General features: G+C 34.0%; 16 protein-coding genes and 1 long non-coding RNA gene across 24 annotated transcripts in view; 6 read left to right on the forward strand and 11 right to left on the reverse strand.

Annotated features, from left to right (window-relative positions):
- The window catches only part of LOC140885048 (uncharacterized), a 3,024-nt gene extending 838 nt beyond the window's left edge, over positions 1–2,186 (forward strand). Inside the window, exons 3-4 of the mRNA XM_073291964.1 lie at positions 1,265–1,476; positions 1,698–2,186. Of these exons, the coding sequence (XP_073148065.1) occupies positions 1,265–1,476; positions 1,698–2,186 (701 nt within the window). The remainder of the gene's footprint in view (positions 1–1,264; positions 1,477–1,697) is intronic.
- A 5,027-nt stretch (positions 2,187–7,213) lies between these two features.
- LOC140881928 (protein PLASTID MOVEMENT IMPAIRED 2) lies at positions 7,214–9,720 on the forward strand. Its single transcript, XM_073287608.1, has 2 exons — positions 7,214–7,632; positions 7,765–9,720. Exons 1-2 carry the CDS (start codon positions 7,510–7,512, stop codon positions 9,607–9,609), a joined length of 1,968 nt encoding a protein of 655 aa, XP_073143709.1. The 5' UTR covers positions 7,214–7,509; the 3' UTR covers positions 9,610–9,720.
- Positions 9,721–9,930: 210 nt separating this feature from the next.
- LOC140881929 (protein PAL OF QUIRKY) lies at positions 9,931–12,019 on the reverse strand. Its single transcript, XM_073287609.1, has 2 exons — positions 11,248–12,019; positions 9,931–11,059 (listed from the first exon to the last, which is right to left on the reverse strand). The coding sequence occupies exons 1-2, from the start codon at positions 11,949–11,951 to the stop codon at positions 10,246–10,248; spliced, it is 1,518 nt and encodes a 505-aa protein (XP_073143710.1). The 5' UTR covers positions 11,952–12,019; the 3' UTR covers positions 9,931–10,245.
- Positions 12,020–33,387: 21,368 nt separating this feature from the next.
- On the reverse strand, positions 33,388–37,384 carry LOC140882024 (protein DETOXIFICATION 14-like). Its single transcript, XM_073287746.1, has 8 exons — positions 37,049–37,384; positions 35,378–35,922; positions 35,205–35,291; positions 35,047–35,103; positions 34,690–34,928; positions 34,408–34,613; positions 34,245–34,316; positions 33,388–33,574 (listed from the first exon to the last, which is right to left on the reverse strand). The coding sequence occupies exons 1-7, from the start codon at positions 37,289–37,291 to the stop codon at positions 34,257–34,259; spliced, it is 1,437 nt and encodes a 478-aa protein (XP_073143847.1). The 5' UTR covers positions 37,292–37,384; the 3' UTR covers positions 33,388–33,574; positions 34,245–34,256.
- Positions 37,385–39,835: 2,451 nt separating this feature from the next.
- On the reverse strand, positions 39,836–43,447 carry LOC140884341 (histone chaperone ASF1B-like). Its single transcript, XM_073291073.1, has 3 exons — positions 43,124–43,447; positions 40,431–40,546; positions 39,836–40,343 (listed from the first exon to the last, which is right to left on the reverse strand). The coding sequence occupies exons 1-3, from the start codon at positions 43,230–43,232 to the stop codon at positions 39,978–39,980; spliced, it is 591 nt and encodes a 196-aa protein (XP_073147174.1). The 5' UTR covers positions 43,233–43,447; the 3' UTR covers positions 39,836–39,977.
- A 455-nt stretch (positions 43,448–43,902) lies between these two features.
- On the reverse strand, positions 43,903–46,078 carry LOC140883736 (F-box protein At3g07870-like). Of its 2 annotated transcripts, XM_073290318.1 has the most exons (3): positions 45,911–46,078; positions 45,500–45,624; positions 43,903–45,339 (listed from the first exon to the last, which is right to left on the reverse strand). In XM_073290318.1, the coding sequence occupies exon 3, from the start codon at positions 45,243–45,245 to the stop codon at positions 44,055–44,057; it is 1,191 nt and encodes a 396-aa protein (XP_073146419.1). In that variant the 5' UTR covers positions 45,246–45,339; positions 45,500–45,624; positions 45,911–46,078; the 3' UTR covers positions 43,903–44,054. The 2 variants fall into 2 exon arrangements, with proteins under 2 accessions (XP_073146419.1, XP_073146418.1); XM_073290317.1 differs by lacking the exon at positions 45,500–45,624 and having other exon boundaries at positions 45,904–46,078.
- A 4,675-nt stretch (positions 46,079–50,753) lies between these two features.
- Positions 50,754–51,893, forward strand: LOC140885501 (uncharacterized). The gene is made up of 3 exons (XR_012150969.1): positions 50,754–50,884; positions 51,411–51,584; positions 51,659–51,893. It is a non-coding gene; the product is annotated as an uncharacterized lncRNA (long non-coding RNA).
- Positions 51,894–66,165: 14,272 nt separating this feature from the next.
- On the reverse strand, positions 66,166–67,979 carry LOC140883426 (F-box protein At5g18160-like). 2 transcript variants are annotated; one of them, XM_073289878.1, is made up of 3 exons: positions 67,793–67,979; positions 66,910–67,594; positions 66,166–66,454 (listed from the first exon to the last, which is right to left on the reverse strand). In XM_073289878.1, the coding sequence occupies exons 2-3, from the start codon at positions 67,556–67,558 to the stop codon at positions 66,444–66,446; spliced, it is 660 nt and encodes a 219-aa protein (XP_073145979.1). In that variant the 5' UTR covers positions 67,559–67,594; positions 67,793–67,979; the 3' UTR covers positions 66,166–66,443. The 2 variants fall into 2 exon arrangements, with proteins under 2 accessions (XP_073145979.1, XP_073145978.1); XM_073289877.1 differs by having other exon boundaries at positions 66,166–67,594.
- Positions 67,980–68,888: 909 nt separating this feature from the next.
- Positions 68,889–73,324, reverse strand: LOC140885065 (uncharacterized). Its single transcript, XM_073291979.1, has 4 exons — positions 72,125–73,324; positions 70,747–71,889; positions 69,458–69,584; positions 68,889–69,380 (listed from the first exon to the last, which is right to left on the reverse strand). The coding sequence occupies exons 1-4, from the start codon at positions 72,166–72,168 to the stop codon at positions 68,889–68,891; spliced, it is 1,806 nt and encodes a 601-aa protein (XP_073148080.1). The 5' UTR covers positions 72,169–73,324.
- A 4,436-nt stretch (positions 73,325–77,760) lies between these two features.
- On the reverse strand, positions 77,761–89,349 carry LOC140879456 (DNA ligase 6). Of its 2 annotated transcripts, none has more exons than XM_073283150.1 (19): positions 87,024–89,349; positions 86,796–86,913; positions 86,559–86,640; positions 86,240–86,342; positions 86,041–86,137; positions 84,944–85,046; positions 84,431–84,544; positions 84,269–84,316; positions 83,846–83,943; positions 83,692–83,757; positions 80,725–80,884; positions 80,424–80,531; positions 79,698–79,747; positions 79,450–79,484; positions 79,309–79,370; positions 79,066–79,227; positions 78,882–78,970; positions 78,624–78,723; positions 77,761–78,273 (listed from the first exon to the last, which is right to left on the reverse strand). In XM_073283150.1, exons 1-19 carry the CDS (start codon positions 89,347–89,349, stop codon positions 77,965–77,967), a joined length of 4,230 nt encoding a protein of 1,409 aa, XP_073139251.1. In that variant the 3' UTR covers positions 77,761–77,964. The 2 variants fall into 2 exon arrangements, with proteins under 2 accessions (XP_073139251.1, XP_073139252.1); XM_073283151.1 differs by having other exon boundaries at positions 78,021–78,182.
- A 224-nt stretch (positions 89,350–89,573) lies between these two features.
- On the forward strand, positions 89,574–93,263 carry LOC140879458 (serine/threonine-protein kinase 12-like). Its single transcript, XM_073283152.1, has 11 exons — positions 89,574–89,829; positions 90,493–90,585; positions 90,844–90,924; positions 91,026–91,117; positions 91,199–91,319; positions 91,398–91,477; positions 91,558–91,620; positions 92,437–92,528; positions 92,627–92,715; positions 92,792–92,901; positions 93,048–93,263. Exons 1-11 carry the CDS (start codon positions 89,578–89,580, stop codon positions 93,163–93,165), a joined length of 1,191 nt encoding a protein of 396 aa, XP_073139253.1. The 5' UTR covers positions 89,574–89,577; the 3' UTR covers positions 93,166–93,263.
- Positions 93,264–97,910: 4,647 nt separating this feature from the next.
- On the forward strand, positions 97,911–98,438 carry LOC140885081 (uncharacterized). The gene has a single exon (XM_073292002.1). The coding sequence runs from the start codon at positions 97,911–97,913 to the stop codon at positions 98,436–98,438; it is 528 nt and encodes a 175-aa protein (XP_073148103.1).
- A 914-nt stretch (positions 98,439–99,352) lies between these two features.
- On the reverse strand, positions 99,353–102,349 carry LOC140882455 (pentatricopeptide repeat-containing protein ELI1, chloroplastic). Of its 3 annotated transcripts, XM_073288468.1 has the most exons (3): positions 102,213–102,349; positions 101,530–101,582; positions 99,353–101,464 (listed from the first exon to the last, which is right to left on the reverse strand). In XM_073288468.1, the coding sequence occupies exon 3, from the start codon at positions 101,325–101,327 to the stop codon at positions 99,453–99,455; it is 1,875 nt and encodes a 624-aa protein (XP_073144569.1). In that variant the 5' UTR covers positions 101,328–101,464; positions 101,530–101,582; positions 102,213–102,349; the 3' UTR covers positions 99,353–99,452. The 3 variants fall into 3 exon arrangements, with proteins under 3 accessions (XP_073144569.1, XP_073144570.1, XP_073144568.1); XM_073288469.1 differs by lacking the exon at positions 101,530–101,582 and having other exon boundaries at positions 99,353–101,455; XM_073288467.1 differs by lacking the exon at positions 101,530–101,582.
- Positions 102,350–104,469: 2,120 nt separating this feature from the next.
- Positions 104,470–110,883, reverse strand: LOC140882532 (uncharacterized). Its single transcript, XM_073288593.1, has 14 exons — positions 110,613–110,883; positions 110,459–110,541; positions 110,211–110,268; positions 109,568–109,627; positions 108,829–108,958; positions 107,758–107,981; positions 107,570–107,662; positions 107,400–107,471; positions 107,066–107,098; positions 106,770–106,910; positions 106,424–106,480; positions 105,581–105,676; positions 105,391–105,493; positions 104,470–104,967 (listed from the first exon to the last, which is right to left on the reverse strand). Exons 1-13 carry the CDS (start codon positions 110,706–110,708, stop codon positions 105,437–105,439), a joined length of 1,200 nt encoding a protein of 399 aa, XP_073144694.1. The 5' UTR covers positions 110,709–110,883; the 3' UTR covers positions 104,470–104,967; positions 105,391–105,436.
- A 7,672-nt stretch (positions 110,884–118,555) lies between these two features.
- LOC140885554 (uncharacterized) lies at positions 118,556–119,070 on the reverse strand. The gene has a single exon (XM_073292535.1). It carries the CDS (start codon positions 118,815–118,817, stop codon positions 118,590–118,592), a length of 228 nt encoding a protein of 75 aa, XP_073148636.1. The 5' UTR covers positions 118,818–119,070; the 3' UTR covers positions 118,556–118,589.
- A 1,063-nt stretch (positions 119,071–120,133) lies between these two features.
- On the reverse strand, positions 120,134–137,011 carry LOC140879834 (protease Do-like 7). 3 transcript variants are annotated; one of them, XM_073283754.1, is made up of 24 exons: positions 136,453–137,010; positions 136,274–136,344; positions 135,351–135,485; positions 134,902–134,960; positions 133,865–133,901; positions 132,940–133,065; positions 131,545–131,634; positions 130,031–130,096; positions 129,873–129,929; positions 129,679–129,744; positions 129,107–129,214; positions 128,528–128,608; positions 127,553–127,602; positions 127,254–127,419; positions 125,717–126,232; positions 124,607–124,789; positions 124,443–124,545; positions 123,464–123,634; positions 123,246–123,325; positions 122,930–123,157; positions 121,538–121,753; positions 121,194–121,351; positions 120,839–120,950; positions 120,134–120,593 (listed from the first exon to the last, which is right to left on the reverse strand). In XM_073283754.1, exons 1-24 carry the CDS (start codon positions 136,727–136,729, stop codon positions 120,417–120,419), a joined length of 3,333 nt encoding a protein of 1,110 aa, XP_073139855.1. In that variant the 5' UTR covers positions 136,730–137,010; the 3' UTR covers positions 120,134–120,416. The 3 variants fall into 3 exon arrangements, with proteins under 3 accessions (XP_073139855.1, XP_073139857.1, XP_073139856.1); XM_073283756.1 differs by lacking the exons at positions 134,902–134,960; positions 135,351–135,485; positions 136,274–136,344; positions 136,453–137,010 and adding an exon at positions 134,332–134,860; XM_073283755.1 differs by lacking the exons at positions 120,134–120,593; positions 120,839–120,950; positions 121,194–121,351; positions 121,538–121,753 and adding an exon at positions 121,760–121,941 and having other exon boundaries at positions 136,453–137,011.
- Positions 137,012–138,733: 1,722 nt separating this feature from the next.
- Positions 138,734–140,097, forward strand: LOC140877142 (uncharacterized). Its single transcript, XM_073280669.1, has 2 exons — positions 138,734–138,916; positions 139,003–140,097. The coding sequence occupies exons 1-2, from the start codon at positions 138,734–138,736 to the stop codon at positions 140,095–140,097; spliced, it is 1,278 nt and encodes a 425-aa protein (XP_073136770.1).
- Positions 140,098–142,916: the final 2,819 nt, after the last annotated feature.

Here is a 142,916-nt window from a genome sequence, read left to right on the forward strand (position 1 = left end):
TCTGATGAACAGAAACATAAGATAAAACATTATTTTGAATGTTACGATCCCTTACAATATTATCCACTTCTTTTCCCAAACGGTGAAAATGGATGACACCAAAACATTCCTAAATTTAAGAATGACAGTTCTGTTATGCAATCACATCATACTACAAAGAATCCAACAAATTTTTCATCGGTGGAATCTATTCTTCGCCCGGAAGACACTGGTACATTTTTTTTTTAATTTTTAGTATTTATTCTTCCATATGCTATATAATTATGTCGATGATAAAATTATGTTGTTTGATTCAAAAAAATAAATTATTATTTCCAATTTAGATGAAGATAAACTTATGAATGTGTATTGAAATTTATATAGTCCCACAATATACAATTATCTAGGTTTTTATAAGAATGTTATACTCATCATCATCATAATCATCTTGACTATATCTGAAAATTAAATTAATTCTATTAAAAACAATTGTATAAAATAATAATAATAATTATTATCAGTTTTATTATTATGATTGGCTTTGTTAACTTCTTTGGTTTATTCAATATTTACAAATTAAATTTAATTATAATTATATTTTTTTATGCAAAAATTAAATTAGGTTTAGATTTCGATCTAGATGAACTTACAAATGTATTGAAATTATATTTATTTACTATCACAATATACAATTAATAATTATTTTTAAACGCATTATTTTACTCATTTTAACATTATATATATATATATGTGTATATATATATATATGTTATAATTCTAGATTAAATTAAATTTGAAAAATTCAATATATAAGTAATAATAAGAATAATAAATTTATATTCTAGTTTTTTAAACTTATTTTGTTGATTAAATATTTTTAAAAAAATATTATTAATTATAATTCAAATTTTATGTTCTACATTTTAGTTTAAATAAAAATTAATAAACTTATGTACTTTTATACATGTTTTCTGAAAATTGTTTAAATTTGTCTTGGTTACTAAGAGGTTATTGAATATTAATGAATAAAATATTTTATGTACAATATCTTACTGTTGTTTTGTGTTATAATTTAAATGGTCAGTTTATAGATTCGATCTTGTTAATTGTACTTTCATATTTTTTTTAAAAAAATTTAAACAAATTTTTACCGTATATGCAACTGTTAGAAGATATAGCAACAAGATGGTTTCTTGTCGTGAATACTATTGTTATAAATTTCATATGAGAAATAATAGTCCATCGGTTCTTTTATACTCAGGGAGATTGTTTCAACAATATGCAGTTGACATGTACATCAATCTTGAGACGACTCGATTAGATTATTACAGAAACAATCAAGCTGAATTGAGAGCAGAGTATTATCAACGCATTGTGGATAACATCAATTGTGGACAAAATAGAAGAAGTGAAATTGGTAAAAGAATTGTACTGCCTGCTTCGTTCATTGGAGGTCCAAGAGACATGCGCATAAGATATCTAGATGCAATGGCATTGGTACGGAAGTTCGGAAACCAGATCTATTTATAACAATGACTTGTAATCCGGAGTGGAAAGAAATAAAAGATAACTTGAAAGACAATCAACGAGCTCATGATCGACCAGATTTGACATCTAGAGTTTTCAGAGCAAAAGTACAAGATCTGAAAAAAGAAATAACTCGAAAAGCAGTATTTGGAGAAGTTTGTGCTTATGTTTAAGTTGTTGAATTCCAAAAGCGCGGACTACCTCATATTCACATGTTGGTCATACTGAAGAAAGAACATAAAATAAACAACACTGATCAATTTGATGATTATGTTTCGGCTGAACTTCCCCAAAAAGAGAAAATTCCGAGGTTATTTGACCTTGTTGTGAAGCATATGATGCATGAACCATGTGGGCATTTGAATAGTAAAAACTCTTGCATGATCGCAGGACAATGCAAGAGCCATTATACACGGAAGTTTTGTGAGAGAACGGTACAAGGAGAAGATGGTTATCCTATTTATCGGAGAAGGGACGATAGTCAAACAGTGGATGTAAGAATAGCAAAGTTAAATAATCAGTGGGTTGTTCCCTACAATCCTTACCTTCTTATGAGATATGATTGTCACATAAATGTTGAAATTTGTTTCGGATTGACTGCTGTTAAATATCTGTACAAGTACATTTACAAAGGCCATGACAAAGTTGATGTGCACATTGCATCAGGAAATGAAGTTTAATTTTTCAAATTATATGAATATATATATATAACATCATCATAAACAACAAAAAATATTACCAATCTTTACACAACACAAAGAAAAAACTTTTTGTCCTACTCACACAATCATGGAGAAATCTGACATTCATCTTATCAATTCATTACAAGCAAATCAAAAGAACGTACATATTAAGGTGCTTGTTATTCGACAGGTAAATGAATACTCCACAAAGCATGGTACAAAAATCTGGAAACTAATATTCTTAGATGAAGAGGTAAGTTTTCAAGCTTAACTTTATTATAAAATAATCATTTCCAACTTACAAATTTAAAAATACTTCTTTCGTCAAACATTTTGTTCTCAATGTTTTTTTTATTAGTATTACTTTAACTACTTCCTTTGTTAATTTCTCTACATAAAAATATTATTGAGATTAATTTTGTATTAACTTAATTTACTAAATTTCCTTTTCATTTGTTCAAGGGTACAATGATTCAAGGTGTAATATTTTCAACCATTATTCAACAATTTCAAGATCAATTGAAGATCAACAAGAGCTATATTATTTGCAACCCGATTGTCCAGTCGATAGACAAAAAATTCTCCAATGTGAATGACAAAATCCAGCTTCAAATCCAAAGAACAACGACTATGCATGAGGCACAACCACAACTACAAACTTGTAGCCTAAGTTGGGACTTTAAAGAATTTTCTTATTTGAAATCAACAACAACCATTGATGATGACCACGGTAACTGATCTATCTATAATTGCTTTAAATAATTGTGCTACAAAGTGAATTTATTAAATATCATTCCCATTTTATGCAGATGTGGTTGGCATTTTGATCAAAGTTCGAGATATTTTTCGCTTTAAGAATGATGAAACTAAACATTTCGGCTACAAGAGGGAAGTAACTTTGATGAACACAATGTAAGTTTCAAACTTATAACCAACCAACTTACCAAATATTTTAAAATATTATATCTCACAAGTTAGAAACTATCACGGTCAACTTATGAGATGATCTCGCACTAAACAAAGGACAACTGTTACAAGAAAATGGAGTTACACACACAATTGTGGCCTTCTCCAACCTTAAATTGAATACATATCTAGGTAATATCTACTAAGTTTTTATGATATTGTTATGTAAAAAAATTTACAAATTGGCTCATTCTCTATATCATAATCAAGGGTCAATTCAGTTGCAATCATCATTTACGACGAAAATGGTACTAAACCCAACTTGTGCACAAAAAGAGATTATCAACTTATGGTATGTGTAAAATATTTGTTCTATTATCGTTTCAACTTTACTACCATTTATCAATATATTTCTATGTGTTATAACTTTACTACCATTTATCAATATATTTCTATATATATATAACACAGGCTACAAAATGTCATGGGGGCACAAAGTCTGAATTCATTGTGGATTGAAAAAATAATTAGAGAATGCGACGAGATCAAATTACATCAATTGTTGGATGAATGCCCTTCTTTGACACCGGTATAAAAACAATATTTATTTCCCATCATATATTTTAATAATGTATAAATATATATATGTATTTATATATATATATATATACATATTATAAATATATTTTTATAATTTATGTCCGTTCACAATAACGCATGCACATTAATGTTATTTATTTAATTATTTTCATAGGAACGATTTTACTGGTTTAAAGCATCTATATGTGAGATTGAAAATAAATCAAAGTCATGGTATGACGCGTATAACAATTGTCTCAAAGCAATCGTAAAAACAACGGATGTCGTCAACTGTATCAATTGCAAGATGCATGATGCTCAAATCATGTCAAGGTAATCATTTCCTCGGTTAGGGAATTGATGATAAATTTTTATTTAGACGTAGGTAATCTTTTTCAATTATTCAATTTATATTAAAAATTCTACTTACACTTTGATGTCAATTGAAACTCTATAGATTTCGCTTAACGATGACGGTGAAAAACGACGAAACAACGGCAAGGATTACGTTATTTGAAGACGCGGCTTCAGAGTATATAGGTTGCTCGGTGAACAAATATATTGACTTGCTCAAAAAGGTGTACATGATTGCTAATTACTATTTTTAATTTTCCATGTTTATGAATTACATGATATAAAACACATTTTTAATATATGATAATAGGTTGAAGGGGCACCAAATATCACAAGTACTCTTGACAATCCGATCAAGAAAGAACATATATTTATCTTCAAGATAGACAAAGAACTTCTTAAGAAGAAGAAGAAGTAGTCTCTCTCTTTTGTGATGGAAGCGTTCAAAAAACCATTGCAAAAAAATTATGAAGCTGAAATACCGCCACAACAAAGGACACCAAAGAGAAAGAACAAAAAAGATTCACCCAAATCTACAAGCAAGACAAAAAATGTGCAACCACCAAAAGAAGCAACAATTGAAAACATCGACATTGATGATGATGAGAAATTGTCTGCGTTTACTCAAAAAAGAAAATGTCTGATTAAACAAAGGAATGGATCGGATGTGAAAGACGTTAAAAGTGAAAAAATACATTTCTTACGTTTGTTACAATGTGATGCTCAAATAAATTTCAAGAATCTTATTACAATAAATTTCATTTTATTTCTCGTTCTAATTTATTTTAATACATATATGCCCTCACGTGCAACGCACGTGCATATTACTAGTATTAATAAATATATACAAATTTTCATCTAATTGTAAACCTCAAACAAAACGTTTAGTTAAGACTACAAATTCAATAAATATCCTTCCTCTTTCCTCGTTGTGCTGATAAAACTCTTTTAATTAAAAAAATAACAATTATCATCCGCTGTTATTTGGTCTTAAATCTATTGCTTTCATGTCTTATAACTAGATATATTAATGATCTTGAGATATTTAAAATTAAAATAGATATTAGAAACAATTTTTTTCAATGTTAAAACTCAAACTGAACACATTAAAACTTGGTGATTATTGATTGCGGTTAAAAAACAAAAGAATATTTATTTTAGACCCAAAGTTTGGATCACAAAATAATTAACTTCTAGTTTCAAATAATAACAAGAAGAAGAAGAAGTTACGGTCCAAATAAAAGCCCAAAATTAATACAAGTTTAATAAGGTAGAGGGACAAATGGGCCGTCGGCCCAACTTATCATGGCAGATAGGCCTAAGGATGCAAACGAGCCGAGCTACTCAGGAGCAGCTTGTGAGTAGCTCGGTCAAAGCTCAACTCGAGCTTGATTTGACCGAGCTCGAGCTCGAGCTCGATTTGAAGCTCGAACATACAATCGAGCTCGAGTCGAGCTTTAAATCTATGTGCTCGAGTAGCTCGCGAGCTACTCGATAAGACACACACACACACATATATATATATATATATAAAATATAATATAAATATATATATATATAATATTATATTTATAGATTTATTTGTTTATTAATAAATATAATATTATTATTTCAAAATATATATAATATTATATTTATTTATTCATATATTTTTTATTTATATATATAATTTTCGAGCTCGAGTACTCAAACTATAGTCGAGCTCGAGCTCGAGGACAAAATTTACTATTCGATCGAGCTCGAATAGTCACTCGAGCTTGGCTCGACTCGATTGCACCCCTAGATAGACTACCGCTTGAGCCATCAGTTCAAAATACTATTAAACCTGTTTGATGATCACATTTTGTTGATGTCGATAAATTATAACTCATCACACGATATTTTTGGGTTCGTTCGAGAGCTAATTATGATAATATCATCCTTGACAAAAAATATATATATATTTGCATTTTATATTTAAAATTTTAAAGATTTATGAAAGCAACAAATAAAAACATCACAAAAATGATGTATTTAAGCAGAGTGAGACAATCGACAAATAGTTCAGAAAATCCAAATTCCAAAGTCTCATTACGCGTCAGAAGTCGGAACATGAACCTTGGAGGCGTGGAAATGTGTCTAATAAAAGGGCTGAATCATATTTTTGGACAAAATAACAATAATCTCATTCATTCAAATCAGTAAGGTAGCTAGTAAATTTAATTGATTTTTCATCAAACAAGGAAAGCGATGTGGGTAAATCATTGCGAAAAAAAAAAACTATTATTGCAAATTTAAAAAATAACATGTTATAGATAAGACAAAATTGAAAGAAAACGGGTGCAATCACCGACCTCCCAGACTCCGTCCCAGATTCAAATGTCGGCAACCTCAATTGGTATTTAGAAATCGGCCACGGATGCTCCTAATTTGCAATTTGCATGTGTTCCGAGTGATTTGTTTTGCTAACGGACCATATATATCTCTACGTCACTGTCTACTCCAATAATACAAATTCATAATAATTTGGTCCCCATGTTTATTAATTTAAGGTTTTTTTTATATTACATGGTACTGCTTCTTGTATGCACATATTCGACTGAATTGGTGTAAAATCTTATATTTTTTTACATAAATAAATAAAATGTGATGCCATCAAAATCTTTTACCATCAGCATGAAAACATAGAAGCAATCAACCGATTATCGATTAAATTATTCTAAAATTGCATTTATTGGTTCTTTTATTCTTTCTTGCATGTAGAATTCAAAGAAAACATTACACACACCACATTTTAGAAGAATATGTATGAATTGGTTTATCAATCACTAACTCCAAAACATCTCTACAATGATTGATCCAAGCAACACATGACACTTGCCTATCCATCATAGGCAATTTATTAGGATCATACCTATTATCCGGTCGAGTTAGTTGTTAATGTCAGTAAAAAATTATCAGTTTTTATATCAAAAATATTGGTTATCAATGTAAATATGAACCGGGTCGACATCTCACAAATATTAATCTTTGATCCGTGAAACCATCTCACGCGAGACGGACTCTGGAGACCAAATATCGGGAGCTTGATATTTGAATTTAACAACCCAAAGAAAATGGAGTTTACCATGGAACAATCTACGGTTAATTTCCAAATAAGACGTTTAAAAAAATACGAAGCCGGGCGATAGAAAAGATGCAATAAGGGAGAGAAATGCACGTGTTGGAGTATTCTTCGGGGTCCACGAAGGAAGATTCCAATGGCTGGTGATGCAACCAATTGACAGCCAATCATCAGGTCACTACCTTTTTATCTCCTTCCAATTCACCATCGCGGTATTAAACTTGCAGACTTGGAGCAAGAAACACCGCCAATTCCTGACTGGATATTCAGGGATTCGTTCGTTCATTCGTCTTCTGCTGTGAGTTTTGGTGCGGTTCCGCAGAATTCGAGAAAAGGGTTCGTAAAGTTTCAGTCGGTGGAGCAAAGTGGTGAGGAGTTATGGATAGAGGGAAGCAGCGGGAGAGGAAGATGGGGGCGATTAGAGCAGGTACTGGTTCTTATGGAGGAAGAGGTCTAGAAGCTACTCCGGCGATGAAAAATTCCAGGGGGGATTACCCAGAGGTATTTATGTATGCATGGAAAATTTAGTTGTTTTCAAATGCGTTTCTTTGCGAAATTTTAGGGGTTTAGATTGCGGGTTCTGTTTTATGTGTGAATTCTGATGGGAAATTACGTGTGTTTTTGTGTGTGTAGAAACTTAACGCTGAAACAAGAGAACTTCACCGGGCAAGAAGGAAAAGTAGTGAATACAATCAGAGTAGAATACAAGCAGAATCAGTAATAAAAGAAGCAGAATCGGAGCTTTCTGCTGCCAAGGCGACGGTGAAAGAACTAAGTCGAAGAGTTGAGGAGTCAAATTCAAGAGCCAATGCGGAGACTGGGGAAGTGGATAAGCTAAGAATGGCCAAAAGAAGGGAAGCGGAGTGGAGCACCGGAAATTCTCAGTATGCCGATGTGATGAGTGAATTGGAGTCGATCAAACGGGAATTGAGCAAGCTTAGGCTGGATATGGCTTCCGTTTTGCAAGAAAAGAGAAGGGCCGAACAAGAAATTGACTCCTCCATGGTGAGTATGCAGCACCATTCGACCACGTTGGATACGGTTAAGATGAAGATTGAGGAAATTAATGAAGAGCATGTGCTGGTTGAGTTGGCTAGAATTGAGGCCATTAAGGAGTGTGGGGAGGTTGAAGCTCAGAGAGAAGAAAGCAGTGAAAGATTTAAGGCTGCAAAGGAGGAGATGGTGACGGAAAGGAAGAAAATGATTCAAGAAATTGAAAATGCTAAAGAACTGGAGAATAAGCTCGCTATTACAATATCAGATATCACCATGTTACAGGGTGGGCTAAATCTTGTGAAGAAAATGGAGAGGAGAGCAGAGAACATTGAAAGTAACTTTCTGGAAGAAGGTGAACAAACAGTTGATGAATCTGTGCTATTTGCCATCACAGAAGAGTTGGAGGCTACGAAGAAGGAATTGGCTTCTGTTAGAGATGATAGTTTTCAGTTTATGAGTTCCATGGATGTTGTGAGGAATGAGCTAAGGCATGTTATGGAAGAAACAGCTCGAGTAAAGAAGAGCGAGCAGAAAACAGAAATGATAATCCAGAATCTCAATTCAAAGCTTCTAAAAGCTAAAGCAAAGCTAGAAGCAACATCTGCGGCTGAAGATAAGGCGAAATCTATTGTATCGAATCTCTCGCTTACCCTTGAACAGCTTAAATCTGAATCCGAAAAGGCCAAGAAAGAACGATCCGTTATCAGCGAAGAAACAGCTATCATCAAAGCAGATGTTCAGAAAACTGAAATGGAGATAGATTTAGCAGAGGAAAGGCTACAGGCGGCCCTTCAAGATCTTAAAGCCACTAAAGCGTCAGAATCCAAGGCACTCGATGATCTAAAAGCACAGATTGAGATTACAATTCGAAATCGAGCTTCAGCCTCAAAACGAGGTTCAACCATCACAATTTCCAAATTTGAATATGAGTACCTCATAGGAAGCGCCATCGGGGCCATGGAAATTGCAGACAAGAAAGTTTCGGCAGCTCATGCTTGGATTGAAGCTCTAAAAGCAAGTGAGAAAGAAATAATGATTAAGACCGAGCTATTACGAAGGGAATCTAGGGAGCTTAAAGTAGAGGAAGAACATGAGGTTCGCAAAACAGAGCGGTCATTGAGTGCAAAGAAAGTGGTGGAGAAAGAATTGGGGAACATGAGGCAAAAGTCTGCAAAATATATGGAACCTGAAATCTCGAGGCCTGAGAATGCACTTCGAAGCAGATCGATGAACCGAAGCTTTAGAATGACACCTGCAAAAAAAGTAATGTCTCGAAGAATATCAGCAACAGCAGATCATAATGCTGCAGTATTGTCTCGAAGAATATCAGCTACAACAGATCATAATGCTGCAGTAATGTCTCGAAGAATATCAGCTACAGCAGATCATAATGCTTCTAGAGTGCCATCTTTCAGAGTAAGGAGGAGAAAACAGATTATACCAAATCTAACCAAGTTCTTTGGCGGAAAGAGTAGCATTTAAAGAAATCGTCGACCCCTCTAGATTTTAGCAATCTTTGTTGACGAGCATAAAGTGTGTTTTAAAATAGCAAGTCATACTGACTGCTAATAAGCTTTGCATATATTCAATAGATATCAGTTGCAGGTAGTTTAGCATAAAAGGGATTTTACCAGGTTGAGCCTGTTTTTAACTAGGACAAATTTCAATCAATAAAATATGTTTCTTGCTTGAGATTGGACCAATCATCTGGTATTAATGTCTGGCAGGAGTTGGCCAAACGGCTGAGATACAGAACTCGTATTCAACAAAAATTAAGGCAATAAAACATTGACTAACAAAAGTGGTTCAGTCTTTCATTGAATTCAATAATATTAATGCATTACAGAGTGCATACATATATAGTAAAGACCATGAACAGTTGACACAGGAACAAATGTAAAGGCAAACAAATGAACAAAAAAATGGTATAGAAAATATGCGAGTTGATTTATACACGTCTGAATACACGATCTTCTAGCTAGATCATACCTTCTAGTACAACATAAAGAAATGGACGCAAGCACTTCAGGAGGGTATTAACAGTTAATCAAACTCAAGCTCTTGAACTTTCCTCCTGAAATTGGCAAACCACTCAAAATTGTAAGTCTGAATTGTGTGCTATATCTGCCGGTGGACTGAGGACTCTGAAAGCAGCAGAGTTGTTCCCATTTTCAGGGTTTGGTACTGAGAGGGCAACACAGGTGCTGGAGGTTGGGTTTTGTATATTGGGTTGTATGCTATATCTTCGTCAAAATCACCACCATGCATAGAAGAAGGCACTGCAGTAGTCGGAACAGGTTCAGAAGGAATCTGAGTCTCATTAGGCACTACCACCAATTGGTCCGAACCAGAAGGTATGCTAACTAGCAGTGTATCATCAAGAACATTCTTGTAAGATTTTGTGGCCAATTCTGTAACAAGTTGAGCTCCAGAGATTTCTTTATGAGTAACAGGAGGAGCAACTGCTGCTGTCTGTGGGTGCAAAGGGGGTCGGCTGGAAGAACCGGGGGTATTAGCATCGATGAAATTACACTGCATTGATGTATGAAGATACTGAGCCGGTCTCATGGGAACTAAATATATTGGATATGGGAGATCTGTTGGACACGGGACATGCTGCTGGTGAGATGGCATCTGATATACAGGATAGTACGGCGAAATTGACGATGGATTTGTGACATACTGAGGTATGTAATGCAGGTTTCCTTGAATATATTGTGGTTCATTTTGTATCTGTTTTCCATCTGGTTGCTGTGATATCGGGTAGCCGAGTACTTTCACTGGTTTTGAAGTGGGAAGATTACATGAATGATCCAAGAAAGTACTGTCCGATTCAATAAGAAATGATGGTGCCTCTGTAGGAACTTGTACAAGTGACTCTTGAGAAAATCCAGTTTTTGATGGTGGAGCTGCACTTCCAACACTATTATCACTGCGAAAAACAAAATCACCGACTCATCCAACATCTCCTTATGATAGTCTTGGTGGTATAATAAAATAACTGAACATTATTTATATGATCGTATGAAACAAACATATGGAAAATGATACTCTATTAACTAGAACGGCATTTCAAGTCTAAGAGGCACCACAGAATAATGTAAAACAGAATTTGAATACCTTTCAATAGAAGCTGAAGATGGTACTCTGATCTTTCTCTGCAGCAGATTCGACCCATTATCCTCGCACTGAAAAATCTCAATCTGTGGTGAATTCGCAATGGAATTTGAAGAACCAGTTGACTTGAACGACAAGCTTGTTTCAAGAGCTACTGATTCAGCCCCATGCCTATCCTCGACACTGCTGCCACCACATTCCGCAGGAGTTTCAATCTCCGATCCAAGACCCATTAACAAGCCAGAATCCGCAGATTGCCCCTTGGGCAAAATTCTCGTACTCTTCAGAGCGTCGCAGAACCAAGTCTCCGATTTCGGGTCTAGGAGGGTGGAACCCAACGACTCGGGCTTTACGGGGAAGAGAAATAGCCTGATGCGGGAAGTTGGAGTAATTCTGTCGTGCTCCTCGAGCATGTTCAAGAGATCCTCGTCTGTGACGACGGAGATTAAGGAATCGAGGCCTTCGTTGGGGAGCTGGTACTTGAGATGGAAGGGGCGGTTGTTGAAGATGGCACGTGAGAGGTGTGCGGTGAAGGCGGAAAGGGAGGCGGCGGTGGTACGGCGGTCGAGTGCGACAATGCGTGTCTCGCCGCCGGCGTAGAAGAGGGCCTTGTCGTGGGGACGGGGGACTATGTAACCGCCGTGGCTGCACATCAACCGGAGTTTGAATGTGGCGGCGGCGGAGGGTGGCGGAATTTTGGGATTCATTTTGGGCTGATGGATCCGCCGCTAAGAAACACCGCTGACTTGGAGTTGGAGGAAGCAATTCTTTTAGCTGGGCGTCATGCGTGGCACCGTGAGCTTAGATATGATATTTATTATTATTAATTATTAAATAATAAAATATGTTTTATAGTTATTAATTAATCAAATATTTTTCAAATATCAAATATCTTTATATTTTTGCCAATTTAGCTATATATTAAAAGGCATAACATTGTTTGTAACCATAAAAATATGTAATTATGAAATTTTTATTCACAAATTAGATGCAAATAGTACCTAAGAATAGGTTACAAGTTCTTACAAGTTATATAATCTATAATGTTTTTTCTTAAAAAAAAATAAGTTGTTAAAATATTCGAATAAAATAAAAAAAAACAAATTTTAAATATGTTGATATATTCGATATTATAAATTATTTTAATATAATAATTACCAAAAATGACATAAAATTATAAAAATAGCACAATAGTAATGTTAACATATTATTATTAGATAATCATTATAACTATAAAATTATTTTTATTAAGATTTATTACTGTATTTATTATATAAAAATAATTTTATATTAGTTATAATTGTTATCTAATCAGTAATATGTCAAATTACTTTCGATTAATCAAATTGTATTTCTGAATTAATTCAGTTATTTCTATCCTCGTGATCGGACCAAAAGCTATGGAACTTGGGTGTGGGTCTTTGGAATGACTTTTTCTTTTTATTTATCGCGCATGACAGACTCATTACACATAGTATGTCCCCAGCCCATCAGCGTATTCTTTTGTTTTACGCCCTATAACTCTTCTTCAGCCAAGCTTGGGAAGAATAGATGAACAAATACAAGTATTAGTAGCATAACAAAAATACATGACTCGTCATTAATATGTTTGCTCGCGGCAATTGTGAACTCTCGGGAGAATCAATGACACACTGATTGATTATTTCATTTTAACCGAATTAATGCTCACATATAGTTTAATTCTATTTTTATCAGACAAAAACTAAATTTTAAAATTTGAGAGACCTGCTTTTGGTATTTAAAAAATTAAAACATGACTTAAAAATTAGTTACTCTAGGTTTATCAATCTTAATAATACAGTACTTCGTCAAGCCAAAGTGTGTTTGTTCCGGGTAGACTGATTTCCGAAAATGTGATATTGGGCTTCGAGTCAATACATTGGATGAAAGCCCGAAAAAAAGGCAAGCCTCAAACCGAGTCGTGGCATCCGACAAGGCGACCCTATCTCGTCGTATCTTTCACCATTTGTGCTCAGGGACTCTCAGCTTTATTATCGACATATGCAGCCCGAAAAACTCTCACGGGGTGCGAATGGCTTCTACATTTCCGTCACTAACACACTTATTTTTTTTTTTGCAGATAACAGCCTGGTATTCTTCCGGGCTACAGCGGCATACTGTTCTAGTTTCAAGGAATGTCTAAAAAAATATGAGCTGGCGTCAGGACAATTGATTAACTTTGAAAAGTCGGCACTGTCATTCACTCCCAATACCGAGCCTACTACGATGGAATTGATTAAAATGTCGTTGACGATACCTGTGGTACAAGGACATGAAATGTATCTAGGGTTGCCAACCTTCTCCCTTCGTAGCAAGAAATTCCAGTTTGATTATCTTGTGGAGAGAGTTTCGAGCAGGCTCCAGGGATAGGTTAGCAGATTATAGTTCGTTGGTGGGAAGGAAGTCCTAATAAAATCGATTTTACAAGCCATGCCAACCTATGCTATGTCGTGCTTCCAGATCCCTAAGGCAACCTGCACCTCTATCGAAAGAAAATGCGTTAATTTCTGGTGGGATACAGAGAACGAGAGAAAGAGGATGCACTGGACTACCTAGGACTTTCTATGTCGCCCTAAACGTAATAGTGGTATGGGGTTCAGAAAACTTGAAATATTTAACAAAGCTCTATTGGCCAAACAAGTGTGGTGCATTATTCGAAACCTAAATTCTTAGGTGGCATGGGTTTTGAAGGCTCAATACTTAGAGCATACTAATATAATGCAGGTACTAGTTGGTAGTAACCATCTTTTATCTAGAGGTCCATGTGCTGGAGTCGAGAATTGCTGGATATGGGATTGTATTAGAGAATTGGAGAAGGGAATGGTGTGAACATCATGCGGGACAAATGGATCCCATCGTTGAGACCTAATTTGCAATCCCATGGTGTCCGAGTGGAAGATGCAGCTTAGGTGAGCTCATGGATTGATAATCACTTGTGGAGTGCGCCCATTATCTCAACTGTCTGCCCGAGTTACATTGTTCCAGAGATACTTAGGTAGTGTTTGGGAGAGATTCTTAGAAGCACTTCTTAACTTTTCTGTTAACAAAAATTTAATTTTTTGTGAAAATTTGTTAACGAAAAGTTGAAAAGTGCTTCATAAAAGCTCTCCCAAACACTACCTTAATCTGTCTATTCTGCACCATGCTATGGGTAACACAAAATTCTGGAAGTTTGAAGTAAAGGAACAGTACTCGGTAAAGAGTGGATACAGAATTGGCATGGGGCTTCATAACCCGTTGGAAAATCAATTGGAGCCCACTAGTGGAGTTTTCTCTGGTCCTTGGATATCCCACCAAAGATCTGCGTCTTCTGGTGGCAATTGTTTTATAATATCATTCATACTATGATTAATCTACGAAAGCATCATGTGCCCGTCTCTGGAGGCTATCCCCTGTGTTACGCTCATGCAGATTCAACATGTCATGCGCTACTTTATTGTCCAAGGGTGAGGGCTTTCTGGAAAGAGAATGCAGCATGGAGGAGAATTAAGGGCAGTAGCATCCAGGATATTCAAGAGATATGTCTGTGGATGATGGCCCATGCAGAGAGGGTTGAAATCGAGGAATTTTTGTGTCGCGCATGGTTGGTATGGTGCGCAAGGTGCAGGACCGTTCATGATAAGGAAAATTGTGAGCTAAATAATCTAGCTCCTAATGCTTCTTCTCTCCTGGATGACTACCGGCAAGCCACAAGTGAGCTAGCTAGCTAGCTAGGCCTCGTGCCCTTGCTGGGATACCTTACCTGTGCTCGTGGCAAAGGCCGCCTGAGGGATCTATCTGACTTAATGTGGACGCCAGATTCAACGAGCAGACTAATAGATGTGGCCTTGGGTGTGTGATTCGTAATCAAGATGGCCAAGTGGTGGTGGCGTTTGGCCAATTCGTGACAAAGCCGGATTCGATAGTACTCGGGGAATTAATCGCTATAAAAGAGGGTCTTTTTGTTGCTCAGGATAAAGGATTCATGTGAAGATTCAGTTTTTTTTAGTAATATTACAAGGAGTTGAAAGGCCAACATCAATGTAGAAATTGAAAAGTCATGATCAAGGTTTGTAACAGCCCAATTCATGGCTGATAATGACATTAAAATGGGATGTAATGGCCTTAAACCATGACCATTCAGCTGATCTAAGTTTCCTATAAATACTCCCAAAGGTTGAGTGAAAAATCACAACCAAGAAACATTTCTAAGTCCATTGTACTGATTTTTTTCGTCATCCCATATGACTCCTAAATCCAATCTCCACCATTCACAATATATATTTTTATGTTATACATATTTTTTCCAAGTTTCAACCCAATCCAACGGTTATATTTACCAAAAAGGCCTTCGCAATAATAAGTGGAAGATTTTAGGCAAGAAGGTAGCGACTCCAGTTCGTCGACCAGAAATGGTATCAAATGAACTTTAAATCCGATCTCACCGTTCATAATATTTTTCACATCCTTATAAACGTTCTTACAAAATTTATGATCGATCCGACGGTTCAATATTCCAAAAATACTTATGCAAATTGACTAAATTTTGTTGCATACAAATCCGAAAATAAGGTAAGTGGGTTTTTGTTTCTTTAAGCCATATTTATTTCAATTCGATGGAAATCATTGAGTCTTGTTTCTATTGGACTCTTTTTGTTCATTTTGATTATCTAAGCATTATTCTAAGAAACCATCGAAATCTTTGTTTGGGCTTTTGAAATCACCAAGTATCCGTTCTAAGTTTTGATCGTACACTGTTTGTTTTATTTCCTTTGATTCTGTATATGTTTTGTTCCACATGAATCCTTTGTTATGCTTCATTTTGAAGTACCTTATGATTCGTTATGCATTCATTTGCTAATCCTTTGTTCAGATTCATTCTGTCCTTTTCGTTCCAATTGATACCCATGTGATATGTTCGTTTGTGATAATTCTGATTTGAATAATGGCGCATTAGAAAAAGCCTGTGAGGGAAAAGGCCCCAGAGGGAGCCTGTCCACGGAAAAAGGCCTCAGAGGGAGCCCATGCATGGGAAAAGGCACCAGAGGGAGCCCAAAACCAGTAAAAGCTCATGGTCATTATGATAAGATATGAATAAATATATGTTTTAAAAGAATGATGTTCCTGTTTTGAAAACTCGATCGTACATTCATCGTTTCATGTCCTTTGATTTCGTTTCATGTTTCGTTCTGTACGATTCCTCTGTTATGCTATGAGATCTTGAAATACATTGTTAGGATTCAAATTAAGAAATGGTAAGGAAATTCCGAAAACATGATATGATAAGACCCTGATGCGGTGGGTTATAATAACCGTTTAAGGTCTCGTACCCTTAGAGGAGTAACAATTAGGGACTGATCAGTAGCCAGGATTAACGAGATGAATAACAGTGCTATGTCTAAGTTATGCTTCAGTTATGATTTGTCTTGATGCTTTGTTTCGAATTCTGTTTGTCTCATATCTTGACTCATGTTGCGAGATGTTCTCGAACATGTCTTCTTTTGAATTCGTATCATGCATATATATATTCGATATTTGTGTGTACGATTGGCCCCCACTTGCTGAGTGTTTCCCAAAACACTCACCCCCTTACTTCCCTCCCCAGATACGGGCGAAGATCAGTTGGAAGATGATGAACAACACGCATTTTTGGGTTGGTGATCAAGTTCAAGATATAGAAATTCAATAATTTATTTCAGTTTTACTTCTTACTACGTTATTGCTTCCGCACTTGTGTTCTTCACAGTAAAAACAGTTATGGTTTATGAAATAGACTGGTTTTTGGCAAGATTTGTATTACGAGGCTTGTTGTTTCAATATTAAATTGTTAAACAACGCCGATGTCAACTACGCCCGATTCCGGGGCGTGATATTTTAGTGGTGTAAGGCCCTGAAATTAATTATTTTGGGATTAGTGGAATTTATTAATTATTAGAATTTAATTGATGGGAATTAGTTGAGCCGAGATGGAATTGATTTGATTTGGAGTTTCAGGGACCGGTTTGCAATTAAGACAGTTGACTAGTCTATGGGGTATTATTGTTATTATCTAATCTACTTCTCACCATCACTCATTTCTCCTCTCTCCTTCCCTCTCCCTCACGTACGAACCAAGAAGCCATGGCCAACGATTTTCAAGCTTTACTTTCGTTTGATTCGCCCGATCCGACCGTTAGATTTCAGATTCGAGTTGAGATTCACGATCACCGCAACGAGGGCTTCATTCTGACGTAAGTTTTGCTACGATCCACGAACTTTGAATTTTGTTGGGTTGTTAGAATTTGATAATCTTGGAGTATGTTGTTCTCGAGCTAGCATAGATCGTGTATTTGAAGTCGGTTCGGAAAAAGAACGAAGTTTGGATTTTATATGATTTTTGGAGCTTAAATTCGAAAATGGGTCTTTGGATTTTGGTTGGATTTGGTTGTTTTTGATGGATTGGAAGATGATATGAGTTGTTTAGAATTGTTTAATGATGTTGATGATTTTTGGTTTGACAGTTTATAGCCGTTATGCCGTCGAAATCGAGTTTTGGATTATCGGTTGTATTGTTTTGGTTTGAATTCCGGGTTTGTTTGAATTAGTAGATTGATATCGAATCCGTATGTTCAACATTTTCAGATTTGGGTTGAAGGTTCGGGTTTGGAACGAACTTGGGAGCTTTGAACCGATTCAAGAGTTAAAGACGGTATAGTATTGAATTTATTGAGATGGCTCGACTTGTTTTGATTCTATATTGATTGAGTTCGATTGTCTTTTTCAGATTTGAATTCCCGACGAACTTGAAAAGGTAAGAATACGACAATTGAATGAATGAGACGATTAACTCGAATTTGAATTAATTCGAGTGCTCAAAAGAAATCACATACTGCATGTTATTTGTTGGTATGAACTTGGTTGACTTATTTTAATATTGCATCGCATTCATATTGAGCCAATTACCTTGGTTTTATGGGCAAGAGAGGCCCAGAAGAATTAGACGTTCTGTGGACTATAGTTGAGTGACATTGGTTATCAGATTTTTACCAATTGTTGAGAAACACTCTCTATAGGTGCCCAGAGTCTAGAAGAGTAAAATATACACTGTCCACCTCGATCGGAAGAGTCGGTGTATTGGTGATATTTTGTCCTCGGGATCCCAATTGAGAAAAGAGAACTTTTACCTTGTGATTATCCAGACTTGATAATCCTTGTTTTAAAGATATGCATTGCACTTTATGCAATTGATTTGGGTTATTGACATGCTATTGGAATTTTTGTTTGGTTGTTTCATATATCGCGTTCGATATATTATTTGATATGCATGTTTTGTCTCTTTTACTGGGAATTATATTCTCATCGGATTATCCGGTTGTCGTTTTGTTTTTATGTGTGCTTGACGGCAGGTGGGCAGGATCGAGTCAGAAGTTGCATGCCTAGATCGAGTTGGAAGTGATAGAGTGAGGACTTGGCTTTAGAAGTCATACCTTGTATTCGAACTCCGTTGTATTCCATTTTGAGTTGTAGAACTTAGAATCGATGCTTGTTCTACATTTTTATGTATTTGAATACCTCGTTGTTGGAAAAATATTAGTTGGATCATGTTAGAGTCCTTATGGGTATGATATTACACTCTTGGAGTCATTTTTGGTGCAGAAACAGCAGGCCATGCGCGCCCGCGCAGCCCGGAAGGCGCGCCCGCGCGTCCTGCATTCTCTCGGAGGCCCGGACAGGGCGTTATGCGCGCCCGCGCATCCCCCCTATATAAAAAAAAAAACTACTTTTTGTGATGTGGTTTTGCGTCGCCGAATGTAAGGTGTGCGTCGCTAAATGTCTTATTGATTATTTTTATTTCTTTTGATTACATGATTTATTTATGTTTGAAATATTAGAATCCGGGTCCTCACAAGTGGTATCAGAGCCAGGTTCCATAATCCGGATGGAAAGAGCTTCTTGCTGAAAAAAAAAATTCAGTTGTGAAGCAGCCCTAGTTCAGATAGACCAGCTGGAAAAATAGACCAGTGGGAAGAGAAAGAATCTGATAAGACAAAATAGCTGACTAGTGGAATATATTTGTTGAGACTAATCAGATACTAGAATGAACTTCAGTTTTATCCTTGAATGTGTTATGGGAAGTGCAAATACTCAAATCAAGTTAGCTACAACCCAACATCAGTTAGCGCAAAGAACGTAAATGAAGAAGAACCAATAGAAGTAGACATGCCTAAAATGCGACAGACTAAGCTTATCACTGAAAGGATGAATTTTAATTCATAGATCTATCACACTATATCTTATGTGTTTAGCTAAGGGTAAATCAATTAAGGATGATTCTAGTTAAGAGAAACTCAGTTAAAGGAATTTAGGTTTGAACTATTGAAAAATATGGATATATTTAGAGAGGAATTCAACTATTAGTGATTCATCTAGTAGGAATTTGGTTATGTAATGCTTATAGACAAGATTAAGAAAAGTCCGGCTAAAAGAAAACATGCCGAAAAGATGGGGATTTTAGTGAACTTGATAGAACCATGTAAGATAATTACGTTATTTGGGTTCAATTAGTAGAGATATGCCAATAAGGAATTTTCTGTATGGAGATTAATTGTATCAAAATTATTTTTGGGTTTAAATAAGATCATGAGTGATCTTTGATAGACTCATAAAATTCGTGCATCATCGCATGAATTTATTCTAGACAAGTTGGTTACCCTAGACATGGACAATGTAAGGACCCGATATTATATATTAATTAATTTGTGTGTTAAAAATATGTATTTATAAATATCGGTTTATAGACGATATTAAATGAATATGTTATTTATAGAGCACACAGGAGTTGAAATAACTCGAACCGGGTCCAGTTTGAACCCCGAATGAATAAAATAAGACACACATTAAACTAATACATATCTATATATACATATATAATATATATATCATAATATCTCTCTCTCCACCGTCTCTCTCTTCCTCGTTTCTTCTGTTTCTTCTGTTTCTTTGTTTTTCAATTTCTTCATTTCTTCAATTGTCCGTATCTCCTTCGTTTTTGGCTGGATTTCAAAAGTAAATATAGTTCCGGAATCCTCGCAACGAGAGCTATCTTTCGGTACCCATATTTCATATTTTTATTGAAATTTCCGAAAACCCGTCGCACCAGCCGCCGCCATTCGCCGCCGTTCGCCGCCGCCGATCGTCGCCGGAGTTTAGGGGTAGGTGGTGGTAGTCGTTTAACCCTTTAATTCCAAGCTTTGAGGTATAATTTTGAATTTAGGGTTTCGAATTTTGGGTATTTCGATTCAATTGACATCCGATAATTGATATTTGATTTATTATTGGTTGTAGGTATTATATCGAAGTCGATTGAAGGTATTCGATATTTTTCAGAATTTATTTGGGATTTATTTCGAATTTCCAGATTTATTTATATTGGGGATTTTCGAATTTAAGTGTTGATTATTCATTAATTGAGTGTTTAGATGCTCTAGAAAATATAAATGCGAATTTTCGAAATTTGTAGGAATTTTCGGAAAATTCAGATTGTTCTACTTGGGGTATTTTGACTTTTAGAGTCGTATATTCGATATTTGGTCATTGATAGGATGTTTTAATATTAAATATGAATTTTAGGATTTATGAGCAATTTTTCTGGAATTACAGATTCTGAAAATTTGGGATTGGAATATCCGAGAAATACTTGAGATATTTCTGTGGTAATTAAGTGTCGATTGAGGTACGTATGAGCTGTTTATATTACGACACCTATAATGGCATGTAATGATATTAAGTATATTGTAATGAGTGATAATGTGTTTTATGTGCTTACGTGGATTATATGATTTACTTCACTCATTTACAAGTTTACATAGCACGTTGAGCCTTGACTCCTTTGATTGCTATTGATATTGATCTCTTGAGATGTATTGAGTCATCATGGAGCGAGTGACATTATTTTAGTGCACTCCTGAGATAGCATGAGGCACGGACAGGTAGCTCCTGTTGCCCTCCGATGCTACGTACGACACTCCTGATGACAGCATGAGGCTGGACGGGTCGCTCCTGTCACCCTCCGATGCTACGTGTATGGATTAGCAGTGATGATTCGAGGTCTGCTGCGTTCCTGGCACGGGTGGCCACTGAGTTTATTGTGATACGATTATTTGGACTCCTTTTGGTATCCCTTATTTCATTGATACCTGTCACGCATTACATTGCATTTCATTGCATTGTACTTGATTTTATTCATGTCAGTTATATTTGTCGTAATTTTTATAGTTCGTCGTACTGGGGTCCGACCCCTGTTTTCTTTTTATGCTGTGGTTGTTTGTGATTCCATAGCAGGTTATCCAGGGGGATTTGACGCATCTGGTGGAGCGTCATCTAGTGGTACCCAGTGAGGCGAGCGTGGAGTCGAGTTCCCAGATATATGTATATATATCAGTTTAGCGAGTTTTATATTTGCCGGGGTGATGCCCTGTGTATCTGTATAAATAGTTTTGGACCTTGTTTTGAATTGTTATTTGTGTGATCGAGCCTTGCCGGCTCTGCATGTGTTTAGTCCTGGCCAGTGCGGCTATAGGTTTGTTAATTGGAGTTGTGACTCTATTTTCGAATATATATTGTTGGTTGTGTTGTACAGGTTTTTGGGATGTCCTATTTACGAATAGGTCATGCCGAAATTTCTGTAGGCCCAAACGTAAATTTTTAACTCGTTTTCGCTGTTTACATTAATTAATCCTGGTTGTTTGATTATTAAATATTAAATCAGGACACGGGCCCTTTCAGACAATATGGTGCGATTATGAGGAATCATGTCAAGCATACTATCTTATAGATATCTAAGTCAAATTCTTGAAGTTGTATCACTTGTGATTAAAGGGAGCTTGAATGAATATTTGAAGTATGAAGAAAGTCCAATCCGAATAGTGGATACCAAGGACCAAGTTTTGAGATGAAGAACCATTCCGTACATAAAAATAAAATGGTTTAACCACACGGAGAGAGAGGCACTTCAGAACTTGAGGAAAATATGCGCAAGATATATCCCTTTATTTTTGAAGGGCAAGTTGACTCGAGTTTCGAGGACGAAACTCTCAATAAGGAGGGTGGGATGTGAAGATTCAGTTTTTTTTAGTAACATTATAAGGAGTTGAAAGGCCAACATCAATGTAGAAATTGAAGAGTCACGATCAAGGTTTGTAACAGCCCAATTCATGGCTGATAATGACATTAAAATGGGATGTAATGGCCTTAAACCATGACCATTCAGCTGATCTAAGTTTCCTATAAATACTCCCAAAGGTTGAGTGAAAAATCACAACCAAAAAACATTTCTAAGTCCATTGTACTGATTTTTTTCGTCACCCCATATGACTACTAAATCCAATCTCCACCGTTCAAAATATATTTTTTATGTTATACATATTTTGTCCAAGTTTCAACCCAATCCAACGGGTAAATTTATGAAAAAGGCCTTCGCAATAATAAGTGGCAAATTCTAGGCGAGAAGGGAGCGACTCCAGTTCGTCGACCAGAAATGGTATCAAATGATCTTCAAAGCCAATCTTCACCGTTCATAATCTTTTTCAATATTCCGAAATACTTATGCAAATTGACTGAATTTTGTTGCATACAAATCCGAAAATAAGATAAGTGCGTTTTTGTTTCTTTAATAAAAATATGACAATATAATAATAAATCACCTCCCTTCTTTATGAGTACTACAAGAACCTGTATAATGATGATGATAATAATAACAACAATAAGAAATTCTAATTGATGTAATTAGACGATGTTTCACCTTAATTTCGACTAAACTCACACCAATAAGATCGGTGGTATTTGTACCCCTGAGCAAGTTTCTGCAACACTTGTTTATAATTTATTCTGAAAAGATTGATAATTTAAAGATAATTTGATTGATATTATCATAATTAGATATATGTAGAAACAAACTTTTGTTGGTTTTCAAAAGTTGTAATTGGTTATAACGATACAACTCAAATATTCTAAACAATCATCTTTTCAGTAATTGCATTTCACACAACACGTCTATGAAAATCGAAACATAATTGATATTGGCTTTGATACAATTGCAACACTGAGTGTTTGTTGTTTTACTAAAAACTGTGAACGTCCTAGTAATGGTGCAATCAAATGCCATTGTTTGATCGTTCTCACAACAAAAAACAATTATTGAACCCAATAATATTAGAGCAATTTTTGTAAAAAATAATTTTTATCGTCTTATCAAAGCTATATTTATTTTCAATCATCGAATCATTTTAATTTGTTTCAGTGAAATTTTTACTAACCAATCACTTTTCTTTTTAAAATGTCTTAAATTTATATATATATATATATATATAGAAAATATGTATACACTTTTATTATGCTGCACACCTACCGTGCTCACCAGGGGCGGACCCATACTGGGTCCAAGGGGGGCACGGGCCCCCCCTCAATTTTTTTAAATAAATTTTTATTATATATATATGTATTATTTATTTAATAAAAGAAAATATAGTACATGCAATTTTAACTAATATTGGTGTTATATATTGAAAATTATAAATATTTAGGGACTTATCAAATAATTATATAATAAATTTTTACGAATTGATGATAATGTTTTAAATTTTCTGTTTGTATTTTAGTGATATAAATTATGCATTCGTGATTTTTTTATGATGAATTGCATCGTTTAACATAGTTAAATTTTTATTTTTACTTGAATTAAAATTCTATAATATCTCAATTTTTTAAATATTTTAGCTTGTATCTTTTTATTTTTAAAATTGTTAACAGAGATATGACAAAATAAACTAAATTTAATGTATAAAAATAGAGAAAACAAACTGGTCACCCAAACTACCACCCGACGGAGCAACACATGACTTCGCTATTAGTTGTGCTCCCCTAAAAAAAATTTCTGAGTCCGTCCCTAGTGCTCACTCATTGTGCACATCATGAGTTGACGTCACTCATCTATTGGACGTGCTAAATAAAATTTTATTCGTGATGTAAATGTAATTGAAATATGAATAAATTGAACTACAGAAAGATTGAGTGCGACAAATATGCACAAGTTGAATTCATAAGACCATTTGTTCGACAACAACGTTAAGTCGATCGTATGATATATAATAATAATGATAATAATAATAAATATAGTAACAAATCACTTTCCCTCCTTGTTCAAGTACTAGAAGAAAATTAAAAATAAAATCTTAATTATTATTAGATAACTTTCAATATACATTTCAGAGTAGGTCTCTTGTGAGACAGTCTCACGGATCTTTATCCGTGATACGGGTCAACAATGCTCATATTTACCATAAATAGTAATATTTTTAGCATAAAAAATAGTACTTTATCATGGATGATCTAATTAGAAGATCCGTCTCACATAATTTACCAGTAAGACCGTCTCAAAAGAGATTTTGTATAAATTTTAATTTAACTCACCAGATAAGATCGGTGGTATTTGTCGTCCTGAGCAAGTTTTCGCTGTTTCTAATTAACTTATTTTGAAAAAATAAGCAACTTTATTGGTTGTTATCTTTTATATTGAAGAATAAATAAAAAATTGCAAGTTTGATGTGTATATATCTTTTTGCTAATTTGATATTCTATACTCTCATATTTTAGTTTTTGTCTACTAATTTTATTTTTTTTGCAATTTTGATATTTTTTGACACATGCTTATGTGACGTTGAATTGACGTCGATGCAACTTTCATTTGTGAAGTTGAGAAAAATGATCAAAAAATTGAGAGATATATGATTGAAACTCAGAATGTGATGATCAGATACATTATAATCAAAACTACAAGGAAATGTAAAGATGAAAATAACAATTTGTGCCCATAGGGGTATAGGCGAGTTGGTAAAGCCTGAGGTGACGTGGAAAGAGATTTAACCTTCGCATGAGCCAATGAACCTCTGACTCATGTGGAATGGGGTATCCTTCGGGGTCAACCATTTTCACAAAATAACAATTTGTCAATTTTTTTTAAAAAAGATGGGTCAGACCTATTTGAAGATTTTCGTTATTATTATTTAATTATTATTATAATGAGATTCAGTTTCTAATCTACGATGATGGTGATGACTATGATAGCTAATGTGAAAAAACTTAAAAGTCATTAGCATCGAAATTAAGTGTTCCAAGACTTAATTGTAATAATAAACGGTTTTAAAAAATATTGTTTTTTTAGAAAATAAGAAAAAATATTGTTTAAAAAATAAATTATATTATGATAAATAGTTTTTCTTCTTTTCTAAAAAAAAATAGAATTTTTATTTTTTAAAACTGTTTATTTTTAACTTCACTTGTTGTAGAAAGCGAATTCAAATATTGGATTGAGAGACTGTTTGCTTGGAGAGACCAACATACTAAAAATACTTATTTTTTTAAAAAGTGATTTTTTTCGAAATGTGCATTTTTTATTTACAAAGTTTGTTTTAAAAAAGCAATTAAATTTTATAAGTCAGAATTCTTGGATTTTGGGCTTTTGATACTAGTTTTATTTAAAAATAAAAAATATTTTTTAACATTTATCTAAACATTAGCTTCTGTTTTTTTTTAAATAAAAAAACTTTAAAAACTAAACTTATTTAAACATTTTAAAAAAATTGTAGCATCGTATCTAAAGTCTAAACTGACTCTGAATAAATAAAGATATAAAGTTTAATCATTTGCACCGCATCATACAAACGCATATCAACATCCAATACAAGATAAAAATCTTTCACTAGATTCTATGAAATATGTAATCCGCATCAAATACTATTCAAACTAACTAAAAAATCTTGTCAAAATTTTGGTTGATCAATATTGTTCATATCTAGAAGAAGAATGCTTTAAATTTATTCTTGATTTAGATAAGACAAGATGGGATTGGGTGGGACGTGAAAACTCATGGATTTAAATTAATCCATGCCAATGAATATTTTTTTATGCAGTCCAAAAGTAAGTAAAAAATGCTATGTGTTCCCATTGGAATGGAATTTATGTCAAATAGGAAAGCTATAACTTTTTAGACCAAAATTAGCCAAAATCTAAGGCATATATGCAACCGGATAAAAGCAGAACTAATTTGAATAAGGGTAAAATCGTCAATACAGGAAGACTACGGTGCTTAAAAATTTATTTATTAGGCAAAAACTCATATGAGACGGTCTCAAGGATCATTTTCTTGAGACGGGTCTCTTATATGGGTTATCCATTAAAAAGTATTATATTTTATGTCAAAAGTATTACTTATTATTATAAATATGGATAGGATTGACCCGTCTCATTTGTGAAACCGTCTCACAAGAGTGTTACTTTATTTATTATTAAAAAATTGACATAATTAATTTAGAGCTTATTGAGCAACACTATGACCATTTAAATTTTACATTGAGGAATATTATGCTATAAAATATCACTTAAATCATTACTTTTTGGTATCGTTTGGTACATTAGTACATGTATAACTTATTCTATTCAATCTCGCGTTCTTCTCGTCATATTATTTATTCATCTATTAATTATTTATTTTACATCAAACAAATAATTAATCATTTATCTTACATCAATCAAATCATTTAATTTAAATTACTATATTATCCTTATAAATAATATTATTAATATTTTGTTTATTCTTAAAAGGACAAAATGATAATTTATTATTTTTATATAAAAATTAATCAACCAAATCAAATAAACTATAATCTATCAATCAAATCAAATACTATATTAACTATCATTTTTTATTTATTTTATATTACATTACATTGACTTTTCGAAAAATTTAGTCAGTCTTTAAATAATGCATTGGCTTGTCATTGATCTCAGAAAGTAGAGTTTATGTAATCAGCATAAACCGATGTTCAAATAATAGCACCAATATTTAAGATCAAATATTTGTATGAACGAAAGAAAAGCAACCATTAACTTTTTCATACAAATAACTTTCTTAAACATTATTAAATGTTATATATTTTCTCAGAGTACCCTAAATTATGTGTCTTGAATATATCAAAAAATATAAAAAATAATTTTTTCAATTTACCGTGAGGAATATTTTTCACTCGTTTGAACTGAATTTTTTAGTTTAGCAAAGCTGAAGTTAAATCAAATTTTTATGAACAAAATTTATTTATCTTGATCAAATTCACAATAATTACCCTAACTAGCTACCAAATTCAAATCATAAAGTTTACAAATTTAAGATATTTTAAAATCAATGGTTTCGTCGATTCAAATGCAACGCTTACTCAGATATCATATTTTTAGATACAAAAACAAAACATTAAAACATCGTTTTTGCCGATAACTTGTAGTTTATATGACATCACAGTCTCAAGTTTTGGATGAGGTTTCGAGTTCGAGACTCAACTGTAACATTATCTTTTGAAATTTAAAAAAAATCATTTATAATTAAAAAAAAAAACTTGAATTAGTAAGGTGATGGGGTAGGATTTAACATTATTCAAAAGTGGAAAAGAAGGGAGAAAATATCAAAGCTAAAACAAACTAATGTGAATGTCCCTTTTTTAGTTTTAGCAAGCTGAAGTTATAAAATCAAATTTTAATGAACAAAATTTATTTATCTTGATCAAATTCACAATAATTACCCTAACTAGCTACCGAATTCAAATCATAAAGTTTACAAATTTAAGATATTTTAAAATCAATTGTTTCGTCGATTCAAATGCAACGCTTAAGATAACACAATGAATCAATATATGCTCAGATATCATATTTTTAGATACAAAAACAAAACATTAAAACATCATTTATGCCGATAACTTGTAGTTTTTCTGACATCATAGTCTCAAATTTTGGATGAGGTTTCGAGTTTGAGACTCAACTGTAACATTATCTTTTGAAAATTTTAAAAAAAATCATTTATAATTAAAAAAACTTAAATTAGTAAGGTGATGAAGTAGGATTTAACATTATTCAAAAGTGGAAAAGAAGGGAGAAAATATCAAAGTTAAACAAACTAATGTGAATGTTCCTTTTTTAGTTTAGCAAGCTGAAGTTAAATCAAATTTTTATGAACAAAATTTATTTATCTTGATCAAATTCACAATAATTACCCTAACTAGCTACCGAATTCAAATCATAAAGTTTACAAATTTAAGATATTTTAAAATCAATGATTTTGTCGATTCAAATGCAACGCTTAAGATAACACAAGGAATTAATATATGCTCAGATATCATACTTTTAGATATAAAAACAAAACATTAAAACATCGTTTATGCCGATAACTTGTAGTTTATCTGAAATCATAGTCTCAAGTTTTAAATTAGGTTTCGAGTTCGAGACTCAATTGTAACATTATCTTTTGAAAATTAAAAAAAATCATTTATAATTAAAAAAAAACTTGAATTAGTAAGGTGATGAAGTAGGATTTAACATTATTCAAAAGTGGAAAAGAAGGGAGAAAATATCAAAGCTAAAACAAACTAATGTGCATGTCCCTTTTAGGAAAGTCTTGAGCTATCACGATTCACGACCGATCATGTGCCAAAATGTATGCTTTTTCAAAGTCTTTGCATCCGAATTTAGCTATTCCCCCACACCTTTGTGAAGTCACTACTTGCCAAGATGCTAGTTTTTTTTTTTTAAAACTCCAAGATGCTAGTTAAGATTCCCCTTGTCTAGCTACTCTATTTTATATTGTTTTATAAAACTCTATTATTTTTACTACAAATTGGATGTTCATGCATATATGCACCATGGATATTCACCGTATCAAAATTATGTATATATATGTGTATATTATAACTCTATTCTTTTTTAATTTTAATAGTAGAATAATTAATTAATGAGATCGATTTGACACATCAAATAGAGATGTTCACAACTCGAATTTTATTATCTTCAAACCACGGTCAACCAACAATTTAAATAGGTGATGACCTAAATACTTCAACGTGAGAGGAAAAAAGTTTTGTTGTTTCTCTTTATTTTTGTTTAATTGGATTTTAATGTGTAATATAGACTTTCTTTTTTGTCACACGAGCCACACACACACACAGATATATATATATATATATATATATATATATATATATATATATATTAGAGAATCAATTTTAAATAAACAATATTCGTTTGATTTATTGATTTCGAGAAAAAAACCGAAACAAAAAAATCCAAAATAAAAAAAATAAATTTTAACAAGTGTCATGAATAAAATTCAATAAACTAACTTACACGACTAAAATTATATTATATTATATTATATTATATTATATTATATATATATATATATTTATATAAATATGAAGCTTGGGGGGATGACAAGTGGAGCAGGAGGATTGAATCCCCACAAGCCCAATTGTGGTAGATGATAAGGTATATAGTGTATTTGTGATTTGGAAACTTTTTCTTCCCATGCTTCAGGACCACGCACTTCTTCTCCCTGATCTATTTTATTTTATATCTAGTAAGATGAACGAAAAAAAAAATGACAAAAGAAAAAAATTTTATAATTTTAAAGATAACCAACCTTTCCCCACTAACAATGTCATTTTAATGTCTTTCCAAAAGAAGAAAGTCGATATTATTTTGTACTTAAATTTGTGATTAGTGGGTTTATAATTTCACTCAAATATTTCAAGAATTCTCATCATAATGTACCGATCACTAGTTTAAAGTACATCTGGGTACTTGAAACTTGTCAAAATCGCATATATATCTATCTATGCATGTATCTTGTTTCCCAATCTAGACTTTTATTAACCGCAAAGAATCCAACTCTTTCTAAAATTATGAGTAAATTAAAACTTGCAGAATGATTTGAAAATAAACCCTAAAAAAGTAGCTTTTTTCCTTTAAAAAATTACATAAGAAAATTGTAGTTACTTTCATGAGCAATAGAAATGGTTTACATGTTCTTGAAATTAAACTGCATGTAATTAACACGAACGAGCTTTGTTTATGTTTGCATTGTATAGCGTGACGAAACTCATATATTTATAGCTGCAAAATATGGTAGAATCTCATTAAGAATATAAATCATTTTAAAATATTTTGAGATTTTCGCAGTTAATTTGAAGGAAAGCAAAAATTTCTCAAATTATTATTATGGAAGACACATGATGATTAAGAGTGAATTTTTATAACATAAAAAAATCAAAATAACATAGAAAACACACTCCAAATTTCATTATTAATTTTAATATAGGGAAAAGGGAGGTGCATATGTAGATAGATGCATAGATGATAAGATAAATATTAATATAAAATTACAATTATTGGGTGCTGGAATATGTGGGCTCCCCATTACGTCAATTGTGCTCAATTACTAGCTGACAGCTACACAAAGAAATTTATTCTTTCCCGCACCAACTATTAGTTTCCAAGGTTCTTATTCCCAATCCTACTGCATGGAATTTTAGAATTTTCTTGCATGCAAACACCAAATAACATTATTTTATTCATCCAAATTTTGTTAATCAGAGATGTAAACTAAGCAAGCTTAATGGATATTCTAATGCTTAAAACCCCCTTAATGCTGCTTTTATTAATTTCCAGTAATCTTGGACATTATATTATAGTAAGCATAAATGTACTTCTTGCACTATATATAGATGTGCTAAGGTTGCCTTCAAATCATACAAAACTAGCTCTCAAATCCAATCCTTTTAGTTCCCTCTTCTTCTTCTTCTTTCACAAAGAACCGTATATATGTATTTTCTTTATATGCTCGGAAAGAGGCGGTGGTACTCGTCCAGCTTGGTCGAGTCTCAAAGGGAAGAGTGTAACATTCAAACAACTTCGTATACATCTCTTACACGCACATGCATGCAGGCATGACACATGCATTTTTAAACGAGTTATTTTTACACGACGTGATTGAGTACATTACATGAGATGATAGGGTGAAGAGGAAACGGTGATGAGTTGACAGAAGATAGAGAGCACAGATGAGGAGAATACATATAGAATTGTATCTCACTCTTTGTGCTCTCTATGCTTCTGTCATCGTGCACCTTCTTTCCCTTTATCCTATTGTAATCAAGTTTTTCGTTGACTTAGAGTCACTTGAAAGATATTTATGAAAAAATGTGTTACAAATCTTGAGTTTCAAACAACATGTACACACACTGATCCATGATATATCCATCCACTACTACATTATTTTAGCCAAGTACAAAACAAGTTATAATTAGCCCCAAAATAATATGTACATGATATATTGATTTCTTGCTATATTTCAAGGGGAATATTATGGTAAGTATTTCGTGTGTGTGTGTGTGTGTGTTTGCATTTTAAGGGAGGTATAAAGTGGATTGTTGACAGAAGATAGAGAGCACAGATGATGATGAAAGTGCACCAAGTTGGCACCTCACTCCTTTGTGCTCTCTAGTCTTCTGTCATCACACTCTAAGCCCCTCTTCCTGGAGTTTCTCCGGTATCTTGTTAATGCATGGGAAAATTTATAATATATGTTGGTCATATATATTTAAGGGATATAAATAATTGCATAGATCACCCAATGAAAACATGAGATTGTTGAAAACTCCCTATGATTATTAACCCCTTGTGTTTTCAATTTTTCAGAAGTATGAGTGCTAAAAATTGAAAACACAAGGGGTTAATAATCATAGGGAGTTTTCAACAATCCCATGTTTCCATTGGGTGATCTATGGATAAGGGGTTGTGTGTTATGTGTTCAAGATAAAAAAACACAGGGAGCTAAGAGATCATTTTTTTTTCATAAAAGGTACTTTTAGCAATCTCGAGATTTCACTGGAGTAATATTTGCAATTATCCCTATATTTAACTCGTTCGATCTTTTACATTTTTAACCCTTAATTATAAAAGCTTTCAATTTGCAATTTTAGTCCAATAAATCGGTCCTTGTTTTTATTTTCACCCTTTTTCATAGAAATATTGATGTACATCGTGTCAACAAGTTCAGATGTCACGACATCATTTTCTCGCATTATCTCTGTGATGAAATTTGATTAAAAGTAGCTATAAGGACCGATATATATACTACTCCGAAAATTGCAAATCAAAAGTTTTTAAAACTAAAATAAGAAATGAATAAATTACAAGAGCAAAATTGTAATTTTTCCTGTGCTAATGCGTAGTTACAATTCTCTGCTACATTAAAGTGATCAGATAATGGAAAAGTCATATGAATGTTGGGGGCCGACCGACCACAAGCAAAAGTTGGAAGTTTTAGAATAAGCGCCTCTGTATGATAAACCTTTAAGTTTGGGCCAAATTCTAGAAATATATTTTGAGAAATTACATTTTGGTGAAATTGCATTTTTTATGGAATATTTACGATTGTATCCTCTCTATATAAAAACCATACAAATTGAGTCTTACATGTATTATGATCTGAAAAACAAATTGGAAATGTACATATGTTAATCAGTTAATGTGTACTAGTCTTGTATTTCTGATATGATATATGATGAGAAAAAAAAATGACCCTACATATATAGATATTGAAGTGCAAAAATTAATGTTGGCTTATATATATTTTCTGAATAAAAAAATTTGGTTTTTATCTACAAAAGATTACTAAATATGGATAAATCAAAATTTTAATTTTAATTTAATTTTTTTTATAATAATAAATGCACGAATTCAGTTTATATGACATATATTAAAAACGGAATAATGTGTTTTTTAGTCAAATGTCATTTTTAACAATAGATCATGTGAACATTAAAAAGAAGAGTACACATTTAAATACCAAAATTTTGCATGACCTACGGATATTACATGATTAAAATACCAAAATTTTGGCATGCGGGATAATTAATGTAGCACAATGATTGAAATAAGGCACTGCATGAATTATGCATATATGCCAAAATCTAGTAAATATAATATAAGATGTAAGCAGATTTGAGGTGAAAATGTTTAAAAAATGTGATTATAACTTTTTCTTTCCAAAATTTTCAAAACTTCGTAAAAAAAAAAAATCATTATTACTTTTTTATGTGTTTGTAAACACTAATTGAGTATCGAGGGAATCCAATCCTCCACATTCACACTCCGAAAATGGTTAATAAGACATATATATTTTACCTATTTAGTTTATTGTATATTAGACAAAATTGTCATTATAATTACTTTTCTTACATTACAAAATTTTGATTCACCTTTAAAAAAATAAATAAATAAATAAAATTTCTACGTCAACAAGTAAAACTTTAATACTCGGAAAATTTTGTCACGTTGCGACAAATTTATAAATATGATAGAAAAAACAACTGCAATAAGATACATATATATAGTAATCAACCTAGCTAGCATTTCATTTTCTTCCATTTTCAGTCATTGTCCCTTCAAATATCCTTTCTCTCGCCAATAATGCCTGCAAATAAAATTAATGTCACCATTTAAATTTCTTCAACAATTTTATAACATTTTAATTTTAATTTTAATGTTTTTTTATAATAATAAATGCACGAATTCAGTTTATATTGCATATTAAAATCGGAACAATGTGTGTTTTTAGTCAAATATATGTCATTTTTAACAATAGATGTGAAATTAAAAAGAAGATTACACATTTAAATTATACAAATCACAAACCCCAACCCCCTGCGGATATTGGCTTGCATGACCAAAATACCAAAACTTGGCAAACGGGATAATTAATGCTACACAATTATTGAAATAAATCACTTCATGCATGCGGCATGCCAAAATCTAGTAAATATAAATATATAATATAAGCTGTAAGAAAATATTTTATTTTTTTTTTTGGAATGGAAGATGTAAGCAGATTTGAGGCAGCGTGAAAATGTTTTTTGCAAAATTTTCAAAACTTTGTAAAAAAACAAAAACAAAAACTCGTTATTATTATTTTTTAAGTATTTTCAAACACTAATCGAGTACCGAGGGAGTCCAATTCTCCGCATTTACACTCCGAAAATGGTTAATAACACATATATTTTACCCATTTAGTTTATTATTAGACAAAATTTAACTAGAAACACAACTGCAATAAGATACATATATATAGTAATCAAAACTCGTACCTAGCTAGCATTTCATTTTCTTCCATCTTCAGTCATTGTCCCTTCAAATATCCTTTCTCTCGCCAATAAAGCCTGCGAATTAAATGTCCCCATTTAATTAAATTTCTTCAACAATTTTATAACATGGGATATCAGATTTGAAGAACATTGATTCAGCAGAAACCTGTCGTTTCCAGTTAGTTGAACATGTTAGAAGAGATAACAGAATGGACTGAAGTATCGACCCAACATTCAGGCCGAACCAGAGACCCTTTCCCCGCAACCGGAGAGCGAAACCAAGAACTGCTGCTGTGGGAAGTCCGGCCAGATAATATGCCCCCAGATTCACATACGCCCCAAGATGCTGCCACCCGCTTCCTCGCGCCACCCCTAGAACACGAAAAACGACGTTATATTTTAACTACTAGCTACCACTATATATATAAAGAGACCAAATGAATTTTACCCGAAAGTACTGATTGTATGCAGTCCATGAGTAACAAGAGACACACAAAAGGAGTGATTTCTCTCAGATAATCCACCACTTCCTTTTCGTTGCTGAAAGCATACCCGAAGACATGGCGGAAGCTGAGGAGAATCGTGCAAGCAACGACGGCCTCGGATAGGGAAAGAACCATTGCTGACCAGGTAGATGCTCGAGCCCTGTCCGGACATCCTGATCCCAGTTCATTCGAAACTCTTGTGCTACAAACAAGATCAAGAAACTTGTATAACAGGAGACGTGATGAAAAACGCAACAGAAGATCGATGGGGCGGAAAATGGAAATGGAATGCGATGAAAAATAGGAACTCAAGCACGGACCTTGCAGCAGCACCGATCGAATATGGAATGAAGTAATGCAAAGAAGCAACCAACAAGCTGTTTCAATGAGATCACACATGAATAATATTTCACATCAAGAACCATAAAGCCGATTTCATTCCTATCATCAGTAGATCAACACTTAAATGCAAATGTACCATATTGAAAGAACAGAAGTTTCAAGCTGAGGATTAGGAAGAAGCCCGGAGAGCAACACGACTATCTCGAAAGACCACCACTCAAGGCTGCAACAAACTCAAGAATCAGCTAAGAAAACCGGAGTTCCGGACTCATGAAGAACTGATGGACAAGTACTGAGAAACCAATATACCAGACCATGACAGCAGACGGCACCGCGAAGCAGAAAAACTCCCTCATACTCGGTAAAACATCCCCTGACCGAGCAGCACGCGTTCTCTCGCAGGTTGATGAGTATCTTACATATAAAACAAGCAAAGCCACGTTAAGCCAATACGACAAACCGATAGCCAACGCTGCTCCAGCAATGCCTAAGTTGGCCTTGAACACTAAAACCCAACAAACCGGTACGTGGAAAAACAGGGCTGCGACCGAGCTTAAAACCATTGGGAGGATTAAGCTCTGAGTCTGCAAGTACCGAATAAGGGACTGAAGAATCGCGTAAGGAAACAACGTCGGAATCAGCCAAACCGCGTATCTGCCAGCTTCGACGGAGATTGAAGGATCTTGTCCCATAAATATTAGCAATTTGTCCATGAAAATCCATAAAATGGAAATTGGTATACATATGATAAGAAGAGATATGATTGCAGCATAAGTATAGGTTCCAAGCTTTTGGTATTGCTCTGCTCCAAAAGCTTGGCCACACAAAGTCTCCAATGCACTAGCCATCCCAAACTGTTTGAATGGAAGTTCAAGATTTCAAACAATCAATCATTTTGTACCTTGAAACAATCATGTTATATAGTAAAGAAATTTATTCTGATCTATGAAAAAATAGGGTAATATTACATCTACACTAGGGTTATACGTTGGGTTACACATATTAGAAAGGTTATCAGAACCCAAAGTACAGTTACTTCTAAAACTAATTTCATACACCAAAGGTGTATTTAAATAATTAGAAAAAAAAAAAATCAAGTTAGGCCCACTATATCAATCGATATATATTTTAATTTTATTGTTATTATTAAATCTGTATCATTATTATCTTATTTGTAAAAATTAATTTATTACACCACGTGCTACATGTGCTTTGTTCACTAATTTTATGTTAAGCTTTATTTATTTATTTATTTTAAAGAAGCTGTTAAGCTTTATTAAGCACTTAAGACCCCAGATCATTCGAGTCATGTTCTATTGTTTTAAAATTTGTCGTTTTTTGGTGAAAAGCTTAAAGAATATAGTGCATTTAATCAAAACTTTAAGGGCGTGCACTTATATTTATTATTTAAGTTTTTCCCCAAAAACGACAATTTTAGAACTCTTAAACAAAACTTAGTTTTCTTCAAAAAAAAAAAAAAAAAACAAAACTTAGTCTCTATATGTAAGGTAAGTTTTTGAATAGAAAAATTAGCAAAATTGCTGTGTAAATGGTTCTTTCTAGAGATATATAATTCTCTAAAATGCTGATATGAAATTGTATAAGTAAACATCTCCAAAGTCCTAGAGTTAGGCACCATCTCGAAAAAAGAACTAAATTAAAATCTAAGTAAATAAATCAAGAAACTAGACGACTCAAAATTTTAACAATTCAAGTGACCGAAATTAATTTTTGCTTATTCTTCCTTTTGATGATTATACATTTACATTTACTAGTTTTTCTAATAATTTTAGTCAGTGATTGTAACTTCAGAAAAAAAATACAAAAATTCATAATCACTCGTTTTTTGAGACGACGTGGACGAAGCAATTCCTAATGCGAACTTTCAAGTATTCAATGCAATATTGGAGCTAAGAAAATGTATGGAGATTAGCGGAGATGCAATAATTAATGGAACAAGAAAGAGAGCAGTTTAATTACAAGAAGGCTGAGGCCGGAGACGTTGGTAAAAGATGTGGCGACGGCGGCGCCGGAGAGAGGCAGCTCGCCGAGATGGCCCACCATCATCATCGACGCAACTCGCGAGAGGTGCTGCGACACCGTCACAACCACCATTGGCGCCGCTATGTAGCCCACCTTCTTTGTCTCTTCCGCGAATAGTTCCCACTTGGATTTCTGAACCACCACGCCGCCGTTTTGCAGCAGCGGCGACGCTTCCTCCATTGCAGGCGGTGCCGATAAGCTTTGATATATATATTAGATAGAGAAATTAATGAAGAAGGGTGGGCCGGGAACGTGGAGATGGACTTTATTTTGCAGCAGGCAATACAGACGAAGTCATCTGGTAAAGTATATACTATAATTTTTCATATATTAAGATATAAAAATAATATATTTAATTATTTATATTGAAGTTTTTTTTTATATATTCATTTTTAAAAAAACTAAATATATAATTTTTTTTAAAAAATAAAAAATAAAAAAGCGTGTGGGTGCTATAAAATAGGGATAATTCTGCTACACGAGGCCGAGGACAATACGCTATGGTACAATATATGTTCTTACATATGGGGTAAAATAATCTTCTTTGGAGAGTTAGTGGCGATAAGGGAAGGATTATATACTGTGCAGGAACGAGGAGTGGAGAATGGAGATACAACAAATCTCAATTGACTCCCTGCCAAGCAGTCGTCAAATCAGCGGAGGATTTCAGTTATTGTGGTGCAATTGCCTTGGAGATTCGGCTATTTCTTGATAGTCATCCTAATATTATTTTTAGGCATGTTAGTAGATCAGTTAATACGATTGCACATGAACTTGCTTGTTTTGCTTTTTATTCTCACTTCCCTTTTGTTTGGGATCATGAGATTTTACCGGTTTGGTTGGTAAATCTTGTATTGATTGATGTTCGCTCATAATAAAATACGAGTTTTACTGTAAAAATAAAATAATCTTCTTTGGTTTATATGTATAAAATAATAATAATCTTCTTATTGAACCTCACAAATTAGGACACCTACTATTAAAAAATAGCACTTGTATGTATGTTGTTTTAGAAAAGGGTTTCCCCTTAAAATGGAAATACTATTACTAGTGATATAATTATATTAATTTTTATATTAAAAATAATGAATATTATTTTAATAATAATAGCCATTAGATATTAACTAATTTATATATCATGAAACTCATTTGAGACAGTTTTACCGGTCAATTTATAAGATGAATTTCTTATTTGATCTGATCCATTAAAAATATTAAATTTTTGTGCTAAAAAATTATTTTTTATTGCAATATGGGTCGAGTCGACCCGTCTCACGAATATAAATCTGTGGGAGCGTCTTAACGAGACATAGAATATATATATATATATATATATATGTTGTATGAGAGTATGTCTTTGATATTATAAAATCAATGAGGACCGTTTGATCTTTAAAAAAAATACAAATAAGATCTTTAAAAAAAAATCTTATATAAGCCGTTTTAGCTGTCTTTTAAAAAAAATATCAAATAAAATTACAAAATTTTAAGTTCTAAAACAACTTATAAATTGATCCAAACACCCATTAAATCCTCTTATTTTATTCCCAAAATATCTGGCCCTACCCGACATAAAAATAATAATAAATAATAGTAAAAAAACATGTCCAATAATTTTAGAGATATTTTGAGAACAATATCTAACCCTTCTTACTTAGATCTGTTCATAAATATCAAACCAAACATAACAAATTTTACAACTGTAAACAAGACATTCTTATCTATTATTTTTTTTATCATTCATTTACTAATAATTCAATAATCTCATAACGTGACCTAACTATATTATTAAGTCGAAATAACCTATAAAACTATTTTGATGTCACGATAAATTATCTTAAATTTCTCGTTATAACCCCTCACTCCCCACATCTCACTAGTCACTTCGCAGAAAGCTAACTTCTGATTTATAGTTTGGGGCGGCCTTGCCCAAGACAAGCACCCCCTGTCGGGTGGGGGCCGTGGGACACCAATTAACTTTTAAATTTTTATTATTATAATTACTATAAAGGAAAGAGTTTTGTATCAAAGATTATTTGAGAAAATTAATGATTTGTTATTTGTTAATCTTGAATCAGATCTTAAAAAAAAGATGATGTGCTGATATTGATGTTTATGATATGTTTTTAGAATTACAGATGTCCAAGATATATTACCTTTAAAAGCATATGACAATTTGGATGATCATTAAAATTTTAAAATTTGCATTGAAAATAGATGTTTTTTTCTATAGTCATGGTTGTTGATCAAATTTTATTGGTTATTCACGTAACCGTAGCATCAGTTGTAAATGAGCTTTTCCAAGTAAAGATTATCGAAATCTTATTTCATTAACCATGCACGTTCAAGAAAAAATGAATGATTTGACGATCATGTGCATTTAAAAAGACATTGAATATGAGAAACAATCTAATAATGTCATTAGATACGTGTAATGAATGATAATACTACTATTGTCCCACTAACAAACTAAATTATCATTTTTATGATTTAAAAAAATAGTAATGGTTAGAATGACCCTCATTTGTAGGACAATGAGAGTCGATCGATACCCGTGACCCGGTGGCCGTGGGTATATCATCACACCGTCTTTTAAGAATGATTAGAAAGCCCATCGTTTTAAAATTTTCAAATATTTTTTTAAAAATCACATCCCTAGCACTAGAAAGTCATAAAACTAGGCGGCCACTCATAAGTCATAAAGAAGAATATACAACAAAAAATCAAGATTATATAGCAGGCGTTGTTTCATTAAAGATCCTAGGTTCACACATGAAAGAAACTAGTTCACAATGTACAAAACTAATAATATGTCAGCTCCGCACACAACAAATATAGGAGCACAAACTGCAGATGAATAATTTCCTTACGCATCAGGTACTTGCTCTTCTGCGACATGATCAGGTGAAGGAGGCTTCCGTTCTTCAAATTCACTTGCTTCAGCAGCAGTAGAATCAGGCGCAGGAGCTTGCTCTCCAGTTTCACCGTTTTCAGGGTGAAAATTTATGGGAAATTTGGTAACTCTAGGTTTGTCAGTGAGTATATTTCTTTGGACTCTGTCGATCATGATTTTTTGGGGAGGCTCTTCTCGCAGCTGCTCATCATCATAATCGTTATTGACGTAATAGCCCACCCGAACAAATTCTTGACCCATATAAGAACAGGTCAAGAGAAGCACTGTCACGCCTATTATGTCTTCTTCACGGATCTTGGAAGGGTCTGGGGGATCTGCCTGGTATAGGAAAAAGAGCAAGATCCCGGTGAGCTACAACATAGTAGAGGATGTTTGAAATTATTGTTAGATAGTCCTTGGTTTTACCTGCAAAACAAAACGATAGTTTCCTACATTGACTGGGCCGACAAGAACACTCTCTAAAAGTTGGTCATAAGTTTCATCCTCAGCAGATCCGACATAAATGAGTTTCCATTCCAAATCTGTTGGATATTTTGATTATTAGGATCGTACTGTAGAACCATGACTGTAGCTATATTTATGCGAATTGAAGAGAAAAAAAGAATCTTATATGGATAAATAAAACAAAATCAGAAAGGCAATGATGAAGTTGTTATTTTACTATGCATGTACCTCAATTCTTGTGAGTGATCCTGATCATGAAAAAACATTTGGCACTAATGATTGCCACATGAATTAAAAACACTTAAACCATCAAAGTTGTCATGGGCTAGTATTTAGTTCTTCAATCTAGAGGAATGTTCTGCTATGCTTTAGCCTTAATGAAACTAATCTAATCAGTTCATTTCAAGATGTTTGAACAAATATAACAGGTTGTAACACAACAATTACAATACACCAAGACCTCAAAGCCCATCCATAGATACATATCAATCAAAAATTCAACGCCTATCTTGAAACAAAGGAGAACAGAGAAGGGGCACCCTTGTAACTTTGGGCAACCCTTCTTTTTATGATTTGGGTAATTAATCACAACTGCAATGCCATCTCCTAAATTTTAGCCTTATATGGTTAACCAACAAACCACACGTTAGATTGTGGAAAAGGATTCATTGTCATGAAAGTTAATTAAGTCTCCACGAGCAACTATTATTATTATTATTATTATTATTATCATCCAGGAAAAGTAAAAGTAGATTATTTTCATCTCCAATATAGTCCTGAAAAAATGAAACACGATTCCCTATACTAATAATCGAACACAAGAAAAGGAACACAAGGCAATGGAAAAGGTAATTAAATTTAATGAAGTGAATTTCCCACCACCAATAGACTATGAAAACGCATTGAGAAAGAAACGTGATGAGATCTTTCCATGTTCAACACATGATCTGCATATTAATTCCAAAATCCCTGTCAAATGTTCAGATTTCTGTGCCCTGATTTTTCTTCATCAATCTACATGTTTATCACAATTTAGTCAGAAACTAGACTGCTATAGATACCACCACAACTTCAGATAATGTGGGCATGCATGCAAGTTTCGACTGCACAACCAGAATCAAACCGCAGCCGACAATAATGTCCACTCACATAGTTCGCGAATGGGACAAGCAGCTCAATATTACCACCAATTTGGGCACACGTGTCATTCACGTACGACATGGGGGAGTGCCCAACAGTAATATAAATTTAAAGTCGTTCACAAGCCGCCAACAGCAGCAGTTATGACCCAATTTTCTAATCATAACTCATAAATATTAACAGGACAGGTTTGAGCCACATAGGTCCCACACCCTAGACATGAATTTAAATAGTGGTGATTCCGCAACATAAAAAAAAAGGAAGCTCGCCAATTTTGTTTACTTCAGTAAGTAATAAGATTAGCAAAATAATATTTAAGTTCGACTGCCTAGCGTAAAACAAGAACCAAATTCTCTTAGGTTGCGCTTGGATTAATGTCCCATTCACATCCTAAGAGAGATGCCATGCACACACCATGATTGTGTGTTCATGTGTAGTACATAGCTTGCGAGTGGCAGAAGCAGCTCAATATTAGTATTAATATCAATTTGGACATACGTGTCGTGTCATTCACGTGCTACATGGGAGCATGGGCTGCAGCAAATAGAAAATTACAGTCGTTTACAAGCCGCCAATTACAGCAGTTATGACCCAATTTTCTTATCATAACTTATAATTATTAACTGGATAGGTGTGAGTCACATGGGACCACACCCTAGACATAAATTTAAACATATCATGTAATTCCACAACATAAAAAACTACGAAGTTCGCCATCCTGTTTACTTACATCAGTGACAAGACTAGCAAAGTGATATTTAAGTTCGATTGCCTAGCATAAAGCAAGAATCAAATTCTCTTACTCTATCCAAGATTTATCACGGATAGTTATCACTTTTCAGTTTCACAAAACTCGCTTTCGTGCCTAAAGTCCAAGTGCACAAGAATAGTGCAGTTCGTACTGCTGGAATCTATTTGCAATTCATTCATTTCCCAAGGTGTAAAAGGCAGCAATCTCAATTTTGTACCCTTCAAATAAATTGATATCACCACAAAACAGTTTCCATCGTAAGGTGGTGAGCTAGTATTCCATCAGCAGGACCAACTCATGCTGGAAGAGAAATATCACTGCCCCAAGGATCAAATCCAACATCAGTCCGCCCTTTCTTACACTCAATGTGAACCATTGTGTCTACAAGCCAAAATTCAAGCACGATAGACCTCTAACTAAATTCATCACCTCACAACCGTGATTTGATTTTTAAAATTTATTAGGAGCATATGGTTTAAACAAACCCTAGAACACAATATTTACCAGCGCAAACCCTCATAATGCAATTGCTTTGAGAATTATAAACAGGTTTACACCATTTTCAGTTACATTCATAATTACGAGAAGAAAGGTAATTCATTTCTAATCCAAAAGCTCCAGAAACAACCAATGCAATGAAACCCAATACCAAAATATCAAACTAAACCCTAAATACTAACAAAACAAAACAAAATTACGGGCAAATCATCAGGCCGCCGAGGCAACAAGAAACGCGAGGAAGAGTTAATCGTGGTATTATTACCGTCTTTGAGAGCCGTGACACATTCGTAGGAGATCTCGAAGCTGAAGGGGGTCAAAAACGACGCCGGATTGTCCAGCACCGCCACGTTCGTGATGTTCACCGCACTCATTGTACCAAAACTGGAGATTCCACGCTAGTCATAACGGCTCGAGCAGCTCAAATACGAATTTGACGGAACCGCAGGGAACGAAAACTTCATGGAAGAGGAGATGGCGAGATGTGAGACGAGCAAGAACACCGAAAATTCGAAGTGTAGAAAGGTTCGAAGGAGAAGAACCGTACGGTATTTTAGGAAATAGCACCGAAGGGAAAAATGCTCAGACAGTTTGCTTTTCTTTTCTTTGGGGTATTTCGTTGCGTTTTAGGTTGGTTTTATATTGGTTACCGGCGAAGGATGAGTAGACCGGGTGTAGCCGGTAACAGATATTGGCGGGAGTTTCTTGTGTTCGGGCTTGCTTTCATTTTAATAATTGGGCTTATTGATGAATGCGTCTATTGGGGCCAAGCCCGTATAGTTCATTCAAAATCGAGTTGATGTTTGTAAATATTTCATTACATTCAATATACACATACAAAGAAAATATATGTCTTGGTTTTGAGCATACTCACTTATTTTTCTGGTTTATGTTTAGCTGACTAGATTGGGTGAACAAAACTAGTCAAATTTATCTCAACTTAACCGAGATGCTGACAATTTTTTATCTTGAAAAACACAAGGAAACAACCAACCATGTGAAGTTTTATGGAAAAGTGATTTAACACATTCAATAATACCAGAACAAATATCTCATTCATTTCATATAGCTAAGGTTAGCGACGATGAAAATTTGCAGAAACTTCTCAAAATTCATATGTAATGGATCAGGCAACATCACACTTGTACTATATAGTGCCGGAAGCACTTGACAGTTGACATGAAATCATGTGCTCGCTAGAACGATGTTACATTTTCAGCATCCAGACTCTTGAGTGACAGAAAGCTCGAGTTGTGAGTTATGGCCTCGATACAACCATTCTGGTCCTGAATAACCACTTCAAGTTTGTGACAAGTTTTGGTCTTGCTGCTGAAATAGAACAGGGAGTTGATGTTCCGGTTAAGCAAGATGTCACCGTCTTTAAAAACTTTCATGGCGTAAACTGAATCACAATATAGACCAGCAAAGCCTAGCGCTTCCTCGATGACAAATTGTTTAGTCCAAGATTTCCCCACCCCATATTCCTTCATCACCCATATAACAATGATATCTGCATCTTGCGAGCTACTGTCGACAAAACATAAGCAATCATCCAAAATTCCCAAGGTTCCAAGAGCCGGTGAATCTAGGGACGGCGGAGGTGGAGGAAAGGGCTTAAAAGACTCAGCTTCAAGATCGAAACAGTAAATTGACGAATTGGTGGAGTAGAGAAAATCTTGTAAAAACCCATGAAGATTTCCATTGAGGAACAAGCTGAAGGAAATGCTTGAATAACCAACTGGCGCGTCTGGAATTTTTCTCCATGACCTTGTTCCCACGGTGTGTACCAAACACTCGTACTTTTTAAAGCTCGAGCATGGCCCTTCCTCGAAATCGTATGAATGCCTACGAACATTCCTAAGCACCTTGTATTGGCCACTAGTCATGCTTACCCCAAATCCATACTCACCAATGCTGGGATATTCGACAATCTCATCAATCCAGGGAAGAGCAATATACTCACGGGTGATCGGATTACATATATATAGAGCATCATACAATTTGCTTCTATAGTCCTGCAGGCAAAGCAAACCATTAACTGAACCCCAAATCCATGAACTGGCATCTGAGACGCAACCAGACAGATTGGGGTCAAATTTCAATACTGGATTGTAGTGAAGATTGTGGTGTTCAAGCTCAAATGCATCTTCAAATTCAAATATTTGGCTTAAATTTCCGCTCGCGCCAGATTGATTGATAAGTAGACCAGGGGTTGATAAAGAAAGGTGGGATGTGGCAAACTCAGGAGTTGAGAGTAGGTCGAGTAATTGCTTGCAAGCACATTTGCAGCTTATGATGGCTCGTATGGAAAGTCTTGAGAGAATATTGATAATGATCTCTGATGGTAGATTAATCAAGAATGGCCTTCCAGCCATTCTTGGATTCATTTTCCAGCTAATACTTGTATATCTATCAATAGGAATGACATTGGGGTTCTTCCATCGATTCTTTTAGCTTGTTTAAGGCCACGCAGTACGCCTCCTGCAATTAAGATTCGTTAAAAAGTTCCCTCGAGAGTCGATATTTATATATAGAGAATGATTTACATAATATACTAACAGTATAGGCTTAAAATTAAATAACTAAAATATATATTCATAGAAACCATGAAAAAATTGGTACATTGTGTTCTTGATTTTACCATAAACTGGTCGAACTCCGACTGAAGAGAAATTTCAAGCTGTTTTTTTTATGGGATATTATTGGATCAGTAACATGGTGAATGCCATCCTAGTTGCAACAATGGTGCAGCACATATAAGTCTTCCTGATAAAAACATATTGATCGCAAAGCAACCAAGAAAATCAACCAAAACCTTCAAGAAATCCATCGTGATTGCATCCTAAGGGATCACAAATCAACATAAACAAAAACGAAGAAGGCCCTTTTTCATTTTTCGCCGGCATTTTTTTCTTTCTTTCTTCTTTTTTTTTTAGAGGGGAGGGGATGGAAGGGGTTAAGAATCATACATAGTGAATTAACATTCAAAAGCATAAATAATTATAGGAGGTAGGCTACCACCATTTCCGACCCATAGATACTTACAATTTACAAATGGATGCTGGACGATTCTGATATCTGACGATGGTCGAATATCAGAACGCCGCGAGGAAGACGGCGGTTGTGGTGGTGAGTTTGAAGCGAAATGGCGGACGGGTGTTGACGGCGGCGGCCACTCTGGTGTCGATAATTGCTGCGGAAACCTAGTCCATACTTGAAGTTGATGCGAGTAATTGCACACTTTTAATCTTTATATGATTTTGATATAGATCATGAGATAGAAAATTATATTTTTTATCTTGTATTTTGTTTAATTTTTTTATTTTTGGTCTTATGAACAGTAAATTTAATTTTTTAATCGTGTAAATTGTATATTTTTTTGTCATGTTTATAGTTTTGTTAAAAGTAAATTCACATTGTAATCATGTAATTTATATTCTTTTTTATTTTTAGTCATGTTAAATATGAATTTACACTTTTAGTTATTTAACTTACACGTTTTTCACTTTTGGTTTTATCAATGATACATTTGTAATTTTAGTCTTATAATTAAATTCTTTTTTTATTTTTAGTCGTATTAATGATGAATTTACATTTTTTTAATTCTATAAATTGCATGATTTTTTTCATTTTTTTTACCCATGTCTGTCGTATTTTCTACCAAGTGATAATATAAAAAAATAACGACACGCAAGTTGTCTTCCAAAATTCTATGTCGTTTGATTTTGGGTAATTTCTTTCGGTTAGGTTTTAGATATATATAATCCGATATTTAAACTGTTTTTCTTCGATTCTGTTTTGTTTTCTATAAAAAGAGTTTTGTTATTTCAATTTTCTTTATTCGGTCTCGATAGTTATTTAACTAGTAATGAAAATATTTTTAAAATATAACATATTATAATTTACATAATTTTTTAGTAACATTTTTAAAATCTAAATGAATTAAATAACTTCGATGTTAATATCCGTTGGAGGTGGAGGCAGCCTACCTCCTGGTAATTGCATTGCAAAACAAATTTTTTTTGATTGGAAAATATCAGAATTTAATTGAATGTTTTTATATATACAAAATATCAAATATATCAAGTAAATTTATATCTTATTTTTTAAAATGACATTAATTTTGTGATTTTTTGGGTTCTTTTATTTACGAAAATCTCACTTACCTATAAAATTGATATGTTTGTTGCGTTTTAGTGACTGTTTATATATGAAAACACTATATTATTATTGACAACTAAATCCAATATAAAATGGAAAAAAAAACAATCAACCTTCGGATTGGTTCAACGCTAGGGTAAAACTTTATGGGAGAGAGTTCCATAACTCCATTGACAACTAGATAGAAGGGAGAATGCCATGATAAAAGAGTTCTTTACGAACATACTAGAAGACATAGTTGATTAGATCCATAGTCTGCAAAATATCTTCGATTAAAAAAAGAATGAGATAAAAAAGGGAGTGAAATGATGATGATTGGGCACTCTCTTGGATCTCATGGTTTGACCCTTTCACCTGGCACGAGACATCGTACACAACACAGAAGAACATAAGATTTGTGAATAAATTTATTACGTAAATTTTACTTTTAACTTACTATGATATATGTTGTTATTTTTTTGTTCGATCACAAACAGTCAAACCAGCTACCAAAAGATAGAAAGTAAATCTGTTTCTATGATGATATGATGATTAAGCAAGGATGGAAAGCCCTTTCTTTGCTTTTCTGATCTCATTGCGGAAGTACCGCGTCAAGATAGGCACCTCATCTATACAATAACGATTTCGCTCTTCCATACAAATTCGTGAACGGTCAATCTACGCCATGGGAGTTTCATTGCTGAATGACTTGTCTGCAACCAACTCTTTCCTCTATGGGTAGGCCCAACCACCACACTACACTCTTAGGATAGTTAATGTTGAGCTTTATGCCTTGATTTGCATAGCCTGTAGTAAGGGTCATTCAGCCCCGTATTTCTAGTGGATGGATTTTCATAGACTTGGATCCGGTTATATCCACGGTTTTATGATATGGAAGACACCTTCTGATGCGACGGCCCAGATGCTACATACCATGACTCCTTTGACTGAGCAGTTTTTGGATAGGTTTTCAGCACCCCATATTTGCCTTTATATTTGCATTCATAGCACTTGTATATTCATGCTTTCGTACAGAGCTTTAGTGCTCACGCCCATAGTTTATTGTTTTGGACACCCCATTCAACGAGACAGTTGCAGGTTACCAGTGTTCGGGGTTCAGTGGATAGCTAGCAACCGGGAGTTGGGAACTCAGTAGGTGCCAGTAATGGTTAGGTTTAACCCTTTAAGTTTTGAATATTCAATTGGGTTGTATAATTGGATTTATTTAACCGTCTGTATTCTGCCGGTCCAGTATTTATTTAAGTTTTCCACAGTTTATCTCTGATTATGTTAATTGCATGTTTAATCAAGCCTTTATCTTTGATGTAGTAGTGGATCTGGGTTAAGACCACTACATTTTATTCATTTTTAGTCATGCTAACACTAAATTTGCATTTTTATTACTGCAACTTGCACTTTTTTTTAATTTTGTTTACACTGAATTTCCAGTTTTAATCTTGTAACTTACTTTTTTTTTTCATTTTAGTCATGTTAACATTGAAATTGTATTTTTAGTCATGTAACTTACTTAATTTTTTAAAAAAAATTTAGTCATATTAAAGGTGAATTTTCACTTTAAGACATGTAATCTGTAATTTTTTGTTTTTCATCAGTAGTTTCTGCCGAAAATTGCTATGTGACATAGATGAATGATATCAGTGCTTAAACTTTGGTTAAAAGAAGAAAGACCATATATCCAAATCAAAAAACAAATTATTAAACTGAAAATCGAATTTTTTAGTTCAAATATAAATTAAATTTTAAAATCAAGAATTATATGGTTCGATTTCGGATTATATATGTCAAAATTGAACCGAAAAAAAATTTCATTATATTAATAGTTTTATATATGTTTTTATTTATATTATGTATTTTATAAGATGAAATTAAAAATATTTTAAATAATATTTAGTTGATTATTTTTTACTTAGAGTGTGTTTTGCTAAACTTATTAAAAGCAAAATATAAATTCATAGAGCTTAAAATCTATTTTAGGAGCTTATAAGTTGTCAGGTCTTATTTTAAAAATAAGAATTAAAGTGTTTGGATAAATTTATTTTAAACAACTGAAAGATGTTGATTTGTTTGATATTATTATAAGATCTTTTTATTGTTAAAATTATCAAAAATGATATCATACTATAATTATAATGTAAATAGTTAAATATATATATATATATATATATATATATATATATATATATATATATATAGTTTTAGAATTTTATCATAAAATAAAAATAAACTATTTTAAATTATAATTTAAAAAAAATTGATAAATTATAGAAAATGATGTGTAGGGGCATGATGGGTATTTAATAAAAAATATAAAAAGATAACACGAAAAAGTAAAATACTAAAAAAAGATATTTTCTAAAAAATTAGAGGTGATTTTACTTTTTTAAAAACAACTTATAAGGTATCGAACAATTTATTTTAACAACATTTAAGTTGTTTGAATTTTTTTTAACAAACAACTTTGAAGAGCTTATAAGCTTCAAGACACCTTATAAGATGTTATGTAGAGCTTATAATATAAGTTGTTTTGGAGTTTATAATCTCAACCAAACACCCTCTTAATTCATTTAGGTTTTAAAATTTTTACTAAAAAATTATGTAATCATAATATATTATATTTTAACATATTTTTTTATTAATAGTTAAATAACTATCAAAACCGAATAAAGAAAATTGAATTAACCAAACTCTTTTGATAGAAAACAGAATTGAAGAAAAACTGTCTGGATACTAGATTATATATATATAAAACCTAAAATCGAAATAAATTACCCAAAATATAATCAAAGCGGTCAATGAACACCGCTAGTGGATGAAGACATTGACATAGACTTTTGGAACAAAACTTGAATACGTCGTTATTTTTTTTTATAATATCATTTACAAGAAAATATGATGGACTTTGTTAAAAAATGATTAAAAAATGATAAAATCATGCAACTTATAAAAACTAAAATGTAAATTCATCGTTAATATGAACAATTTTTTTATTTTTTTTGTAATTTATGAGACTAAAAATACAAATGTATAGTTAACCGGGCCAAAGGTCAAAAGACATGCAAGTTAAAGTACAAATTCATCTTTAACATATTAAAGTGAAAAAAATGCAAGTTACATGATTAAAAACGTGAATTTAATATTACCAGATGGAATAAACTTGAATAAAAAATTTAAATTACATGATTAAAAATATAAATTTAGTGTTGACAAAAAACCAAAAATATAAAGATACGAATAATTTTGCACGAGAAATCTAATTCATAAATAGAGTCGTCAATTTGGGTTAGTCTCGTTGAGTTGGATCGCCCCACCACACAATTTAAGTGGGTTGAGTTAAAATTTTTTCAACCCAACTAAAGGTGAGCATAGGTGGGCCAAAAGAATTATTATTTTATTTTTATTTTTATTGTGATATATGAATTTTTTAATGAAAATTGTAAATTTTTTTGTATTAATTATTTTATATAAAATTTACAAATATGAAATCAATAATTAAAATATTTATTAATATGTTTATATTAATTTTTATTTATTTATGAAATTTATAATTAATTATAATAATTTTTATTTATTTTTATTTATAGTAAGCCAACCTAACCGCAACCCACCTTGAATTGGGTTGGATTTAGAATTTTCAACCTCGATCAGCCAAAAAATAGGTTTTTGGTGGGCCGATCCGCGGGCTATAGGTTGACCATGTGACAGCTCTATTCATAAAAAAAATTAAAAGTGTGCAAAAAAAGTATAGACTAGGTTCTCGCCGCCCCCGCCGCCTTCAACACCCGTCCGCCATTGCGCTTCAAACTCACCACTACAACCGCCGTCTTCCGTCTTCCTCGACCATCGTCAGAATATCAGATTCGCCTTTGTAAGTATCTATGTGTCGGAAATAGGGGTAGCCTACCTCCTATAATTATTTATGCTTTTGAATGTTAATAATTCACTATGTATGATTTTTAACCCCTTTTCCATCCCCTCCCCTCTGAAAAAAGAAAAAAGAAAAAGGGCCTTCTTGGTTTTTGTTTCTTTTGATTTGTGTTCCCTTAGAATGCAATATTCAAGATGGTTCGAAGGTTTTTGTTGATTTTCTTGGTTGTTTTGCGATCACTCTGTTTTTATCAGTAAGAATTATATGTGCTGGCACCATTGTTGCAACTAGGATGCCATTCACCATGTTACTGATCCAATTATATCCTATATAAAAAAAAAAACAACTTTGCATGAAATTTCTCTCCAGTCGGAGTTCGACCAGTTTATGACAAAATCAAGGACACAATGTAACAATTTTTCATGGTTTCTATGAATGCATATGTTAGTTATTTAAATTTAAGCATATACTGTTAGTATATTATATATAAATCTCGAGGGAAGTTTGTATTGAATCTTGATTGCAGGAGGCGTACTAACTGCATGGCCTTAAACATTCTAATTAAAGAATCGATGGAAGAAGCCCAACATGTGATGCCTATTGATCCAAGAATGGGTGGAAAGCCATTAATATTGTTTAATCTACCATCAGAGGTCATTATCAATATTCTCTCAAGACTTCCCGTACGAGCCATCGTAAGGTGCATATGTGTTTGCAAGAAATTACTCGACCTACTCTCAACTCCTGAATTTGCCTCATCCCATATTTCTGTAGCACTTGCGATGCTCCTACACGGTTGTTACAAGCGTGCGTATTCATCCAAAAAAGAAAATCCCAAGAAGGCGGTCGGTGAATTTTGTCTATGAGTATCCTAACTCTTCCATCGAAGTTGGTAACTGTTTGCACCGTCAACAATAGAGTCTGAAGCTACGTGGTTAATCATCTCGTGACGTTGGATTGCTTTCTAAATCCCACTTTTGATTGATTGCTCTTATAAAATAAAAACTACTTCATTAAATTTTCAAATAAAGTATTAACTCAAATCTTAAAAACATTATGTGGTTTTTTAATAACCGTCGAAAACTTTGGCTATTTCAAAAACCCTAGCAAAACTTTTGCGACGGTTTAAAATAAACCATCGCACCAACTGAATATCTTTGAAAAAACGTGCTCTGATTTATAATTTAAATTATAATTAAATTTTTTGATATTCATTTATTATTATTATTATCAATTATATATTGAATAATAAATAATGCTAATAATTAAGAAAATTACAATTTCATAACAAATTATTAAATTAATAGTACAAACAATTATCTACGGTTCGATACAGTAATCTACGGTCTAAAAGGGCTTGTATCTTGTCGTCGTCGTTCTGAAGCTCTCACAAACTTCAAGGCATCTACAGAAAACAAAGTTAGCAAACAGCTTAGAAATTTCTTCATCTCCAAAGGTGTTTTAGAGATCTCTTAATTCCTATGCTCAAGTTCTCTCTTCTCAAATCTCTGCGATGTGCGTTCGGCTCTCTCTCTATTCTTCACCAACTCTTCTGCTTTATTTTAGCGTACAAAGCCTATCACTTATCACCTTGATCTTGTTTCCTTTTAAATTCGAGAAGATCTGTGCAAAGATAAAGAAACATAATATTAAATCAAGAGATAGATAAACAAGATATTATATCTCCAATTTTAGTTCAAAAACTGATCAAAGAACAATATCTCAACTCATTATTTTTCAATATGTACATAAAGATCTTATCACTAGTTCAAGAAAAACAAAACTCTTTAATAAAAATTTGGAAAAACTGCAATTTTGGTCATGTATCTTTGTTATTTTGCGATTTTGGTCATTTATGTTTTCATATTTCAATTTTAGTCATGCATGTTTTGACAATTTCGGTCTTTTTTCTTCGAAAATGCTGATGTGACACTGTACATGTCAGCTCCACATCAGCACTGCATTGGTGCCACATCATCGCCACATCGGAAAAATGACTAAAATTGCCAAAAAAATAAAGATACCGGACTAAAACTGAAATCCGAAAATGTAGAGGACCGAAATCGCAAAGTGACAAACATACAGAACCAAAAAAACAATTTTTCCTAAGAATTTTTCAAAACAAGGAAAGATTTTAAGGAATAATTAATTTCTTTAAATATATATTATATTCATATATAAAAGGTGTTAATAGAATGAAAAAAAATCATTATAAATGAAATTATGTCAAAACATAATCCTTAAGAAATCTACAAACAATGAAACCAAAACAAAAACAGAAAATAGATGTTTGATAAAAAAATTATTTTTCACTAAAAATATTAAAGGATAATATATGTTTAATCTATTCTACCCGTAAAAGTAAATGAAAAGATGAAGTTTATTATTTGTGTATTTTTTTAATTTTGTTATTAGTGTATTGTATAATTAAATTTCATGAACAATTGATTAAAAAATGAGTACCAAAAATAAAGAAACGATGAGAATTTATCATTTAAAAAACATCAAGAAGTTAAATCATTATGTATTTATGCAAATGCCTTCACAATTGAATGGATAGGGATCTACATGCTTAAAATATATATGAGAGAGACTGAGATGCTCAAACTCATTACAGAGGGATATATTAGCTCATCATAAATTTTACAATGATATTTGACACAATTTCCTCAAAAAATCAGGTAATTAATTAATAAGGGGTGGGATAGGGATAGGATAGGCAATCATCCCGTAATCCTCCTACCTCATCCTCATCTTGATAAGAATTGAGAACCATATTTTCATCTCATCCTGTGCTCGATAAAATTGAGACTCGAATATTCGAGATCTTGTCGGACGGAAAAGAGGATGCCCCGAAATCTATATATATACACAGAGACTCTCCAAACACATATTGAATCACACTCAAAAAGTTTTTATTAGGATTCCATATATCAATTTATTTTTTTGCGATAAACATCTAAAAATCGAATGATCTTAAAATTTGGTTTATGTTAGGTTAAACTCTACCTCAGAAACACAAAAATAGTTATCAATATGTATAAATTTTCTATTATTTAGTCCATTTAAATCATATTAAATTTCATTTGTTCAACAATAAAATACACATAAGTAACTTTTAAACAAAAAAACATTAATTCTGAATTAAATCAATTAATACATAACATAAATAATTATATAAATATACGTTTTTTTTCCCCAAAATATAAGTATACGTTTTTTTTGACAGAATAAATATACGTTTTCACTTGCATTGAATGGTGAAATGCAAAAATAATAAAATAGAGGCAATTAATTAATGTACTAACGTTCATTTTTTAATGGAAAAATTTGTGGTACTGATCTTCATGTAGTTGTTTGATTTGTTTTGGTGAATATATCATTTGAAAACAAACGTATTGAGGGAATGTTTTGGAGAATTTTTATTTATTTAAAATGATTTTTGTAGAGACTATTTTGAAGTTTGTGAGAAGTTAAAGTGGAGAGTGTTAGAAAATAAAAGTTGAAAGTTAATACAATTTAAAGTTTAGTGTTTAGAGAATAATTGCTTCAAGCATAATTTTTTAATTAAATGACAAATATACCCTTATTTAATTTTTTAAAATTACACCATAAAAAATATGTTTATGTATTATTATCACATAATTACAAAAAACGTTTATTGTATAACATGAATAAAAAAGTATATAATATTAATAAAATAAAATATAAAATTTGATAAAATTTGAATAAATATACAAGATATGTAAAAAAAATTATGAAAATGAAATATATTTTTTTAAAAAAATAAATGCTAGTTATAACAATGTAAAATTAAAAATATATATATTATTTTTAAAAAATAAAAGCATACACAATATGATAAGTTTATTAAGAGTAATGTCAATTTGTAATTTTATCCTTTGAACAAAAAACAGAAGGAAAAAAAAAATAAAATTTTTGTTTCTTACTTTTGAGTAAAAATTGAATAAGTTAAAGGAGAATCTAACATTCACCAAATATTCAAAAACATTTTCATGCAATATAAGCTAAGAAGCTTTTTGTTAAAACTCTAAGTCTTTAACAAGTTAAATGTTCATCGAAAATCTCATAAAAAAAATACACCGAGATTTTTTTTCATGATATAACATGGAATCACTGATCAGTGTATGTAGGTGCTCTACTACTGCTCTTTTTTTTTTAAAATAAAAATAAAAAATTAGAGACAACTTTAGATATAAAACAAAACATAATAATTCAATAAAATCAAATATTAACTTTAAAAATTTTCTAACCTCATCCATATTTCACATAAAAATGCTAACATATATATATATATATATACAATTTTGATATCCTGTCCACTCACCGTGCCCATCTAATGTGTCCACTATAAGATAACACTCAACTATTGGATGTGATGAATTGTGTGTCCAATAGTTGAGTGCCACCTCATGGTGGGCACATTATGTGGGCACGGTGGGTGGGCAGGATAGCAAAACTCTATATATATATTCAAATTTAATTTTGTACATGAATTACATGCTAGTGTACATGAAGTAAGTAAATGCACACTGATATTTTAATTAATTATTCTGAAACGCATTTTTAAAAAGAATAATAACTCTGAAAAGATGTAAAATTTAAAATTGGCATTGTCAATAATTTTTCATTAAATTTCACCAAACTTTATTGTTTCATTATACTTTATTTTTTATCTTAAAAAAAATTCTTATTTTTCCTTTCCCTGTTTATTTATTTTTTCAAATTTTTTTTGCTATTTTAAAATATTTTTATTTTATTATTTTAATAGTTTTACAATTGGATTTTTTCTCCTATTTTAAATAATTTATCCAAACTGCTGTAATCAAAATCAACTATTCAAGATAGCTAAAAAAAGGAAGTAATGGAAATTAATTTTGTATCAATTTTTTTTTATATTATTGATTTATTTCAATTGAATTCGGAATTTCTTTTGAAATTTAAGTTTCGATTTTTCAAAAAAAAATTTTGCTAAGCATTTTCCCTTTAAATAGGGCTAAAATGTGAAATATATATCCCCCAATAAAAAAAACATTATTATTTTTTATATTTTCAGATTTTGTTATCTTACCAATAACAACACTTTACACTCACAATTCACGGGTTTTTTTTTATTTCTAATGTAAATTAAAAAATAAATTTCAAAAATACCGTAAAATTAAAAAAATTTCACAAATATCGTAAAACGCCAAGTCTGACAGCGGACACTCACTTACACGTAGCAGAGTCCGCTAAAATTTGGAGCGGATGCTGCGTCGTGGCGTGGGTCAGTGCCACGCCAGCAGCATCCGCTCCATTATTATTTCTGGTGCCCCACCCACCTCTATTAAATTTTCAGAAACAATTTCGTTCCTCCATTATTATCTTTACGGCATTTCTTCTTCCTCTTCTCAATTTTAGTTTCTTTGACAGTAGATTTCTCCGTCATCGTTCGTCCGATTGCAAATCCGATAGTAGTTTTGGAATCCTTGCAACGAGAGTTTTTTTTTACACCAATTTTTCAAGTTTTCTTCGCCATCTCGGAAACATCATCCGATCAATCGTGTTTTTTTTCACCGTTGTTCATCGTCGTCGATCGTTGTTCAAGCTAGGAATAAAATATTTAGGTTGGTTGGAGCTCTATTTCAAAATTTGAAGGTAAATTCGAGATTAGGGTTTTGAAATTTGGGTGTTTTGGTTTAATTGAGTTACTATAATTGAATATGTTTAATTGTTGTTTGTAGGTACTTAAAAAAAAAGCCATTTAAAGGTATGGATTATTTTTCAGAATTTTTTTAAGCATTATTTTGAATTTTAAGTTTATTTTAATAATATGTTTTAGTATATATTTCAAACTTCTTCTTTTTTATAATTAAATATATTATATTAATATAATAAAAATTAAATGTATTAATAATAAAGAATAGTTAAGCTCCCTACCTCCAAGACTGGAATCAGGAAGAGTGGGTGAACATTTGTAGTTGTTGGTGGATGTTATTATAACTAAAATTAAATTAATAATATTTCAAATAATTATTTTAAATTTTATTGATAATATTTATTTATTTACTCAAATTCGTAATGCATAATTAAATTATTTATTACTTATTTTGTTATTATTTGTTCAAATTTATATATTTTATTATATTGTTATAATTATCTATTGTAACGATAAAAAAATATCTATGATAATATTTATTATGTTTATAAGTGTGTAAATATAATAATATTATTTTAAAATCATTATACTTACATAAAGATATAGATTTTAAACCAAAATATTAAAATATCTAATCAAATTTTAAAATTTGAAATATCTAATCAAATATCATATTTTGAACCAAAATTATAATATATATACCATTAATGAATTTTTTTTATACAAATATATGTAAATATAACTAAAATTAAATTAATAATATTTCAAATAATTATTTTAAATTTTATTGATAATATTTATTTATTTAATTATTCAAATTTGTAATTAATTTACACTAATTACACCTAAATTACCTCCTAATTACCCTACCCTATTCACGTCCAAACCCTTCCCATCCGCCTCTACCCCCTTCCACCTTCATTTTCACGTTTCCACCAGCAGCATAAATCTTATAATATATATAAATATAGAATTATATATATATATATATATATATATATATATATATATATTAAAAGACTAAAATATATATATATATATAAACTTTATTATTGTTATTGTTATTATATTAGATATATATGCATATATATTACCTTATTATTGATATACTATATAAATATAGAATATATATTATTAGATTGAAATATATATATATATATATATATATATATATATATATTTTATTGTTATCGTTATTTATATTAAATATGTGCATATATAGACATATGTGTTTATTGGTTTGCATTATATAATTGTTAGTATATTTGTCAGGATGACAACAAATCGAGGGCCAATAAATTTCAGTGTGCTATATTTACAAGCAACACATATGTCTTCAGAAGTTTCCACAAAAACAATTGATGACATAGTTCGAGTCAAACGATCCGATGATTTGATTTGGCAGTTATTTAATGATCATGGTCTGCACAGTCGTGTGATTGCATATTTAAATAACATTGGATTTTATGGTGTTTTGCTGTGTGGATCTAGGCAATATGATAATCATTTAATTACTGCTTTGGTTGAACGATGGCGACGTGAAACACATACCTTTCATTTTAGATGTGGTGAAACAACCATCACTTTACAGTATATTTCCATTATTTGGGGTCTGCCTATTGATGGTGAACTTGTAATTGGTATAAATGTTTCACACAAAGTTGAAGAGTGGCAGCATATATGTTTGAATTTATTGGGATTTACGCCACTGACGTCGCATTTCAAAGGTGGTCACTTATCGATGACCACTTTATATGAGCATTGCATATCTGCACATATCGATGATAATAGTCCAGAAATAGATGTCGTAAAATATACCCGTTGTGTAGCATTAATGATTATTGGAAGAATCATGGTTCCAGATTATCAAGGAGGATCTGTTAGATTGATTTTTTTGCAACTACTTCGGGATATTGAACACATCAGATCTTATAGTTGGGGAAGTGCAGTTCTGGCATTTCTATATCGTGAGTTATGCAATGCAACACGGATAGGAAAAACTATATCCTACAGGTATAAATTTTTAAGTTCATCTAATATTATATTATAATAATTTTTAATTTAATTTATTACTGATGGCAGATATGGGCATGGAGCAGGATTACATTTGTTAATCCTGATATGAATGGATTATCTCTGACTGTGCGTCAAAATGAATTCGAAAAAAATATTCCATATGCTCCTTATGGTGCACGGTAATATTTGAAAAATATTAGCATTGTATAAATTACAAATTCATTTTGTAATAATTTTAATAATATTTTTTTATGTAGGTGGTCAAATGTGTTTAGTTACACTCATTCACCAACGCACGCTGTTAGAATTATAATAGATTGCTTCGATTGTATGACTAATGTCAAGGTGTGTTATTGGATTATTGAAACTTTATAATAATTATATTAATTTATATTTATTAATTAAAATTGATTTTATTATTATTATGCAGTTTAACTGGATAGTTTACATGCCAAGATGAATTTTCCATGAAAGAATATTTCATTGATAATTTGATAGTAAAAGTAGCTGGATCAATCCTCAATATTTGATGCACAACTTCAACCAACTCGGACAAAGTAATGGAACGTAGAACTCGCATCGGTCTAGTATAAGGAATACTATACACAATCGATCCACTATCCACAATAATATGACCACCAAAATATAAAAATATATCAATGTTTTCTGACATGATTTTTTTAAATGAAAATGAAAAACAGATAAAAGAAACGAGAAAATTTTAAAGAGATTGATATTTTTATGAGTGATATCCTTAACATTTGTGAACATATATATAGTAATTAATACGCGTAGAATTAATTGTTTACGCGTTAAATTAATTATTTACGCGTTAGATGATATATTTAATTGTTTACGCGTTAAATTATTTTATTTTACACGCAAATACTACGCAAATGCTATGCGTCAACACGTTTTCTTTAATCATTTTAAGTGTTAAATATTTTAAAATAATTTTAAATTTGGCAGCATCCGCGCCCCGTGGAGGAGTACGTTTGGCAGCGTACTCCGCCACGGGGCGCGGACGCTGCCTAATGGGTAGCGTTCGCGCCTCGTGGCAGAGGACGATTCCTACGTGTACACAATCGTCCGCTGTCAGATTTGAAGTTTTACGGTATTTGTGAAATTTTTTTGATTTTACGGTATTTTTGAATTTTTTTTTTTTTTTTTTTTTTACATTAAAAATAAAAAAAACCCCACAATTCATATGTCATACTTCAAGTATATATCACATAGCTTATATATATATCACAATGTCATAAAGTACATCACGTGAACTGATGTGATTAAGCTATTAATATTTTGGAAAATAAATGGGTTATATGTTGAATTTGATATCACAAAATTATTCTATGTATTTTATTTGAAAAAACTCTTTCAAAAATACCATATTCAAATAATTTTGTAATTTCAAACCCAAATTGTAACCTTGATGGTATATGTAGGCTGTAGCACAACTCTAATATTTTTAAAAGTTTATTTATTTCCTTCACCATTTTCGTTTCTTAAATTGATCATAACTCCTCCATCGGTGGTTAGATTTCGAAAATAATCGTAGATTCGAAAAGACCACGACGTAAGATTTTTTGTGATATCTATTTTCCTAATTTTTAGCTCGTTCCGTCGAACCTACTTTCCCCAGCCGTTGTCGTTCACCGCCCTTACCGTTGCCGACCGCCGCCCAGAGTAGAAGGAAGGTGGTTTTGGTTGTTCGGGGTTTTATTTCAAAGCTTTGAGGTATAAAGTCGATACTAGGGTTTCGAAGTTGGGGATTTTGGCTCTTTTGAATTTTTATAATTGATATATGTTAAATTTTTTGTTGTAAGTACAATATTTGAGCCGATTTGAGGTATTGGTTATTTTTTTGAAAATTATTTAAACATTAATTCGAAATTTCAGATTTATTAAATTGATAATTTTCGAACTTCTGGGTATATGTTTGTGTATATGTATGTACACGGCGTATGTGTTGAATATATATATTTTTGAAATTTTTTTTAAAAAAAAACCGTTGTAAATTATAAATCCGGTTAAGTTCCGAAAATGTGTAAGTTGCGACGGTTAATGTCGAATTTTTTTTTATTTTTATTTTTTTTCTTTCAAATGGCTCGCAATTCATGTCATAAGATAATGTATGAGCGTCACACTTTTATTACATTGTAACTAAAAGTACATCACGTGAACTCGAGGTGTGAGGTATGACTTCGGTCCAGCTATTTGGACCAGACTAACAAAATCAAGCTGGTTTTGATTACTAGTTTTCGTCTCGTGATTATAATTAAGCAAGATGTAGCCGTCTTTAAATGCTTTGATTTGAAAATTAGAATCTAAATTTCTAGTAGATATATTTGAAATATTAATTTACTCAAAATCGATGTCGGATGAATGCAAAATTAATTATTTAATATTGATATAAGACTAAATTAATAATGTAGAAAGCAAATAGGAGTTGTCCCATGTAGAAAGATTAGGTAGTGTTTGAGAACTTCTATAAAATACTTTTCAGTTTTTTTAACAAAATTTTGAAACAAAATTTTGGAAATTATGAAAATTTTGTTTAGCAAACTTGAGAAGTTTTTCCTATAAATTGTCCAAAATACTACCTTAGTATTTATATTCCTACATATAAACTATTGTGTATGCTAGTTGATTAATTAAATTCAAGTAAACCAAGTCAAGTCAACAGTAACGTGATATAGTCAGCGTACACATGTCATTGATCGGATAATGTGGCGGTCGAGTATGCAACACTAGGATGCGACATGGCAGTGGTTCATGGTCATTAGATCGAACGGACAAGATGAAGGGTTCTGATGGTTCGGCAGTTAGATGAGATCCGGTCTGTTGGATGACTAGATCGATGTATATCAAGAAAGTTGAATCTGAGCCATTTGATTAAGTGATTGTAATATGATGCATCCAGGGTTTCATCCAAATGGTGTGATCAATCCAAAAAGGTACGATTTGAATCTTCTATTCGAAATAGACGCGTGAGATCTAATCTGATCAAGAAATATGATCTAATAGTTGTGACACACCAAAAGGGACGTGATCTACACCATTAGATTAAGATATGATAGATTGATTATATGTAATATGAAGCCGAAAACACAACAAATCGCGGAAAGACCTCTCCAACCTTTGGACATCTATAAATAGACTCCAAATCATAATGAAAAAGGTTAGACATTTTGAAACCATAAAATAATTTCATTTTGTCCACGACATATTTCTATATACATTTGTTCAGCATTTTCAGAAAAGTTCGAAAAGCGGCTTAAAGTTCGTCGGAATTATAATTTGGAGTTCAATTACAAAACGAAATATGTTGTATCTTGGAAAATGATTGTCATATTTCATAAGTATCGTGTGAGGAAAAAATTCATCTTAAAGAGATAAAATCTACTTTAACATCGACTGTAGATGATGATGTTTTAAGTTTATTCTGTAAAATTGCAAAGATCATTATATGGGTTGAAGCAATCAGGCCGAATGTGGTATAATCGGCTAAGTGATCACTTGATGAAAAAGGGATATGTAAATGATCCAATATGCCCTTGTGTTTTCATCAAGAAAACAACATCCGGATATGTAATTATTGCTGTATATGTTGATGATTTAAACATCATTGGAACGAATAAAGAAATTCAAGAAGTTATGATGTACTTGAAGAAATAATTCGAAATGAAGGATCTTGGAAAAACCAAGTATTGTCTGGGTTAGCAAATCGAACAAAAAGAATGTGGAATTTTTGTTCACCAGGCAAATTATACAGAAAAGATCCTTAAACGTTTTAATATGGATAAATCAAATCCATTAAGTACTCCAATGGTCGTAAGATCATTAAACATAGAAAAGGATCCATTCCGTCCATGTGGAGATGATGAAGTTATTCTTGGTCCAGAAGTACCATATCTAAGTGCCATTGGTGCCCTTATGTATCTTGCAAATTGCACTAGACCTGATATATCTTTTTCTGTAAATTTATTGGCAAGATTCAGTTTATATCCAACAAAGAGGCACTGGAACGGAATTAAACATATATTTCGTTATCTACGAGGAACAACAGATTTGGGACTTTTGTACTCAAAAGACACCAATCAAAGTATCATTGGTTATGCTGATGCTGGATATTTATCTGATCCACATAAGGCACGTTCTCAAACCGGATATGTATTTACTCGTGGAGGCACCGCAATTTCTTGGCGTTCACAGAAACAAACACTCGTAACAACTTCATCAAATCACGCTGAGATTATTGCGCTACATGAAGCAAGCCGTGAATGTGTTTGGCTAAAATCAATGACACAACATATCCAAACTTCTTGTGGATTATCAGTAGACAAGAAGCCTGTGACGTTGTATGAAGACAATGCTGCATGTATTGCTCAAATGAAAGAAGGATACATCAAAAGTGACAGAACAAAACATATACCCCCAAAGTTCTTTGCCTACACTCAAGAGCTTGAGAAGAATAAAGATATTGATATCTGTTATATTCAATCAAGTGAGAACTCATCAGATCTCTTCACAAAGGCACTTCCCACGACGATATTCAGAAAACATATATACAACATTGGGATGCGCAATCTGCGGAATATGTGAAGAATCACTCATATTAACATGAGGGGGAGTTTACGTGGCTGCACTCTTTTTCCCTTACTATGGTTTTTATCCCACTGGGTTTTTCCTAGTAAGGTTTTTAACGAAGCAGTATAAAACACGTAATGAATACAGTCATCATATCACGGTCATCATCACAAGGGGGAGTGTTGAAAAATATATTATTATTATGTTGAATATTGAATATTGAATGTTGAATATTGAGTTGTAAAATGTGGAAAATTAGTGTGTGATGATGTAGATGATGATGTTTTAATTTTTGGACTAATCTCAAATGTGGATCTATAAATAGGTCTTCATTTGTGATGAAAAATACAATTGAAGTTGAGAGAAAAATATTATAAAGTGTAGAGTTTGATATATTTTGAGTTTTGGAAAATTTACTTTTTACCGTAAATTTTTACTTTTTCACAACAGGTATTAATTTTTCCCCCTTTTTTTGATTGTTATTTATTTAGGAAATTTTATATTTGTAAAATTGATGTACATTGATTGTCATTTGGTGAATATTTATTTATGTATGAAATCGTCATTTTTAAAATAGTTCTCTATCTTCTATTCCTATATAAGACTTTTGTAATTAAAAAAAATATTTTACCATATTTTTGTTTTTGTTACCAAAAAAATTGATTGTACAAGCCAGCATGCAACCAAGTACCAGTTATAATTATATTTATGAATTAGAAATTATCACACTGGGCTTATGATATATTGCAATGCGAGTTCCAATACAATATTATACAATAGTCTCAAATACAAATTAAAAAGAATATTTCAAAAAATATAAAGAATAATAAGTTCATTGTGAAATGGACTCACGAATATATCGAATTTATCCGACTCATATATACAATGAAAATTAAGAAAAAATTGATTTTTAGCTTGTGGTGTTACATGCAGAAATAAATATTTGAACTTCAACACCTTACACCCTACATGCAGGGCGGATCTACAATATGACCCGACAGGGACGGAACTATATGGGGGGTTAGGCTGGGCTTCAGCCCAGTCTAGCCCAGCCCATATAGTTAGTGTATATATATATATATATATATATATATATATATTTATTGAGTTAATTATATATATTAATTATTATTTGCAATTGATTGGATTTTTTAATTTATTGATATATATGAGTTTTATTTAAGTTATTTAGGCTTCTATATTTTGTGTTTATATAGACCATTTCATGGAACATTCAATATATTAAACATTATGCTATTGAGTACAAAATAACATCATAAATTCAAAGTAAATCTATAATTATGTACATTATCACATTTAAAAAATTATAATTTATAAAATATAAAACAATTATTCAATTTATTTTAAAGAGAAATTTTTTTGATTCATTAACCCATCAAATTTTCAAATTTTTTTATAAAATATAATTTAATTATTGAAATACATTCACTGTTGAATATAGAAAATATTTATAAGGATATTGATATATTAAAATTTTGTGTCATTACTAGCATGATTGATATTCAATTTTTTTTAAAATCATAAACAAGTTGAAAGATATATGATATATGAATAATAAAATATTAACATAAATCTAATATGTATATTGACCCTATGAGTTTTATTCATATTTTTTTCTTGTAAAATTAGCCCCCCCTACCGCAAAATCCTGGTTACGTCCCTGTGACCCGACCACTTCGAATAAAAGTCTTAGAGCATGATTGGTATGATTGAATGTAATAACATTGAAATGGAATCAACTTTGGAATGTAATAAGAATATGAATGGAATAATAAGTTTATTTCATTCAAATGATTGTTACCGTATAAATAAACCGGAATGAAATAGAATTATTTTTAATTATCAAATAATGTTTTCATTAAAACCCAAAATAGTAGCTACTCACAAAAAATTATTATAAGTTAAAAAAATATTTATTATAATTATTATTTAAAAAAAATAAAAAAAATTATAACTATTTATAGTCTATCAATCATTATAAAATTATCTTTATAGTAAAACTAATATAACTATTAATCTTAATTTAGTAATTATTATTATTAATATTTTATTTATTAAAATAAGTGTCTTTTAATAAAATATTATGATACTTATTATTTAACAATTATTTTATTATATTATATATTTTTATAATTTACGTTATTATTAAGGGATTGTTTTATTTATTTATTTATTAATATTATCATCATTATTCATTAATAATTTTATATTTATAAATGTTAGTGAATTAATTTGATAATAATAATATTATTATGATTGTTATTTTAGGTATTTTGTTAAAATAAATAAGGAATGATTTATACATGGAGAAAAATTAGGAGTGAGAACGATCATTCCTATCCAAAATAGATGAAATGACTATTTTCATGAATATGAGAATAATCATTCCAATGGAAATTGACATTTTCATTCTAAATCCAAACCAAACATGATTGTAGGGAATGAAATGAAAATTTATTTGCTTTAATTAATTATAGTGGGTTAATATGTTGCTAATTGTAGAATATTTTTTTATATGATCAATTTTAATCTCTATTATTGCACTTGCTTTTCTTTAGGTTACAGAAATTGCGTTACTTATGCATTGAGGTTATGTGTGACACCTATATACTCAAACCCGACTTTTTAAATTTTATATTCAATCATTTTTTTTGTAATGAAAAAAATATCTAGAAAATTAATAAAAATAACAATATTTTCTACCTTTAGATTAAATATTAAAATAAAGAGTATAATGACTAAAATTTCAGAAAACTCGCTCAAAAAACACAATTATGGAGAAAGAAAATTTGTAGAGTCATCGTCACCGCATAATACCAATACAGTATGCGGCCTCCCCAAACTTACCATCCTGGATTCGCCTATATTAACATGCCCTTTATTTTAATATATGCATTTGGGAGGGGAACACAAACACCGTAACACAAAACAGAAAAAAAAATTAAAAATTAAAAAACAAATATATAAATAAAGCCAATTAGCCTAAAGTTAAGAATCCATTTTTCTGCCATTTTCAGGAAAAAAAAAAACAGAAGCAATTCTATGTTTAGACAATAGCAGAGCCTTTTTCCCCAAACTTTAGGCAACTTTCATGAGCTACGTAACAAAACACAAATCACAGAAATGGCTTACATGAAATTCATGTCTCAAGCATCACACTTATATTACATTGTCATAAGCACATTACTAGAGCAAACGAGCAATTCGACGTTCTGGCCGTCAAAACTCTTGAGTGAGAGAAAGCTCGAGCTGTGAGGTATGGCCTCGGTCCACCTATATTGGTTCTGAATAACAAAATCAAGCCACTTAAAAGTTTTGGTCTTGTAACAATAACAGGAAAGCTTCTCATCACTAAAATTAACCAAGATGTCTCTATCTTTAAATGTTTTGATAGGATAAATTGTGTAGTAAAAACTAACAAAGTCTTGTGATCCAGGAATAACAAATAGCTTAGCCCAAGATTCCATCACCCCGTATTCTTTCATCACCCATATAACACGGGTATTATCTCGCAAGCTATAATCTATGAAACACAAGCAGTCATCCAAAATTCTCAACGCTCCATTAGCCGATAAATCTATTGGTGGTGGTGGTGGTGGAGGAAAGGCCTTAAACGACTCACTTTCAAGATCAAAACAAGAGATTGACATCAGGTTGGAGTTCTCACACTCTTGTAACCCATGAAGATTTCCATTCAAGAACAAGCTAAATAAATTGTGAGAAGGTCCAAATAACTTGCCTCGTTGAACGCTTCTCCACGAACTTGTTCCAAGGGTGTATACAAAACACTCATGGTATCGAGTAGTAGAGTGTAGGGCCGCTTGGTGATCTTGTGAACGCCTATGGACATTCCCAACCACCTTGTATTGGCCACTAATCCTACTTACACCAAATCCGTAATTACAAGAGTAAGGATAATCGTCAATGCCTTCAATCCTAGGAAGAGCCACATACTCACGTATGATTGGATTGCATAGGTATAGAGCATCATGCTTTTTGGTTTCTTTTTCTTTCCCATGCAGGCAAATAATACCATTCACTGAACCAATGATCCCCAATTCAAAATCAGTAAAACCAAACAACAAGCTGGGGTCAAATTTCATCACCCCGTTGTCACGAAGATTGTGGTGTTGAAGATCGAATTCATCTTCAAATTCGATTATCTGGCACATATCATCCTTGACACCATACTGACGTATAACTAGGCCAGGGTTTGATAAAGAAAGATGGGATGTGACAAACTCAGGAGCAGACAGTAGGTTGAGAAATTGCTTGCAAACGCATTTGCAGCTTATGATGGTTCGAATCGGAAGTCTCGAGAGAATACTGATGGTGATCTCTGATGGTAGATTGATCAAGAATGGACTTTCACACCTCGTTGGATTCATTTTCGAGCTTATGAAGAGATGCCTACGAATAGAATCCTTCAACCAAGAAAATCAACAAAAACCTTCAAAAAATTCATCTTGATTGCATACTAGGGATCACAAATCAAAAGAAACAAAAAACGAAATCCCCTTTTTGTGGGCATTTTTTTAAAAACCATATATACTGAATTAACATTCAAAGAGGAATAATTATAGTAGGCAGGATATCCCAATTTCCGACCCAGAGATACTTACAAATAGATGCCGGACGAATCTGAAATCCCACGATGGTTGAGCATCAGAAAGCCGCGCGGACGACGGAAGACGGCGGTTAATGTGGTGAGATCGACACGAAATGGCGGACGGCCGGTGACGGCTGGTGGTAGATGTTAGCGGCGGAAACCTCGTATGTTCTGTATCTGTCTCTTCTACATACTTGAAATATAAATTTTATACCATCAAATTTTTATTTCATGTATCGTCGTCATTTCTAAGCATTTAACACGTAGAAATAACATTATCGACGATTATGAATACGTAATATGAAGGTTCATTTCAACCTATTTATACAGACGTTATTCCATGATAAATATAAGAATTTTTATTTATCAATATACGTGGGGTCTACTAAAAAATAATGGATGATAAATGTCCACCGTTAAATCTACCTCAAGGCAGTATCTGTATAGGTGAAAATTTCGAACCTACCCATGGGATATTATCCCATGAGTAGTGTGGAGTGTTGTGATTGGTCCAATTATGTGGGTCCCACATGATTGGACCAATCATGTGCTTTCACATTACCCCATGGGTAGGATCGAAGGAACCGCCTGTATAGGTAGGATCTAACTTAACTAATATAAACGATAATAAATACATAAGGTATGTTAAGTAGTGTAATTAATTATACAAAAATTTAACATAATAAGTTAAGTGTGAGTTATACAAAATCTATTTTTTTTTTTTTGAGAGGTAATATTGTTGTTTTTATGTTTCAAAGGTGTTGATTTTTTTTATATATATATTTTTATTAATGACCAAAGATGGGGTATCAAACCTTGATTTTGAAAATGATGTTCATTTTGAATATAGTTGAAATCCAACAAATTTACTACTAAAATTAATTAGATATAAATCTATAATTATATATTCTTTTTTATTTTTATTTCGATCGGATCATCGGATTAATCCAAACAAATCATTCAACTTGAAATCATGGATTTGAAATCAAATTCCCCAGTCAAGTACAAGTCCTTAATCAATTTTCATGAGCTCACAAATTACATAATTTACAGAAAATGGCTTACAATTCATGTCATAGAAGCATCACACACACACTTCCATTACATTGCTAGAACAATTCTACATTTTCACCGTCGAAACTCTTGAGCGAAAGAAAGCTCGAGCTGTGAGGTATGGTCTCGATCCAGCCACGTTCCTCCTGAACAACCAAATCAAGATCTCTACCAGTTTTGGTCTTATTGTTGTAATAGAACACCTCCACATTGTTGTAATTAAACAAGATGTCACCATCTTTAAACACTTTGATAGGATAAATTTTGTCGTAAAACAAACCCGTAAAGCCCTCTGCTTCAGCAATAACAAATTGCCTAATCCAAGATTCCTTCATCCCATATTCCCTCATCACCCATACAACAAGAGTATCTGTATCTTGTGAGCTATTATTATCCAAGAAACACAAGCAATCATCCAAGATTCCTACTGTTCCCAATGCTGGTAAATCTAGCGGTGGTGGAGGCGGAGGAAAGGGCTTAAACGTTTCACTTTCAAGGTCGAAACAAGAGATTAACATGTCCGTGGAGTTTTCGCATTCAAGAACAAGCTAAATGAAGTGTGAGAATTTCCAAAAGACTTTCCTGGTTGAATGTTTCTCCATGACCTTGTTCCAACTATATATACCAAACACTCATAGTCCTGAGTAGTCGAATGCCTATCGACATTCCGAACCACCTTGAATTGGCCGCTGACCCTGCTTACCCCAAATCCATACTCGGAAATGTCAGGATACTCGACAACACCTTCAATGCTGGGAAGAGCAATATACTCACGTGTGATTGGATTGCATAGGTACAGAACATCATACACTTCGCTTCTATGTCATCCCTGCAGGCAAAGAACACCATTCGCGGAACCAATGATCCATAATTTGGCATCAGAGGAACCAATAAATGCGCTGGGGCTAAATTTCAGCACTGCTTTGTAGTGAAGATTGTGGTGACGTTGAAGGTCCGATTCATTTTCAAATTCGAATATCCGGCATACATCATCCTTCGCTTTTGATTCGATAAAATTTGCTTTTATTGATTCTAGTGGGTTAATATGTTGTTAATTGTAGTGAGATTAACACATTTTTTCAATTTATTAAATAAAATATGAATGTGCTTTAATTGATTCTAGTGGGTTTAGTACATTGTTAATTGATTTTAGCTTTTATTTAGTGCCTGAACTTTTGTTTCACTTATGTATTGAGGTTATGTGTGACATGTGCTATGAACCAAAACCCAACTATTTAAATTTTATATTCAATCATTTTTTTTTGTATTGAAAAATATCTAGAAAATTAATAAAAATAACAATATTTTCTGGCTTTAGATCAAATTTTAAAATTAAGAGTAAAATGACTAAAGTTTTATGAAACTAACGCACAAACCACAATTAAGAAAAAAACAAAAATGACGATCCTCCTGAAAATTTGTAGCTCCGTCATCACCGCATACTACTATTACCTAGTATGCGGCCTCCTCAAACTTACCATCCTGCGCCATATTAACCTGCCCTTTATTTTAGTACATGCATTTGAGAACTTATTAGGGGAACACAAACACAGTAATACACACCAGAAAAAAAAATAATAATAAATAAAGGCAATTAGCATAAAGTTAAGAATGCATTTTATAAAGAAAATATTCATAACCCATGAGTGCCATTTTCAGAAAAAAAGATAAAAAGGAAGAAATAAAAAAGAAGCAATTCTATGTTTAGACAATAGCAGAGCCTTTTTCCACAAACTTTAGGCAATTTTCATGAGCCACATTACAAAACACAAATCACAGAAAATGGCTTACATGAAATTCATGTCTCAAGCATCGCACTTCTATTACATTGTCATAAGCACATTACTAGAGCAATTCAACGTTCTCGCCGTCGAAACTCTTCAGTGAGAGAAAGCTAGAGCTGTGAGTTATGGCCTCGGTCGCGTCATATCGGTTCTGAATAACAAAATCGAGCCACTTAAAAGTTTTGGTCTTGTAACAATAGCAGGCAAGCTTCTCATCAGTAAAATTAACCAAGATGTCTCTATCTTTAAATGTTTTGATAGGATAAATTCTGTAGTAAAATCAACAAAGTCTTGTGATCCAGGAATAACAAATAGCTTAGCCCAAGATTCCATCATCCCGTATTCTTTCATCACCCATATAACACGAGAATTATCTCGAAAGCTATAATCTATGAAACACAAGCAGTCATCCAAAATTCTCAACGCTCCATTAGCCGGTAAATCTGTTGGTGGTGGTGGTGGTGGTGGAGGAAAGGGCTTAAACGACTCACTTTCAAGATCAAAACAAGAGATTGACATCAGGTAGGAGTTCTCACACTCTTGTAGCCCATGAAGATTTCCATTCAGGAACAAGTTAAAATAATTGTGAGAAGGTCCAAATAGCTTGCCTCGTTGAACGATTCTCCACGAACTTGTTCCAAGGGTGTATACCAAACACTCATGGTATTGAGTAGTAGAGTGCAGTGCCGCTTGGTGATCGTGCGAACGCCTATGGACATTCCCAACCACCTTGTATTGGCCACTAATCCTGCTTACACCAAATCCGTAATCAGTAGAGCAAGGGCAATCGTCAATGCCTTCAATCCTAGGAAGAGCCATATACTCACGAGTGATTGGATTGCATAGGTATAGAGCATCACGCTTTTTGGTTTCTTGCCCATGCAGGCAAATAATACCATTCACAGAATCAATGATCGATAATAAAAAATCAGAAAAACCAAACAACAAGCTGGGGTCAAATGTCATCACCCCATTGTCACGAAGATTGTGGTGTTGAAGATCGAATTCATCTTCAAATTCAATTATCTGGCATATATCATCCTTCACACCAAACTGACGTATAAGTAGGCCAGGGTTTGATAAAGAAAGATGGAATGTGACAAACTCAGGAGCAGACAATAGGTTGAGAAATTGTTTGCAAACGCATTTGCAGCTTATGATGGTTCGAATCGGTAGTCTCGAGAGAATACTGATGATGATCTCTGATGGTAGATCGATCAAGAATGGACTTTCACACCTCGTTGGATTCATTTTCGAGCTTATGAGGAAATGCCTATGAATAGAATCATTCAACCAATAAAATCAACAAAAACCTTCAAAAAATTCATCTTGATTGCATACTAGGGGATCACAAATCAAAAGAAACAAAAAACGAAATCCCCTTTTCGTGGGCAATTTTTTTTTTTTTTTTAAATTTTTTTTTGAAACCATATATGCTGAATTAACATTCAAAGCAGGAATAATTCTAGGAGGCAGGATACCCCAATTTCCGACCCAGAGATACTTACAAATAGATGCCGGACGAATCTGAAATCCGACGATGGTTGAGCATAAGAAAGCCGCTCGGACGACGGACGACGGACGACGGAAGACGGCGGTTCCGGTGGTGAGATCGAAACAAAATGGCGGATGGATGGTGACGGCGACGGCCGCGCTGGTGGTGGATGTTAGTCTCTACATACTCGAAGATATAAATTTTATAATGTCAACCCAAATATGGCCTTGTTAATAAATAATAACTTTTCTTTTATTACATCAAATTGTTATTTCATGTATGTCTAATCATTTAACACGTAGAAATAAGATAATCGGCGATTATGAATCCGTAATATGAACGATAACAAATACATAAGGTATATGTTAAAGCCGATCACCTCACTATGCAAACTCTAAAAATAAGTGATTAGGGAGATTTTTTTAACAAAGTTGCAAACACTACCTAAGAGCCCGTTTGGATTTTGTAAAGATTTTTTTAAAATAAGTGCTTTTAAAAGCTACAAATTTTTGATTTTGAAAAATCTTTAATTTTGACATAAAAATGCTTAGTAAAGCACTTTTTTGGTCAAACAAACACCTTGTTAACTGAAATATTTTTTTTTTTAAAAAAAGTGTTTTTTGGCATGACTTTTGAAACCAAACGGGGCCTAAGATGTAAGATTTTTCGTGTGTGATGTACGGATTTTAGCGTTAAAAAAACACTAAAACCCAATACCAAATTTTAGTGATTGCACACGAAAAATCTTGTAGAGCAATTGATCAACTCTCTGTTATACATTTTTTCCTTTTTTAAAAAAAATTGATTAATACTGTTTTTTTAGAAGAAATTAATTAATATTGTTGCTTTTATGTATCAAAGGTGTTGATTTTTTATTTTATTTTTTTATTTTTGTTAATGGCCAAAGATGGGGAATCAAACCTTGATTTGGAAAATGATGCTCTTTTTTTTTTTGGAATCTAAAATGATGCTCATTTCGAGTATACTTGAAATCCAACAAATTTACAAATAAAATTAATTAGGGACAAATCTATAATTATATATTCTTTTTTATTTTTATTTCGATCAGATTAATCCAAACAAATCATTCAACTTGAAATCATTCAGTATTTCATATTCAAGATGAAGAAAGATGGGATGTGATAAACTCAGGAGCAGACAGTAGGTTGAAAAATCGCTTGCAAACAAATTTTTTTAAAATTTTTTAAAAAATATTACTGAGCCATAATATTACACATAATTTATTATTAATTAATAAATTTTGGTGTTTAGTAATATCTATGATATTTTATAAGATAAATACTTACACAACCATAATATTACACATAATTTATTATTAATTAATCAATTTATTTTCTCATTCACACCAATAAATTTTGGCTTAGTAGTAGATAGCATTTTTGTAAATAAATAAATAAATATTGCTTTCAATGACCGAACAAAAAAAACATTTATTTCTAAGATGCAACAATAAATTTTGTAAACTCTATCACTTTTTAATTTTATAATGCTTTTAATATAAAATATAATTATATACATATCATATATCTAAATCATAAATTCAATGATTCATGCTACTAGTTTAAAAATATTGTGATAATTATGTCAAAAAAATATTATACTTTGATCTAAAAACAATTAATTTAAAATTCATTTCACTAAAATTATAGATAATACATTTCACTGTAAATTTCACTAAAAGATTATGATTCATTTCACGGGAGAAAAATCACGGTGTCACAAAGACAAGATAAATCTTCATTCTCAACAGGTAAGTTTAAAATTAATTAATTAATTACTCTATTCCTAAAATAATTACATAAAATTATAAATTAATTGTGTAATATTTATGAGTAATCTAAGCACAAAATACGTAAAGAAAACTTTTAACTGAATTAAAATCATTTTAAATATTATATTTCATCAACTAACCAATAATATAATTTGTAAGAAAATAATTATGATAATTACCTGTTAAGAACGTACGAAGCCAAGATCAATAGTCGAACTAAATTATAATCTGGAAATTTTTTCAAAAAATAAAAACTAAATAAAAACTAAATAAAAACATCATAACGAAATAACATTATTATAATAAACTAGAAATTCACTGCTTACCTTGAACATGCCTATACGAAGAAAGCATTGAGAAGAAATGCTATAGGAGTAACGAAGATGGGGAAGGGGAAGGGGAAGGGGAAGGGGAAGGGGATCACCCGTGAATTATTGCCTTATTGGCTCGCGTGCCTGGTGTGCTCCAGATTCAAAAAGTTATCTTGTTCAATAAAAAAATATATTGGATTGTCGTGCTTTGGTCTAGATGATTTTTTTACCCGAAAATATGCGTATTTTTTATGGATAATGCTACGTGTACATAGAGTTGTACATAGAGGTTACACGTCCTATAAATTAGGAAAGTATATCAAAAATCTTTTAAAATATCTTTATTTTCAATAGTTTGTCTTGCTCAAAAAACATTTAACGAAAATATTATTATTTTTTATTTTATTATTTATTGTGCAGTTTTAGGAGGTGTCAAAATTGAACCCGACCCGAGCTGACCAGAAAATTATCGGATTAAGGTTTTGAGGTTTTGGGATTCGGGTTGACCTGAAATATTTGAATTTTTTTTTATTTTTAACAAAATAATTAAATACACATAATAATAATAATCAATATATTTTAATTTAAATACATAATAACAAAATCTCACTTATATAGTTTTATATAATTTAAATTGAAAGTTTAATTGTACAAAATTTAAAATATACTTACTACACAAAATAAAAATTATTTTTAAAAATCAATACCCGAATAAATCAATAGCGACCGACCCAAACTCGACTAACTCGATCAACTCAAACCTACATGATTTGAGTTTTGATTTTGTTTTTTTAACAAAATATTAACTATTACACATAATAATAATAAATATATTTTAATTTAAATACATAATAATAAAATCTCGTTTATATATGATTTAAATTTGAAAGCTAAATTTTAAAATTTTATAAAATAATTATTTTTGTTGAACTCGGTAAATTAATTCTAAAAGTAAGTAATAGAATAAAAATAATAATATTTTAGAGAAAAGTTTTTAGAGTAAGACAAAAAATTATAGGTTGAAAAAAAAAATTTAAGATACTTTTCTAATTTAATTGACGTGTAACCCTTTATGTACAACTCTATGTACACATAGCATTGTCCATTTTTTATTATTAAAAAGATGTTTGGTTAAATTTATTAAAAATAAGTTCAAGCTTCTCGTTTAGAGCTTATAAGCTTTAAATCTTATTTTAAAAATAAGATATTAAAGTATTTGGATTAACTTATATTTAAAAATTTAAAAATGATGTGTTTAATATTATAAGATTTTTTTATAGTCAAAATTATTTAAAAAAATGTAATTTTATGAAAGTAATGTAAATATTTATATATATATATATATATATATATATATAAGAAATAGTTTTAGAGTTTTATCATACATTTTAAACAGGTATTAAAAAATAAAACTATTATACATTTTAATTTTTAAAAAAATTGATAAATCATGTAAAATGATATTGGGGAGGGGACATGATGAGTATTTAATAAAATATATAAGGATGATATGAAAAATATTAAAAAAGATATTTTTTTTAAAAATAGGGGTAACTTTACTTTTTTAAAAGAAGCTTATAAGTTGTCAAACACCTTATTTTGAAAGCTTGCTGTTTGGAAAATATTTTACCAAACATATTTGAAATATAAGTTGTTTTGTAAACCTTATAAACTCAGCGAAACACCCTCTAAAACTGAATTCAAGACATATTGTCCTGGATTAGCATAAATTGATAAAATAATTTTTTAAAATGCAATATATTTTTAATAAATTTTTATTTATTTTATATTAATTTAATAAAAAGCGCATTTTCGATATTTAATCAATAATAATAATGACGGAATTAGTGAAAAAAAAACTTTAGAACGGAAATATGTAGGATATTTTGTTAAGAAAAGAAGAAAATTGACGTGGCGAAGGAATTGAGAAAGCCAAAGAATTATTTTATTATGCAATCTATCATCTATTTATATAAAATAATCATTATAGAGTCCTAATCAATATAGAATATGCAGAGTCCTTATGTATAGAGTCCTAATAAAATAACAAAGCTTCAAGAGTCATCAAATATTCACTCTTCCTCGGCTCGAAAGTTGCCCACACCAAGTTTTTGCCTTAAAAATTCAAATTTGATTTGGAAGGGCCTTTGTCAAAATGTCAGCATGTTGATCTTCTGTTTTGCAAGTTTCTGCCTTAAAAATTCAAATCTGACTTTGGAAGGGCCTTTGTCAAAATGTCAGCATGTTGATCTTTTGTTCTGCAGTAGACTAATTGTACTTCTCTTTTTGCACTTCACTTAAAAGATAAAACTTTATTTTGAAATGTTTTGTTTTGCCATGGAACACTGGATTATTTGCAATAGAGATTGCATCTTGTTTGTCCCCGTACATTTAAATTCGTGTCTTCTAGTGGTTCCATATGCAAATCAGCCAACAATTTCTTGATCCAAAGTGTTTGATTTACAAAAGCACAAGCAGACACATATTTTGCTTCTGCCATGGACTGTGCTATAACTTCTTGTTTCTTATTACACCATGAAAAAGTTCCAGAACCAAAACTAAAACAGTAACTGCTTCTCATATCATCAGCACATCCAGCCCAATCGCTGTCTGAATATCCATGAAGACTGAAGTTCATAACTTGACTGAACTTTATTCCATAATCGATCGTGTCTTTGATAAATCAGAGAATTCTTTTTGCTTGAAAATGAATTTCACTAGCACAATGCATATACCTTGATAACAAACTTATTGCTTGCATTATATATATCTGGTTGAAGTTTAATGCATGAGGCAGCCGATCAAGCTTCTATACAGTCTTTCATCCACTTTCCTAGCTCCATCTTCTCTGCAAAACCTCTCTTTTCTGGTTCATTGGTGTTTCTGTTGGCTTGGACACTTCTATATTAAATTTCTTGAGAACTTCTCTTACATATTTTTGCCGACACAAAAATATTTTATTTTGCATTTGATACACCTGAATACCAAGGAAGAATGTCATTTTCCCAAGATCTGTCATTTCAAAGACATCTTTCATTTCTTCCTCCAAATATCCATTTAGAAAATCTGACTCAACATCCATTTGGTGTACAATCCAACCCTTTTGTGCAGCAATAGCCATTAGCATTCATATGGTGTCCATCCTAGCAACCAGGCGAAAGTTTCAGAAAAATCTACTCCGAAATACATCTGGGCATATCCATTGACGACAAGTCTTGTCGTGTACTTGTGTAGAGAACCGTCCGGATTTAGTTTAGTCCTCTAAACCCACTTCACGCCTATGCCTCGTCGGATTCATTTTCAAGCTTACGATTAGATTTATATGGATAGAACATTGCATTTGTTCTCTATTATATATTGCTGGACGTGATGGGACTTTTTCTGCAGCGTACCTTGCACTCTTCGAGACCACTTGAAATTTGAAATGGTCTTTGGTTGAAACTTTCTCTTGGTTATAATATTCTTTTGTAAAGTTATCAAGACTTGCATAGATTAACCCTTTGAAGTTGCTTTATTTCAGTTTAGTTCAAAATAATTTTGGAGAAATTTTATATTAATATCTTCAAAATTTAGCTTTCCGCTGAGGTTTCTCCATTAACAAAGAACCATATAAACGTGAAGCAGCATGTTTAATTTTCCAACAGTTGCGGCCGGACCTAAAAATCCCGAGGAAAAGCTACAAGATTTACAAAAACTTGAACTATACAGCTTTACCAAAAGGCTACCTGACCAAAGAATAAAAATCTGTGCTCATTCTTTGATTCTCACGTCCATTTTTCTTGTCTGGAGATTGAACAAGTCTGCAATATCTTCACTTGTGCTACATTCTTCAGCCTTTCTATCGGATACAGATTGAATAAATCTCGGAAACCTGACTGATATACCGCGAGACGGATGGACTAAACCGATGGCAGCATGATGTACGGGTGACAGAGTGAAGTCAGCACCCCTTAATTGCCACACAATTTCTGCACAAAACCAAACATCGGGTACCTCAGAGGTTTGATAGTATGGTGGTTTTTTGGCTAGGATTCTGTCACCGGAAAAGAACTCTTTCATCTGCAAATCCAAACAGAACTACCGGTAAATCTGTCATAGTCATTGTGGTGTATTTAGGATTAAGTATATGAACTTCAACACCCAACGTGCCCTTTGGGTGCAATGGGATAGATTTATTTATATAAGCATTTGCGAGTTTTCATTTTTTTTAAAGAAAAGAAAAAAATAAAGAAAGGAAGGAAAAACAATTAGCCAAAAGAAAACATTTTATACAGGAAATATTTTTAAGTGCCATTTTCAGGAAAAAGCAGTAGCAATTCTATGTTTGGATAAAGGATAAAGTAGCATTTTTTCCCCCAACTTTACAAGCATCTTCCTACAACACCAATCAAATACTAACTGGAATGTACCTCTATATAGAAAGCGTCTGAAAATCCAGACATGACGCGGCAAACACTCTGAAATTCCTCAGAATCGGGATTATAACAGGCCATCAGGAACGGGCTGTACCTGAAAATAAGAATTTATGCTTGAAAATGAGAGGAACTGAGTAATTTTGATTTATTTAAACAATAATCGGGCACATGAAATGACATTTGTTTCTAAAAGAATTCTGCAACTGCTATATGGGAAAACAATTGGATTCAAACACAGCCTGAAGTTTTTACCATCCAGCTTTTCTTCCATTTCCATACCAACCACCGATGGGAACCAAGTCCAAAGAATCATTTAGTCCTTCAACATAATCTCTCTTGACCTGCCAAAGAAATAGAGAATTTTCTCATGGAATAAAGAATCCCCCAGTTTCTAATTTAAGAAGATCTTGATCTCATAATGATTATATAATATCACCTTCAACCAAGAATCAGAACGCTTTGATGGAGTGTATCCAGCAGCAACATCAAGAGATTTTACCATGATGCCTTCACACGATGCGCAAATGGCATTGTCAAGAAAACCATTCATCTTTATCAACGTGTCTTCATTACTTACATCAGCATCCCGGGATTCCACCTAAAAGAATTGGGTGAATTCGGTATGGCAATAGCATATTTGGCATTTTTCCCCTTCACTTAATGAGAGAAAAAGGCTTACCGTCATTTCTGTTGCATACTCAAAGTAACCTGGCTTTGGTTCTCCAAGTAAATTTTTCATAACTGATTTACCAAGGAAATGTAAATCAGACTAAAAACTGATAATATTTGGGAAAGAATTATATATGTTGACAGGGCATACATTGCCGTCTTTCACGCAAAGGTAGATCCAATAACCTGCAAAGAATGGTGTAGGAGCATAAGAATGCAGGAAAGTATATATATAAGCAAGCAATAATTGATCAAGTATTTAAATAGAATGCCTTTTAACCAAGGAATGCATTTCTGAAGCGATCAAACATCTTTGCCACTGGTTATGTTATTCAGGTTTAAATATGATGATCCACAAATATTTAGGAAATATTAAATAGAAATACCGTACAAACTTACTGCTTTCCATTTGCAAACATGATGTCAAAGACAAAAATGCATATTTCAACCTGCATGAAGAGACAGCAATACAGATTCAAAACTCTAATCAAACTATGAAGCTAATACTCCTAAGACAATCTTAAAGTCAAACAATGTAATATGGAGGAAGTATCTGGTAAGCAAAAGACCAAGTTGGCGGTGGTCTTTTTATTTTATTATTTTTGCTCTTTCTTTTCAGTTTTTTGAAAGGAACCTACTTTGCGCAGGACCCAATTCTTCAGCAGCATAGGCACCTCTGATCACAATGACTTCCTTTTCATATTTTTTTTATAGCGACACACCTTTTGTGAATTTCCAAACAAAAACAATCACCAAGGCAGCCAGGAGTTTTTAGATTATATACAAAGCAAAGGAAAAACCGTTTCGAATCTAATTCCAACCAGTTATAAGGAAAAGAATATGATGCCCAAAAACAAGGAAAACTTTTTAGAATCCACCCACCTTATACATAAAAGTAAAAAAAATGGCGACCGGGGATTTAATTGTTCTTGACAACTGACAATCTACAAGCAATTTTAACATATAACCAAATAAATGTTCAACAGATATTAAATGTTTAACCAAAATTTCTTTAGGTAAAGATTAATAAAAAAAATTAAAAATATTACTGAGCCTCAGTGTGGATCTAAGCTGGGGCAAAATTAATGGTCTGCTCTTCACTTGAAGAAAACACATATAGTTTACCTTTATTTTCTCAGTATCAATCACTGATCCTTTCTTCCCTCTCTCCCTGGAAGATAGTTCTTGAAATGACAAGAGCTTCAAAGTGTTCTTTCTATGAACTGCAACCACCTGAAATCAGAAGGGGTTCAATTTTCCTAACTTCGAGTATCAAGAAAACTCATAATTCGTAACAAGTAATATGAGAACCTACAATTACAAACAACAGAAATACTTTAGGTGCAAGCAGCAAATCATTGTATAGAAAATTGAAGCAACTTTTAAGAAAGAAAGAAAGAATGCGAGAGAAAACCGTGAGAATCACCTCTGCATCCACAATAAATGAATGTGCTGCATGAGCAGATAAATCCACAACTATGTTGATTAAATCAGGGAATTTTGATGTGGTTTCATCACCATTCCTCGAAAAAACACGTACAGAACCGTCTACTAATTTGTGAATTTGAGCACGTTGGCCATCATACCTGATAAGATTCACGGAAAGCAAATAATTGTTAAATCAATCCAACATTGCAATACTCAAATCAAAGACCACAAATAAACATTCCCAAATATATAGCATCTCAAAGTTAGAGGAGCTGATCATTTGATAATACTTGAGTTAATGCTACTGATCCAATCTGAGAGTACAAACTGTTGGATTAAATCAGAATCTTGACAATCACTTTCTAGATATTTCTTTTATTTAGTCTATTAATATATTTAAGAGTCATCTAGTTTTTAGTATTTTAATTTAATGGTTGTAAGTCTCCATGTCAAGTTGGTTGTTTTTAAATAGGATTTCAAGATTAATGAGATTAAGCTTTTTGGATATACATATCTATCGTCTTCAATTTGGTATCAAAGCCACTTCTTCTCTAAAACAAAAAAAAAGGAGCCCACGTGAGAGATAAGGGAGTGAAAAAGAAAAATGTCCAATAATAATCTTGTTTCTCTTGTGCCTCGTTTCAATGGAGAAAATTTTGATTATTGGAGCAGTCTAATGAAGTTATGTCTTGAATCTCAAGATTTGTGGAGTGTCGTTGAAGAAGGTGTCAATCCACCCGAAGATGAAGCTCAATTGAACGAAACACAGAAAAATACTTTGAAGAACAAGAGGCAAAAGGATAGAAAGGCCCGTTTCCAGATTTACCAAGCAATTGAAATTCCTGTTTATGAGAGGATCTCCAAGGCAGAAGATTCTCAAAGTGCATGGAAAATTCATGTTTCGACTTATTCTGGACAAGATCAAGTAAAAAAGGTTCGATTACAGTCCTTGCGGGAAGATTTCGAGAAATTGGAGATGAAAGATATTGAGAAAATTGCTGATTATTTTACAAGAGTCAATTCTATTGTAAATCAGATGGCAACGAATGGAGAAATTATGGATACCCAAAGGGTAGTCGAAAATTTTTTACGAAGCCTACCAAGAAAATTCGACCATGTGGTAGTGGCTATTGAAGAATCTCAAGATCTTTCTTCCATGTCGTTGGAGAGCCTACAAGGAAGATTAGAAGCGCATGAGGCGAGAATTATTCAAAGAAATTCTGAAGTCTCTTCTTCTCACGATCAAGCTTTAAAATTTCAGTTTTACATTCTCGGGAGGCCGTGGCTCGTATCGCGGACGAGGAAGGGGCCGTGGACGAGGAAAAGGAGGAAGATATGCTCATCATCAAATGAACAAACCAAAGGCAATGAAGTTTCAAAAGATAAGGAGAAGAATCAATCCTTTGGAAATTATCAAAGAGGAAGAAATCGAGGTACATACCAAGGTAAAGAAACCAATGGTTATTGTTCTCATTGCAATAAACCTGGGCATAAAATAAATGATGGTTGGTTTCTCTATCCGGAAAAAAGGCCAGCGGGTTTGATAATTGAAAATAAAGCAGAAAATTCTGAAACTTTGTTAATTGCCTCGAACGGCAATGTCGGTGATATCTGGTATTTGGATAGTGGGGCTAGTAAGCACATGACGGGAAATAAAAGTTTATTTTCAACATTAGAGGAAACAACGATGGACTGGTGATTTGGAGATGGTGGTGGATTTTAAAATCTCAATGATGAATGAATTTGACATGACTGATTTGGGAGAGTTGCATAACTTTCTGGGCATTAATGTTCAACAGTCCAAGGCAGGGATATTCATTTCTCAAGAGAAGTATGCAACTGAAATTTTAAGCAAATTCAAGATGGAGCATTCAAATCTTGTGGTAACTCCATGCATTACGGGTTTGAAGCTGAGTAAGAAAGGTGAAGGAAAGCTTGTGAATTCAACCATTTTTCGAAGTTTGATTGGAAATCTGCTGTATCTTTCCGCTACTCGACCCGACATCATGTACGCGGTAAGTTTACTCAGTAGGTTTATGGAAAAACCTTGCTCAAATCATTGGGAGGCTGCAAAAAGAATTTTGAGGTATATTAAAGGGACGATTAATCATGGAATTTTCTATGAAGCACAAGTTTCTATCAAACTTGTTGGTTATACAGACAGTGATTTGGGAGGCAGTGTTGATGACTCTCGAAGTACCTCGGGCTATGTTTTCAATCTTGGCAGTGGAGCTATTTCTTGGAATTCAAAGAAACAACCAATTGTAGCACTTTCTACCACCGAGGCAGAATATATAGCGGCATCTTCAGCTGCTTGTCAAATTATGTGGATGAGAGGAGTTTTGGAAAGATTGATGTTTAAGCAAAAAGGTCCTACAACACTATTTTGTGACAATATATCAACCATCTCAGTTTCAAAGGATCCTGTTTTACATGGAAAAACGAAGCACATTCGTCTTCGTTTCCATTTTTTGAGGGAACTTGTTAATGAAGGAGAAATCAAAGTGGAGTATTGTCGAAGTGATGAACAACTTGCTGATGTTTTCACAAAATCTCTTGGAGGACTCACTTTCTCAAGAAATGTTGCAGCTTTGGGAGTTAAGAGCAAATCTGATTTAAGGGAGGCATTGTTGGATTAAATCAGAATCTTGACCATCACTTTCTAGATATTTCTTTTATTTAATCTCTTAATATATTTAAGAGTCATCTAGATTTTAGTATTTTAATTTAATGGTTGTAAGTCTCCATGTCAAGTTGGTTGTTTTTAAATAGGATTTCAAGATTAATGAGATTAAGCTTTTTGGATATACATATCTATCGTCTTCACAAACACACCCCCAAGGCAGATTGTTACCAAAATCAACTTCACGGACACCACAAACACAATTTACTTCAGGGGGCAAAAAAAAGGAAGGAAAAAAATACTTAGCGTTTGAAAATAAATTAAAAATCATCAAGAACTCACTTAAATTCACAAGTGAATGATTTGCCATGGAAGAGCTTCAGCACCTGAGGAGCTCCGTTAGAAATCCTACCATATGATACAAATGAAACAATTTATGAAGAGTTCTAGTGATCATTTTTCACAATGTTAGTGATAGAAGTGGTAGCCACATTACTTCGCAAGCATCGGTTTGATTGGTGTGCCAGGAATCATTGATAAAGTTGTGGGCGAAAATTCAACCCCTTTTTCAATCAGGGATGGGATAAGTAAATCCTGAAAACAAGAAGTTAACATCAGATCACAACACCTAATAATCATCTAACTTAAATGAGAAACAAAAATAGCAAATTATTATGATAAAAAAGTGCAGTGATAGTTGTCATATGATCAGGCTTTAACGATTACTATATTATCTCCAAAACAAAACTAAAAATAGTGATATTATTCCGTGAAATTAATATGTAACTATGAAATTTAAGAGCATCCCCGTTTCATGTTCAAATCTAGCCCACGCAAGAGTAAATAGAACTAAGATATCTGCACGTAACAACAATGACAAAAGAAAATCTTTGTTTCAGAATTCAGATCTGAAGCTTACCAAGTTGGGAAGTACATTATATGCCTCGATTACTGCATTGGAGAGACGCTACCAAGAAGTAGAAGGAAAAATAACTCAGTGGACATGATAGTCCTATTGCTTATTTATGAAGTGAACTGGTAATTACAAGCAACATGATGCCAGATATTAAAATAAACAAACCTGAAGAAGATCCTTCAAATTTTCAGTAACTTCATGAGACAAATTCATCACAATAGCCTGAGCTAAAGCAGGCAGAACGGTTCTCATCATAGCTCCAATTCTTAGATTCCTAACCTATGTGCAAAGATGAATATGGGGACAATTACAATCTCAGGTGCTTGGAAAGCCAAATTGACAGAAAAAACAGAAGGGCTCAAAACTGAAATAACTGAAAATAGACAGTAGATGTGCGTTCTGAGTCTCTAAAAACTAGGAGTTAAATCCAAGAGCTGAACTTTAGCTGCTATGCATTCACTATTATTCAGAGAAATAGTCCTACAATATTGAGCACTTGAAAAATAAAACAACTGAAGCTAAGCATTGGATAATTTTCAGCCATTAATTAGCACAGTGCAAAACCAAAAAAATGCTTACAAACCTTCACATGCTTTGATAATATCCACATGATCCAATAATCTAGAATACTTGCTCATAAAAATGTAAACCAATGAGAAAAATTGTGACTTTACTCACCAAAGTTCTGACGAGAAATTTAATCTCGTTCTCTCTACTCGAGCACATGAGATTCACAATTAGACCTTTCTTCCTGCTTGCACTGCCGCTACCGGTTTGCGTACTGATGAATTCAATGTAAGCGTGGAACGTTTGCTTAGAATAACAAGAGGTATATCTCTTTTACAATAATCAAATAAAACACAAATCATTTATAGCTGATAAATAATTAAGTATATATTATCTACCCGCACAAGCCACCTTAAACTAAAACTATCAAAGGACTTACAAAGTGACCTTCATGGATACAATTAACAAAACATACAATGGGAAGAAAAGGGGTTCTATAATTTAGAGCAAGATATCCATAACTAACGCCATGAAACTAGTTTTAAAATGTCTGCACCCTAAAACAAATTTAGACACAACTAGGAGTTCTATTGGCAATGCCAGGAGTACTGCATAGTTCTAATATTTACCATTTTCCTGTTTCAATCTGAAACCCTATGACGCCAAAACCAAGACTATGGTGCTGCAATTTCACCTCAGAACTTTAAAATTGATTGTCCTTCCATCTGTTCTATTTTGAGTCTAGCACTAGCTTTAAACTTCGCATGGTTCTCAAAGCAGCGAAGGAAGGGATTCGGAAATGAAAGAAGTTTACCGAAAGCCCTAGTGAGACCGACTGATCGAACAGAGACGGAAGTCGGCCATAGTGAACCGGGAGTATTTAATCTTCATCGCAAGAATAGTTGTAAGTTTAATTTTTGGTCCTTATCAAGCTATTTGTTCAAAAGCATTAATGTTGCACTAAAAGATGATGATGCAGTGACGAAACTAAGTAGCACTCTGTCGGTTCATATGGAGAAAGTTAACTGCACTATTTTTCATCACAAAAATAATAGTAAATCAAAATATAATTGACTTCTTAAACAAAAAGAATTCCCTAGACCACATGACCCCGTGAAAGCCAAATATACTAGTGTCAGACTAAAACATTGAACAAAAGATTTTGATTAGGAAAGTAATGTCAGGCAATTGTTCACTGTACTTCTCATGATATCGGGAAAAAAGTAGTGACAATCTACATATAAAACCAATAATTAGGCAAGAAATACCTTATCTTTCGGAGAACAGAATACACTCCTTCAATCGTAAGCACCGGCGGAGGAGCAAGGAGAGACTGCCTCCGTCGGCAAAGTTGAGCCACATCACCTGATTCAACCCACATCATTTAACAGCTAAATAAATTTATACTCCAGATGTAATTGTGTTAAATGATAAAATATTACATTTTGCATGGGTATTTTAATCTACCTAGATCGCCAAGGCTATTATAAAGATTGCTTATTTTAGATTTTTTGGTCCCACAAACCTCTTCCAGGGCTGCAACAACAATGCTACCACCAATATTCAGTTCCTGACTTACCATAATAGCAAATTAGTAAAACCATTCTGGGTACAATTACAAAGATGAAGAAATTATTAAGATGTGGACAAATAACCAGTATAAAACCAGTATAAAATAGAAGATTAGATCACAGTTTTCAGCCTTAGCATTTGAGTCCAGACACTCCAGTACAAAGTTCAACATCCGAACAGCACTGAAGAAAAGAGGTGTGGCAAGAAGAATTACCGTATTTTCATGGTCAGGAGCGATCTTATTTGTGCACAAATACACAGCAGGTACTACATCCTCAGGTGAAAGGGCCAGTAAACTGCATTCTTAAGAATACTGAATTATATATATATAAAATAAAATAAAAAGCATGATAACTTATTTTCAAAACAAAAATCAGTAAACAATTGAATGCTTTACCGGTAACTTGGAAACTTGAAAACAACAGAAGGGAAAAATCCCCAGGAAACAAACCTTCTAAACATGTTGCATAGCATTGCTGTAGCTTTCAACTTCCCCTTTTCTTCCTCAACTAGATCAAAAGTTCGAGCTATATGAATGTATGGAGCAGGCTGTCCTTTCCTCCAGCAAGCTGGAAACAATCCTCAACCTTAAGCAAAAACCATTTAAGGAGTAACATACTTTAACAACATTAATGAACCAAAATTTGTAATCAGATGACTGGAGACCAAGTAGACGGACCGTGATCAACAGGAGAATATTGTTCAGGTGGAAGTGATATGTAATTTGTAGACACATTGTCCTTAGTTAGATCAGTGCAACCAATATTAGGCTTGATGTCATATCTGTGGCTCTCTGATAGCTCATAATTCCTGTCCACAGAACATATGCTGCTTGAACTTTCAGGTTCCATTGTTATACGGCTGTTGAGTAACTTGTGTTTAGTTTCGATGCCGATAACAATATTATCACTATAATATAAGTCCAGGGCCGTATTAATGTCTCCTTTGGCTTCCCCGAGGATGGTGGCAGCATAGTTTCTTAAAGATTCGTCACCATTTACTATCTGAATAAACTGGTCCACATCTTCTTTGTGTAGCTCGGTAGCATCTGTAGGAAATTGACTTTGATCATTACTACAATAGCTCAAATCAACTTCAACTTTACGATCTTCGGAGATGGCAGACCTTTTTTTGCTAAAGAATTTAGTGATGGAATGCTGCTTTATATCATTGGAAACCTGTCTAACATCAGCTCTAGCTCTCTTTTTTGCCTTGGTATCAATATTTTTCTTTCTTTTTCCTGGAGAGAATCCACTCTTCTTCAAATCTCCAACACCCGATAATTTAAAGCTTTGAGTGAAAAGAACACCATCACCAAGATTCGTTTTGTTGATAGGTTGTGGTTTAAAAGACAGAGCAGGTTGATTTTCTGAACTTTCTTGGAAAGTGCACGATACTGATGTACTAGGAAGTGCCTGTTCATAAAATTCGGTTTCATGTTCATAAAAATTAGAAACGGCTTCAACAACATTTCCTCTGGCACCAGTGAGTAAATCCAAAATCTGGCACTGGGTCACCCAACTGGGTAAGCACTCTCGAAGTTCTTGCACAGACTTCTCAACATGGTCTTCTTTCATATCGTCAGAATATGTAACAGGGTTTTGACGAGGAAATGAACATTTTGTGTCGCCCTCTGGTGTAACGTCATTTCGAAAACATGGAGCAGACAATGTAACTTCATCTTCTTCCTTCAGAAAATTTTCTGAAGCAAATGGACAATCCTTGTCATCATCCACCTGCTCTACCCCCTTCACACCACGAGTAAAACCCATTAAGAAATTTTGCTTGATAGCCATTTCATCAACCAATCCAGCAAAATGCTTCCGCATTGAATTAGCACTCTTGCTATCTATTTTTTCAATATCAGCACCAACCGTGGGAATTATGTGCTTAGGCTTCAAAAACTTCACATACTCTCTTAACTCATTGTAGTTTGAATGCTCACTATAAGGCACAAGATGAATCTCAAATGAATCTTTGCTCCTCACCGCAAACTTGTTCCGCTTAATTTCATATGTCCACCCTGTTGGAACAAATCCCACAACCTTGGAATACCCTTTCTCGCTCATAATCTCCTTCATCTTCACAAAATTAGGCCTAAAATATGGCCACGTCTCACCTAATACATTCCATCCAACCACATGAACATCACTCTCCAATTCATTCTCAGTGAACATGCCATCTTCTCCCAAACCCAATGCACGCAATACTGCCTTTTTCCTGCTACTGACATGAATCTTCCTCTTACACCTTCGTGAAATCTCCAGCAAAATCTTCTCCTTACCAATAACATATGTCGCAACTACGAACAACACATTCTTTACGTTCGAGACACCCTCATTATCGACTCCTATATTTTTTATCACCCCAACAATATAATCAATTGACTCCTCCTGACTAGGAAATACAAACTTCGGATTACAATAAGTGGTGTCCAAGAACACACCATCTGCACCAACAAACTCACGCAACACACCTTCATTCTTCATCTCATCACAATACCTGAAATCACCTGTGTGAACATACTTCTCAAACTCAACAAGCTTACGGTTACTCACCGGGACTTTGAACAAAAACTGTACAGCACCTGGGCAGTGATTTGCATCAACCAGAAATACTTCAGCACCGTCGATTAACACAGATTGAGAAAGTGACAACGGGAAAATAAAATGTTCCGGAATATTGAGTATATTGTGGAGGAGGCGAGCAGTGGTGGGTGAGCAATAGATGATGCCTTGAGACCATTGCGGTGTAAGGCCGGTGTAGTGGTCGGAGTGAAAGTGGGAGAGGAAGTAGGAGACTGAGAAGTTGGAGTCAGCGTGTTTGAAGCCATCGACTATGAAGCGGGTTTTGGGGATGAGTTTGGAATGGGGGATTGATGCCGGGGGAGGGGTGAGGGGTTGGGTGGGTGGGGGTTGCGGTGGCAGCGAGTGATCGGAGAGGGAGGTGCGGTGGAGAGCGGCGGAGGATATGGCACTCGGTTTTGGTGATTTGGCGGCAGACATCACCTTTAGATTGTCCGGCAAAAGTGTTAATTAAACAACAAAATAAGACATCATAGAATCTAACGAAAGGATTCCAACGGGTAAATCTAAGCGTTAAGTAGTAAACCCAATAAACCCCCAAAGGCCAAAGCTAACTCCCCCTCGACGTCACCGCCATTTTTCTCTCACGAACCACACCAAGATTTATTTTTTTTCCTGAAATTTCTCGTAGTTCGTCCCCAAACAGTTATGACGAGTCTGACGCATCATCAGGAAGATGAATTCGACATGCAACTGATCGGGAATTTCTTGAGTTTTGCTTCGAGAGGGGACAGAGTTGGATTGAACGAGATGCTGATACGAGGCATGTCTCCCAACGTGCAAGATTACGACAACAGAACTGCGCTCCATCTCGCCGCCAGTGAAGGCCACGCCTCCATTGTTGAGCTTCTTTTGGCCTACAACGCCGATGTCAATCTCCGAGATCGATGGCAAAGAACGGTAACTGCACTTTATTTTCCTTTTTCTTTTATTCCCATTTCATAAAGTTTCAATCTTCTATGAACCCATGCTCCATTCTTGTATCTATTTCACGTTAAACTTCAGGAATACGGTGACGAGATTCTTCTTTTGAAAGAAAGGGGTATATTTTTTGTGGGTGAACATGGCTTTTAAATCTTTTATATCTCTCTTTAGTATATTATACTGGTGGTCTTCTTGTCTGTAGATGTTTTATATCACTCATAAATTTTGAAAATGTCCCCTGTTTTCTTTTCTTTTATTACATGAGAAAAATATCAGACTCGAATTCGAACTTGAACTCGGACTTCATGTTTTTGCTGAAATGGTTCTAATGGTATTTTTTGTTGACTAAATTTATCTAAATTTGAAGTTTGACAATCATATTTGAGTAATTCAACCTATATGTGAGAACTCATATCTGTTGATCTGCAGTGCGGATTGAATAAACACTAGATTAACGCAATCACGGAGTAATTCTTTCATCCATATGCAGATGTCAACAAAAAGTAACCTTCAAACCATTTCAAAGAAAATAGGGGACATTTTCAAAATTTATGAGTGATATAATACATCTTGTAATTCGATGTGTCTAAATTTGAAATTTGGGAACCATATTGGAGTAATTCTTTCATTGTATTGTAGCCATATGCAGATGCAAAGCAGTACAAGCACCAAGATATTTGCAGGATCCTCGAGGTCTACGGAGGCAGTGAAATTATCGAGGACCAACCAATAGTAATTTCTATCATTTTCTATAGAACTTCATTATTCAAAAAGATTTAGGCCATGAAATTTGCTCTTTTTATGTACCCATCAAGTGAATCTATATCTCAATCTGCAAAATGGAAATCATTCGACACGTTCATATCTCATGAACCCGTGATTCCAAGTGTGTGATTTGATCACATTTACTGTTATTTGGTTTCAAGGAAGCTGACTATGACCCTTAAATTTTTAGACTAGTTCAAATTCATGTTTTTGTTTCTTATGCAGTTGATCCGATACGAAGAAGATGCACATGAGAATATTGACATCTCTGAACTGAATTTGCAGCATTCGTCCATAATCAAGCAGGTCTCTTGTTTATCAGGATCATGAACTGCTATAACTGGTCGATTCATCTTTTATATTTGTCGGAGAAAAAAATATTGCCCGATTAAACTCGTCATTCTCAGGGTCATTTTGGTGAGTCAGAAAAGGTCAAGTGGCGCGGAACTTGGGTGGTTAAAACGGTTATCTCTAGACACATTTACCATCCGGAGAAAATGTACGTTTCCTGGAGTTTAAAATGATCCCATTATTCCATTCATCAGTTAGTCACATAAAGTTAGATTGAAAACCATTTCAGGGTATTGTCTGCCAAGGATAATACTTTTCTTAGGGAACTTCGGCATCCGAATATTTTGCAGTTTCTTGGATCAATAGTGCACGGCGAAGAGATGATTTTGATCACCGAATACTTACCGAAGGTAGGAGCCTTACATTACTGCGTAAATTTTACTTGTGTCACTTGTATACACCTTTGTTATTTGGTTATGCTATTCCAGGGAAACTTGGATGAGATTTTGACTCGAAAGGGTCGCCTAGACCCCGCGTCTTGCCTTCGTTACGCACTCGATATTGCTAGGTAGCGTTTATGTTCTAGCATAAAGTAAAATGCCACATCTACATTGCATTCACTAAAGAAATTCAAGCATGAATTGACAGGGGGATGAATTATCTTCATGAGCACAAGCCTTTTCCCATTGTTCATAATAATTTGCGTCTCAGGTAAGCTTGCTTATTCATAGTCAATTCTTTGTTTAGCTCGTGAACAAGACTGTTGTAATATAAACACCAGAGAACAACCGATCCACAGAAAATACTAATCACACAGCCGCAAGAGAAAATGCACAATCTCAGAATAAAGAACTCACGCAGAAATAAGAACAAGAACACAGTGAATTACTTGGTTCGGATTATCAAATCCTACATCCAAGGTTCTGGGATTCTTTCCATATGAATTCACTATCACAAAACAGTGTTCCAATCGTTACAACTCTCAATTAATCACAACTCACGCTTTTGACAGCTGTATCTGTCGAATACAATTTGAATCAAAGCCACCGAGATACAATCTCCAAGTTTCCAGCTCTATCTTGATCTGCTTTTTAGCCAAGCTCTTGTTGTGATTCAGAGAATACGATTATCGAGAGAATTGAATAGCATTCGAAGCCCTCTTCTTGATTTTAACTCCTTTCTTGTAAGCTCGAGATCAACCCCCTTTAAACTTAATCCTGCTAACTAACGGCCCATAACTAACAAACCCTTTAATCATAGCCGTTAGATCAAGTTTTAACTCAAGAGTTGATCTAGACCGTCCAAAGCAACTAATGCAAGTCAACAGAAAAGTCTTCACAAAGACGTATTTAACTCGAGATGTAAATGCAACCTCGTGTCAGTTGTTTGCTCAAAATTTTCCCATCAGTTGCATTGAAATTTTAAAATTTTCTCTCGTTTTTTTGGGATTGATCAGACAAGAATGAATGGAAAGAAATGCATTTTAATGCACTATTATCAGGTGTTTTAACTTTTACCATGGCCTAGGAACTTGCTGCTTGATGAAGGTGACCACTTGAAGATCGGAGAGTATTGGGTGCAAATGTTGTACAAGCAAATACATCCTAATCCAGAGCAATGTATGCTGCAGATTGATAAATTTTCACTTTTTACAGGTTTTTTTAATGCTGTTTCGTGATTCTTTTTCACGGCCTCCTCGACTTCTCCTTCGCTGCAGGCCATTTAAGTGACAGTTCTCAGATCCTTCACGTGTTGGCCGACGGTACCAAGAGAGACATTCGTGACTTCGGTCTTATTTTCTATCAGGTATACACAAGTTTATGTTTTTATTCAATCTTTGATGACTAGAGCTCTGATTTTTCTGGTACCAAAAATAATGCAGATGCTGGAAGGCAAGCATTTCACCAACATGAACTCTGACTATATGCATCTCAAGTCCGTCGAGTTTGAGAAGAAGTTTCGTACACTTCGATGTCCTGGCAGGATCCTTCAGTAAGTTTGAGTAAACCTCCATGTCTAATCTTTTGAAGATAGTTTCTTTGAACTTGGAACTTTTCTTCTTTTTGGTTTCTTGATATTAACATAGAATTTCCATAACATGCGTTTGCATTTGGATTCGATGATGGTTGTTTTCGCAGGATGATAGAGCAGTGTACAAGCAAAGACATTTCCCAGAGGCCTTCATTTGCTGTTGTCATAGAAATTCTGGAGGAAGTCATTTTGTTGCTTAAGAAAGCAGGCTGCCATGTTTGCTGACTTTTGAATAGCCCAAATATATGCATGTTTACTTTTTTTTGGGCCTAAAAAAAGCTTTCCATTTTAAAAGTTACTGTGAGTACTTAAATTCATATATGTGTCAATATTGTGTAGCTTGTTTCCAACTTTCTTTTTTGTGTATTTTTCACTCAAGTGTGTGAATAATGACCGCATTAATATAAATTTTATATCCGATAATCATTTAAACATAAAGATTATCATAATTCTACGGCTCGGCTAGAAATGTATAAGTTGCAAACATTTGCAAATTTTTTAATTGGTAGGAGTTTATTTGCCAAGTACCAACGTACGTAAATGGATGCAATGGTACCCAGTGGCGGAGCCACACTTATTAGGGTGGCCCGAAATTTTTTTAAATTTTTGTATATAGAAATTTTTAAAAATTTTGAATTAATTTGGTGTTAGCCCGGATAGCTCAATTCAAAATATTGAAAGATTGGAGAGTTTAAAGTTTTAGATCGAGTAGATTAGAAATCCTGGTTCCGTCATTGATGATACCTTAAAATATATATTTGTACGACTCTTATGTTAATTATTAATTGATAATACAATTATATTTGAAAAGTTGCTATAGTAAAGTTAATCACAAAGGCAATAAATACGTCACAAATAACGTAAAAATAAAAGGAGGTGAATGTACTGCTTATTAATAATGGAGCATATGATATAAAGTAAGAAACAAAATTATACATTACTTCACTCAAGAATCAAGTTATATGAATTTAAATAAAGTTTATTATTCATTTCATCTCATCTTATACGATTTTAATATAAATGACATTTATTTCATCGCGCCAATTCTATTATAAAATAAACGATCATCACATTTATTTTTCATTGTCATGTAATTTATTTATTTTTTCCCTAACATCGGGCTTATATATGATATGACACATATATTACTGATGTATCATCAACACATACAATGTCACATCACAATTTTCACCGAAAACAAACTAAAATTTTGATGATATAAAGTAAGGAACAAAATTATACATTACTTCACTCAAGAATCAAGTTATATGAATTTAAATAAAGTCTATTATTCATTTCATCTCATCTTATACGATTTTAATATAAATGACATTTATTTCATCGCGCCAATTCTATTATAAAATAAACGATCATCACATTTATTTTTCATTGTCATGTAATTTATTTATTTTTTCCCTAACATCGGGCTTATATATGATATGACACATATATTACTGATGTATCATCAACACATACAGTGTCACATCACAATTTTCACCGAAAACAAACTAAAATTTTGATGATATAAAGTAAGGAACAAAATTATACATTACTTCACTCAAGAATCAAGTTATATGAATTTAAATAAAGTCTATTATTCATTTCATCTCATCTTATACGATTTTAATATAAATGACATTTATTTCGTCGCGCCAATTCTATTATAAAATAAACGATCATCACATTTATTTTTCATTATCATGTAATTTATTTATTTTTTCCCTAACATCGGGCTTATATATGATATGACACATATATTACTAATGTATCATCAACACATACAATGTCACATCACAATTTTCACCGAAAACAAACTAAAATTTTCAGCAATTTAAAATTACAGGACTACACAGAAATCAGATGACCAAAAATGTATAAAAATAAACATATTTGAACATAATTATAAAGAAACGAACATATATAATTAAAAATATAATTTTCTTTATGTTAGTCATAGGACGTAAATATAATTAGTTTGTATCCATCATTCCATCTACAAATACATATAACATCACTAAAAATTCTATTTGTCTTGTGTAAAAAAAATATAATTTATATTTGTCTCTTCACATGTTTCTCCCTTCTTTCGAGTTTGGAGTGGTCTTTTTGTCTCGGAATGAGAAATGCAACCAACAAGCTATTTAATTAATGTATCCACCGCAAAAAAGATCATTCCATTTCACGTAAAGTTTGGATTTCAGTTACACATTCTTTGCAATCATATGCTCGCAACAAATCGCACCGAAGTGTGTGACCAAAGAAAACTTGTGGACAACAAATGTCTTTGGCTCCAACAATAAATATATATATATATATATATATCTTTTATAGTGCCCAACAACTATGCCCAACTCTGTGCACATAATGTCGATGCTACCCGCAGGATAGTGTCCTGCGGGTGACGTGGCGATTACCCACTAATTTTGACCAATCGTTAATGATGTAGTTTAAATTCTTGTTTCGTAGAATTGTTGAAATCCACTATTCGAATCTCTTGCCCTATTCAAACCCTTCTAATAAAATGGACCCTAAATTGCATTTGAATCTAGTATATTTGAGCAATTTCTTCGTCCAGATTCACTGTATATGTCAAGCATTTTTGACAATAAAATATCCAAAATTTGAAATTATCATCCAAGCAGTATACATTTTTAATTCATCTCCGGGTATAATTAATTTTTTTTAATCAAAATATATTATTTTCAACTCTATTGACTTTCAATTTTTTTCTTTATAAGACACTGTCAAATCTAATTTCATAATTCCAATAGAGTTATGTGCGATGCTTTTCACAAACTCCATTTAAAATATTTGATATATTTTTGGATTTTAATAAATTTAATTTTCAAATATTCACTTATATTAGGTCCTCAAGAAAAATATATAAATTTTATATAATAAAAATTAAATTTCATAACTAATAACTTTATTGGGTGGAATTTCTTTTTGAAAGTTATTTATGGTTAGGATTTTTGAGTAAAATCAAATCGACCAACAACAGGAAAAATCAACCTGGAATTAATAATTACTCCGCCTAATCCAAGACCAAAAATATACCTATCGTTAAGTGTAACATCATTTTCATGAAATTAAAATATTCCCTATTTAATTTGCAACAGAATGACAGCAATATCGAATCATTTAAATATGATTCCTTATTAAAAACAATGGAATTCAAGTCATTTAGACTTTTAAAATAATCTAAAATTTAATTTGAATTTATTGTCGTGGATCTTGCCCGATTAACATGTTTGAATGTTTCTCATATCTTAACCAAATTTATTCTTTTCTTTTTTTTGGCAAGAATGTCAAAATCCATGTCAAGAATTATTATACAATCCGGATGATGATTTCAAAATGATTATGATAAACATGAATGGATTCAAGAACTAGGGTTGTAAGTAAATCTCTTGTAAATTGATCTCATGTGTCTACATCCACCGTTAACGACACGAGTCGATCCGACATATATTTACAATAAAAAAATTAGATTTTTTTACATAAAAATAATATTTTTTCATGTGTCAGATCAAATAAGATATTTGTCTCACAAAATTGACGCGTTAGAAAATCCCACAAAAGTTTTTTGCTCATAGTTGAAGACCTTGAACTTAATGTAATAGATTATATATTATTATCAAAAAATATAATAAATTATATACATATGTACATAACAAAAGTAAGTTATTACATTATATTGTTCGATGAAGTTGAGCCTTGAAATTAAGAAGGTGAGTTGTGCTTTGTATGTGAAAACGTACGATGTGTTTAGTGAGGAAATTAAAAACCTTACATTTGTATATTGCCATAGATTTAATTTCATATTACATTTCTAGAAATATTTGTGTAGTAAAAACTGAAACGCAAAATATAAGCAAATCAGGACTTCATACATGTAACAAATTTATTTGTTTAATTTTGAATTTCTATGGATAAATCTAGTATGATTTATTGGATATTTTCTAGTTTGTTACAGATTTTGTAAGGATTCGAGTTAATTTTATTGTTTTTTTTTGTTTTTTTTTTTTTATGAAATAGTTAATTTTATTGTTAAGCAACACTATTGGAGAGTAGACAAGCAATGGGATCCTACCTTAAACCAACAATTAATGATGGACCAAACTGTCCCATAAAAAGAGCATGCTTTGAAAATTATTTTGGAGAATTTGGCTGGCTCCACGCGTATTCACAGCACAAATATAAAATCTACAAACAATAAATAAATAATAATATATGACCAGCTGGAATTTTCTTTTCCCAACAATTTTTTTTTTCGAAAATTTAATTTTTTTTTAACCAAATTAATTTGCTTTTTAAGATTGTTTGTGCAAAGAAGGGGGATTTTATTGCTTCAATTCAATATAATTGTGGTGATTCTTTAGCTTATTATTTTATATAAAATTCAATACATTAAATTTCAAACTATATTTGAAGCAGTATCTAAAGATAAATTCAATTATGGATATTTATTAATAGACGTGAAATATATCGAAAAATTAATAAATCACACATATCGGTTCAAATACATGTTACGTTGAAGTAAGTATATAATTTTGAACATGATTTTGTGATGAAATGAATCTAAATAGAAATTCTATAGTTGACCATAATTAATATCCTACTCAAGAATCTTGTCGATTAAAATTAACTTATTGTAATTTTATAAGATATTTATATGTTATGTTCATAAAATTTCTCACATTGGAAACGTTTTTATATTCAAAATACTGATTTTCCACAATAAATACCAGAACCAACCATCCAAATCCAAGTTCATCTCATATATTTTGATATTATTATATATATTATATTATTATTATTATCCAAACTGAAATTTTGTTTTGGATTGACCTTTTTACCCCTCCACACACTTTATATACTCCCACAAACTTCACATTCCCACAATTATCTTCAATTTTTTTTTTCGAAAAATTATCGAAACAAATTTGAATCCAAACACCAAAACCCAAATGGGAAATTACACTTCTTGCACCCTACCAGGCCCAGTGGCCAAGAGCTCGACCAGGGGCACAAAGGTCATTCTCCCCTCCGGCGAGCTCCGGCGAATACACGAGCCCACAAAGGCCGCCGAGCTAATGGTGGAGACGCCGAATTACTTCCTGGTGAACGCCGAGTCTCTGCGGGTCGGGAGACGCTTTGCGGCCCTGAACGCCGATGAAGACCTCGAAATGGGGAACAAATACGTCTTCTTCCCGATGAAACGTCTGAACTCGGCGGCGACGGCGGCCGACATGGACAGGCTTTCGGCGGCGACGAGTCCCGCCGCGAAAAGGGTCGGCGTGAGAATCCTGCCGGAATGCGGCGATGCCGCCGGGAAGCAGACGGTGGAGAGTGTCGAAAGAGTTTCTGCGCTGGATTTGGATGATTTCGAACAATTTTCGGCGCTGGAAATGAAGCACCGATTGTCGGTTTGCTGCCGGTCGAAGAAGCCTTTGCTGGAGACTATTGTGGAAGAACCGGCCGGTTTTAGACGATGATAATGGCCGGAAAAATTTTGGCCATTTGATTTCTACAATTTTTGCCGATTATATTTTAAGTTTTTTTTGGCAAAGATTTGGATTTTTTATTTTTATTTTTATTTTTTTTCCAAAAATAATAATTTGTAGTGTATAGTTGTAGATAAGGTATATCATAACTAATATGTGATATGAAGTATCAAAGTTGTGTACTTTATTTTCAAAAAAAAGTTATGTACTTTAAATTTTACTAGGACAAGAAAAGTGTGGTTCAATTTGAGAATTTTGTTGGTGAAGATTATTAATAAAATATACTTGAGATTCATCCTGAGATAAATCACATAAGATTTTTTTTTTAAAAAAATTAATCACATAAGATTCATTGATGCAATGTTTGGGGTTCGTTTTTATTCTTAAAAAATTCTATTACTATCAACTTTATTTTTAAAACTTTCAATCTCTAATTATATCCTTTGTACCATGTTAAAAACGAGGGAGGTTTCAAAGTTATGGTATGATGATTTGACATCTTTCATGTTTTTTTGTCTTTTAATAGTTATTTAATTACCTTGTTGAAACACAACTTTTTTTTTATTACAGTGGATAATTATCAACGATATCGTTATTTTTTAAAATATTTAATTTATTTACGAAAACATCGTTTTTGTATTTTTTTTATTTCACCATTTATTTTTTTTCTTTCTTTCCCTTAAAACAAAAATAAAAGTACGCATTACAATTACATCTCTCCAACATTAATATCCTATTATATTAAATGCCCTGCCGCTACCATTTTCAATTGGTCATTGTGTTTTGGTTTTCCATTTATTTAGAGCATAAACAAATTATGTCAAAAGTGTGTGCATCCACAAGGCCCAACTACGTCAAACGTTTGTATCTAAGTGGCGTTTCTACTTATGGATCAAATATTGAATAATAATGGAAACATGGTGACTCTAGCAATCAGTATACAAGATGACAACTATAACATAACAAGTATGAGCATTTTAAGTCGAAAAAAATGTGTCCAATACATCACCAGTAATCCCCACAAGAGCAAGAACCATCCACGAAATGGTGAAATCGGTTGCGGTCTCTCATAATTATTTTTCGTCCACAGATCTTGGAAACAAGCTTCATCACAGCATGACAATCTTGACAGACTCGGAGATTTTTGAAAATCTTAATAGAAGTCCCTGGATTCGTGCTAATAAGCCCGAATGCAAGAGCAAGCTTCTCACTATGAACCTCCAGCGAACGCTCTTTATCTGCCTCTCCAATGTTGTGCAATGCTTCATCTGTTTGTGAAGAATACCCACGGGACCTTAGCCAGCCATTTACATGCTCGAGCATTTCATAAATTTCTTTGCTTTTCGGATGCTTGACATCACCGGCACGAAACTCGTGTACATTGTTATTCACTTCAACCGAGCTACAACCAGGCTCCTTCTGTACTCCAGTTTGCTTCATCATAGACCTTATTCTAGCCACCCCGTCCCAGTTTCCTGCAGCAGCATATATATTGGACAGAAGGACGTAGGTACCTGAACTGGAAAGCCCGCGTTCTTGTAGGAATTCTACAATCTTCTCTCCAAGAACGACATTTTTGTGGAGCCTACATGCTCCAAGTAAAGTTCCCCATAGAACAGGGTCAGCCTCGACTTTGGCACTCTTCACAAGATTGTACGCTTCTTCTAATTGTCCTGCTCTGCCAAGAAGATTCACCATGCATCCGTAATGCTCAACTTTTGGCTGAATCCCGTGTTTATTTTTCATTGCGTGGAAAATAGACCACCCTTTATCAACCAATCCAGCATGTGCACAAGCACTTAAAATGCCAATATAAGTAATATCAGTAGGGTGAAGGCCCACATCTGTCATCTCTTTGAACAATTTCAGAGCATCTAGGCTAAATCCGTGAATTGCATAACCACCAATCATCGCATTGTACACAACAGCATCCTTGTATTTGATCCCATCAAACACCATCCTCGCCTCTTCTAAGCTCCCACATTTGTTATACATATCAATTAAAGCTGTGCCCACCTGAGTGTTTAACAAATTTTCATTAATACGAATGTAAGAATGAGCCCACTTGCCCAATTCTAACGCTCCTGCCTGACCACAAGCAGAAAGAACAGCCACCATTGACACTCCATTAGGCTTCACCTTCGACTTCAACATCTGCCGGAAGAGGATCAATGCCTCGTTTGGCTTCCCATATTGGGCGTATCCATCAATCATCACATTCCAACTCACCACATCCCTCTCCTCCATCCCATCAAACAATGATCTGGCCTCATCAATATCCCCATTTTTTGCATATCCGGTTATCATTGCAGTTGAGGAAACAATATTATTTTCAGGTATCATGGCAAAAAGTCTACGAGCTGAGGCAACATCCATGCCTCGTGCATAAACATCAACAAGGGCAGTTCTTACATAACTATCTGATTCATATCCAAATTTATGTGCATGGCAGTGAAGGATTTTTCCGACTTCCAGCGTGCAAGCTTTGATTACAGTGGACAATGTGAACGCATTAGGTTCCACATTTTCAGATAACATCTGCACATAAAAATATAGCGCTTGTTCATGGAGACCATTTGTGGCATGGGAACGAATAATGGATGTATAGAAGAAAACGTTAGGATTCCGGGTGCGATTAAAGAGAGCGACAGAAACTTCGACCCGTCCCAAAGAAGAGTATGAACGCTGGAGCTTGAAATCCAAAACTGGGTGGCTTTCTAGGCCATGCCGGATAATGAATGCATGGATTTGACTAAGATGTTTGATAGTTTTGCTTTTATCCAAAAGCAATGCAAGTTTTTCAGGATGTGAACTGCTGCTTTCCTTTATGGCAGGCTTGAATTGTGCAGGTGGTGCCACAAGAGCAGAAATGGAGGACATTACTTACTATAGCATTTCAAAAGCTATGTTCTCAAGTAATAACATTAGAAAAATCGATGATTTCACCACACAGAGCTTCACAGAACTGAAAACCGTGTCATCATCTAGCAGCAAAGATGTGGTGCTATCTTCGATACCTACAAGGATGGAGAAAAAATACATCAGAAGTTCACAAAATTGACAAAAGACGTGTAAAACTAACCTTCTCTGCCAAAAAGAAGATATATAATATGGAAAATGAGTCCAACAATATAGCTGGAAAAAAAAATCCAGTTATTAGAAAAATAACAAAAAGAAGCTCCTAAATAAGAGTTCCAAGAATAAACGAAAACCAAATTAGCTTTTTATTTGATGAAATTGTGACGGCAGGAGCAAGCATATGGTACACCGACACTCGACATATTATCATGTTCGCACATCATCTTTTCAACAAGGATGATATCTTAAACAGTAAAAAATTTAGAAACAACTATGATCCAAGATACATATCACCAATGATTGATCATATTCTTGGCTTTTCCTAGTCATAACAAAACATGTTTCAGCAGAGTTTATGAATAACAAAATAATTGACAAAGAATTGAAGCACAAAATCCCTATACAACACAGAATATCTTTTTCTTTCATCAATTAGCTACGGAGCTACCAAAACCATGGAGGCGAAGAATGTATTTCACTAACACATATTTTCACATTCTACTAATTCATCACCTGAAACACAAAAAAAAGCATACCAAACAAAAGTAAAATCAAAAGACAAGCTGTAAGCTAAAGAAGATAAATTTCCATAGGCAATATTTAGTGGATAAAATTGTGCTTATGCAAGCGTCATTGAAGCGACATAAAAATGCACCCAAAAAAAAATCATTCGGTTCATGTCCGTACCTTTGAATCATCGGATGAGGATATAATTCAACGAAGAATTGCCGCAGCGGCGTCGGCGGAGGGTGAATAGATTAATCGGAGCACGACGGCTGACGGTGAGGAGCAGGACCGACGGGCATGCTGGCGGAGAGTGGATAGGGAGTAGAGCGTGTTCAAATATATCGCAGAAATAGTCCCTAAATCATAAATATTATTGGTTGAATATTTTTTTCATTTACAATATTATTTAAAATGATTTTTTAAAATATAAAACATTTTAAAGAGAAATTTAACGGATGTGAAGTACATATTGGTCTAGATTCGGGGTCTTGTCGATGCTAGCACATGCTGTATCTAACGAATTTTTTTTTTTCACTTGAGACGTTAATGTAAACATCTCAAATACAACAAAAATAAGTCGTTGGATCCTTGATTCAAATGTATTTGCTCATGCAATATTTGGATTCAATAATTTATTCTCTTTTTGTTGAAGAGTGAAATTGACAGTTACAAATGGATTTCGAATTCCAGCATTGTCTCATGCTTAAAAGTTGTTATCAGATCAACTACACGGCTTCCATATATATATATATATATATATATATATATATACAATACCATATTACTTCCATCTTGGATTTGAAGTTTGAACCAAGAATACCTAAGAAGACATTTGAGAAAGTTTTGATAAACCACTACTACATACGGACAAGAAATAAAAACACACTACAACACAATACACTCCAAAACATCCATTTCTTAACCAATATTTTCTTAAAACACAAACATCAAAGGCATTACAAAACTTTCATGGGACGATGCTGCTTGATCTTGGTGAACCTTCAATCTCACTTATTCATGCTTGTTTGTTGTTCTATCACCTCCTCCTGTTCAATTACAATAAATTAGATGTTGATCCAGAGACAATAACCAAATTACAATATGGAAAAAAAAAAAAAAAAAACAAGCTCATTATAAATTTAGCACATAGAACAATCATACATTCTTCATCCACAATTCTTGTCACAATAAACATATACGGCTATCATATATATTCCTTGCACCAAAAACATTTTGTAACTGTCTAATCCTTGCCGCGAATGAAATCACTCAATCATCTATCAAATTCCATACCAGAACTACTTAGAGCCGAGTAAGATGAAGGACAATTACAAGTTATACACGATCAAAGTATCTCGATGTTAAATTAATGTAGTTTTTGAGATTGCTTAAAAGTTAAAATAAGTGAAATTTTGTGAAAGAAAATCAGTTTTTTGTAAGCAATCTCAAACACTAACTATATCCACAGTTCTTATCGCAATAAACGAATTTCACTAATGGAATCAAGAAACATGACTAACAATGCAAAAAACAAAATATTCAAAGCATGGTACTTGGTAGCAGCTCAATCATTCAGGCAACGAATGAACTTCACAAAAAAATAAATAAATAAATAAACCTCTATATTTCCGAATTTCTGCTGCTTTGAATCGGAATCTTTCTTCTCAATGCTCTCAGTTCAATGATCGGGAGCTTCATATACATATGAAGAAGGATCATAATAGATAAGTCGTCGTCACGTACATCTTCTCATGAGGAGCTAGATATTGCAACGAGATTGATTGGGGCATGATCTCGTAGCATTTTCTCGCGAGAGCTAAAAAGAGTAATTCCATTGCAGAATGACACTATGAAAAGCTCTCCATTGTGCTTGCAGCTTCCGAGAAATCTAATATTGGAGCTTCCAGCTGGTACAAATTCCATTTCCTTCCAAAAAAAACATTAAAAAACCCCATAAATTAGCACTTCTGGGCTTCAACGACGACCTGGGAAAGAAAGAGCAAAGACGTGCTTAGTGAGGAACAATTTAATCACCCGACTCAAAGCTCGATCCTACGATTTCTTACCTTCACGGCGTCAAATGTATGATTGAATTTGAAAGCTTGGTCTGAAGACAAACAGCAGTAGATAAAGATTTGAGCTTCAGAATCCTAAAAAATGTTTCACTCCAATGGAAAGATGAGTTTGAAAAGAGGCGGACTTTTTTTTTTCTTGCTATTACTGCCGTGATTTGGAGATTATTATTTTATTATTATTATTATTTTTCCTGTTATTATTATTTTATTATTATAACATGGACATTGTCCTTAAAATAAAATTTTAAAATAATACATCGTCCTTATATATTACTATATATCGTAAATGGTTTTTTATTATTATTATTACTAAAAGGGGTGAGTGTTTCTCTTTGGGTTCGAACCTAGGTATGGTTTTTTATAAAGTAAATAAAAAATTCTTTCATTTATAACTTTTAATACATATATTTTTTTTACAAGCAATAATGGTAAAGGAAATAGGCTGACACAAGAAAATGATAAAAGTTGATAAATATCTTCTAATCATGTTTGCAATAATTTTGTGTTATCGTTTGGACAAATTCCCAAGAACATAGACCAAATGCAAATCGGGTCATTCCCGAACACCCAAAGTTCGTGTGGTTGCAAGTCGCAATGGCGTGCAACCTTACTCATATCGATCAGTCCTCAACACTGAACCAAGACGGGTTTTGTCGATAAAAGATTTATTTGTTTTGATGATTTGATGAGAGCATACTTTACGGGATCACTTTCCTGTTCCGCGCAGGAGGCGAAAGACTGCTCCGTTGGAAGCACTCCCAGATGTTACTAACAATGGATTTGCAAAGAAGGTTTGCCAGAAGAACCAGGACTCCTCTACATGGATGGATGTTGAGCCTTCCGTCGATCGGCTCCAAGTGCTGAATCAGAAAGTGAGAAGTAAATCAACTGTGTATACAATGAAAGAGATTTAATAGCTGAACTTGTCACTGACTGTTAAATAACTGAATCAGGATAGATGAAGCACGGAGTTTTTGGACTACTTTGTTTTTGGGCCACTTTACTGTCAAGCTTGAAGAGACTTTTGCATTCAATATCTATGTTTTCTCCAAAATTGGCCAAATAGGCCACGATGGAAGATACAAAACAATGCTGACGCATTACAGGTTTCAAGTTTCAACCACTCAATCGTATTTACCAGCACATCGCAACATTGAATTTTAATACTAAATTGGCAACACCGTAATATTTGTATCGTGGTGACAAAATATTACTTTGAGGAACACTACCTCGATTTACTATTTTGTGAGTCTCACAAAAAGTGAACTAAAAGGTCCACTAACCTGCTACCTCGAGGCTGCTTGGAGGCAAGAACAAGATTAAAAACTACTAGCTTACATATCTCTGCAGTTGGGAATCATCCAATATCTCTACAACTGGAGCATACTGTAGAAGTTGAAACACTAGTTACCGCCGCATCAGGGAGCAAATAAATAAAAACTAGGGATAAAATTTTTTCTCACTTATACAAACCTCATCATCTTCATCGAGGTAAGTACCATGCATCGTGCTGTTATGATGAAATTGCCATCCAAATGAGTTCTCAAGCAGATCTTTGAGTTTTCTCGTCTATGAAAATTGAAAGGCAAAACTTAGTACTCAATGGAGGTAAATAAATATCTTTCAACAGGATATCTCATACTGTTACATTCAGAAGAACTCTCAACTCTAGTTGTACAGGAGAATCATATATGATTTGCCTCTAAATTCGGCTATCGTGATCGTGCATCTGCTTTACAGAGTGAGATATATGATGCCTATTCCTTGATGATATCACTCTCAACTCACTCCCTGTTCCTTCCTATGATTAAGTTTATAAAACTTAAAGTTTACACAAAAAGAATAATATTGTAAGAGTATACTCTATGTGTGTGCTTGGATATTGGAAAACAATTGTAAATAAGCAGATGATGAATTATGGGAGTGTTTGCAATCACTAAAAAAAAGTGATTGATAGCTTTTAGCTTAAAAAAATCATTTTTGTGTGTTTCTTAAATCTAGAATATGTGTTAGCTTATGCTTAACTTAATTGAAATCCAAAAGCTAGTCATGTGGTGATTATGATTCTCCAAAAATGATTCTAATAAGAAGATCATTGTTAAAATCATTTTAGTCACTTATTTATCAAACACTACCCAACTTTGATTTTTAGATTTTCACATGTGTTTTCAAACACTCCCAACTTTTGATTTTTCTTAATTTTTTTATAATAATGTATAAATTAATCACTTTTACAAAAGCACAATCTATTGCAAACACTCCCTAAGTAGTCTCATTTAAGTAAAATTTAAAAGAAAGTCGGCTAGAACTCCATACCGAAGACAGAAGGTTCCCATCAACCACTGGAGCTTCCATAACCAACGAGAAGAAATCCTGTAGCAGGGATAAAGGTCAATGATGCTAAGTCTACAGTAGATTAATATTGAGGAGATGTTTCCAATTTTTCAGAAACGCAGAACAGGCAATACTCATAACAACGCATGCCTGAGTAATTGAGAACTTAAAATTCAATTGAACAATCAAATTTCGGGAACAGATTTCATCTCAAGAACCCCCTCTGATCGTGTCGAGACAGGGATACGAGACAGGGGATCAGAATTCAATTACCCAAAATTAATCACACGTGGATGAGTATATCGATTCTGTCAGCTGATAACATTACCTTGCAAAGGTGGTGCAGAAAACTATCAGAGGACAACCAAGATTCATCCAACAATGGTGACACTCCTTTGTCTGTAGCACCTTCATCTCGCCGATCTTTTTGAAATCCATATTTTAATTGATAATATATCACTCTAACAAACTGTCAATATATCAATTTCAAGTTTAGAAGGAAGATAATGGAACACCTATAGTAATTAAAATAACTAATCTAGAATTAACAAAGCATGCACCTCAAACCATCGTGATTAATATGAAAATTGTACAAAAAATGAAGATCAAAGCTTAATATCCTACCTTGGTAAATAGCCTACTCCGGGTATGAAGAGGCTGCAGAGATAAAAGATCAGATGAGAATCAAAACAAGAAACGATCTCACAGATGTTTCGAATTAGTTGGACAGAACATAAAAATATAGTCATAGGGAACCAACCCCAACAAAACAGATCAATTTACAAAAATTTTTCTAGGGTTGATTTCCCACAAAATGTTAAATTCAAAACAATATTTCAAGTAAAAAGTTTTGATTAAGCCGGTCTACCAGAATGGCATTTAGATTTTGACAGCAAAGATATAACAGTATTTTCCAATAAGGATGGTTAAGAATTTTGACACTCGGATGTATACTTACAGCTTCCGTACAGCCAAATAAGAGACTAAGTAAAAGCTTCCACTGCATAAATGCTTCCAGTGACTGGCCCATCTGCCATTTTTACCAATTAACACATAAATTAACCAAGTACACCCCATGTGCCCATACATAAAAACAATTAAAAAAAAGAAAACAGAATTCTTCTTCACCAGAAATGCAATGAATGCAAACTGCAATTCTGCTAGAAGTAAATCTTCAACATCTCCATATTCTTTCATTAATATGCCTTCCAACAGCTGTGTCTGCAAAAACAGATGCATACTTTCCTAACTCAGAATACCCACAAAAAATTCACAAAACATGCACTTCAATGTAAATGAATTTTGCAATAGCAAACCTTGTCAAGATTCAAATTAGTAAGTTCTTCGCCAGACATTCCTTTGTGCTTGACAACTTTAGGAATTCTAGTGTAGTAGCAGCCTCTTCTTTGGGAATTTTCTTCATGAGTTGAAAACTTGCTGGTCCTCAACTGCTCGGCTAAAGCTTTCTCCATTGTGGTTTCAGGTAAATTCCCAACCATTTTAGATTCTGAAGCAACTGTGATTTCTCCTCCAATAGGTTCTGTAAATTATGCAATCAGCACATAACACAGCAACAAAAAGACAGATGTACGCATAAAAATCGGCCATTGAACTGTTAAAGAAGAAATCTAAAGAATATCCTACTATCATTCATTGTCAGATTCGAAGTACTCGTTTTTCAGTCTGTGGAAAACAAAGGTTATTATGAAGTCTCTAAGGAAGACAAAAGACTAAAGTCAACTTTGTCATCCCACCAAACGTTATTTGCCCGATTCCGGATTCCGGAAGCCAATAAGTGGGAGAGGGTCGCCAATTAAGGGAGTAAAATTGCACTGGTAGGCAATGACACCCTCTTTAGGCAATGTCTGAACTCTGACGTCGCTGTTAGCTTTTTTTTTAGTCGGCCTGACAATGAAAATCGATGTTCTATTACATCTTGTTTAAGTTATCATAATTAAGGGGAATAAATGAATAGTTGGAATTTGTTATCAAAATAGATGTGAACAACAGATAAACTTGAACATAAAATCAAAAGTTTAGCCACAGAGTCCCATTAGCCATACCTTATTCAAGATTGTAATTCTTAACTGAAAACAAACATAAATCTTAAAAGTAGTTAGTCTTTTAACAGAATATTATTTTTCAATGTGCCTCATATCTTAATGATATTCAGATCAAATATCAGCAAACTCATTCTCACTACTCATTTCTCCTCTTTTTATGATTGAACCCCTCGTCAACTTGAATAATTCAAATTGTTTAACAATTATAATCATAACGTAGAAGGGGTGGAGAGCAGGGGGAGGAAAACAATATTATGACGTAATAATAAAACTAAATGCAATTTGATCAAGTACAGCATACTACGGGTAACTGCATTTTCTCACCAATGCGGTCAATTGTAGCCTTGTTAATATAATTGGACAAGTGCTTCCATTCAGTATACTGACTCAATGAATATGGTCCAAGCTGTGCATCAAATTCTAGTCTTTTAACGGCATGGTAGTATCCCTCTTCCTACATAAATATAAAAGAATAAAAGGCTAGGAGTAAGCATCATAAAATCGGTGCCAGAAGAAGTGTTACATCAGTAATATGTTTTTTAACTCGCAATTTAGATCAAGTATGATTAATGAGCTTTAACTAGAAATCACTTCTTGTACATGTATATGTACCCCCTAACCGTAGGTCAAAAGCAAGTCAACAGAAGAGCCACCTATTGAACGAAAAACTCATCTAAAAAATTAAAATGTTTGGAGTTGTAAAAATTTGTCATCTCTAGCTTGCATGTATTCTACATATGAAGCCTAGCAGACAAAAGCATTTTGTAAATGGTGATGGTTAAACTCTTTCGGAGGATAACCTCCTTGGCATGGTTCTCAAACCATATTAAGTGACCATAAGGCTTAAGCTGCTAGAGACTAGAGAGGTGGGACATTCAAAAATAATTAAATATTAGGCAATCAGGGGGGAAACTCATACTAAATTACCACAAGGATTTTGGGTTATCAAGCTTCGATATATCAGTTGGGTATGACATGAAGGCTTCACACTCATTTATGTATGAATGCACTATTCAGGAAAAAAAGTTCATAAGTCTGAGCTTGTTCCATAAACTGGTCATACCTCTTCTTCCAACAGTTTGACAAACAGCTCTTCATTTTTTTCCCATTTCCGGACAATAACCTGTTACACAATATCAGAAAAAGGCTGATGCCAAGCAATCATATTTCGGAAACATAAACAAAAGAAAATATAAATCACTCATATGGGGATTCAAAACGAGCAAACTGATACCCTAAATCCTAGTCGTAAAGTGCACGCATTATCGACATGTGCTGGGACATAATATTCTAGAATCTAAACAATGAAGAAAACTGCATCGCATTTCCTACAACATCGAATATATGCTTTATAAACTTTTGAATAATAATAATATAAACGTTTAATTAGTGCACAAATATATAATGATTATTAACTTGCATTTCACATTACATTTAAGACCAACTTGTAAAGTGTGAAACACATGCTCTTCACAACAGAGGCACACCGTCAACAAAATAGTCTGCGGGGGAAAAACTTAAAACAAGTAGATCCGACAAAGTGTTTGACTACCTAGTTAAATTATAAACACTGAACAGTTACTTTAAATTACAAAACGATGAACATGTAACAAAAAAAGTTATTAGTTTCAAGGTGGAAACTAACTGAGCGCAAAAGTTGAACAGCAAAAATCCAGAAACATGAAAGATGAAATAATGCTGGAAACCTGAGAAGGGCTGGCGTCAATGAAGAAACCAACAATTGGAGAAAATTCACTGCCTTCTCTGCATAATCACATACCCAAAATTAGTACCGCAACCAAACCATTAAAAAAATCTGAGCTGCAATCAACAATACTACATTTTTTAATTTGAACATATTTTCGTAAAAAGTCTCAATCTTGCTGATTTTTTTCCTGGTCAATTTTGACAGCACAACATATGTAATAATCAAGGTTAAAAGAAGCCAGCCAACCTGTTAGACGAGCTATAATATATAAAATGAACGCCCGGAGGAATCATCTTGATACCCTTAAACTTAGGGCCCGACGAAAACATCTGTGCATCACATAACATTATTTAGGTCACATAAACCAAATTCTCATGCATGAATTACACAAAAGATGTACCTGGGTATCGATGCCAATGAGAGTGAACTGAGGAGCATCGAGGAGAAGAAGAGTGGCGCCATGCTTTACATACTCCAGAGCTGTTTCAGGGTCCATCTGTATTGAATCAAAAATTGTGCTACAAAATGGGCCGCGATTCTAGGGTTCACTTCCGATTTTTCCGCAGTCCCAAATTCATTCAAGAATTGATTCGAGTGTTCCGACCGGATGCGTGGACTTGATCGTCACTACAAGAAAACCCGGGAAACTTCTCCACAAAATCCACGACTCAATTTCTATTTCTTTTTCGTCGTCAATTTAAATTACAATTTTCAACATTTAATCTAGTGTTAAAACCAGGGCTAATTACATCCACACGTGAAAAGTTTAAAAGGCATAAAACCCTTTAAAAAATTTTAATAGACTAATGCATTTCTTAGTTTTTTAAAATATAGCACATTTCACCCCTATGATATACAAACTCGGGCACATTTATACCATCTCATAGGGGTTTTTATGCTAATTTTTTTAAACATGGGGTTTAACATGCTATTAATTTTACACAAGGGTTTTTATGCCTTTTAGACTTTTCACAAGGATTGTGGATGCAATTAGCCCGTTAAAACCACTTTTTCCTTTTTTTAAAAAAAATAAAAATAAACATTTTAAAAAGATATAAAAACACTTTAAAAAAATATTACTTATTTAAGATTTCATTTGGTTATACTTATAAACGTGTTTTATATACAAACTCATTCATTGTTTTAAATTTTGGATCTCGTTGTTAGGACTATAATTCATCAAAGATTAAGATACATTTTTTTATGAAGTATTGAGATTACATTTTGCTCATGAACATTCATTTATTTACAAATATTTCTTTTTTTTTAATATCTTGTATATTTTATATTAATATTTCATTTTTTTAGTATCATATATTTTATATTAGAATATAAACCAACACTCTGCTGTTTTGGTATCTTTACATTTTTTTTGATAAGCCAGAAATGTTTTGATAAATAGAACCACACTTTTTTCTCAAGTTGAAGTGCTTAAAAGTAAATTAATTTTAATGTCATGGTATATTTTTTTATAAACGAAAAATATCAATTTACAAAATATTTTTTTTTATTTAATAAAAAACATCATCTTTTACTATTTTGTTATAGGTGACGCGATAATAACTAACATCTGATCACTTTGATAAAAACCTATTTAAAATCTATAGTTATATTTCATCATCATTATAAAATTATGAAACCGTTTTTCTATCTTCTCTTTGCATTATCAAGTATTTGTCAATAATTTCAATTCAACCTAATTTTAATTTATATTTTATTTAACATTTTTAAATAAATCATCATTCTTTATTAAAAAAAAACAAAAATTATTAAATTAAAAAGAATAAAAATTATTATTAGATATAGATATGTCAACTTTTTATATTTTTTTATCGTAAAAATAATGTCAATTTTAAGGTTGTTTAATATTCATTGAAAGTTGTAAAGAAAATATTTTTCCATATAGTAGAGTAGTATAAAGTTATTATTTTATATCCCAATTTTAAATTTTCTCATCATCATCACCATGGTTTCAACACAGCCCGGATCTCTTCGAACATGTTGAGCCATAATTTCAGTTTGCATTTTTGGTATCGTTTTAGGAAATTAGTCCTTATCTGATTAATTGTTGACATATTTCGTTTTATGAAAGTTGCTATGTGATGCGATTATCATAAAATGGATACTCGAGGATAGGTAAACTCCCGGATGGAAAAGATAGGTGAATACCTTATGGGTTTGGAAATGAAGCTTATACGGATATTTGAGAAAGTTAGTGTGTGCGAAATGAATGATAATGATGATGCTTTTTGAGAGATTCTCCCTATGTTTTTATACTCGTCCGTCCGGGTCCTCAATGATTACTGGGTATGGGCTTACTGACAGCTTTCAGGATGATGGGATGGTTACCACGTGTGATTTAGACACCCCGTAATTTCAGGAAAGAGTTCATCCCGTTGGAACGTGGTTAGTAATGATTTGGTCTGCGATTTGAATCTGTTATACTCTAAGTAGACGTGGCCACTTCCTAGCCTTAAGAATAGAAAAACTCGGGTCCCACCGACCTCCCGGGTTTCTTGAAACTTTTTCGGGTATTTACACCCTCCGGGGTTTCCTTATACCCGGGTCCGGGGTATTTTCTCACCATTCCTCCTCCCGGGTGGTTAATCCATCCCGGGATTTTTCCTCTCGGGGTTTTCTCACCGGGACATCACCACACTTTCTAAAAATAGTCGGGCTAGGACCTGCTCCGCTGTCCCGAGAAATAGACGCCCCTGTTACATATCCTCCACCAACCTGACGTCATCCATAACCGCTTCGTAGTGCGTGTGTCAGAGATTCTGTCAAAGGTCTCTTCAGCTTCTTGAGCACGCTTTGCTTATCTCCGCCGTTCAATTCAAAATACACGGCTCAGATCTTTCCTCCCTAGGGTTATATAATTTCTTTGCCCAATCCCTTCCTCTCTCATCATCTTATTCCTCAAGTATAGGCCGCTCGGGCTCTCTTATGAGCCTCCGACACTCACTGGTGTCATGCTTGTTTACGCAATATATCGAGCAATATTTCCCTGGTATTTTCGGAGGCAATGGTCGGGCATTCTCCTCACACATATGGACTCCTAGCTATCCTGTAGGGAGCATAGGTGGCGAGCCTCCCCGGTTGATAATGCCTTCTTCTCCCCCGACTGCTCTGGTTTCTTTTCTCCCTGTGTTCTTCCTTCCGGTCTTTCTCCCTCTTCTGTCGTTGGGCTTTCTCCATGTTGATATATTTTTCCGCTCAAGCTAAGAGGTCCTCAAAGTATCGGGGAGCCCTCTTGACTAAAGATCGGAAGAATTCTTCTTCTTTAAGTCTCTGTGTGAAAGCAGTGATTTTGGTTTCCGGAGCACACGCAGGTACTTCCAGGGCCACTCTATTGAACTTTTTAATATAAACTCTCAAAGATTCCTCGTTCAACTGTTTTATCTCAAAAAGGCTGAGGGTAGTCTTTTTATACCGCTTGCTGTTGCTGAAGTGTTGCAAGAAGACTTCCCGGAATTCTTTGAAAGTTTTGATACTACCTTTTTCCAAGTTTTCGAACCATCTTTGGGCGGAGTCTACCAAGATAGTCAAAAATACCTTGCACTTGATTTGATCGCCATAACAATGTAACATGACCACATTTTCAAATTGAGTCACATGCTCCTCTGGGTCGGTGCTGCCATCGTACTCTTTGATTTTGGCAGATTTGAAATAGACCGGCAAGGGCTCCCCAATTATTTCCGGGGAGAAGGGGCAGCTCAAACTTTTGACCCGCGAAGATTCCCGCGGGTCCGTGTTCCCCAGTTTTTGTATTTTTTGTTTCAGCATCTTCATCTCTCCCGCCATAGTAATATTTGCAGACCCAGCATGTGAGTTTCCCTCATCTTCCAAGTGTATGCCTTTGTTCCTTTTTTTTTCGGGCCTCAACTCCTGCTCTTTTTCTCCTTCTAGTCATTTTTCATTCTCCTTTCCTTGGCCATCCTTTCCTCCTTCTTGTTGTATTGTCCTGATTTTTTGTACAGCAGCGTCTACCATAGCGTTCATTTGTTCTTGAATTGCGGCAATTGCTCGATGAGAGCTTTCTGGATCATCAATGATGGTCATATCTACGTCTTGAACTCATTTTCCCACAAACGGCGCCAATGATGTGATTATCATAAAATGGATACCCGGGGGTAGGTAAACTCCTGGGTGGAAAAGATAGGTGAATACCTTATGGGTTTGGAAATGAAGCTTATACGGATATTTGAGAGAGTGAGTGTGTGCGGAATGAATGATAATGATGATGCTTCTTGAGAGATTCTCCCTAAGTTTTTATACTCGTCCGTTCGGGTACTCAATAATTATTGGGTATGGGCTTACTGACAGCTTTCAGGATGATGGGATAGTTACCACGTGTGATTTAGACACCCCGTAATTTCAGGAAAGAGCTCATCCCGTTGGAACGTGGTTAGTAATGATTTGGTCTGTGATTTGAATCTGTTATATTCTAAGTAGACGTGGCCACTTTCTAGCCTTAAGAATAGAAAAACTCGGGTCTCACCGACCTCCCGGGTTTCTTGAAACTTTTCCGGGTATTTACACCCTCCGGGATTTTCTTATACCCGGGTCCGGGGTATTTTCTCACCAGTCCTCCTCCCGGGTGGTTAATCCCTCCCGGGATTTTTTCTCTTGGGGTTTTCTCACCGGGACCCGTTGGAACGTGGTTAGTAATAATTTGGTCTGAGATTTGAATATGTTATACTCTAAGTAGACGTGGCCACTTTCTACCCTTAAGAATAGAAAAACTCGGGTCCCACTGACCTCCCGGGTTTCTTGAGACTTTCCCGGGTATTTACACCCTCCGGGGTTTCCTTATACCCGGATCCGGGGTATTTTCTCCCCGGGAGGACTCCCGACCTCCTAGGATTCTTGAAACTTTCCCGGGTATTTACACCCTCCAGGGTTTCCTTATACTCGGGTCCAGGGTATTTTCTCACCGGGACATCACCACACTTTCAAAAGATAGTCGGGCTAGGACCTGCTCCGCTGTCTCGAGGAGTAGAGACGCCCTTGTTACTTATCCTCCTCCCGGGTGGTTAATCCCTCCCGGGATTTTTTTTCTCGGGGTTTTCTCACCGGGACATCACCACACTTTCTAAAGATAGTCGGGCTAGGACCTACTCCGCTGTTCCGAGGAGTAGAGGCGCCCTTGTTACTTATCCTCCTCCCGGGTGGTTAATCCCTCCCAGGATTTTTCCTCTCGGGGTTTTCGGTGATGGAAGATTTTTCCTCTCGGGGTTTTCTCACCGGGACATCACCGAAAACCCCGAGAGGAAAAATCCCGGGAGGGATTAACCACCCGGGAGGAGGACCGGTGAGAAAATACCCCGGATCCGGGTATAAGAAAACCCCGGAGGGTGTAAATACCCGGAAAAGTCTCAAAAAACCCGGGAGGTCGGTGGGACCCGAGTTTTTATATTTTTAAGGCTAGAAAGTTGTCACGTCTACTTAGAGTATAACAGATTCAAATCACAGACCAAATCATTACTAACCACGTTCCAACGGGATGGGCTCTTTTCTGAAATTACAGGGTGTCTAAATCACACGTGGTAACCATCACATCATCCTGAAAGCTGTCAGTAAGCCCCTACCCAATAATCATTGAGGACCCGGACGGACGAGTATAAAAACCTATGGAAAATTTCTCAAAAAGCATCATCATTATCATTCATTCCGCACACACTTACTCTCTCAAATATCCGTATAAGCTTCATTTCCAAACCCATAAGGTACTCACCTATCTTTTCTACCCGGGAGTTTACCTACCCCCGGATATCTATTTTATGATAATCGCATCATTGGCGCCGTCTGTGAAAAAGTGAGTTCAACACGTAGATATGACCATCATTGATGATCCAGAAAGCTCTCCTCGAGCAATTTTCGCAATTCAAGAACAAATGAACGCTATGGTAGACGTTGCTGTACAAAAAATAAGAATACAACAAAAATGAGAAAATGATGGTCAAGGAAAGGAGAACGAAAAAGGACTAGAAGGAGAAAAAGAGCAGAATTTGAGGCCCGAAAAAGAAAGGAACAAAGGCATACACTTGAAAGAGGAGAAAAACTCACATGCTGGGTCTGCAAATATTACTATGGCGGGAGAGCTGGAGATGCTGAAACAAAAAATACAAAAACTGAAGAACACGAACCCGCGGGAATCTTCGCGGGTCAAAAGTTTGGGCTGCCCCTTCTCTCCGAAAATCATTGGGGAGCCCTTGCCGATCTATTTCAAATCTGCCAAAATCAAGGAGTACGATGGCAGCACCGACCCAGAGGAGCATGTGACTCGATTTGAGAATGCGGTCATGTTACATTGTTATGACGATCAAATCAAGTGCAAGATATTTTTGACTACCTTGGTAGACTCCGCCAAAAGATGGTTCGAAAACTTGGAAGAAGATAGTATCAAAACTTTCAAAAAATTCCGGGAAGTTTTCTTGCAACACTTCAGCAGCAGCAAATGGTATAAAAAGACTACCCACAGCTTCTTTGAGATAAAACAGTTGAACGAGGAATCTTTGAGAGCTTATATTAAAAAGTTCAATAGAGTGGCCCTGAAAGTATCTGCGTGTGCTCCGAAAACCAAAATCACCGCTTTCGCACAGGGACTTAAAGAAGGAGAATTCTTACGGTCTTTAGTCAAGAGGGCTCCCCGATACTTTGAGGACCTCTTAACTCGAGCGGAAAAATATATCAACATGGAGGAATCCCAACGACAGAAGAGTGAGAAATGCCGGAAGGAAGAACACAGGAATAAAGGAAACCAGAGCAGTCAGGGGAGAAGAAGGCATGATCAACCGGGGAGGCTCGCCACCTATGCTCCCTACAGGATAGCTCGAGATCAAGGATTCCATATGTGTGAGGAGAATGTCCGACCATTGCTTCCGAAAAGACCAGAAAAATATTGCTCGATATATCGAGTAAACACCCACGACACCACTGAGTGTCGGAGGCTCATAAGAGTGCCCGAGCGGCCTATACTTGAGGAAGATGATGATGAGAGAGAAAGGGATTGGGCAAAGAAATTATATAACCCTAGGGAGAAAAGATCTGAGCCGTTTATTTTGAATTGAACGGCGGAGATAAGCAAAGCGTGCTCAAGAAGCTGAAGAGACCTCTGACAGAATCTCTGACACACGCACTACGAAGCGGTTAGGGCTGACGTCAGGTTGGTGGAAGATATGTAACAGGGGCGTCTATTCCTCGGGGCAGCGGAGCAGGTCCTAGCCCGACTATTTTTAGAAAGTGTGGTGATGTCCCGGTGAGAAAACCCCGAGAAAAAAAATCCCGGGAGGGATTAACCACCTGGAAGGAGGACCGGTGAGAAAATACCCCGGACCCGGGTATAAGAAAACCTCAGAGGGTGTAAATACCCGGAAAAGTCTCAAGAAACCCGGGAGGACGGTGGGACCGAGTTTTTCTATTCTTAAGGCTAGAAAGTGGCCGCGTCTACTTAGAGTATAACAGATTCAAATCACAGACCAAATCAATACTAACCATGTTCCAACTAAATGGGCTTTTTTCTAAAATTACGGGGTATCTAATCTCATCATCCTGAAAGTTGTAAGTAAGCCCATACCTCAATAATCATTAAGTACCCGGACGAACGAGTATAAAAACTTATGAAGAATCTCTCAAGAAGCATCATCATTATCATTCATTTCGCACACACTCACTCTCTCAAATATCCGTATAAACTTCATTTTCAAACCCATAAGGTATTCACCTATCTTTTCCACCCGAGAGTTTACCTACCCCGAATATCCATTTTATGATAATCGCATCATTATGTATATATACACATTGACATATGTCGATTTGACCCCAATATATCCGACAACCAAACGATTTTTTTTCTCTTTTCAAGCAAGATGTGAAAAAAAAAAAATCTTTGCATCTGATATATGAGGTTCATGTCTATATATATATTTTTTAGGTAAGTTAAGATACACGGATAGATAAATCTATATTACAAATTTAGGTAGGATTTGCAACAGTTAAAAATAAATAATTATCAAAAAAATTTCACAGATTTTTCAAAAAAAAATTTATAATCATTTATTTTTTAAGTAAGTTCAATTATTATAAACTTATGATCATAAAGAGTAAAATATATAGCAAACAAATATTTCATATTTAGTGTAAAAGTTTAATTATAGGACCAAAAAATAGTAGCAAACAAATATAACATATGATCATAAAGAGTAAAATATAACTCCAAAACCATTACACACACATATATACATCATATACACACATATTTCATATCATTATTAATTTGTTACAATCATTTTGACATGAAATTATAGAAAAAGAAGCAACAGAATTTGTAAATGCATTCGAAAAATAGTCACTCCACCAATGGTTATGTATAACCTCAAATGGGGATGCACCTATTGACGCGTGGATAAACGACGGCTGCGGGATGCGCCATAATACGGCGGCCCTTCACGTGGCGGAAGCAGTATACGAAAGCCCCCACCGGCCACTCCACCAGCGCCGCCGCCGCGAACGCCAGGAAACCCAGCGTCGGCCCCACCACCTTGCACCTGCATGGGTTGCTCGTCGTCCCACACTGCACGCACAACGGAATCCCGAGACGCATCTTGTTCTTCAAATTTCTCCTGAATGTACTTTGTTGCTATGGAAATAAATGATAAATAAATGTATAATTTATCCAATCACGATATGGGTTTTCGAAGATCGACAGAGGTTTCATTTATAAAGCAAGATTTGGAGCTTTGTGAGAGGTGAAATGGCGGTGGGCGTGGTCTTGGAGGGGATGATGTGTCCCAGGGAACTTGCCACTTGTTGGGTTTCTGATTTCTTGCAATAGAATTTTGGCCTTTGTTTGTTTATTTTTTGTCACTTTTTTTTTCTCTTTTTTAATGATCGAAGCTTCGTGAATTCTTATTTATTTATTTTTTTAATATTATTTTTATGTTCTAAAGACAGATGTCTGTGTTGGGTTTGAAATGTGGAGATGACCATGATATTGTGACATATAATACGACTCATTTTTTTTTATCATAAGATTCTATCTTACTCGGGGAGTATAGTTCAAATTTCCCCTTTTTTTAATCTCCTTTAGATTCAAATGGTCTGACAAATTTTAATGAGATTGTTGTCACACGGTAGGTGGATCTTTCTTTATGAGATGCGTTGGTTGAATTTATACACGGGAAAAATGATACATTTGAAAAAAAAAATAATATTTTTTCGTAAATTGAAGTAATACAAAAAATGTATCACATATATGAGAGTTTTGTGGAAATTATTGTCTCTTGTATCTATTTCTGAACGTAAATAGCAAGAGCTTGCTACAAAGTGTCAATTTAGAGTCGATGCATGCGAGAAGAGACATTGAAATTCTTATCAATTTTTTTTTAATAATAACAATATTAACTTAACTTCTATAAGTTTCTTTGACAAAGTTTTGGACAGGTTAGTAAATGGATTCGATTTGAATTGGAGTTCTACGTATTAATACTCATGCAAAAATAACATATTTCCAAGAAAAAAAAGTCACATTTTTAGATTGCTAGTTGATTTTGGTTTGGTTTGATTTCACAATCTTGAAACGCATAAAATATGCATGGCTCCAACTCCATGATCGTTCAGCTCCAACATTGAAACCTTCGAATGGCAAACTAAACTAAACTTTTGTATTTTCGGCTTCAATAGGTCTCACAACTTCAGAATTTGAATTTATAATCAATATTGAATTAAAATGCACATTAAATTTCGTTGATTCTTTTGAATTCTACTCTCGAATTAGATGAGAAAATAAATTTTTATGCACCTTTCACGCAAATATTAATATTTGCTGGAGCTTGTGGTTTCAAGTGAAATACCCTTTGTTTTGGACGAAAAGTCTTGTAAACACATTGCAAAATCAAACAAGCCGTTGGGAAGAATATATGAATAATAATAAATAATGATAATATTAAATAAGAAAAATAAAGTTGCCCACTTTATACCCTCATGTTTTTATTGCATATATTTCTATGCACATAAAAGGTTGAACCTATATAAAGTATCTCATCACCATCAATACACACAATTACTAGTTAACAATCTGAAAAATATCGGTGGCAACTACCAAATCTAGTATGACACTGTAAATCAATCAAATAATACATTGACCTGATTAAGTTTGTATCTTTACTGGAGAAAACTTGGGATTTTCTTGCTGAGTATACACTCACTGGGAGTCACGATCAAGCGCTTTGATCATCCTTCGACTCCAGACAGCCATTTCTGGATCAAACCTCAGTTCCCATGTAGGCCAATAATGCAAATCCTGCTTCAAAGTTAGAACACGTGGCTTCCCATTCAAGTGTACGGTCTTCACTCGAACAAACTCCCCATGTTCTATTTCCTACAAGAGGTTCCAATTTGCATTGATTCACAGATTCGTATATTAAGTAGCAACACCAGCATAGGAAAACACAAACTTTGGTTTTGACAAGTTTTAATTCTTGATGTGAAATTGGTCTCACTGCCATAAGAAATTTTCAAGATTAATCATTTTCTTGAACAGAAACTGCTATATATCATATCTGGTATTCGTCAGGTTCCTTTGGCTTTTATGATTTCATAGAAAGATGAGGCCATGGGGGATACCTTTGTTACAGCAACAAAAGCATCCAAGTCTGATGTTGGTTTTCCATTTACTTCTACAATCCATTGAAGAGCATATAAACCATATCGATGTACTGGACTTCCATGACACCACCTGAAATAAATATGCAAAAAGTAATGACCACCAATTAGTAATCAAGACGACATAATATATTTCAAGCCACAAACTCGATTTGCCTAAAATGGGCTGGACCGCATGGTTTCCATTCTGATCAAATTTGAAAAAAATGTGTTTCAACACTTTAGATTGAACCAGCAAAATCTTGCTCTCTAGTAGTTCTCTCCAGTCAAGGTCCACCACTTAATAATTTTGATGACAGTGTTTAAAGGATTTTACCTTGCCACGTATACACCATGCCCTTCTTCAGGCAGAAACCCAAGAGCTCGCACAGCTGAATGAGGCTCCTGCACTATACAACCACACCAATTTATGACACGTTTGGTCCCATTCCCATCTCTCACATCTGTTCCCACCAATAGATCCATTTCACGGCCCTGAAGAATCGCATTGATCAGTTGAAATAAGTTAAAGTGTCTCTAATCTGGCTGAATCTCGAGTGTCTACCCCAGTTCGAGTTTAATGCATTCTCGGCCACAAGACCCATAATGTAGGTTTCTTGTTTTAGAATCTGACAGCATAAATTAATAAATAAATACATAATAAATGTGCCAGATATGCACCTGCCGAAATATTGTCATATTGAGCTTCCCATCACTGTCTTTACATCGATCTAGTCCTTGACAAGCATCCTCGATGTCACCAAAGCAAGTAACTGGTACTTTATTGATTGCCAATACCATGTCACCTTGTTCAAGTAAATTTTCCGCCTCAGAACCGGAGAAGCAGCCTTTGACCCTCAATACTTGGCGCCTGATAGGATCTTTTTTCACAAGGGCCTGCCATTCAAAAACCAAAGATTGCTAGAGTTCCAATATCACCTAATGCTCTTCAACCATCTCATAAATGGAGGATAAACTATTTGCTAAGGTTCAACTGAAGTCTGACAGTGACTCTCACATCTAGTATCACTGAGCAAGAGGAGCCTCGTATACAGATGAATACCCAGTGACAACACACATGAAGCCTGCCAACATAACAAAGCCCTTGGATCATTATCTGGACCTATCATATTCAGGTGTCAAGATATGACATACACTTGTACAACTGGGTGACAAAATTCTCAAAGCCAATCATGTCTTCAAACTTTGGATACGATCATCACCCATTCAGGCCTCTTCTACTATATGAGCTTGCATCCAAATGGGCACCCATTGAACATGCATAAACATGAAATCTGCCAACATAACCCCCAAGCCAAGAGGCGATATCTCTCAGGGGTTAAAAAATTGCATGCAGCTAGCATACCCATCGATGACACTAACTCTGAACACTATCGTGCCTTCCAAGTTTCAAAATTTGAGATATGGATTCAGCTTCGACAAAATGGAATCCAAGGGTTTTTTAAAAAAAGAAAGAAATTATGCGACTTTCTCATTGTGTCAACTATTTAGCCACTTTTCTTGACAGTCCATAGATTCTAAAAAAAAATAATAATAATAATAATCTCTCCTACTGACTTGCTTCCATTTCATAAGCATCTGAAAGGGGACATGAGGCAGCCAAAAATTCTGGGTATATCTTAGTTGCTCAATTAAATCAACTTTCGTTATATTCCACTAGTTTGAATTTCAAATTTATGCAATTGCCCTCAGTGTACCGAAAACAATAATTTGAAAGTACTTTTGTGGAAAAATAACAGTTAAGATGTCATTAATTATCTTCCTTAAAATACAACTTCTCATCCCACTGGGCCTCCACCCATTGAAATTGTTAAGGGAAAACCCAAGAAAAATTAGCCTGAGAAACCATCATGACATGAATAAACAAATGCACAGGCACCTTATATCCACTAACACAAATAGACAAACCTATAATAAAGATTACATCATTTATAGTTGAATTCTCCTACCTGATAAAATAATCACTGACATCTAAGGACAGCAAACGCCGACATGAATTTACATCCCTCGTAAAAGTAAAGAACAAATAGAATTGCATAAGCAGTAAGTTACCTGGATCCAAGAGTCACTCAGGCCAAAACTACGAGCTTTGGAGAGCAAAGTGGGATAAAGTTCAGCCTCTAGTATCCTTACAAGTGGCATAGGCCTTTTGATTCCATTAATGAGAAGAGAAGGTCCTTCAGCTCCAGATATGATTTTGTCAAGGATTGAGCTTATTGTATAAATTGGAATACCTCGAACAAATTGATGGTCTTCAGATGAAGTAGAACTATATTTAAGCTGGAAAATGTAGCATACAGAGAAGGCATTAGATCTCGCTTCTGCAAGACAGCTCAGGTGAACTAGAGAAGGAAAGAAAAGAAAAGACCTGAGTCGAGAAGCTTCCCCAAATAGCATGAACCCTTCCAAACTCATCCGTCAGAACACCAGAAAATGCGCCACCAAAATCTGCAACATCAAATGACAATTATAAGAACCAGATGTTTCTTCCATTAGGCAGAGGCAACGAAAAAGGAAAAAAAGCCAAGCCACAGAAAGAGTAAAGAGCACCAATTTAGATAAGCGGAAATTTTATATCAAAGTTACCAGTATCAATCTCTATTACTTCCATGTTGGTTGCTCTAAATCGTGGACAGTCGGCAGAACCAATATTCAAAGCAGCACAAGGATTGGTGACAAATGATTTCCTGGAAGTTGCCTGTAGACTCCTACTCAAGCCCACTAGACATACAGGATCTCCACGGCGAAGAGCAGGTTCTGAGGAATAGGAATAGGATTTAATCAAATTTTGTGTGAAAGAGGGGGACAGGGGGGGTGTGCTTCACTTTAACAGAAATTTATCTAAAACAGGAAATACTGGAAAGTATAATAAACTACTTTGAAAAATATATTGCTTTGAGCATATATATATATATATATATCACAAGAAAGTGCTAGCTTGTGACACATGAAACACCTAATGATCCAAGTAGAATTCTCTACACTTGCAATTGGCTTTAGTTCCTAGTATCTAACTAAGGACTGCTTAGCGTTCTGGATGAACAAAAGCTACAGGATTTGCTTTTGCCATGTCAACAATAAAAATGAAAAGGTCAACTAGAATTCTGAGTACAATTTACTAGAGAACGTTGCAGAAGAAATATAGAATCACAACAGCACCAAATCCATTCAAGACCCAAACGCTGACATCATTACTAGGTGTCTATCAAATATATCCAAAATCACTAACATTATCAGTAAGATGATTCCACAAGTCTTCATTTAATTAATAATTTAATAATTCAAATCATCATCAAAACTTAAAAGTACCGCATTGAAGGTGTAAGAGTGAATCCGGTAACATGTCACCGAAGGCTAGATCATTGAATTAATATTGATGACATCATTAAATGAAAGCAAGTTTAAAAGGTGCTATATAACTACTGACCATATGGAAAATTATATTATGCCCCTCATACTGAGCAAATCATGCCTTCCACACATCTTTGAAGAAACAGCGCGAAAATACAGAGTCAAATGGAAGACAATCACGCAGCAGAATAATTCAAGCAAATTGAAAAATTACCTGGAAGTAGTTCAGCTGCTCGAACAGCAGAAGCACCAACGCCAAGCGCAGAAGGGTCATATGCAACTAGAGCAAAATTGTGAACAGGATGGAGGAAAACAACCTATTTAATTTGAATGAGTCAGTAAGAACAATAACCATAGCTTCAACAGTTACGAAATTACCTCGGCAGGAATTTCAATTGGATAAGCAGCGAAAGAAAGCATCACATCAGACACGGATACTGCAACAGTGTTTTTATCAACTGCGACCAATCCCATGGTTTGAGAGTGATATATTATTACACCAGTTCCGAAGAAATGCTGTGAGTACACTCCATCAATCATACAAGATGACGGCACATGAACCTGCATTTTAGATATACTTTAATCAGGACAACTATGGAGGAAAACCGGAAATCATTAAATAGAACATGTAGCCACGTAGGCCTCTGATCAGACCAAATAATTAACACAAAGTCAGATTCTTTCAAGTCTTTGAGGCCAGCCTTCCATTTATACAACCAGGGATATAAGTACAATACTTCCTTTAGTAATACAAGGCAGTTACACAAGCATAAATGGCAAAGCGGATCATAAAGATAAAAGAATCAAGCCAAGAAAAGGACATCAGGCTACAATTGCCAAAAAATCTGAATAAACTTGTAGCAATCAAGACCAAGTTAAGCAAAATGTAAAACAATTAACAGTGAACTCAACTGGTGATGTTTAAATGTTTGCGGGCTAGATTAGATTTACAGCAATCAAACTCTACAGTGTGTTGTGTGTTACTATACTCCTAGTCCCCCGTCATATTTCATGTGTAATAAACGATGACCATGTTCTCTCCCACTTTCCACTAGCTAATTCAAAGACATTTCAATCTGCTCTTTGTCATGAAGCAGTCGGCTTACTCATCTAAAACTCGCAGAAAAACTTCTCAATCAACCAAAGCTTATAATTTTCCAAAGACAAAAAATCCTCTATCTGACAGCAATTCCAAAGCTGGTTTCAGTGCTTTCTTTAGATTTAGGAGATCTGTGCAGCCCCTTACGCCCTAACACATTGAATGGCTTTTCTTCTTTGAGCTTTGCTTCTCTGTTGTTCTCCCTATTTCCCCTTTGCTTTTTCCAGAAAACTAATGCATCACTAAACTCTTGCTCATATTGCACACACCCCATTTTTAGTTCAAATAAACCTCATTGCAAAGACATAAGAAAAAAGAGAAAACTAAAATACAACAAAGATGGAGAAAACAAGTAAATTTATAAAAACGGGGTATCAATGATCATGTACCTCAAACATCACAAGTGTAGGCTCAATCGCACGCTCCGCTACTGAAGCATTAGCTGCTGCCCCTGCTGCACCTTGATAATCTCTTAAAACTGTCTCAGTTTCAGAAACAGAATCCCCCAAACCTTCTTCCCTGGGTTCATGTAAAGAGCAGTCTGGTAATAAAACACCATCAACAGATAAATCCTCATCCACTCGCCTTTTTTTGGTTCCGGTATCAGATTCATCTAGAGAATGTGGTCCCTCATCAACATGTTCGCAACTTGTTTCCATACTAGTCACACCGTCCATTGGTTCTTGGCCAACACAATTATGCCCTTGTCCCATGATAACCTCAGTACTACAAGGTGAAACTATATTGCTTGCGAGATTGTGATCAATAGGATTCAACCTTGACGATAGAAGCGGGGATTCCAGTGGCAAAACTGGCTTCACTGTCCACAGACCAGAACTGTCATTGCGAGTGTATATCTGAGGAGGAGCATACCACTCATGGCGATCAACTGTGACCAGGACAGACTGCATTCCAAGAAAAACCATTATAATATAAAAGATTTTATTACAATTTGTTCTACCATGAGATAAAATGCAAGCAGTGAAAGTGATGAGCAAGGAGAAAAAGTGGATGGAATTTAAATTTCACACCATCTCAAGTAATAAACCTAGAGCACGTTTAAAAATACAACCAACTAATACCCAACAACACAAACGAAAACACCAGAACGCATATGATGATTATCTTTAAGCCAAACATTAACTTGACTAGATAGAGCAAGATAATAACAGAACTTTCACGATTGAATCATGATGGAACTAGAAATCAGGCATTTTATGGCACCATACCCAATGTGAACATTCAGATTAACCATTCAAAATGAATTGGAAAAATGTGTTTGTGTTGTCATTCAGTTTACACACAATGGAGAGTTCTACACAAATAGAACCCCCATTGCCTAATGTCATCATCCCAAAATCAAGTTCTTCACTGTTCTTTTGTGAGACTTGAAAATTGTTCTCTTGATGTTTTGAATGGTTAAAAATGTGTTTGTGTTGTCATTCGGTTTACACACAATGGAGAGTTCTACACAAATAGAACCCCCATTGCCTAATGTCATCATCCCAAAATCAAGTTCTTCACTGTTCTTTTGTGAGACTTGAAAATTGTTCTCTTGATGGTACACAGGGTCGGAATTGTGAATGATTATGTGTTATGTAAACACTTGCAAAAATCTTTTTCCGGCATTCATAAAGCTAGATTCAAAAGCATTTAACCATCATAAGACATAGTGAGATGCGCCACAAATCTCTAAACGGATGTTTGTGCGTCAACAAGTATACAATCAGCAGAGCAAGAAATTTGGCCTAAATACTGACACCAGGAGGCAATCCAACAGTGTCTCTTTCTTTTTCACACACAGGTGAACGTATAGAAAGGGTGTCTTCACAAAACCAATGAATACGAGGAATACCATATGTAAGAAAGGTTGTATGCTGAGCATATATCCAACACTATATATTTTGAAAGGAATCAAGGGTGTACCTTTCTTCGATGACGATCCAAGTAACTTATATACTCTAATGGTACTCTTGCACCCCTGGATAACTTAGACAGCACGGAGATAAAGTCTTCAAGTCTTGATATGTCTTCACCTGCAAACTTCTTAATGATAGAATGGCGTGGAACTCCAGCTCTGAATAGCATGTACCTGGAGTAGATTGTCAATCAAGTGGAAAACCTCCACATTTAGCATCAGAATTACAAGAAACAGAAATAAATGGATGTCAATTTTAACATGACCGTGTACTCCAAAAATTGTACCAAAGAAAATGTGTGCATACCCCTGCTCAGCAACATAAACAAGACCACATTGGAATCGGAAGTTCCTGGCCTGCACATAAAAAGAATTAGTTTATTGTTGCTAGCATCCAAACAAAATTTAGCAGATTCTGTAGGTGACCAACAATTAAAGTACAACACTAACACAAACTGAATTCAATATAATCTGGTCACATGCATTCCTTATATGGTCAAATGAGGGCAATTATGTACTTTAAATCGTTAATGTTTTAACCAAAGTAGTTGTAAACAAAGTTGCTTATTCTCTCATGTCTCACCCTCCTCCCGCACATGTAACCAAAATGAAACTCCTCTGCACAACCTTTTTTCACTAAGAACAACACAAAAGAAACTACTCAACATTATCTTTTGGTTACAATGATGGAGCTCTTATGAAATGTCTCGGGCAATGCATGTTATGTTTTCCAGGAACGTTTTTATTTCCTGGCAACATAATATCTATATTATTTTAGGGTTTTCCCTAGTGGAAACATATTATCTTTCCACCTATCACATTACCCTATATAATCAATGCATATATAATTCGACCATTTTGGATATCCCGGAAATATTTTTTATCACTAAATTAAAGATTCAAATACCCTATCTTTCCAAATACCAATCCATTTTTCATATAGAAACTGAAATGTGTCCAAATCAATATGAAACCGTTGGACCAAAGATTAAATGCATGGTAAAAAATAACTAATCTCCGTCTCAAAATGAAGTGCCAAAATAAATGAGACACAGCATATTGATTCCCAAATAATGGAAAAAAGAAGTGAGAGATTGGATACTCGTAAATTAATATCCCATTCAACAGGTTCATATCAACTTTTAGTATGAATGAACATTGTTTCTCACCAACATGGAGCATGAAAATGCTAGGCAACTTGATCAGGAATTTGGGATTCATGTAGCAGCCATAAGGGCCCCCAAAAAATGGTTATGATAAAGATTCATGGAAAAAAACAAACCTGTTGATAAGAAAGAGGGTGTATTACAGCACCACTAACTTCAAGAAAGTAATCAGGTGTGATCGAGTGCAAATCCTGAACCTGAAAGAGATTTAAGGGAAAAATCGAAAATATAAAATTAGAATGTAAAATGCAACAATGGTGGATTATCGACAGAAAACTCAACATGGTGCCTGAAAAAATATTGTGACAAAGTTTATCTCTCCACTAGAAAGGATCCTTTACAAACGGGATAATAATTACACAAGTCAGCTGACCTAAAGAAAAGACACGTCTGACCAACTGAAGAATAAGATAGTGTACAGGAAGCCAGAAATGGCATCAATGTTAAAGCAATTAGGCCTCAATCTGACAATGTCAAACTCTCATGGAAAACACATGGAAAAGTGGATTTCCAAATGTAAAGCATGATAAAATTTGTACCAAGAATGACAACATAAGGATAATGCATCGCTTGAATTTAATAATATTTAAATTTCAGAGGATTGTCTGGATTTATTAGTTAGAGCTAGCTACACGTAGAATCAAATAACAGCATAAAGTAAAATAAAAAAAAAATCAGAGAAGATTATATCTTACTGTCAAATTCATTGTCAAAGGTTTTCCTCCCCTTTCAATTTGAAGTTCAACTTTATGGTGGACGCTATCATCAAGCAACGTCTCCATCTTGAGAAATTGAGTAGACACCTACAACCATGGAATCAGATCAAACTCAGTAAACCAAATGCAAGATGAATTTTCATCAAAAACATATCCAAAGTATCATCAAATAACTATACAAGACCCATAGCATCTCAACTACAAAAGTCAGTAGAAATTCCGAATCAAAAACCTGCGGTGAAGCAAAATTTATGTTGCTTTAAGTCCAATGGGAGATAGCAATTCAAGTTTGTTTCACGAAAACCAGCACCTCAGGCAGTTGATTCGATCCCAGCAATAAGAATTGTAATTCCATGGTAATTCCATGACACTACTACCGATATAATTTATTTTTAGTTTTTTCTTGGAACCAATTATCAGTTTCCCAATGTTTTCCACGAAAGCATTAAAGTTGGGCTGATTGACTCAAGTGCTCAATACTCAGAAAGACTACTTAACACAGATTGTCCCAAGGATGGAAAGCATGATTGACTAAGGTAAGGCAAACTAACCTCCCCATTCAAACGAACAAGCACATCACCTGGCTCCAAATGCTTATGAGCTGGGCCATCTGGAACCTGTAAGAAGTGCAATATCAAGACCAGATATATATGAAGCCAAACGCGATGGTAAAATATTTTTATGTCCCTTTAAGAGCAAAAATAAATATATAAATGAAAAGCGATAAACCCAGAATTATACTCACAACCGAATCAACAACAAGCATTCCAGTTTCCCCAGGAGGAGATGCATGGCGTACTAACTGATGCATTGAAACAACGATGAGTCACAACAAAATATTTCAATAAATTCTAAGCTGAACAAATGAAAAGACAAGCAAAATGAAGATCCAGGCAAGCATACCTGTTCTGTTTCACTTTGGAGGCCAAGACGCCGTGTCTCATCAAAACCTTTGTGCAAAAATGTAACCTATAACACCAATATGTCGATCCGAATCAAATGGAATTCCAGTCAGACCAATTGAGTAAGATATTGACAAAAATGTTTTCTGACACAGCAGAACTATAACAAAAACCAAATTTTTAAATACATGAACTGTTTTGTTATCAAATGGAGCATACTCACCCCAGCAGAACACAGAAAAGTAACAAAAAAGCATATGTGAATATAGTGCAGTTATTTTTTACCGAGTAAACAACAATTATCCATATCATAATAAATAAAAATCCAGGGAGGCAAAGCTTGTTAAGAAAAGTAATCAAGCTTATTGTGAATATTATACTTTTCGGCAACATATTTTCACTGTCGTTTCCTAAAAATTTCAAGATACGCATCATGTAGATGAAAACCAAAGAATGTAGAATATGTTCAGAAAAATTTTGGATTGGGATAGGCAACACTTAAACAGTTTCCTAAAATATTATCATGCAACAATAGTTAGTTGATTCTGGGTTACCATGTGCATGACAAGAACTCACAAACTAAGCACTAAACTTTTACTGAATTAACCACGTCCAATTGTACTGGCCATCAACCCACATTAATCAATTATCGTCTGTCTGACACTCCAACTGAACAGCAATAAATTTTGCAAATAATTACTTTCTTTTTCTTTTTTTTTAGTACAAGTACATCATATATCAAATTACATCAAATTGTAACGCTAAAGAATGAAATTGCCCGCACACAACCGACGGGACTTGAGCATGGACTCGAGATGTGCTTATCTCGAGCAAAGAAAGTAACTAAATCAACCTAAATAAATTAGGAAACTAACTCGCAGTCAGCGAGAATTGAACCTGAGACCTCTTGGTCTCAGGGCCTCAGTCTTGACCACTAGGTCAAGACCTCATTGGCGCAAATAATTACTTTCTCTATAACATTAAGTAGATTGAAATATTTTTGAACTACGAATAGCTCCAATCATAAAGCATCTGTTTGTTCAAAGCATTCAGCATAAAGCAGCTCCCTAAGAGGCAAGAAAAACAAGTGTAGTATTTGTTAGGGGCCTGGAGGATCAACTCAAGCCCAATGTCAAGTTTGTTTATACTTTATACTAGAAGGCATAAAATACCCATTTAGTTACACGTGGGATAGGGGAAATATAAGAGTCAGAATGAGAAAAGCGTTGGGTAGTTAGTTATCAAATATTCTCATATGTACTAGCTTGGCTAGGGGGTTACAGATTCCAAATCTGGGAGTTCTTTGTTCTTCAGAATTATCATATTTTAATACAATTGCTTCCATTATTGTTCCATCTCTTCTGTTATTGCTATTGTGATATCCAGGGAACCAGCCTAACAGTATTGCTATGCAGAAATAAAAATAAATGTTGACTGACATAAAAAAAAAAAGACAATAAAACAGAAAATAAAAATCAAGGTTTAAGACTAACATAAAAGAATGAACTGACAAACCTGAAGCGTACCACGAGGAATGGTGACCGCGTCCCATGTATTAGTGACGGAGTCTTTCCCGTTCTGCAAGAAATTGAAGGCCCTCACAACCTGAAGTTGTATCAAAGCTGCTCATTTAGTAGACATAGTGCATAGGTAATCCAGCTTACAACTATTAATATCACAAACAAGATTGGGCAAAACTAAATCTTGATAAGTAAATAAATATTTTTTAACACTTCCTTTTACAACATAAATGTCTTCGGCATTAATGGAAAATGTTAATAAACAAGGATATTCTTTCCAGATGCTAATAACATATTTTTATTTTGCAAAAACTGGAGGGCTGTTCCTGGGAACAATCAAGAGATTTGGCAAAATCCGATTTTGTAAAGAATAAAAGGAAACTTGGAAGCACCTTTTTGTTTGGTGTATCCAGGCTTTTGCCCGACTAATCCTTGGGAAGCCGTCCTTCTCCTTTGTTTTCCATCATATTGATTTCAATTGTTAAAAAATTTCTTTATGTTTTACAGTTTTAATATTCCGATTTCGTCTTTCAATCCATACTTTTATAGTTTTATTGTGATTACAATATATTTTGTTGCCTTATTTGATCCTTTACAGAACGGATACCTGAAGCTACAGTGTAACAGCTGCAGGGCTATTATTATTTTGGCAGATACCAAATTTTCGTTTAGAACTTCTAGAAAAGAAAATGGTAAACCTTACAATGTCCATAACACTGTGCAAGAAGCCAATTCACGTGATAAACACTTTTATTTGTGTACACCCACATCTAAAATGCCAGACCCAAAGAACAAAATCATAAATGGTAAAACCTTAAAGCAAAATCCAAGCCCAGGCCATATACCATTGGCCTACAAGACAGTTCGCTTTGGGATATAACTTAACTTAGCAAAAAAGCCCAAATAGCAACATGAATAAAAATTTCTATAACCTTGTGAACAGAGCAGATATGATTTAGTGATAAGTAGACTCCCAGATGACACCCATTATGTAGACAAGGCAAGAAACGATAAGGATATAATGGTTAGTGAGAATTTGGAAGTAGAACAAAAAATATAGGCTCAGGAACACAGATTCTGTAGTCCGAATTAAGAAGGGAAACATCAATCTCCATTTATGAGTTATGATACCTTATTGAGGGCGAATATAAATACCATAGTTCTGAATTTTATTCAGCAAAAGAACAAACTTTTGAAAAGGGACGGGTTACAGAGAGCAAGCCATATACGATAGTGTGGGTGTGTTTAAAGTATTGCATGATGAACATCAAGATACCACCAAAAAAGGGCTTCCTTTGAGAATTTTGTACAAAAACCGAAAAACGGAAGCTTGGGAAAAGATACAAGATCAACGGCAAGTAAACAAATCATCATTAAAACATTTGCTTACCCGTTCTAAAGGTAAGAAAAATGCCGAAGCACTGGATGTTTTGCTCCCAGCATTCAAGGCAACTGCTCTGCCCTGCCAATCAATTACAGGGGAGCCACTTGAACCTCCTTTTGTTCCTGAAGCTGCCTGCATTCCAGTATACAACAGTCAAAAGAAGGAAATAGAGTAAGGCATGGAACAAGAAACTTGGTTATCATGGACATGAGACTCCAATTAGCAAATTCTTGAAGAGATTAAAACGTAAAAATAACTGTTTGATAAGGAATAGACAGCTCGCCATAAACAACTTAAAAAATGTCGTAGTCTTTTATCAAATTCAACAACGTACAAACTTTAATATTGTCAAAATAAACTGCTTGCCATATGATATGGCATATGCATGTGCTAAATGGTTCCCCTTTCAATTATTTTTTAGCTTTATATGTTAATGTCGATAGTATTACTGCCTGTTCTCTATCTTCTTCAAATACTAAACTTTAGTAAGAGTGACTTATGATTCGACAAGATTCTTTTAGTTACAACCCACAGAAACTTCCTTTCCTTAAGACTTGAAAAAATAATTTGGCATGTGTATTTGTGCCCATAAGACCGGTATCAATAAAACATTCTATGATCGTATAGCTGTAATTACAAAAATAACAAATCCAACATCGATCATCACCAGTATTAGAAAATGTAACAAAAATATTGCATCATCTAAACACAGCTGAAATTAGTCATGGCCATTGTTTGTGTCAGTTTCCAAGTATAGGCCAGAAATTACAGAGTATCGATCAAATCCAGTACCAAATAATTCGAGGTGTGATTATATCAGAATAGAAAGGGGAAAAAATTCAGGATCACAATGAATGGCTCAGAAAACTTCGTGTCCCAAACAGGATCCAGCATGTTGTGGTTAAAAAGCATCAAACATTACAACACTTACTTGCATGTAGAATGTATTGAAGTCATTGTAGCCATCCCTGCACAAGTGGTCAACTAATAGTCAAATGTGATGGCAAATGCTGATGTTCCTTGAATATGGATCGTACAGCAGATAATCCACTAAGATAATTCGGCAACTACAATTAGACAAGAACTCGAACAGACGCCAGAAAAAAGAACTGATGATCTGGCACACATTCTGTTAACAACTTTTGCAACAATATAGCATTCCCCGGCTAAGAACTCCATATCATGGAATAATGCCACATAAAATTTCCTTCCAGCCTATTGTCAGCACATTAAATACCTCGAATTTGTGGTTGTCATCAATCAACCCAAAAGAAAAGATGTAACCCCCTCCCCCAACCACCACCAAAACAAAAAAAATACTGAATTGTGAATGCAACTTTCAATAAGATGCAGAGTCGTAGATCACTTGTGCCTCTGTTTTGGAAGGATGTTAATCACCTTTTTTTCCAAAAGCCAACATGGCCATCTGCAAATCGTGGGTCTCTTCATATAAGTCCCAATGTTGATGTCCAACTGAGGTTTTCTTTAGCAAGGCAGCATTGTGATCTGCTACTCTACATCTCATCAAAAATACCATCCACAGAACAAATAGCCAAGAATTCAAAAAGGTCAATGCGCAAGGGACCATTGTTTTATGTGAACCAATTCTGCTAGACACAGTTTTAATGGTCATCCTGGCAAGCCACAGTCTCATACTAACAGGGTTTAGCTTACCCAATTCTTCACATCTGGATAGATGTTCCCAATCTATGAGAAACTAGCAACACCAAGAAACTGTGACTAGAATCCAACCAAATACAGATCCCACAATGATTTGTTCTAAAAAACGATGAAAGCAAAGCTTGGCACCAATGTCTGGAGAATTGTAATAATTATGGCACAGAATGACTTTGTTAGTTATTTCAACACACAGGGCATGCTATCCCACCATTTCTTATCCAACAAAAGCCTATTCTTAAATGAGTAACCACAAAAAATGTCGGATGCATAATAACACGAAGAACATACTTTTTGTATTGCGGAGCATCTCTATCCAGACGAGCAAGGGTGCCAGCCAAAATAGAGACCTGATTCATGAAAGAAATAAAATATTCAGATTTAAAATTTATTGCCTGCTCCAAACAATATGTAATGGTAAAATTATCGCATAAAAATGGCAGGCAAACCACCAATAGAAATTCAAAACCTATAGACACTCATAAAACACATTTGAAGAAAAAAATGTTAGGCACCACACATATAAGAGTAGTTCGCATAAAATTCCATCTTGGGACATGAATCCCGTTAATCATTAGAGTGCACTAAACAGAGGCGCTAACCACAGGCAGGCAAAAATCAATGCAATAAGAACTTTAATATGATTGGCTGCCTTAAATCTTAATGCTGCCAAATAACGCACGAATGATTTCGGTACCACAAAAAATCTATTAACAAGTGACATAAACTGATTTACGTACCTTTTCTCCACTATCATTTCCTACAACCCTGATTTCAAGACCCACACAAGCTGCCTCAGGTGCAAGAGGAATCTCCTCGTAGCTCAAGAATTTTATAGCAGAAGGGTCATAACGAAAGAAGCCAAAATCATGAACCTAGACATCCAAGTCATTAGGTCAAATAGTACCATATAAGTTGCAAAATAAATCTGACTTTAAACAGATGTGATTAAACTACTTGCGAAAGACATTAAAATAAAATAAAAGGGACAGATAACTTTAAGAATCATTTCAGTGATGCAATATCAAATCAGATAGATAGTGAACCCAGTACAAAATCAGCGAACTGAGGTTCAAATTCAAATAAATGAAGCATGTCAAGATTACATGTCAATTCTTAGGACACTAACCAAATTTTACAGGACCAAGCTCCACAAAATTAGCTGTAAAAGCAGATAAATGAAGTAAATCAAGCAAGTCACTTTTTCATCTAATATTTTATGTACATGTGACAAATAAATTTTCCATGATGATCATCTGCCAGATATGATAGATGTGTGATGGCACAAGGTCATGCACCAAATTTGATCCGTATGTCCGTCGCAAAATAAGATAATTCAGCTGAATTCCAATCGCACTTGTAACTAGCTTCAACATAAATAATTATTTTCAGTAAATCAGGATCCATTTTTCTTTGAAAAAAAGCATCAAATTCAAGGAGAAAATGTGATTTCCTCAAGAAAATTGCACTTACAAGTGAACATTTACACTGGAGTTCCGTCAAAAAAGAAAAAGAAAAAGGAAAAATCGTTTCTTTTACATCAAGAACTAGAAGTATCTCTTAAATTCCACATATCAAGCTACAATTTTCATCAATATCTATATTTTATTTTTAAGAAATATGCAAGATCATGCATTAACTTGAATAATTAATCACAACTCACGGGGTCTCGATAAATGGGGTGGACAGGAACTTCTTCACGGTTCACAAACATCGCTTCGGCCACCACCGGACCTGCAACAAATAACGGTGATGGTGACCATCTCTAGGAACTAAACTAAACACCATTTTCAGGGGCAAAGCACAGGCAGATACTAAATAAAAGATTACGACTTTTCTAACCTGGCTTGACAACGTGGCGATTAGTGAGGATGATTCCACGGCTCTTGTCAACGACAAACCCGGTCGCGTACGAGGCACCAGCGGACTCCGTATCAAAGGCACGGCAGGCGTTGGTACGAAGCACGACGACGGCAGGGACCACTTTGTTGAGGGCCCTCCGCCAGTCCTCGGCGGTGGCGGGACTTTCCTTGAACGGAGGATCGATCTCCATGCAAAGATCCTCCTTCATACTTGTCTCCATCCCTGCTAAAGCTCCCTCCGATCCTAATCTCTCCATCTCAATTTTCAACCCACTCCAAAACCCTAAAAAATTAGTCAAAATCAAAACTTCCCCAAAAAATCAATGAGTGCGGGCACTGGGATTCAGACTGGAAAACAGTGCGAATAAGGATTCAGTCAGAGAAGAAATTTAGGGGAAACAATCTTGCGACTCTACCGGAAATTGTGAATTCTTGGGGCAAAATGAGAATGGTACCACTTTAAAAATCATAATATTTTATATGCTTTCGGACAAAAATCCAAAGTGATTAAGGGCTAACAATCATCGTTTAATTTAATGATCTAGGAGTTGTGGTGGACTAGAGTGAGAGGTAAAATGATTATTAATTAGTGCATTATCTGATAATTTAGGGGAAGACCAAAGTCAAAACTTTATATACATCAGGGGTGGAATCGGGTCGGGACCGTCCTGTAACCCCTTATCCGATTCTTGTCCCGATAGTAATTGAGATTTTTTTTTCCGATCCCGCACCCGAGAAGTGTCGGGATCCCGAACATTCGGGATCTCGTGGGTCGGGAGAGGATAATCCCGAATAATATTTTTTTAAAAAAAAATTCTATGAAAATATTTTTTAAAAAAAAATTTATGAAAAAAATAAAACAATCTTTTAATACATTACAAATAAATTAAAATTTCTTTATATATAATCATTAAAAAACTAAAACATTTTTTAGTACATTACAAATAAACTAAAACAACTACTTAATTAATAAAAAAACATATAATTATTCATAATAATAAAAAAACAAAATAAAAATTTATAACTCAATGTTAATATTAAAAAATATAAATATAAAAAAATTTATATGGTATATAATTATAAAAACATTAATATTAAAACATAAAATTTAAAAAAAAAAAGTTATAAAAAATCTCTCCTAGGGTTCCTCTGGAAGCTTTGTGTGAGTTGTTTTCCTATGTTGATGTAGGTCTTTATCCCGATCAATTTCTCTTTTGATTCTGGGAGGTATTTTAGTTCTTATACTCATCCATGGATCCAGATGAGATTGCTCAACTTGTTAAAGATATCAAATTAACTACTAATAATGATCAAAAGCTTACTTTAATGGCTGATGATTTGAGATTAGGGGAACAACGTATCGCCAATGTTTGGTGGCAAGAGTGATTGCGATCAAGGCTGTGAATCGTGAAGCTTTTCGATCTCAATTTCCTCGTATTTTACAGTTGAAGAAAAAAGTCGAGATTGAATTTGTGGGAGATAATACCTTCATCCTCGACTTTACATCTCAATCGGATAAAAGACGGGTATTGTACGAGGGGCCATGGAACTTCTTCCAGGATTTGATTGTGATTAGGGAACTCCATGGTTTGGATGGACCACAATCCCTAAATTTCGATGACCTCTCCATATGGGTCCAGTTTCATAATGTGCCAATTGCTTTTCTAACCAAAAGCACACTTGTGAAAATCGGGAAGCAGATTGGTGTGGTGGAGGAATTGGATGAGGGAGCGAGTGACACTTTTCTGGGTTGTTATGTACATATCAAGGTACGAATTAATATCATCAAACCTTTGAAAAAATTTATTCGTGTTGGAGCAGAGGATAGTGAGGAAGATGTTATCATAATTCTGGCTTATGAAAGGTTACCCAATTTCTGTTATCGTTGTGGTATTATTGGGCATTCCTTTCGTAGTTGTTGTGAACCATGGACTGATGATTCTAACCTGTAGTTTGGGGTATGGATGAAAGCGAGAAATAGTGGTTTTATGGGGAAGGGCAAGTATTCTCTACCTAGGAGTAATAGCTCTAATCCTCTCCGTACATCTCAAATTGTGCCTATTGAAAACAGTGGAGATAATTGGGAGGCGGAAAAGGGCTTGGATCAACAAAAGGGGAAATAAATTTCTTTGAGTGATGAAGAGGTTTTGATATCAAAAGTTGACATAAATAAAAACTCGCCGGTTCAGCATATTGAATCAGAGCAGTCTATTCTAGAGGATATCATGCCAACTGATAAAACTGATATGGTCTTTAGTGAAATGGCAGAGGTAAATTCTTCAATCAACACTAGCCCGAAGACGTGGGCTCGCCGAGCTCGGACACTTTCTAGTCCGAAGGGTATGGAAATTCATGAATCGAAAAATATTATGAGCCAAAAAAGAGATGCATCAACGAGTTTTGAAGAATTTGATCCGGAAATTGTGAGACCTGGTAAAAAACAGGTAGTGGATGATTTGGTTTTGTTGGATTCGACTCTGGCGGTGGTTGTTATGCAACCCCGCCAACAATTATAAGTTGTATCGTTTAGAATGTCCGGGGGCTTGGGAACCAACGGGCATTCCGGGAATTGAAGCGGCTTATTGCCGAAAAGAAACCCTCTCTCTTGTTCTTATGTGAAACACAAAAGAGAGATATTGATAGTTCTCACTGGTCTTATTTACTTGGTTATAAAGGATGCTTTGTGGTGAATAGTCGGGGTCGAAGTGGAGGGTTATGTCTGTTATGGAAGGATCCTTTTGAGGTTTCTATAAAGTCTTTCTCGCAAGGGCATATAGACTGTTTGGTGAAGCATGGGGATAATCCCTGGAGATTTACAGGATTTTATGGAAATCCAGCTACTAGCCTTCGACACTCATCTTGGGAACTTCTTAGGCGTTTGGCTGATCTGATTGAATTTCGCAACATTTCTTGGATAGTTGGTGGAGATTTTAATGAAATTTGGTATGATAGTGAAAAAATTGGGGGCAATAGGAGGAATTCAACTCAAACAACAGCTTTTAGGGATTCTCTTGATATGTGCAGCTTACAAAGTTTTCATTGTCAAGGTGATATGTTCACTTGGGTTAATTGTCGTCATTTGGGGGGACTGATATTTGCTCGTCTTGACAGATTTGTTGGCAATTTTGGTTGGAGAATGCTATATCCAACGGCTAGAAGCTCTGCATTAGATTTCTATCATTCTGATCACCGTCCGATTTATTTAGATTTGGGTTCTTCTTCTTCTTTGGAAAAGTGGCAGTGTTCCAATAGAGTGATTAGATTTGAGTCTTTCTGGTCAAGAGGCAGTGAGTGTGAAGGAGTTATTGCCGAAGCTTGGCAAAGTTTCAACTGTGAGTTGGATTTTATGGCTAAACTTCAATTGTGTTCCAGTACTTTACAGCAATGGGCATTGAGGAAATTTAAATCCATTCCTCGGCAACTTAAAAAGAAACAGACGAAACTAGCATCACTCCGTACCCATGAGCGTTGGAATAATGACATGGATTATATTAAAGAGCTAGAAATCGAGATTGAAGATCTTAGCTCGCAAGAAGAGATGTATTGGAGACAGCGAAGTCGTGTGGATTGGCTTACATTGGGAGATAAGAATACCAAATTCTTTCACAAAACGACTACTATTTGAAGGGCTCAGAATTTTATAAATGGGTTGATCTCAAGTAATGGTGATCTGGTTCATGATTCTAGAGGTATGAGTGAAATTATCTTTGATTATTTCGAACACTTATTTAAGTCTACTGATCCCACTCCAGTTATGATGTTTTCTGTTATTGAAAGTGTCTCGCATGTTGTGACTTCTGATATGAATATGATTCTTTGTGCGCCATTTACGGGTTCAGATATTAAACTTGCATTGTTTGATATGAATCCTGATAAGACATCTGGTCCAGATGGTATGTCGACTCTGTTTTTTCAAAAATATTGGCATATTATAGGGGACGATTTTATCAAGGCAGCTTTGGGAATTCTTAATGAGAATGAATCACTGGAGAGTTGGAACTATACTATTATTTCTCTTATTCCAAAAGTTGCTAATCCTTTGATGGTGAAGGAGTTTCGGCCTATTAGTTTATGTAATACTTGCTATAAAATTTTAGCTCGGGCTATTACTAATAAACTTCGGCCGATTATGTCCAATATTGTTGATGATACTCAAAGCGCTTTTGTTCCTGGACGTTTGATTACAGACAATGTCATTCTTGGTTTTGAGGCTATTCATTGGATGCGAAGTCAAAAAAAAGGAAAGTATGGATATGCGGCTCTCAAACTTGATATGAGCAAGGCATATGACAGGGTGGAATGGAATTTCCTCGAAGCAATTATGATGAAGATGGGTTTCTCTGGAGTTTGGGTTAAGAAAGTGATGAATTGTGTTTCGAGTGTTAATTACTCTTTTTCACTAAATCAGTCTATTGTGGGTCATTTGAAACCGAGCAGAGGAATTCGGCAAGACGACCCTCTTTCCCCATTTTTATTTGCTCTTTGTGCCCAGGGATTTTTGGCTTTAATTTCATTTTATGCAAAACAAGGGCTATTCACAAGGGTTAAAATTGCATCCACTTGTCCTGTTTTGACTTATCTTTTTTATGCTGATGATAGCCTCGTTTTCTTTAAGGCTACGATTGATGATAATATTAAGGTGAAGGAGTGTTTAAAATTATATGAATTGGCGTCTGGTCAGATGATAAATTTTGAAAAGTCTGCATTATCGTTTACTTTTAATACAACTCAGACTATGGTGGATAGTATCAAGTTGGCTCTATCTATTCCCGTGGTTCAAGGGCATGATTTATATCTTGGACTACCAACTTTTTCTCTTCGAAGTAAGAGGATTCAGTTTCACTATCTGGTTGAGCGAGTGTTGCGCAGAATTCAGGGTTGGGGATGCAAGTTCTTCTCAATTGGAGGGAAAGACGTTCTTATTAAATCTGTTTTACAGGTTTTATCTACTTATATGATGTTTTGTTTCAGAATTCCTAAATCTATCTGTGAAGCGATAGAGAGGGAATGTGCCAATTTTTGGTGGGGTATTGATGCTAAAAAAAATAATAATGCATTGGAAAACTTGGGATTTTCTATGTCAACCAAAATGTTTGGGGGGTATGGGGTTCAGGAAGCTTGAAGTATTTAACAAAGCTCTGTTGGCAAAGCAAGTGTGGTGGTTAATCCAAAGCCCAAACTCTCTGGTTGCACGGGTTCTCAAAGCTCGTTATTTTAAGCATGTAGATGTAATGCAAGCATCTTTGGGTAGTAATCCGTCATTCATTTGGAGGTATTTGATTTGGTGCAGAGATCTTTTGGATTCTGGACTTTATTGGCGTATTACTGATGGTGCTTCTGTGGATATTCTCCAGGATAAGTGGATTCCATCTCTTCAGTCGACTCTTTCATTTCATGGTGTTCATGTCCATGAAGGTTCTCCTGTGAGCTCTTGGATTTATAATCATAAATGGAATGAACAGATTATTCGTGAGGCTTGTTCCCCATATATTGCCCTGGCAATTCTTCATATCCCTCTTTCGATCATTGCCACTGGTAACTCGAGGTTTTGGAAGTTCGATCCAAAAGGACATTATTCGGTAAAGAGTGGTTATCGTACTGGTATTGGTCTTTATATTCCCCCTGAAAATCAATCTGATCATTCTATTCTGCATAAATGGTGGCGTTTTATATGGTCTATGTCTATTCCACCTAAAATTCGTGTATTTTGGTGGCGTGTTTATCACAATATTATTCCAACGGAATCAAATCTTGGCAGACATCATGTACCGGTCCATGGAAGTTGTCCACTATGTAATAATCCTTTAGATTCGACTTGCCATGCACTTTTTTATTGTTCTATGGTGAGGCATTTATGGAAGAATAATGATGTATGGAGGGATCTTAAGCATATTAGGAGTCATGATTCTTCAGTTGTTTGTATGTGGTTGATGACTCAATTGAACTCTGTTTTACTGGAGGAATTTTGTTGTCAAGGTTGGTTGGTTTGGAATGCTAGGTGTAAGGCTGTGCATGATGTTCAATCTCGTATAGTTAAAGTCCCTACTCTTAATGCTTCTGTTTATATTGATGAATACCGTAGGGCTTTGTTGGAAAGTTCTTCAACCAGATCTGCATGCTTTAATTGCTCGCCTGATACATGGCATATCCCTCCTGTTGGTTTTATTCGTCTTGATGTGGATGCTGGATTTCTTGAGTCTTCTAACAGGTGTGGCTTAGGAGGTGTTTTTCGTGATCATGATGGCCAGCCACTGATTGCTTTTGGGAGAGTAATTTCGTTTCCCTTTTCAATTATTCTAGGAGAACTCATAGCAATCAGAGAAGGTAGACAAGTAGCTATTGACAGAGGTTTCCGACGTATCGATGTATGTTCTGACTCACTTTTGGCTGTGCAAGCAGTCACGAAGCCAATAAGTGATTTAGGATATGTGGGATTATGTGTTC

The sequence above is a fragment of the Henckelia pumila genome, chromosome 2, assembly GCF_033568475.1.
Source record: "Henckelia pumila isolate YLH828 chromosome 2, ASM3356847v2, whole genome shotgun sequence".
In the NCBI taxonomy this organism is placed as follows: Eukaryota; Viridiplantae; Streptophyta; class Magnoliopsida; order Lamiales; family Gesneriaceae; genus Henckelia; species Henckelia pumila.

Bases quoted from the DNA above. Each gene is read 5' to 3' on its own strand.
- LOC140879456 (XM_073283150.1), bottom strand. From the start codon at position 89,349: ATGTCTGCCGCCAAATCACCAAAACCGAGTGCCATATCCTCCGCCGCT. The intron at 84,545-84,943 runs GTGAGTAAAGTC...CTTTGCACATAG, and splicing joins AATTTCTCGTCAGAACTTTG to GTTAGGAATCTAAGAATTGG. The intron at 79,748-80,423 runs GTAAACTATATG...CTCTTCATGCAG, and splicing joins TTGATACTGAGAAAATAAAG to GTTGAAATATGCATTTTTGT.
- LOC140879458 (XM_073283152.1), top strand. From the start codon at position 89,578: ATGACGAGTCTGACGCATCATCAGGAAGATGAATTCGACATGCAACTG. The intron at 90,586-90,843 runs GTAATTTCTATC...TTTCTTATGCAG, and splicing joins TTATCGAGGACCAACCAATA to TTGATCCGATACGAAGAAGA. The intron at 91,118-91,198 runs GTACGTTTCCTG...AAACCATTTCAG, and splicing joins ATTTACCATCCGGAGAAAAT to GGTATTGTCTGCCAAGGATA.
- LOC140879834 (XM_073283754.1), bottom strand. From the start codon at position 136,729: ATGGAGAGATTAGGATCGGAGGGAGCTTTAGCAGGGATGGAGACAAGT. The intron at 136,345-136,452 runs GTTAGAAAAGTC...TATTTGTTGCAG, and splicing joins TCGCCACGTTGTCAAGCCAG to GTCCGGTGGTGGCCGAAGCG. The intron at 121,754-122,929 runs GTAACTTACTGC...TTTGAATGGCAG, and splicing joins TGAGTGACTCTTGGATCCAG to GCCCTTGTGAAAAAAGATCC.
- LOC140882024 (XM_073287746.1), bottom strand. From the start codon at position 37,291: ATGGAGGAAGCGTCGCCGCTGCTGCAAAACGGCGGCGTGGTGGTTCAG. The intron at 35,923-37,048 runs GTAATTAAACTG...CCATTCAAACAG, and splicing joins TCTCCGGCCTCAGCCTTCTT to TTTGGGATGGCTAGTGCATT. The intron at 34,317-34,407 runs GTTTCTGCTGAA...TTTAATTCGCAG, and splicing joins CAACTAACTGGAAACGACAG to GCTTTATTGGCGAGAGAAAG.
- LOC140882455 (XM_073288469.1), bottom strand. From the start codon at position 101,327: ATGTCCTCCATTTCTGCTCTTGTGGCACCACCTGCACAATTCAAGCCT.
- LOC140877142 (XM_073280669.1), top strand. From the start codon at position 138,734: ATGGCAGAGGTAAATTCTTCAATCAACACTAGCCCGAAGACGTGGGCT. The intron at 138,917-139,002 runs GTAGTGGATGAT...TGTATCGTTTAG, and splicing joins TGAGACCTGGTAAAAAACAG to AATGTCCGGGGGCTTGGGAA.
- LOC140884341 (XM_073291073.1), bottom strand. From the start codon at position 43,232: ATGAGTGCGGTGAACATCACGAACGTGGCGGTGCTGGACAATCCGGCG. The intron at 40,547-43,123 runs GTAATAATACCA...AATATCCAACAG, and splicing joins TGTCACGGCTCTCAAAGACG to ATTTGGAATGGAAACTCATT. The intron at 40,344-40,430 runs GTAAAACCAAGG...TTCCTATACCAG, and splicing joins ACTATCGTTTTGTTTTGCAG to GCAGATCCCCCAGACCCTTC.
- LOC140883426 (XM_073289877.1), bottom strand. From the start codon at position 67,558: ATGAATCCAACGAGGTGTGAAAGTCCATTCTTGATCAATCTACCATCA.
- LOC140883736 (XM_073290318.1), bottom strand. From the start codon at position 45,245: ATGAATCCAAGAATGGCTGGAAGGCCATTCTTGATTAATCTACCATCA.
- LOC140885065 (XM_073291979.1), bottom strand. From the start codon at position 72,168: ATGCTCAACCATCGTCGGATTTCAGATTCGTCCGGCATCTATTT. The intron at 71,890-72,124 runs GTAAGTATCTCT...TTCTATTCATAG, and splicing joins GATTCGTCCGGCATCTATTT to GCATTTCCTCATAAGCTCGA. The intron at 69,585-70,746 runs GCCATAACTCAC...TGCTCTTCCCAG, and splicing joins ACCGATATGACGCGACCGAG to CATTGAAGGTGTTGTCGAGT.
- LOC140885081 (XM_073292002.1), top strand. From the start codon at position 97,911: ATGGGAAATTACACTTCTTGCACCCTACCAGGCCCAGTGGCCAAGAGC.
- LOC140881928 (XM_073287608.1), top strand. From the start codon at position 7,510: ATGGATAGAGGGAAGCAGCGGGAGAGGAAGATGGGGGCGATTAGAGCA. The intron at 7,633-7,764 runs GTATTTATGTAT...TTGTGTGTGTAG, and splicing joins CCAGGGGGGATTACCCAGAG to AAACTTAACGCTGAAACAAG.
- LOC140882532 (XM_073288593.1), bottom strand. From the start codon at position 110,708: ATGGACCCTGAAACAGCTCTGGAGTATGTAAAGCATGGCGCCACTCTT. The intron at 107,472-107,569 runs GTGAAGAAGAAT...TAAAAATGGCAG, and splicing joins TTGCATTCATTGCATTTCTG to ATGGGCCAGTCACTGGAAGC. The intron at 105,677-106,423 runs GTATGGAGTTCT...CAATTTTCATAG, and splicing joins ATGGGAACCTTCTGTCTTCG to ACGAGAAAACTCAAAGATCT.
- LOC140885554 (XM_073292535.1), bottom strand. From the start codon at position 118,817: ATGCGTCTCGGGATTCCGTTGTGCGTGCAGTGTGGGACGACGAGCAAC.
- LOC140881929 (XM_073287609.1), bottom strand. From the start codon at position 11,951: ATGAATCCCAAAATTCCGCCACCCTCCGCCGCCGCCACATTCAAACTC. The intron at 11,060-11,247 runs GTATTCAAATTC...TGTTTTTCGCAG, and splicing joins TCTTCAGCTTCTATTGAAAG to TGATAATAGTGTTGGAAGTG.